Here is a 102,387-nt window from a genome sequence, read left to right as displayed (position 1 = left end):
GTCTGCAGACAATTTTTCCGATCAGGATCGGAGTTTGCTCAGTCTTCCCAGGTCTGACCGTCAATTTGACCAACCGGGGACCAGAGACAGACCCAGGTCGCAATTCCAAGCAAAGCGGTCCTTTCGAGGCAAGGGAGGGCTGTCCCTTCAGAAAGTCTAAATGACTTCAGGGTGGTCTCCGCAATTGGTGGCAGACTGATGTTGTTTGTTCAAAAATGGGAGACCACCACCACAGATGCTCGGGTCCTCAACACTATCAGGAGTGGTCTGTCCCTAGAATTCATGTCTGTCTCCCCAGAGCGCTTCATTCCTTCTCCGCTATCAAAAAATGCAGTCAGGAAGGCTCTCATGTCAGAGGCTATTTAGCACCTCTTAGAAATAAGGGCCATAGAACCAGTCCCGGATGGGCAGCTAGGAAGGGGGTTCTATTCCATCCTCTTCGTCGTTCCGAAGAAGTCTAAAGGATGGAGGGCAATACTCGATCTAAAGGGGATGAACGCTCATTTGGCATACAAGAAGTTCAAGATGCAAACACTACAGTCCATCTTGGCCAGCGTCAGGAGAGGAGACTTCCTGATGTCCATCGACCTCACGGAAGCATACCTTCACATTCCCATCCTTCCCGCCCACCGGAGGTTCCTCAGGTTTTGCTACAAGACTCACCATTACCAGTACAGAGCCTTACCGTTCGGCCTTTCGTCGGCCCCAAGAGAGTTTACCAAGATCTTGGCAGTACTGACCGTGCATTTGAGGTCTGTCCCTGTATGCATCCAGTGGTATCTGGACGACATTCTCATCCAGTCCCTATTGGTCCAGGCGGCTCAATCGGACCTGGCTTTGTCTATCAAGATTCTCCAGGACCACAGGTTCTCAGTGAACTTTCAAAAGAGCCAGACAGTTCCCTCAACCATTCTTCATTTGGGCGCAGTCATAGACACCGAACTGTGCAGGGTCTATTTATCTCAGGAACGTCAGGACAGCATCAGAGCCCTGGTCCTTCAGGTGCAAAGGGAGCGTGTAGTCACCCTGGCTGTTCTTTCCCAACTGTTAGGGAAGTTGGTTTCCTGCATGGGAATAGTCCCATGGGTCACATTCCAGGGACCTGCAATGGTTTTTGCTCCCGTTTCAGAGACTGGGCACCAGCTCCTCCAACCAAAGGGTAAGGGTTCTGTCTCGGACCCTAAACTCCCTCCAGTGGTGAACCTTGCCAGTGGTAGCTAGGGGCTCTTCGTTCCAGGAGCCTGTTCGGATCCCCCTGACTACAGACACCAGCCTGTTTGGCTAGGGGGGGCGCATCTAGGGTATCAGTTGGCTCAGGGCCAGTGGTCCTGGTCTGACCTGAAGCACAACATAAATTGGTTGGAGCTCAGAGCCATACATCTGGCCCTACGCCACTTCCGCAACAGGGTGGCGAGACAACATGTCCTGGTCCTCACGGACAACATAGCAGCAAAAGCCTATGTGAACTGGCAAGGGGGTACCCGTTCCAGGTCCCTTATGGCCGAGGCCCAACTGTTGGGCTCTTGGGCATAGACCAACCTCTCATCACTCAGGGCCGAGGACATCTCAGAGGAGGCAAATCAGCAGGCGGACTTTCTCAGCAGGTCGACAGTGGATCACCCTGAATGGTGTCTGCATCCCGGTCTCTTCGAGGAGATATCGGAGAGGTTCAGTCGGCTGATACTGGATCTGTTCACTTCTCCGGCGAATTCCCAGCTTCCAAGGTTTTTCTCCTGGTTCCCCTCTCCGGGGGCAGAGAGGACAGATGCCCTCTGTAACCCTTGGCCTGGGGGCTTGCTGTATGCCTTTCCGCCTCTCCCTCTGATCCCAGCAGTCATCCGCAAGTTACTGCAAGAGCGGGCAAAGGTGATACTTGTTGCACCACACTGGCCAAGATGGCTGTGGTTTGCTGACCTCGTGTGTCTGTCAATCTCTCCCCCGTGGAGGATTCCTCCAGATCGCGTTTCACTCAGCCAGGGAGCTCTGCATCATCCAGAACCCCAGTGGCTCCAGTTGACCACCTGGCACTTGAACAGCGGCTCCTGACATATGAGTCTTATTCATCGGAGGTAATTACGATGATTCAGGCCTCCAGACGTCCTACAACAAACAGGATCTATGACTTCACTTGGAAGAGTTTCTGTAATTGTTGTGCAAAGAACCAGTTAGATCTTTTGGCTATTACTATCCTGAGGATCTTGGACTATTTATTGGAGGGGCTCAACAAGGGCTTAGCGCCCAATATCATCTGCTGACAAGTAGCAGCTTTCTCCACCATATTTACATGGGGCAATTCAGAGGCATTGGCTCAACATCCTATGGTATGCTCATTTCTCAAAGGAGCAACCAACACCAAACCTCCAGTGGTTCACCGGCATCCCCCTTGGGATTTGTCACAGATCTTGCAGGCCCTTACTTCGCCATTTGATCCCATCAGGACCTGTACTGTGCGGTTCTTGACAATTAAGGTGGCCTTCTTGATAGCTCACACGTTGGCTAGATGCATTTCTGAATTGGCAGCGCTCTCTGTCAGACAGGACTTATGCGTTTTTCATGCTGACAGGGTGGTCCTTCGATTGGATCCCTCTTTTATTCCTAAGATCAATACCTTGTTTCATAGAGCGCAGGAAGTCATTTTGCCGGATTTTTGTCCTCATCCATCTCTTGCCTTGGAACAGCAATGGCACAATCTGGACATCCGCAGGGCTTTGCACCACTATATTAAGCGGACAGCATCTTTTTGCAAGTTGGAAGCCCTCTTTGTTTCCTTTCAACCCTTTACTATGGGGCGGAAGGTTTCTGCCTCCACTACAGGCAGGTGGATCAGGGCTTGTATTGCATGGGCATGCCAATCTCATTCTCTATCAGTTCCCAGGCATATCACTGCTCACTCTGGTGCTGCAACTTCTGCCGCTTGGGCGACATAGGCGTCCATTAAGGACATTTGTAGGGCAGTGACATGGTCCTCGCCTTCCCCTTTCATGAGGATTATAAACTGGATAGGTTTGCCTCCATAGACACTTCATTTGGTCGGAGAGTGCTGCAACAGGTACTGCCACAGAGTGGGACACAGGCCCAGACTGATTCCCTCCCATAGGGACGGGGCAGCTTTGGTGTGTCCTATTCGTGGATTCTCCATCTATCATGCTGAAGAAGGGGCGTTGTCTTACCTGAACGCCTTTTCTCAGCATGATGATGGAGAATCCACACCCACTCCTTAGTGCCCCTCAGGTCCTGTGTCAGGGGTATGGGAGCCAACACGTCAGACTGTCGTCATTTGCTTCACCGTCGTAACTGGGAGGTGTCCTGGCCCAGGAGAGGTGTGGCAAGTTTGACTGGCTTAGTCTAATTGGGGAGGAAGACAGAGTTAGCCCATTTGTGGATTCTCCATCATCAGGCTGAGAAAAGGTGTTCAGGTAAGACAACGCCCCTTCTCTGTCATCCTTTTCTTCTATTGCCCTCAATCTTTCCCAGCATTAGGCTCTTCTCCAGTGAGTCCTTCTCATTAGGTAGCCAAAGTATCTTGAGTTTCAACTTCAGGATCTGACCTTCTAAAGAGCAGTCAGGGTTGATCTCTAGGACTGACTGATTTGATTGCCTTGCAGTCCAAGGGACTCACAGAAGTCTTCTCCAGCACCATAGTTCAAAGGCTTCAATTCTTTGGCGCTCGGCCTTTCTTATGGTCCAACTTTCACAGCCATACATTGCAACTGGCAAGACCATAGCCTTGACTATACGCACTTTTGTTGGCAGGGTGATGTCTCTGCTTTTTAGTATGCTGTCTAGATTTACCATAGCTTTCCTCTCCAGGAGCAAGCATCTTTTAACTTCTTGGCTACAGTCCCCATCTGCAGTGATCTTGGAGCCCAGGAAAATAAAATCTGTCACTATGATTTTAGTTACATAAGTTAAATAGCTGGTGCCAGTTTCCACATTTTAATCTAATTTTCAAGCAACTGTTTTTGATAACATGATAAATCTTTCTTCTCTCAAGGTTTGTAACTTTGTTATAAATAGGGGAGGTACTATGATATATTAGTTTTCCTGTAAGGAGATGCAGTTTGCTTTTGCAAAAAGTCTAGCCAATTCTTACAGGAGCTTTCAGAGTTGTATCCAACATTTTCAGGAACTCTGTATGGCTCCAGAGTCATGTATCTGTTGCAGAGTAAGTAAAATAATCTTTTAATAACCCTAGTGTATATTGCATATGTTTTGTTGGTTTTTTTAAAACATTCTTCTCCTGGTACCAAAGTTTTAAAATTAATGTACAGATCTCAACTCACAATCGTGCCCAGAATTTTGGTTGTAAGTCATTGCAGTTATTGAGTGATGTGCCCATTTGACCACCTCACTCAACAATTGCAATTTGAGCTCTCCCTGTTGTGGCTGTGCCTCAGGGAGGTCCAGTGCCCACTTGCACATGGAAATGTGCCATGTGCTGGGAAGTGTCAGACAGACCCACTGGTGTGTAGATCTTTCCACACTTAGGTCCACTTACCTTTCTGTTGCCTCACTCCATCCTGCATGGATTCCATATTCCTGTGATGGTTTGGAAGGCTCCTTCTCCAAATTGGGAGGGCTTCCAAACAATCATGAGATCAGTGGCATTTGTTTTAGTGTTTTCTCTTTCAGAGAAGAAAATGCTACCAAAGACAGCATTCTGAAAGGCTCTAAATCCAACCTTTCCGGGCTTCCGGTTTGGAGGGAAGGAGAGCAGTTTCCAAATCGTATACACGTATGCACATGCAAAGAGCACCACGCACACCAGTGTGGCAGTAGCAGCCCTGTTCATGCATTCACATATGGGTCGCGCACCCCCGCCCGGCACTAGCAGCCCATTTGCACATGTGCAAACGGGCCACATCCACCCACCTGGGGCTAGCGGCCCTGTTCGCGCCCACATGCATGCACCAAAGGGGCTGTGGGCGCTAGTGCAACTGGGAGGGAGTGTGCGCGCACCAGCCAGCCATTTCCACGGCCCACTGGCCAAGAGGCCATGGGCCGCAGCCCAAAGATTGGGGACCCCTGCTCTAAATGCTGGGATTCAGAGCCTTTAGCTTTTCTTCTTCAGAATTGACTTCTTTTGCTAGCATCCTTTTCCTCAGAGAACCTGCTCAGAACATTCAAAGTGCCAGCTTCATTAGCATTTTTCATCAGATTTGTAGTTCTTTTCTTCAGCATTGAGGAGGATTTCTCCTGCATGTAGAGGAGGGAAAATCCCTTGGTGCAAGATTTGAGATCTGTTGTTGAGGAATACATCTTAAATTCTCTGACCGCCTCCATTTGCAACTTTCCCTGTCAGCTTCTCCATAATCACAGGGCATTTGACAATAGATTGTAGAGGTGAACAGGTTGCCAAGTGCCTGAAATTTAGACATGACTGGGGAGAGTGGCACATTTTAGGATGCCTGAAAATGCTTTATGAAAAGGACAAAGTTTCTGTTTTAACCATTTGTATTGACATAATATAACTGTGGAATAATTACTAAGATTCCTAGCTTTCCATGGCTTTGCATGTTAGTGCAGTAGGGTGGCTTGTTTTTAACTTAAAAAATGTTTTTTTCTAATGGTTGTACTTGTACCATTTGTAGTATGCAGATTAGATAGAATGAAGACATAACTGACAATAGCAGCCGAGTAAATGGATGGGAGTTTAGATTTTGCTAGATCTAAAGAAATTGCAGGAGAGACATGGGTTCGTAAAATGCTTCCCTAACTACTATTCTGCTAACACAGATGGATTTAAGTTTGAGACCATGAGGATACACTTGCTGATTGGAACACAGCTGGTCACAGGACTGTTTATGGTAGTGAAAGACAAAGATGCCATTCCATTACTATAGCATGGTTTACTGGGAGTTGCATGTGTTTATGCCATTTTGATTGTGTGGTATTTTAGTAGACACACATCTTTTTCCTCCTACGTTTTGGTTCTTTTACAGCCACTAGGTTTTAGCTTAGTGTTTCTGTGCAGTTGTGTAACCAACAATATTGAGGACCATAGCCCTATGCAGGCAAGCATAAAGCAAAAAGTTTTTTTGTCCAAACTCACCTGATGATTCTACCACCAAATACTTCTTTCTTCAGAGACTCAGAACCAAGAACACTTTTCACCTCCTTCCTGACCATAACTTCCAAAAGATTATCTTGCTGCTCATAGGTGAGTTCAGCATAGGATCAATGTTATCCTTCAGTAGTCAGTGCAATATAGCAGGGCTTTTCAACCTTTTCACAGATTGTACCACTTTTAGGATATGACAGTATTTGAGTACCACCAATGCTTACCAAGGTGTCAAAAACTTGATGACTAAAAGGGGAGTGGGGGATTTTGGATTGTACTGATTAGATTCATTTGTTGTTATAGAAATGGCTAGTTTATAATATGGAAAAGTAAAAAGTTGAGATTCAATGCTCAGGGGTTTTCAAACTTGGCATTTTTAAGACTTGTGGACTTCAACTTCCAGAATTCCTCAGCCATCATGGCTGGTTGAAGAATTCTGGGAGTTGAAGTCCACAGGTTTAAAGTTGCTAAGTTTGTAGCTAGCTGGTCTGCCTTTCTTCCTCTCTCCCTTCTGAGCTCTTTCCACAGTGTAGTAAGAATGCACCCTACCACCCTGTATTCTTAAAAACACAGGAATCAAGTGCAAAGCAAGAAAGGCTCACAGAATAAAGAAACACATAAAGTCGGGGTTTTTTTTCTCTTTAAACTGCCTCAGTCACATGTCACAATGTTGCAACTCGGGACTGAATGCCTCAGGCATTTGTGAAAAGCTTTAGCTTTAAATTAAGCCTGTTTACCTTCAAAGAAAACTTTCTAAAAGCCATGGACAGATTCAATTAAAGGGGGTAAAACTAATTACATTTATTTAATGGGATTAAACTTTTCCCTGTTGTCTTTTTTTTCCCCTTTCCCGCCCAAACCACCTTCTTTTATAGCGTCTCCTCTCCTCCCCCCCACTTTTTCTTCAGTTCACCTCCACCTCCACGCTGCTTCCGGAAGCACTAATCAACTGGAGCAATCAGCTGGAGCCATGCCAGCTCCTGGGGCTTCTGCGGAGCCCAGACAGCCCTGCAGCTGGCTCTCCCTCAGGCTTGGGTGACTGGCTCATTCCCCTCCCTCGCTACACTTCTCTAGGATAGTCACATACCACCTGCCACGTGGCAAAGTACCACAGGTGGTACGGGTACCACTGGTTGAAAAGCCCTGCAGTATGCTAACTGCAACAGCTTCTGCTGCAGTGCAGAGCAATTTTTCAGCACCACCCACAATAATCCAATATTATTATTAGATTTTTATCCCACCTTTGTCATATTAACTCAGAGCTGCAACATTCCTAATTTGCTTGCTTCCTGTTTTTCCTATTACAACAATGGGTTAGGCTGAGAAAAAGTGACTGGCACAAAGTCACCCAGCCAGCTTTCATGCCTATAACAGACCCAGTACTTGGTTTCTAGGCCAATATTTTTTTTATAAGATTTTATTAATTTTTCTTTCCATACATACAATAATAATTTTTCAACCAAAGTGCTGTCTGCGTTTCAAAGCGCTAATACATATTTAATTCCTAATCCTTTATTCTTTCCTCTAACCATTGGTAAAATGAGTCCCATGTTCGATAATATTCTGTTTCTTCTTTTTCTTTCAGTCTCATAGTCTGTCCATCTCTGCACATTCCAGTATTTTTTAAATTATTTCTTCATCTGCTGGTATTCTTTCATTTTTCCAATGTTGCGCAAATATTATTCTTGCTGCTGTTGTGATGTGTAAAATCAAATATAGGCTTTGTTAATCTTTTCTGGCATTATACCTAATAAAAAAAGTTCAGGTTTAAAGTCTACATATTCTCCCAACATCTTTTCTAACTAAGTATGTATCTTTTTCCAACAATTCTTTGCTTTGTCGTCACGTGCCTGAGTTATGTTTACATTTCCAACATCTATCTGACATATTTTTAAACATTTTTGCTAATCTTGCTGATGGCAAGTGCCATCTATAAAACATTTTATATAAATATTTATATAAATTTTCTTTCTAAGAAGTTGATATTGTCAATTTATAATTTCCCATGAATTTTGCCATTTTTCTAATTCTATATTATATCAAAAAAATTTCTCCCATCTTATCATTGTTTCTTTAACTTGTTTGCTCTCCATTTCCAGTATTAATTAAAAATTATACATTTTCTTAGTTTCTCATCTGAAGTTAACAAAGTCTTATCAAATGCTGTTTGTTCTTTATAAAATCCATACAGTTTAATGTCTTTTTCATATCTAGTTTGCATTTGTAAATGTGCCCACCATGACAAGTTGATACCCTGATTTTCCAGTTCTTGTTTAGATTTTAACTTCCCTTCAGCATTTAGAATATATCTATATGTCTAGATTTTTTCAGAGTCCACCAAATTTGGATGTACAAATGCTTCCATAGTTGACAACCACCCTGGAATTTTCAAGTATATTTTACTTTTAATTTTTTCCCTAACTATTAACAATGCATTTCTTATATAGTGATTTTGGAAATACTTATGAATTCTATTTTTCCCATGCCATAAAAAAGTGTGCCACCTCAATTGTAAATCATGTTAATCCAAATATAACAACCTTTTGTTTCTAACAGTTATCCATTCTTTTACCCATGCTAAAACAGATGCTTCATAGTACAAAGCCCACTCCAGTAGCCCAAATCCATTTTCCTTAGCATCTTGTAACGTTTTCATCTTAATTCTAGCTTTCTTTCCTTGCCAAATTTCAGAATTAATTAATTTAAATCTTGAAAGAATTTTTTCTCAAAGTTCTCAGTACAATCTCCATTCACGATCACTTTCACTGTCTTGTTATATATTGTTTTTATCATATTTGTAAAGTTCTGTCCAAAGTCCATTATTTGTAATTGCTGAGTCATAAATTGCCAGGAAACATCAAATGCCTTTTGGGTATCTAGGAATATTAGTGCCAACTGTTCCCTGGATGTAATTCATAGTATTCTAATACGTCCATTATCACTCTTAAATTATTTTTAAGTTGTGTCTTTGGTAAAAAGCCATTTTGGTCTGGATGTATAAATTCAACTAGGTATTTTTTCAGTCTCTGCCATTATTCAAGTGAAATTTTAATAATCCACATTAAGCAGTGAGACCGGTCTGTAGTTTTTAATCTCTGTCAAGTCTGAATCTTCTTTTGGTATTAAAGTAATGTTTGTTTCCATCCATGTGGCTGGAAGTTTAGCCTCCAACAAAAGTCCATTACAAACGTCTTTCAGCAGTTCACTTAGTACATTTTGTAGGGTTTTATATAACTCCGCTGCTAATCCATCTGGACCAGGTGTGTTTCCATTTTTTTGCCTTCTTATGGCCTCTAATATTTCCATCATTTTAATTCTTTCCTCTAACATAGTTTTAAATGTCTCTAGAATATTTGGGACGTGGTGGCTCAGTGGATTAGGACGCTGAGCTTGTTGATCAGATGGTCGGCAGTTTGGCAGGTCAAATACCAAGTGCCGCGTAACAGAATGAGCGCCTGTTACTCGTCCCAGCATCTGCCAACCTAGCAGTTTGAAAGCACATAAAAATGCAAGTAGAAAAATAGGGACCACTACGGTGGGAAGGTAAAAGCGTTCCGTGCGCCTTTGGCGTCTAGTCATGCCGGCCACATGACCACGGAGACGTCCTCGGACAAGCACTGGCTCTTTGGCTTTGAAACGGAGATGAGCACCGGACCCTAGAGTTGGAAACTACTAGCACGCATGTGTGGGGGAACCTTTACCTTTACCTAGAATAAATATTGAACAGTTCCCTCTCTTTAAGTTTTCTCTGTGTCATACAGTTTCTTGTAATATTCCTTAATTACCTTTTTTATTTCTTCATTTTTAAGTTGTAGGCAGCCTTTTCCATCTACTAAGTTGTATATCATTTTCTTTCTTTTTTTTAAAGTTTATAAGATAGCCATCTTCCTGGTTTATTTGCATTTTCAAAAAAATTCTGTTTTGCTCTTTTTATCTGCTATGCCACTTTTTCTGAGTCCAGCAGATTTAGTTTATGTTTTATTATTTCCATTTCTCTTTTCAAAGTCTTTTTCTGCGAATTTTTTTGTAATTCTGATTTTAAGTTTCCGAATTTTTCTTTTAATAGTATGTATTGCTGTCTTCTCTGTTTATTTTTCTTTACTGTATATGTTATAGCTACGCCTCGAAAGTATGCTTTAGCTGTATCCATACATTTTGTAATGCATCTTCTTTTTTTGTTTTTCTCTAAAAAGAGCTTCATTTCTTTTTCGCTAATTCTATGAATTCTCGTTCTTTTAGTATAAATTGATTTAAAGTCCATCTTCGTCTTTTTTGTGTTCCTCTCCATGTCACTTGTGGTCTGCCCATGTACCTATTTCTATCTCAATTTCCTGTATGTTCATCCTCAATTCAGATGTCATCCAAATCATATCAATTCTTGACCAGGAGTTTTGATTGAGTAAAAAGTGTATTGTAGTTTTTCTCGATTAATTTCCCTCCAAATGTCTTGTAGTCCAATTTTGTCTGTCATATCAAAAAATGTCTTATGTAATAATCTTCCGGTTTTTCCTGTTTTACTGCTTTTGTAGTCAATTGTCTCATCTACTATCATGTTAAAGTCTCCTACTAAGCAAATATTTTGGTACTCCATTTCTATTATTTTTCTATGTAGGCTTTGATAGAATTCTTCTTGGTTATTGTTTGGTGCATAAATTGCTACTAACAATATTTGGTTTTGGTGTAGATATATTTCTACCATCACAATTCTTCCTTCATCTGAGTAAACCATTTTAGAATCTATTGTCTCTAATATATACAGCAACACCTCTTTTTTCTGATGCGCTGATGCATAATAAAGTTTCCCAATTTTGGGGTATCCAGTAATTTATGATGTTGTTTTTTTATGTGTGTCTCTTACAAACAAATTATGTCTACATTCAATTTCTGTAGTTTCCTAAAAAAATTATTTCTGTTCGGTGGGGAGTTTAGTCCATTTACATTCACTGAGAAAATTCCATTTTCTTTCTCCATTTCCATTTCCATTATTTATATTTAGGTATAGTCGATCTCGTAATCCTCTGTTCTCTGGCAGTTCCTTCACCTTCACCCTCTTGTTCACCTTTCTCTTTCTGTTCTCCTGTTTGTATAGTTCTTTCTTGGATTGTCTGTTTTTTTCCAATTTATTAAGATACCTTCTGGCATTAACCATCTAAAGTTTATGCCTTTTGAAGTCAGCTTTATAGTTAAAAGATGGTAGTGTCTTCGATTGTCTCTTACTCTCTTAGGTATCTGTTTTAAGACCATGATTTCTTTTATTTTTATATTGTAATGGCTCATCTCTCATTTTTCTCAGTACTTCATCTCTTATTTATTTATTTATTTATTTATTTTAATTCCATTTATATCCCGCCCTTCTCCAAAGACTCAGGGCGGCTTTACAAACTTAGCAGTAGCCTTCACTCTATATATATGCCTGCTTATTAGGGCTTTCACACACCCCAAGCGGCATTATTACAAAGTCAGCTTATTGCCCCCAACAATCTGGGTCCTCATTTTACCTACCTCTTGTATATGAATCTTACATGTACTTCTCTTGGTAGTTTATTTTTCCTTGTGTAGCTTGAGTTCATTCGAAATATTTCACCTATCTACATTTGCATCTGTTCTGTCTGCTTTCCAACCTTCTGCCAAAAGCTCAATGATCACAACTGCTATGTTTTCTTCTCTGTCCTCAGGGAAATCTTGAAATCTCAAATATGTTCTGCCTTGTCCATTTCCAGAATTGCAACTGTAATTCTCTAAATTTTGATTTGCTTGTTCTAGTTTTTCATTTTCTTGTAATAACATTTCCATTTTTTATCAATATCATCTGATTTATTTTCCATTTTCTGAATTCCTTGTTCATTTTTGACAATCATTTGATGTTGAACTTCAGATTGTGCCTTTTATATCCAAGATTTCTTCGCTTAATTTCTCAAAATTACTTTGTGTCTCTTCATGTTTTTTTGCCTTATCTCTTGAATCAATTTTAGTGAAGCTTACATTTCATTTTGGGCAGTGCTTATTTTCTCATGCTGCAACATTGTTTCAATAGATCCCTGGGTTGTTAGGCTAGATTGTCCAACAAACGGTGCAGAAGAGGTCTTCTTCATAAGTCTAGTAATGTTTGATGTACTCATTTTTCAGCCAACAGTCTTAGAATAAAATCCAGAGTGCAAGAAGGAGCCCACTGCTTTAGGCCAAATCCACCTCCTCCAGTTGGGTCTCCGATGTAAAACGTTCACTTTCTCTAAATAGTTCCTGTTAAGTTATAGCCAAAGTCAAACAGATATAGCTATTAGAAGTCTTTTCCCTTGTTATCTCATGCCAAGGCACTTTGTTTACTGCAGGTGTTGTTCAATATTTACAAAGATTTGTTTTTAATATTTATTCGTACTGTTGTTTCTTCTTTCGCTACTAGATGTCCTTATACACTCATTTATCGTAAAAATTCTCACAAGTTTCCCCCTTTTGTAGTTGCTCACCGCTTTTAGATCTAATCCTTCTGGGGGTCTTTGCTTTTTAGCTCTTCCCCATCAGGGGCTCAACGTCTTCTAATCCAAGAGTAAAAGGAAAAAGCACTGGCTCACCCAGCTTCAGCACGCTGTTAACAATCAGCTGTTTAGCGGAACACTGCGGCTCCTTGCTTTGCTTCCAGCTGGTGATGACTTGGGCTGCCTTGGGTCACCTGATAGCCTTTCCTCTGTCCTTTCAGATGATTTCTTCAGTTCGCTCCGATCAACTGCCGCTTAATCTGAGCTCCTGGAGTATCCCTCCTTCGTTGCCCCTCCAGGGGAACTTTCCAACCCTTTAAGGGTCTCTGGGCAAAGCGAAATTGGACTGGGAAGCCGGAGCCCCGGCTTCTTCCATCCATCTCATCGGCCACCAAAAACTGGAACTCCCACCAAAAACCGGAACTCATTCTAGGCCAGGGATCGGCAACCTGAAACACTCAAAAGAGCCACTTGGACCCATTTCCAAGTGTGCGTGCGCGAGGGGGGGGGAGCTTGATTGAAGAGTAAAAAGAAATAGAGGCTGCTATGCATGAGTTTCTCTCTCTCTCTCCCCCTCCCTCCCTCCCTCTCTCCCTCTCTCCTTCCCTCTATCTCTCTCCCCCCGTCTCCCTTTCTCCGATCTGCTCACCTGGCAAGCTGGCTTCACTCTGTTCTCCAACAAGCTGACACACATTCTTATTGGGCTGGCTCTCCTGTCCTTAGTCTGTCAGTCCTCTTACCCCACTCAGTGTGAGTGAGTGTGAGTGTGTGTGTGAGAGAGAAAGAGAGCTGCTGCTTGCTGCTGCTTTCTGCTGCTTCCTGCAGAGAGACAGCAAAGGCAGGAGCCCCATCCAATAAGCTTGTCAGCTTGTCGGAGAACAGCGTGAGGCCACTCCCTTTTATACACACAGAGAAAAAGAGAGAAGGGAAGCGCAAGTGCCTCTGTCTGTCTGCAAATGGGGGAAGACGAAGGCTGAAAGAGCCACATGTGGCTCCAGAGCCGCGGGTTGCTGACCCATGTTCTAGGCCAATATTTTGACCACCACACTAAATTGGCTATTCAAGAAACATAAAGTTACTGTTGCCTATCAATGCCTTCTCCTTTTCTCAAGATGTTTCTTAAGACATCGTGTCAGGACAATTCTTCATGTCCAACCAATCCATTTAAAAGAAAACATGCAATCATCAGACAAATGGATTGAGCGCAGCAGAAGGAAGTGATAAAGTAAAAGAAGAATTCTGCTTTACCAGCTGAATTCTGCTGTTTAGAAGAACTCAATATAGTGGTCACACTCCAGATATGGTCATCTTGTCAGAGTAATAGCAATATAACCTCATGACCTTCCTAGGAAAGATGATGGCTTTGCAGCTGCAGAATCCTTGATGAAACAAATTATCTAGACCCTTTTTGGTCAGGTTTCATTACTGATCATGGGATAGAAATACCATTGGTTGCACTTGTCAGTGATCTCTGGGGACAGCAGAATGAATCCATCCATCCTTGAACTCCTTGACCTCTTGGTGGGTTTCAGTACTATCGACCATGGTGTCCTTTTGGACTGATTACGGGACTTGGGACTAAGTGGTGCACTGGTTCAGTTCCTTTCTCTGTGGTCAATCGGTGTTGATAGGGGGTGAAAAGTCCAGCCCAGCCACTCCTCTGAGATGCCAGAGAACTCGGTTCCTTCTCTCTCTCTCTCTCTCTCTCTCTCATAAGAAAGGCAGCTATTTGCAAAGTTTTAATATGTAATTAAATTAATAATGTAATATGTAATTTATCTATATGTTCTGCGGTAACAAAGATGTGCTGACTTGTTTTTTTACTGGATGTTTTAATATTAAAATGAGTAATCACTGGTAAAGTTTTAAATTTATTTTTTAAAAAGTTCTTAGCACGTGTATCTTCCTTCTCCTATAGAATAATAGTGAAAGATAGTCACTCAATGTATAAAAGTGAAATCATGACACACTTCAAGTCGTTTAACTTATGGGATGTTTTTATTATTATGTGCCTATATTTTACAGCACAATTATTCCCTGTCTTGTTTGAGGCAGGTAGGCAGCACTGTTTCGTGAGATCCACGGTGGATTTTAATTTTGGAATTTGTTTTAAAAGTTCTACTACTGCTTATTATATGATTCTCAATAGTTTATTGCTTTAAGCAGTAAAACTACACACACACACACACATCATTGTACAAATGTAAGTAACTCTATTTTTTTTCCTTTCTCTTTTTGATAAAAACTGAATCTGGCTTGTGTTACCATATTACTGGAATTCCTCCCTTCCTGTGACATTTGGCTGTATTTTGCTTACTTATGGACATGTAAAATGATGGAAATATGTTGTTTACAAAGTAGCTGTAAGTATTCTTGTCTTTTTTAAAGGTAGATTTTCTTTAAAAAGAATGCTGCTTTTTTCTTGTGCTTAAATAGCATATCTGTCTTTAAGAAAATGGAGGGGAAAATGTACATATGTTCAGTAAAATTAATAAATATGTAGAAGTAGGATTATTGAAACAATTTATTTTTTTATAATTCTACTAGTGAGAAATGATAGTACTTACCAATCATATACCGTATTTTTCAGACCATAAGATGCACCTGACCATAAGACGCACCCAGTTTTTAGAGCAGGAAAACAAGAAAAAAAATATTCTGAACCAAATAGTACCGGTATACTAAAACAGGGCTTTTCAACCTTTTCATCCATTGTACCACTTTTAGGACAAGGCAATGTCCGAGTACCACCTGTCCAGCAAGGTGTCAAAAACTTGACCCCCCCCCAAAAAAAGGAAAAAAAAATGATAAAGTACAGGTTGTCCTCAACTTACAACGATTCACTTAGTGACTGTTCCAAGTTACGACAGCACTGAAAAAAGTGACTTATGACCATTTTCACACTTATGACCGTTGCAGCAAACCCATGGTCATGTGATTTACATTCGGATGCTTGGCAATCGATTCATATTTATGATGGTCACATTGTTCCAGGGTCATGTGATCGCCTTTTGCAACCTTCTGACAAGCAAAGTTAGTGGGGAAACCAGATTCACTTAACAATCATGTTACTAATTTAATTTCTCTCCTTCTCTTTCTCTCCCTCTCTCCCCTTCCCTCTTTCTCTCCCCTCTCTCTCCCTCTTTCTCTCCCTCTCCCTTTCCCTATTTTTCTCTTTCCCTCTATTTCTCCCTATTTCTCTCTCCCTTTCTCTCCCTCTCCCTATTTTTCGCTTTCCCTCTATTTCTCCCTCTTTCTCTCTCCCTCTATTTCCCTCCCTTTCTTTCTCCTTTTCTCTCTCCCTCTTTCTCTCCCTCTCTATTTTTCTTTTTCTCTCTCTTTCTCCCTTTCTCTCCCTTTATTTCCCTCCCTTTCTTTCCCTCTCTCTTTCCCTTTCTGTTTCTCCCTCTTTCTCTCCCTTTCTTTCTCCTCCTCTCTCTCTCCCGCTTTCTCTCTCTATTTCTTTCTCCTTCTCTCTCTCCCTCTTTTTCTCCCTCTCTCTTTCTCTCTCTCTCTCCCTCTCCCATTGTCCCTTCCTTGTTTCCTTCCTTTCTTCCTTCCCTCCCTCTTTGTCCTTCCCTCTCTGCATTAGAGCAGTACCCGTGGAGGCGGCCCTGCGGCCCAGCTTTCTCTTGCAGAAAGCAAGCTGAAATGGAGCGAGGGAGATTGCCAGGAATGCGAATCGGCTGATCTCGCACTGCTGCAATCTCCCTTGCTCGGTTTCAGCTTCCCTTGCTACAAGAGAAAGCAGGCTGAAACGGAGCGAGGGAGATTGCAGCAGCGCGAGATCGGCATTTCTCAGCACATGCCGATTTGTGCTCCTGGCAATCTCCCTTGCTTTCCACTTGCGGAGGTTGGGGCCGGCCATACGGATCACCTTCAGACCATAAGACGCACCCTCGTTTTCCCACACACACACTTTTTTTGGAGGGGAAAGTGTGTCTTATGGTCCGAAAAATACGGTAACTCTTCAGAAAGAGGCTGCAGCCTCTTCTGGTTCCAGATGATAGTATGTGTGCTATCTGAACTTAGGGTTTTTATTAGATACAATATTCCAAGCCAAGGCTATATTGCATTTGGGATCACATAATATTCACTTATCATGAACGCTTATTAAGAATACACCTTAATACTGAATATTCAAATATTAAAAATAACGAGACTGAAAGTTTTGCAAGAGTTTAGGTTCAGTAGTTAGAATATGAGGTACAAAAAATAGCCATTGTCATAGCTAGAGAATATGGTTCTTAAAAATATACTAAATTATACTAAAACATAAGTAACCTAACTTCACATGTTTTATCTTAGCAACAGAAGAATCTTGAAGGATATGTGGGGTTTGCAAATCTCCCCAATCAAGTTTATAGAAAATCTGTCAAGAGAGGATTTGAATTCACACTTATGGTAGTAGGTAAGACACTTTTCTAATTCCTTTATTTAAACTTAAGATTTGTTTATAAATCTGCATTATAAGTAGATACTCATACTGGTAGAGTATTTATTTTATCTTCTAAAAGCCACTGCTTGATGGTCATTGCTGTAATTTAGAACAGTAAATAATAAAATCTGGCATTGACATTTGCAAACACAGTCCATGTTTAAAGAATAGAAGCTTACTCTTGTTTTATTTAGCAAATAATAAGAGACATTCAGTTTCTGATGGCAACTTGATTAACAAGCTATGCTTTCTGACATTTAAAATGTACCCTGAAGGATAGTCAATATAGTTATGTAACTATTCAGCACTGCTCTTCAGAAATGGTATGAAGAATTGTTTGTCATTAGGCTTCAGTAATTATTAGTATGTATTTAATATTACAAATTATAAATGAGTTCAAGTAAACAAAGGGTAGGATTTGATACAGATGAAAATAGGATTTAAAGGATTTGAAAAAAAAATGCATATACATTTGCATAGTAAGTTCTTAGCTATGGTATTGTATAAAATAAACCTAGGAATTAATTTATATGGTATTGTATAAAATAAACTTAGGAATTAATTTATACCAGTGATCCCCAACCTTTCCGGTTTTGTGGATCGGTGGCGTGGAGACGGAAAGGGAATGGTTATGCACGAGCAGCAAGTTAGCATGTGCGCAGTTTCATTTATGTGAAGGCGGGCACATGTGCCCACCACTCACACAAATAGAGCTGTGAACGTGTGCTTACCCACCCATTTCCACAACCCGGCTCCAAAGGGGCCAAGGCCCAATAGTGGGCCGGAGATTGGGGAACCCTGATTTATAGTACATAAATTATTAATTGTAGAAGAATATGTAAGGAGTCAAGAGGAGTAAGAGAGACAGTATACACTGTAATATGTATTATTTTTGTCTATATTCATTAAATTCTTGTAAGTTTCAGCATTACTTCTTCTGATCATTGCAAAGGCATCTACATGAAAATTCATGCAAAATGTTTTATGATTGTTACCCCCTTTGCAATGCGCCCAGTCACATGATCAAAATTTGGACACTTTGTAGTATACCTGCCCTTACAATTCTGGAGGCACCACATTCCCTGCCTATATCTACCCTCATCTCAGCCACCTGCCTGTCTCACTAGAAACAGGCTGCCATAGCCCTGTAGGAGTTAGCGTCCTCACTGGCTACTTCTCCTTACCCCACCATGCTAAGTAGGCCTGGGCCCACCCCACAGTATCCAGGAAGTCCAGGCTCTTTCCTGCCCCACCACACTCAGGTCCGCTTACCTTTGACTTTTTCTGTAACTGCTAACAGGTATACCCAGCCTTTGCAAGATGCATTAGCTAATGCAGTTTTCTGAAGGCTAGGAATGCTTTTTCTAGCCTTCAGAAAAATGGTGTTTGCTAGCTTTCTGGCTAGAACATTAGTAAACAGAATTTTTTTGAAGGCTAGAAAGCGCCTTTTTGCCTTTAGAAAGATTTCATTTGCTAGCTTCCTAGCTGCACCTCACTTAGGCTAGGTTCATCTATCAGCAGCTGCAGAAAAATGTAAAGGAGTAGGTGCCTCTGGGAGTGGTGGGGCAGGTAGGGGACCTAGGCGTCTCCGGCAGAGTAGAGCAAGATTAGGGTCTGGACCTCCTGGTTATGATGGGGTGGGAAGAAGGGCTGGGTCTCCTAGACTCTGCAGTTTCCATGCCTGGTGAGTACCAGGCTTCCCAGTTCTTCTGGCACCCCTGCTCAGTCATTTAATGCAGGGCTCCTCAACCTTGGCAACTTTAAGACTTGTGGACTTCGCTGGCTGAGGAATTCTGGGAGTTGAAGTGCACAAGTCTTAAAGTTGTCAAGGTTGAGGAGACCTGATTTAATGATCACAATTGGAAAAGTTGAAATTGAAGGACTGAGATTCTGGCCCCAGTTGCAGTCATGAGTTTGAGGACTATTTCTACTAATTTTTATTTTACTGTATTCTAAAAGATACATTCTCTAAGGTTTTTGGGCACTTTTATCTGAACTATCTTCCAGTTTGGAACAGTGTAATTTTAGAAGTATATTTTGCTGTAATTTTATATTTCTCTGGAAACTATATTATGTTTTTTGGATTAAAATTAGGCCAGCTTTAATTTATTTATATTTTTGTAAAAGTTTTAATGACTTTTTACAATAACAACCTTAGTGCCTGGTATACAGTTTGTTGTCTTGATTTTTTTTAGGAAAAATATACAATCAATAATAGCTAATTAACAGTTAATAATTAATTTTTATATTTCCATAATTAGTATATCAGTTAATAATATATTTCCTTGATCTTCTCTTCTCCCAGTAGTATTCTCCTTCTTCAACATTAAACAAATATAATTTTTGATATTTGATATTTCATAATTTTTGACATTTGATATTTTGATATTTGATATATAAATGATTAAATCTCAACATTTTCTATATTTATACCAATAATAGCATCCATATATAGCATTATTTTTCTTAACATATTATTTTCGTAAAAGTCATTGATTCACCATGTATCTTATTTTCATAAATCTTGTTTAAGCTCAATTTCTCCTTAATATTCAAACAATTTTTATCAATAATAATTTTCTCAGTAATTAACATCTAAATATCCAAATTTTTCATTTAAATATATCATTCCAGTATTTCATATTACATATATCATAGAAATATTATACTACTTATCGGTCATAACATCTACCTATAACATCTTTTCTAATCAATTTATATTTCATTTCTATTTGTAAAAATTTATTTGTTAAATCACTATATATCCTTTTTTCAAAGTTCTTATTAAGCCTAATTTCCCCTCAATATTTCAATCATTCCTTAATCCTAAATCTTTTCAAACTTAATTTATCTTTAAAATTTTAAACTTTTCCCTCACTTACATCATCCCAGTATTTTTACATTTTGTATCTTATCAAAAATACTATATTACTTATATCTCTTATCCCACTTATTCTAAAGCCCCTTTATAGCCAAAATTATTTATTTATTTAGCCGTATTCAAACAAGTGTTTGCTCGTATAATATTCCTCAGGGTCTTGCAGAAGAACAGGGTGGAACAACAACTGATGGCCTTCTTTTACCGGTCTACTATAGAAAGCGTCCTCTCACACTGTATTGTAATTTGGTATGCTGGCTTGACAGCCGCGGATAGGAAGATACTACAGAGGGTGGTAAGCACAGCACAAAACATCATAGAATGTCCCCGGATACCACTGGATGACATTGCCAGGGCCCGCTGCCTTGGAGGAGTGAGGAAAATTCTCAGACGACTCACACCCTAGTCGGTACCTCTTTACTTTCCTACCATCGGGTAGGAGATACAGAAGTATAGCCAGCCGCACCAACAGGCTGAAGGAACAGTTTCTGTCCATGGGCTGTCAGGCTCCTGAATGGGTAATAACTCGGGGCCGGCACGTTGTGCAATTAGCTCACATGGTGTAACAAGTTGGTGGGTTTGTTGTCACTGAGTTGTGGGGGGGAGGCACGAAGGGAGTTTCAGCCAATCTCACTGTACACATGTTGTTGTTGTTAGCTGCGAAGTCGTGTCCGACCCATCGCGACCCTATGGACAACGTTCCTCCAGGCCTTCCTGTCCTCTACCATCTTCTGGAGTCCATTTAAGCTCATGCCTACTGCTTCAGTGACTCCATCCAGCCACCTCATTCTCTGTCGTCCCCTTCTTCTATTGCCCTCGATCTTTCCCAGCATTAGGCTCTTCTCCAGTGAGTCCTTCCTTCTCAATTAGGTGGCCAAAGTATTTGAGTTTTAGCTTCAGGATCTGGCCTTCTAAAGAGCAGTCAGGATTGATCTCCTCTAGGACTGACCGGTTTGATCGCCTTGCAGTCCAAGTGACTCGCAGGAGTCTTCTCCAGCACCATAGTTCAAAGGCCTCAATTCTTTGGCGCTCAGCCTTTCTTATGGTCCAACTTTCACTGCCATACATTGCAACTGGGAAGACCATAGCCTTGACTATACGCACTTTTGTTGACAGGGTGATGTCTCTGCTTTTTAGTGTGCTGTCTAGATTTGCCATGGCTTTTCTCCCCAGGAGCAAGCGTCTTTTAATTTCTTGGCTACAGTCCCCATCTGCAGTGATCTTGGAGCCCAGGAAAATAAAATCTGTCACTACTTCCCCATCTATTTGCCAGGAATTGAGAGGGCCAGATGCCATGATCTTGGTTTTCTTAATGTTAAGTTTCAACCCAAGTTTTGCACCCATCTGGTGGGGTGAGTCAAGTCTGTTAAGTCCATCTCTGGCCTTCTTCCTTTGCCAAATAGTTTTCCAAATTAATATTTTCAACTTGTTAAACAGTTCTTCAAAATGAAAAAGGTCTTCTGCAGTCACAACATAAGCCTAAGATTGAAAATCAGGCTTATCAGATGTTATATTTTTTCTATCCTGCTTTATGGAGTAAAGAGTTGGTCTCTAACAGAAGGCCACCTGAAGATACTAGAAGCATTTGAAATGTGGATTTACAGGCGGCTGTTACATATAAGCTGGGTTGACAAGATCAGAAAAGAGGAGGTGATAAGCCGCCTGGGAAAGCCAAGGGAAATAATCAGAACGATTAAAAAAATGAAAGTTAGAATATTTTGGACATGTGATGCAACACCCAGAAAAATACTGCATACTCCATTTAATCCTCCAGGGAAAAATTGAAGGCAAATGAGGTCCAGGCAGAAGAAGAACATCATGGCTTCAAAATCTAAGGGACTGGTTTGGACAAAACTCAGCAGCACTTTTTCGTGCAGCTCCTGATAAAAACAGGATCGCCAACATGATCGCCAACGTCCAATAATGGATATGGCACAAGAAGAAGAAACAGTTCTTGTATTTTTGTAGTTGTTGTTAGGAGTAGATGATACATAGTACGTACAATGTATGCCCTTTGTCTCCCAAACAGTGATTCTCCTAGCAGTTTCCATTTTGTTAAGTCTTCTTTCTTCTCAGGTTTATTTTGATGTTCTAATGCATAAGGTATCTTTTCCATATTTATTGTTGTACCCAATTCTTGTAAGTTTTTTCTTGTTTGTATTAAGTTATAATTCCCTTTGTTTGTGGCTTTGCCAATTAAGTCATTTTTTTCTGGTTTACATTCTGTTATCTGATTTGTTTGTTCATTCTTTGGGTGTTTTTGTAAATTTAACTTAGAAGTATATTCATTTATGTTATCAAAGTTGTGTTTAATCTTGTTTAAAGCTATTGTGATCTGTCGTAGCATTGCATAAATTTCCTCTTGGAAAATACTTGTCTTATCTTGGAATGTTGCTTCTAAAGGTCTTTGATCTTTCAGGCTGAGTCCTTCAGGAATAGATACTAAGTGTGGTTTTCTATCATTTTTTGATGAATATGTCAAATCCATGTTGTCTCCCCCTTTTGAGTAATCCGTCATGAGTGCCATAGTCTCTATAGTTAGCCTTGTCAAGCCGGCCAAAACTCAAAATCCAAACAGTCCAATTTTGTATAGCTCTTGTCTTTATATATAATTTTTATAATCCACTGTATTTTTAATTGTCATGGTTTCAGTAAATTCAATGTTTTTTAAAAACAAGTTTTATTGATTTTCCAGTTTAAAAACTATATATTTAGAAAGCATCATGGTACCCGGGTAATCATCAATTGAATAATAGAATTTTCAATACATAGTTCAGGTTACATTATCATAGCATCCTTCTCTATTTCCCTTAACATTCAACGCAACGTTTAGAAATTTAAACTAACGAATTTCTAAGAATAGCATGGTCAATTAAAGAAAAAATTTATCAGTCAATTTCAAAGAAATATATCCATGTCCTGTTATTAAATTTTATCTAATTTTGCTATTAATTATAGTATTCAAATTTAACCTTTAACATCCCAAATAGTATTCACAACCCAAATTCCCTTACTTTATTACATCAAAGATTGTAACGTCTAACATACACAGAATAGTTAAGTGGCTAGACTCTGCCTAAGAAACATTGTCTATTTGATATCCTAATACATCACAAATTACCAATAGGACAACTTATATTTATCAGTCTATTTCTACTTATACATAACAAAATTTTTTTTTTATTGAAAAGTTTTAACATACAATTTTTCCCTTATAAAATCCCCCCTCCCCCACCCTTCTCCCTCCCCCCCCTTCCTCCCCCCCTCCCCCCCGACTTCCCAGAGCTAAATACAAGGTATATATAAAAAAAACAATCATAAACAACCATATACTAACAACCATAAACTCTAAAATCTATCACTCTCTAGCTTATATAGGATAAAACAAACCTTAGTAATATTAAATATATATAAAAAAAACTAATATAGAAAAAGAAACAAAGAAAGAAGCCTTATTCAAATATAAAACTTCTTAACCCTATACTTATTCTGGATAAACTCAAACCATTCTCTCCCTTCCATAATATAGCGTTCCTGCAAGTAATCTAAATAGGCCGAAATCTTCGCCATTTCAACCAAGTCGGAAACCTCTAAAGCCCACTCTTCTATGGTCGGCAGTTCCTCTTTCCAGTACTAACCTATCAAAAGTCTTGCTGCCGTAATTAAATTCAACATCAACTTAGTATGTTCCACCAGACTTTTATCCAAAAAGCCTTGACCTTTTTACAAGTCCACCATATATGAAAATATATTACGTCTTCCTCACCGCACCTCCAACATTTAGGCTAATGATTCAGATACATACTTAGCTTTGTAAAATCTAAATACCATCTATAAAACATTTTGTAAAAATTCTCTCTTAGATTTCAAACTTGTTTAAATTTTACATTCCTCACCCAACTCTTTTCCCACCTCCCACTACTTGGCTGTAAGTACGTTGTGAAAGTTCCATAGACTTCTGCTGTTCTTGTTCTTTTATCTTTTTTGATCGTTTTAAAGCAGCACGCGTCACCCTCTGTTCTCTGGGATCATCCAAAAGTGTTATAACTTGATCTCCTCCAGCACCATTCTCCTCTGTCTGTCCATCTTCAGCCTCTTGATGTTCTCCTTCTCCAGATCCCTTTGCAGCTTCCAGAAGTGTTAATGGGGTTGCTTTTAAAACATTATTGTAAAAATCACGCGCTTGCATCACAGTAACCAGACGGTACCTTTTACCTTCATGCATCACCATCAACCCAGCTGGGATCTCCCATCTGAACCTTATATCTCGTTGCTTGAGCTCTTGCACAAGAAATGTAAAATCCTTCCTTCTCCTTAAAATCTTTGGAGGAATTTCTTTTAGAACCAGAACTTCTTGATCAGCAATCATGACTTTAGTATCATAGGCAGCTTGTATAACTTCATCTCTAATTTCCCTTTTTGCAAAATAAACCACCACATCTCTAGGCAACTTTCTCTGTCTAGCAATCCATGAATTCACACGAAACACTTTATCCATGCCTCCTTTTATTTCGGATGCTGGCTGATTCAATACCACTTCAAGAGCCTCAGAAACCAGCTGCTTTAGATCTTCCTTAATATTCTCCTTTAAACCTCTGATTCTAATGGCAAACTGCATCTGGAAATATTGAGCAAGACTCAAGTCTCTATCCATTTTATCTCTTAAATCTTCATTCTCCAGTACTTTTGCTTCTAATATGGCATTCTTTTGAGTCAAATCTTCCACTTTTTCATCCAAATCTTCCACACATTCAGCCACTTTATACACTGAAGACAAAATGTCTACCTTCATCACCCTAAACTTCTGTTCCATCCTCTCCTCCATTCTCTCCTCCAACTTCTTCAATTTCTCCTCCATCTGTGCAAATTTATCACCAATTGATTGATTAATTGATTCCAAAAGTACCTGGGCATGTTTATCCAAAGCATCTCGTAAATCCTTCGGTGTCAATACATCAGGAGGATGCAACGCCTGTAATGAGGATTGTTGCACCGGAGAAGATCCACCACTCCGAAGAGTTTTAGGGGGAGGTTTAGCCGCCATCTTTAACTTTCAATTGTGACGCACTTTCACTTAAAGTTTAAAAAAGTCCATCAAGCTTGAGAGTAAAATAAAATAATCCTCTTCACCTTTTCCTCTTGTACCGCTCTGCCTGCTCCTTTTAATCCATAGTCCTTCCTTCAGGCAGGGGTGGTCGCAGACGCCTGGCTCTGCTCCATGAAATCAGGAGCAGAGGGGCTGGCCAGCTGGGAGCGACCCAGGCTACGGGGGAGTTCAATCCTTCAGCCGCCCAAGCTGCAAGCTCAGGCGGCCCCGGAGAACTCGACCCCTACCTGGGGCCTCACCCCCTCCTCTTCTCCCGAGGAGGGGGCTTCAAATTCGCCCGAACAGCTGATCGGCGCTGTTTCGGGCGAAAATCACTCAGCTGAGCCGCGGGCAGCCCGGGAAGGCTGTCTCCGGCGCCGCGCAGCCACCGGAAGCCCCCAAAATTTTAACATCAAACATAGGGTCCATAAGCCAAATTTCCATTATGTCAATATATAGATTATAATGTTTGAAATAAGCCTTATAAATACTTAAACACATACTAATTCTATCTCGTAAAAATTTTCTATTTCAGATCCTAATGAATCACTGATTGCTAACAAAATGGCCTATAATGATTCTCTAGGCACTCATTTTTTTAAATCTAACTCTAGGTTTCTTTTTTTGCCAATCAGGTTTCCAAACCAAAGCTTTTAGATTGCCAAATAGGTCTTCCTTCGCTCTCATGTGTATTATTTGCACCAGAGGGGGCCATCCAACCATCAGTAATACACAAAGGTTAAACCATTTATAGTCATTATATTGTTGCCCTGTTGCTTCTACTCTCATTATTTGCTCTAATATCTCTTATCCGCAATTCAGTCTGGATTCTTCTTCCATCTGAGTTCGTCTGTTTGGAGTAGAAAATCTTATCCGGTTTTATAGTTGTTAGTTGACTGTCCAGGGTTTCCGTTGTCTTGGTTTGTCTTCGGCATCCTCTTTGTTGGCATCTCTGTCTTTCGCGTAGTATACTTCTGGAATTGTAGGCTCTTTAGAAAAGGTCAAAAGTTGAGTATTAAGCTTTTCCATAGTTTGTTGTTGGTCTTTAGGGTTGTCTGTCGTAATAGTTCCTTGTACTTTTAAAATTGTAGGTTCTTTGAGTGGAGTCAAATTTTGGATATTAGTTTTTCCAGTACCTTGTTGTGTATATTTCTCTGTCTCAATAGTAGTTGCTTTCAATTTTGTTATATTCTGAATTGTGAATTCTTTGGTTGGAGTCTGGGTTTCAGTTAGTGAATTAGTGTTAGCACCTAAATTTTTCAGTCTGTGACTTTATAGATTGTTTCGAGTATAAGCTTATGATCAAGTGAGGTTTGTGGCTGATCAGTCTCCATTTTGTAGTAATTATAGATAGTCCCTGGTGGAGGCTAATTTTCAAGCAAAAGTCAGTAAGTTTCCACCTCCACACATTTAGGCTAAATTGATCTCCAGCTGTTTCATGTTTTTATCTTAATGCCAAGGTGAGTTCCAAAGTATAGACAAGTTTGTTTGCCAATAATATTCACTTGCTGTATCAGGCTTGGCCACTAGATGTCCCCAGAGTACGTAAAATCCCTTTCAGACAAAGTAGATTTTATTAATTTTGAGTCTTTTTATTTATTTCTTTTTTTTTTGTCCCCCTTTTTAATCAAATAGGTAGAATAGTCCATTTCTGTGAGTTTAGGAATTTTGGCCCAAAAATAGAAAGGCAGTAAATCCAATTAATTAGTATTATTTAGTTCCAGGATATTTCCCCCTGTCCCAATGTAGACAGACACCGCCCTCTCCTCGCAAGGGGAAACAAATTCAGGAAGCTTTTAGCAGGAAAAGGTAGACAATTAGGAAAAGAAGAAGGCAGTTCTCAGCCAGTTTTCAATTCCTTTCAAGTGCTTTGTTGTAATTTTGGCTTTGGCAGGAAACGGCTGAAACGATGGGCCATGGGAGTGGCCGATCGTTTTTCATCAGTTTGGATAATTCTACCGCTGACCGGAGAGTCCTCTCTCTCGCTCATCACCTTTCCGGGGCAACTTTCGACCCTTTACAGGGGCTCCCCGGCAAAGAAATCCAGATGACATGGGGAGCGTTCCCCTCACATCTCTGGCCGTGCCGCGATCCGGAACCGGAAACCTGTAAAATGAATGTTTTATAACAATTCTTTCTGGAATCAATTTCAACCAGTCAGAATTGCAATTCAATTCTGAATTGCAATTCAATTACTTCCATCCTGTAACTTCCCCTTCCAAAGATTAGTCATAGATCAAAGTTTTTCTGTAAACAGTTCATAAATTTAGACCACAGTCGTATTTCTTTTCCTTCAGACACTTTTCAATCTTATAGCTGGCCCAGTGTACAATCTCTTCTTTGTTCCCTGGCAACTATCTTCTTAAAGGTTATCAGAGTTCACGGAAACAGATTTTTCTGTGTCTGGGTTGTCTTTAATACTGTATGCTATATTCTAATTGTCCACTAGATGTCAGCAAATATTTGTTTTCCAGCTCTTTCAGACAAGAAATTACTCTTATTTTTTTTATATAATTTCATCAAAATCCTTTAGAATATAACCTTAACAGTTTGTTTTAGTTTCTAAATTTGATCAGATTGTAGTATTTTGAATTTAATATCAATATGTTTCTTTCCTCCTTAAAGGATAATTTGCTGCTTCCGTCTATGGGGGAATGGGAATGTAGTCTCCTCCCCTCACTTTTGGAGGTTTTCTTGCTTTGGGGATCTTTTCCAATTTCAACCACGCTGTAAACCATTGTTCTGGCGAGTGCTCTTGGACTTCGGCTGCAGGTAGCTTGGGCTAGATGCTAACATGTGGCTAGCCTTTCTCCTGTCGGGTCAGAGGGCTTCCCCCGGATCAAAACGGAATGACCGCCACCGTTCCATGATCAGCGGGGTGCCCCTCTTCCTTTGCCACTTTTCCAGGGTGACTTCATACCCATTTAGGGTCCCCTGGCAGGACGAAAACAGCCACAGGATGTGGAGTTTCACAATCCCGTGGCCATGTTCTACGGCGCAAAAACCAGAAGTCAGCTCGGCTTTAATTCTTGAGCATCCTCATTAGTAATACCTTTTGTTCAGCATTTTCATACATTTCATTTATTTTGCTCAAATTGCTGCTTTCAATTTCATCCAAAGGCAGATGTTTTATTTTTATATTTTAATTTTTCTGAAAAAATGACATATTTTCTTTGCTTCAGAAATTCTTTAAGAATTAAGGTTAAAAAAAGTCAGGATAAAAGAGAACTCTAGTCTGGTATTATATATTTGTTTTTTTAATTGGAATTCCTGGTAATTTGCTGTGTTTTAATAAAGGTATACCTATGTCCTGCTGTAAAGTTCCAATTAGAGAATAAATTTACTGGACTAATACAATTTTAGATTTGTTGTCTTAAAGATCCCCATAATCTTTGGGATGTCACATAATATCCTAAGTCGTAATATGGTTTCTTGGTTTGTATCTTTACATGTAATATGTGAATCCAAATATTGTTGGGTTTCACATGTGTTGTAGCTTATCTTACATGAGTTCTGATCTCTTTTGTGGGATTCCTTCAAAGCACCAGCACTTTCACTAAAAAGCAGTGCCTTCAGGTTTCAGCTCATTTTCCTTCTTGGAAAATTCAGAACCTCCAGAAACTTCACCTTGAATAAGTAAGGTGTAATTGAATTAATTAAGTAAGGCTAATACATGTGGAGCAGGTGGTGCCAAGCTATAAAGAATTTGATAAATAAAAATCAGCAGTTGTGTGTTTTAATTTACATAAAAGGTATTGCATTCTGAACTAGATGTAGTTTGGAGTACAAGTATGATGTAGTTTCTGAGTACAAGTAATTCCCTAACTTTTGATTGTAATGGAGCTTGTCTATTACAGTTGTAAGTCATGATGGTCGTAAAGTGGGTCACTCATGTAACTGACCCAATTTTACATTCTTTTTTTGTGGCGGTTGTTAAGGGAATCTGATTAACCCATTGTTTGCTATGATGTGTTTTTGCCAAAAACTGGAAATAAACACCAGTTTTCAGTAGAAACATTATAAATTTCAGTGACATGACTGTGGTTCACTGTAAACAGCCATAAATTCGGCCAGTTGTTGAGTGCCCAAAATATTGTCACATGATTGCAAGGGAGGGTCGCCATTGGAACTTTGGAATAGGGTTGTACATATGTTTGGGAGAGGGTCTGTATAAGTTTGACCAGTTATAAATTGGGGACTGACTACCTATAGTCTTTAAAGGCAAACCCATATTAGATACATTGCAATAGTATGAGGAGTAATAATGTGAGTTGTTATAGCCAAATCTTCCAGAAGTAGATAAGGCTGCAATCACCTTATCAAAGCTTAACAAAGACTGTTCTATCAGTGGTTTCCAGAAGTACACCCAAATCATGAACCTTCTTCACAGGAAATGCAAGCCTTTCCAGAGCTAACAACAGTGTTCATAGAGATCTGCAATGAACAAACAGCAATCCCATCTTGCTTGGGTTTAATGTTATTCTCACTCAGATCCTTACAACCTCCAAGCACTGGGATAAGATTGGTATTCCCTCTTCTGCCTGGGGTAATGATGTAAAAGCTGCATATCACCAGTGTATTGATGATATACCCCAAATTATTGGATTACCTCTTTCAATGGTTCATATAAATCTCAAAAAGCAGCAGAGACAGGATTAAGTCCGGCCATTGTGTAAAGCAGGAACTACTGGGCTGACTTCTCATCCCTAGTACTATAGATCAGGGGTGTCAAACTCAATTTCATTGAGGGCCGCATCAGCATTGCGGTTGCCCTCAAGGGGCCTGGTGGGTGTGGCATGGGTGGGCGTGGCCTACTGGGTGGGTGTGGCTAGAGTGGGTATGGCCTACTGGGTGGGCGTGGCCAGCTCTACATCGTTGGCATCAAGGGTGCTTATGGGGGCCTGGGCAGGAGTGGGACAGATCTGAGGGTCTCTGGGCCAGGGCCAAGGCAGTGGGGGCCGTTCCCTCACTGTTTCCAGGATGGCTTCGCGGGCCGCATGAAACCACTTCGCGGGCCGGATCCAGCCCCCGGGCCTTGTGTTTGACACGTCTGCTATAGATTGAACTCATACTGAGGAAAGAATGGAACTATTGCAAAACAGTCATTAATCTCCTGCAGAGGGTTTAGTATGATTCCATAATAAAAGATACTGAAAGCCACAGTCCAGAAGAACCAAGAGAAATGACTACCTACATCCAGATCTTGATATAGGTCATCATAGACAATAACCATATCAACCTTACCCGGTAGACCAGACAGGAAAGACAACCAGATAAATTAATTCTAGTTCATTGTAAAGCTATATTAATAGATTCTTGCAAGTCTGAAAAATACCATTTTCCTGCTATTACCTATACAATTTAGGAAGGATTATTCTGAGCCTCTTGCTCTGCCCATGGTGAACTGTAGGTGATGCTGTCTCTTATCAGATTGTTCCCTAATTAATCTTTTTGCCACATCTCCAGGGTCTTTTCCACATACCATTATAGACCAGTTCCATCTTAGTCCCATATTTGGGTCTGGGAGAGGATCCAAATTTCTATGGGCACTATATAATTGATTCTTTACCATTATCTCAATAACATTTCTCCAAAAGGGAAGGTTGTAGACCAGCCAATAGTTATCTAATACCACTGGATATAACCTGTTCGAATCATCTCCTCCAAGATTGCAGGCGGTTCCCTTTACTATAGGGAAACATTGACAATACCCTGCCTTCAGATCTGCATCTTACATCTGTGAAAAACTCTCAAAACCCAAGTTACTGGTAGATAATCTAGACAATTCTCTCTATTTGGAACCCAATGACTAATATAATTTTGGTTCATGCAGGAAAAAGTCATGAGCCAGTTATGAAGAGTTCCTTACATCATTGACTTTCAAAAGTTTATTTGTGGTTTATTGATCATATTTTAACGGTGTATTTATTGGCATATGATATATAGCATTTAACTATCTTCTGCTATATTAAATTTGGTTTTCTGTGAGGGCTAATGCAAGCACTGTACTAAAATAAAAAGTATAGTATTCCTAAGTATAATAAAACTTGTAGAATAGGATATTTCAGCCATAGGTGAAGATCTTGTATTTCCACATAGCATTCCTTTGATCAAATGTTTAGAGTGGATGATTAAAGGAACATGCCCAAATAAAAGCATTAGCAGTTTGTGGTTATAGAATTCCTTTCTCCATTAATCTTTGTGCAAATTTTGGGGTTTAATTTTATTACAGATCAGTTGATTTGAAGAAAAACACCTTTTAATTTTCCTCAGATTACTCCATTGAAATAAAGGATTCACTGTATTTAATCAGCTAATTCCTAAACACATTCCTAAGTATTAATTAACCACATAGGAATTTGTCAGGCACTTGTTAGTTCTGTATGCAGCTGTGTAAATGGCTATAGGTATTTAATCTAAGATGATACATGCTTATGTCTGCTTATTGTTAACTTGGAAAAACCCAGAAAAAATTGGAAAGGGGAATGGTTTATCACTTTTTCTCTAAATATTTTTTCAGTCTTTTTCCCCCAAAATATACTGGAATAGAAATCTGAATTTTCCGTCTCATAAAATAATTAAATTGTTTTTGAGATAACTATGTATTTCACATAATACTTGCAAGTGATTGGTATTTAAATAAAAATATTTATATTGTTAGATAATTGTAGTTCTGTAGTTCTTATATACAAGGGACGCGGTGGCTCAGTGGGTTAGGACGCTGAGCTTGTCGATCGGAAGGTCGGCAGTTTGGCGGGTCGAATCCCGAGTGCCGCGTAGCAGAGTGAGCGCCTGTTACTCGTCCCAGCTTCTGCCCACCTAGCAGTTCGAAAGCACGTAAAAATGCAAGTAGAAAAATAGGGACCGCTACGGTGGGAAGGTAACAGCGTTCCGTGCGCCTTTGGCGTCTAGTCATGCCGGCCACATGACCACGGAGACGTCCTCGGACAAGCGCTGGCTCTTCGGCTATGAAACGGAGATGAGCACCGGCCCCTAGAGTTGGAAACGACTAGCACGCATGTGCGGGGGAACCTTTACCTTACCTTACCTTAGTTCTTATATATTGTAAACTTATACGATTTAGTTCTGAATCTTAAATTTGAAATTTAGTTCTTTTTCAGATTGCACCACACTATAGTATGAGCAGACATTCTCAATATATGGGCAACTGTCCTATATCTGTACGAAATTATCAATCTTGCCAGTCATCCAAAATAATATGAGTATTTTCTGATATAAAGTCCTGCTGGGTTGTGAAGGAGGAGAGAGAGGAAGAATGGCAAATAAAAGAGGATTGGTCGCTTTAATTCCTGACTGTTTTTCTCCTAACCCAAATTCAGCCTTCAACAGATTATTTTGGGAATGTGCTCGTGATCAGAAAAAGTTGTCAATTCTTGTATAAGAGAATGTGACAGAAATTAATTCATTTATAAATGCATATAGTAGATCAGTTTCAAGAATGTGCCAGATTATGAAGCTCAATGTGGAAGTTTGAATCTGTGGAAGCAATCGCTTATTTCATAAATTGAAACACTGAAAATGCAGAATGTAAATGCCTAATCAAAATACCTTGTTCTTTTAGAAGCTTATTCTACTTGAGAAGAATAATAAAGCACATTAAACATTCACTTGTAGTGTTTTTTGTAGTCTATTACTTGGACAGATGTTATATATTTACTAATCCTTTGATAACTAAGTACTGCATATTTTTGCAGTTTTTAGCTAATTCTAAATATATAGAGAAGACTGAAATCATACAAAAATATCTTTTTTGTAAAAGCATGTTTTATTTTGGGACTTTATCTTTACCTGATTTTTCATCTGACACACTTAGGGTATGATTAAGATTAGATGATTATGATTAGGATAGCCTTCCTCTCTGTTCAGTGTAGAAATGTATTACAGCAGTATAACACCATTGTAATGAGGAAACAAATGATCCTTAAATGAGGATTATTTGTAAATGTAAAAATTCATTTAAATTTCTGATTCACTATTTTTCAACTTCAGCAATTTTTAAGATATGTGATCTTCAACTTCCATACATTTTTAACTTTCTAAGACTGGGAAAAAGTGTTTAAAAACTTATCATTCATGTCTTTATACAAATAGAGATAACTGTGACCAGAGAGAGAATACTCAAAGAAATTATTTTGAGTTGTGAATCATTAAACTTTTTTTAACATTTAAAAATCGGTCACAAGCTCTATTTTTAGATGTTAAATCTTAAATATTTGAATGAAACTCTTCCCTGCAAGAAAATCATATTAAGAATTTTATGCATATTGTTTTTTATTTTAAACCTGCAAAATAAATAATAGTTATGAACACTGCAAAATAACATGAATTATGTATTAAAATGAAATGACATTGAAACATATCCTATTGAGGTGTCATGTGATAATTCTAATTGTATTTTTGTTTTTTGATAGGTGAATCTGGATTGGGAAAATCAACATTAATCAACTCATTATTCCTGACAGACCTGTATTCTCCAGAATACCCAGGACCTTCACATAGAATTAAAAAGACTGTACAGGTTTGCATGAAAAAGTATACCTTCTATTACATTTTTATATGCTAAATTGAAATAGAAATACTTTAATTTTATTTATTTCAATTATTTTTTTAAAAATGTTCATTAACCAAAATTTTCTGAGCAGTTGTCAATAAAACAGACTAAAACATACAGTCAGAGTATGCTAAAATCAAACCAAATAAAAATATATAAATTAAGCTGCAGCCTAATATTCATTCAAAAACTAAGAATTAAAATACAGTTAAAAGTCAATTAAAAAGCTTGGGAAAATAGAAAAATGCTAAAATGATGCTAATGTGAATATCAGTTGAGTTTTTCTGGTGAGGGAATTCCATGAATTCCAATCTAATACATTTTTCAGCACTGATTCAACACATTGACCACCTCATCTGTGTAGATGAAAAAGCAACTGCCTTGCTTAGCGATATAGGTTACAGTCCCAATTGTCATAAGTCAAGGACTACCTGTAAAAACTTGACTATTGAACCTGACTAGAGAAGTAGTGGTGTTTGTTAACATTAATGTCTGGAGAGGTTGTTGGTTCCCAGTCAAGAAGGGAGAAGAAAAGTCTGTAGTGGCTTCCCTTTATATAAAATCCAAGATGGGGAGAAGGGAGATTGCTGTCATTGGTGGAACTCTGGTCTCTGGGGAAGGACTGGGCAGAAGATCCTTGCCTCAATAAAGGAGATCTGCTGACCAGATCCAGGAGGAGTTAAATCACACTAAGCACGCGGTGGCTCAGTGGGTTAGGACACTGAGCTTGTTGATCAGAAGGTCAGCAGTTTGGCGGGTCGAATCCTGAGTGCCACATAACAGAGTGAGCACCTGTTACTCGTCCCAGCTTCTGCCAACCTAGCAGTTCGAAAGCATGTAAAAATGCAAGTAAAAAAATAGGGACCACTACGGTGGGAAGGTAACAGCGTTCCATGTGCCTTTGGCGTCTAGTCATGCCGGCCACATGACCACAGAGATGTCCTCAGACAAGCGCTGGCTCTTTGGCTTCGAAACGGAGATGAGCACCGGCCCCTAGAGTTGGAAGCGACTAGCACGCATGTGCAGGGGAACCTTTACCTTTAAGCACACACTAAGCTGTAAATCCAGTATATTCCATTCTCTTCATTCCCTCTTGAGAAGCCTAAAAACCCAGAAAAGGAGACAGAATGAAGCAGTAGGCAAGAGTGGAGGAGAAACATAAGACTAAGCCTGGCACCAGAGTCTTGCTGTATATATCTGTTCTAAATGCCTATTGTAAATAACTTCATAGTATATTGTAAAAATGCATAAAAGCCTCCACTCTCTTGTTTTTCTATGTCAGTTGTCATCCTTGCAAACAAAAAGCAATTCTAAAAGAGCCCAATCACACTGTGATAAAGTCCTAAAGAATGCTGAAACTGGTATATCTCCAGGGTTACTGTTATAATGATCACAAAGTTGTAGTCTGAATTTCAACAATATATGGTATGAGTATCTTGAGATGTACTAGCTAAATTCAAAAAAAGAGTGGCACTTTTTACCATGCTTCAAAGTATATTTTGTTTTTTTTAATTATTTAATTATATAGACCAATAGATGATGGATAGTCCTAAAAAACATGGATATTCAAGACCACTTCACATGTTGCTGAGAATTTTTTTGTTGACTGGAAAGCAATAGTTAGAATGGGATGTAGAATAATAAATTGTTTCTCCACTTAACATATGTGGGATAATAAAGACTGGATGAGAAAATAAATTGGAATTGTATCTCGGATATGCTAATACTATCACATGGATAGAAGTGAGGAAGAATTGTCTTGTTGAAGATAAAAAAAGAGTGTGCCATAAGATTATGTCAGCAGGCAGAGCCATCCCGATGCTCAAACATTCATAAGGATGACAACTGAAAACTATGAAATAAGAGATATCAGTGCTTGAAAGAAAGACTACAAGATAGGTAGTTATACTATATACACTGCAGAAATATCAAACTTAACATAATAATTTAAGGCCATAATATTTCCATCTATAAAGTATGCCTGTGAAAGCTGGATCATCAGAAAGACTAAATGAATTAATGTTGTTATCACAATGTAAGCATGAATTTAAAATAATTTAAATTACTGACAGACAACCCTAATAAATGTTATTTGTCAAGATTACAAAGACTTAGAAGTGACTGAGGAAAAATTGCTATTGCATTTAGTCTACTAATCTTATTGTTATAACTTATTTGACTAGAATAATATTACTGTTTTCAGTTTCTTTATAGCTACCTTGAAATAACATTTTATCAGTTTTCTATGATATGTAACTTTTATTGATATTAATAATTACCATGTTTAATATTAATGATTTGTAATTATGTAAATTTTAGCTTTAAGAATTTTTGAATTCTGTGCTAGAAATGTAAAGTTTAATTATCTTGTTAATAGTTGAAATACTTAGACTATTTTAGATTATCTTAGGTTGTGCATAGAAGAATTCACATTTTTATACTTTAAATGTGTTTTGGGTTAAAATTAAATCACTTTAAATATCTCTGCTTCCCGTGAAACAGAAATAACAGAAAGCTGTTCATAAAATACGTCAAATAGACATCTTCTAAAGGATAAGACAACTTTAAAATTACAAATCTGATGTGGCCTGTGAATCTGGTCCATGTGATCTATTTAAATAGAGTGCATGGGAAAATAACCTTTTGCATTCCAAGATTGGAGCTAATTTATTTTTCCTAAATCCCCATGGATAGTTCCAAAACTAAATAGGATTCATTTGAACTTGTAATGGGGGTTGATGCTATTTACAATAGTTTTCTGGCTGTCTTCCACAAAGTAGTACATTATGAGAATTTGACCATGTAGGGTTATAGAATTTTTTTAAAGAAAAGACAAAATTGACCAGACAGAATGTACATAGAATGAATTCAGCTTGAACATTTACTGTATATTATATTCAGAGCATATATTCTTGAAGCTAAGTCTTAGAGGTTGTAAATTAAGAATGCTAATTGTAGAGGAAATACAATCATCATCAACAACAATATATTTATTAAAGCCAAAGCCAGCAGCTTAAAATAAAATATAATGTATCTAAGTAATGATGTAGTACAAAATAAAAACACTAATGTAAATTGAGGTGTATTGGTCTTTCTGCTTCCTTTTTGATCGTCTATGCAGAAGTTGGTTATTTCTGTGTATCTGTTGATGGCTGATTTGTCCGAATGTCATCTCAGAAAGCATCAACAGACTTTTACAACAACATGACCTAATTGTAGCACATGAACCAACTAAAGGTCTCCAAAACATCCCAAGTAAACAAACAAAAAAAAACACCAGCCCCAGAAGAAAAAATAAGAATGATCCACATTATGGAGTGCAAGACTGAAACAGCTACTATATAGGATAATAAACATGCAGAAGGCTAACAGCGCATCTGTGAACACCAGCTAGGAGTCAGAATACATGATGAAAAGTCCTTAATTTCATAACACATGAACAAATCTTGTCATAGTTTCAACTGGGAAACCGTGAGCATCCTTGACCAAGCCAACTCTAAAAATACTAGAGAATTATTTCCTCAGAAAATCAGCCACCAACAAGGATATGGAGATAAACAAAATCTATGTACCATTCAAAGGGGACAATCAAAAGCAAAAAGGATACAGAAAGACTGAAACATCTGCACATCAGCAAACAAACCCAGATAACAGAAATTAACACTAAGATTAATACCAGACAAACAATCAAGTAAAGAATACCCCTGTCAAGGAGCTATCAACTCAGACAAACAAGCTAATAGTACACAACAGCCTGTTCAAGAAACCATTAAGAACACTCACATCAACAGTGACAGGGCAAGCCAAAAAATAGAAAAAATCTGATTCTCTTCTAGCACTGATGATGTCCTCTAGTTGGGTAATAAGATGTCTGCAAGAAAACCACTAAGCTCAAAGCACCAAGGACTCCATAATTCAACTCTGAGTTATAAATATTCTCTTGTATCATCAGCACCACAGATGCTTAACTCGAAAATTTCCCAAACAACTTCTATTTGTCCTGCAGGAATTAGGGGAAAACATCTTTAATGTGTGAATGAAGGTGAAAAAACAAAAAGATTATAAGTTAAAAGCCAAAGTGTTAAGCAAAGGCATTGAAAACCTATCTCAGTTTTGGTTTGTGCTGTTAAACCATGTATTTTTTAAATTGTAAAACATTTTTTCTAGAGTTGGAAAAACAAATTGAACAAAGAAATGTGAACAGAAAAATACATGACTTAGATTCTCAACTGACATGACCAGAAATCTACATATAGGATACTTTTTCAAGAGGAAAATAAAAAGCATTTTTGTTCTGTATTTTTCTTGCGTATTCATTCAGCCTCTCTTGAAGAGTTGGGAGGATGCTTTTCATCAATGCTTCATCCTCTCCTCCACTGAATCAAAGTTTTTTCCCTGAATCAAAAGAATTACTCAATTTATAGAAGAGCAGTTTGGCATACATAACTAATAAAACTCATTTATGATCATAATTTAAGCAACATTTTTAGGATCAGTTGTACTACCGTAATTTTTTTAAATCTAAAATTATTATATTCAAAGTTTTTAATTAGCAAAGAATTTAATATTTAACATACATACATTATCTTTCTAAAATTTTCAGGTTGAACAGTCTAAGGTTCTAATTAAAGAAGGCGGTGTGCAGTTGCTACTAACAATAGTTGATACGCCAGGATTTGGTGATGCAGTGGATAATAGCAATTGGTAAGTATACATTCTAATATTAGTAATGGCTATTATCTTGCAAAATTTGCATATATTTAAAGTAAAATCAGTTTTTTCTTTGTATGGCACTTTTTTGGCTGTTCTGTTGGCCAGAAATGACAGAAAACATAATTTTCCAGATGTAGTTATCCAACTCTCTTGTTTCTCTATGATTAGCTCAGAGATAAATATTGTTTGGTTATTACTGAGAAAAGTCAAAAAACTAAGTACCACTAATACTATGAGATAAATTTTCTGATGTCAAGAATATGACTTTGGTTATTATATAAAAATATTTTAATATTAATGTGGCAAATAAATATTTCATCTGTTAATTATTGTAGATAATTAACAATAAATGAACTTTGATAAAGACTATTTACCAAATAGCTTTGGGAAGTATGTTTTGTGTTCCTTCATACCATTTCTATGACCCTTTCTTTTACTACTAAATCTTCTGCTTGTTGCTCGTGTTTCATCTATAAGAATGGGCATTGCTTTTCTCGTAGAGCAATCTAACTAAATTTCTTTAGGAAAATTATATTTGTAATGTCATTTTTAATATCAAAAGTACAACTTGTACTAATATAGTGAATGTTCCAAATTAATCTGCTTTTTAAAAAATATCTTTGCACATTGTAGCTGGCAGCCCGTTATTGATTACATTGACAGTAAATTTGAAGACTATCTTAATGCAGAATCACGTGTGAACAGACGACAGATGCCAGATAACAGGGTCCAGTGTTGCTTGTATTTCATTGCTCCTTCAGGACATGGGTCAGTATTAAAGATGAATGTTTTGGCTCCTACATTGCGATTTCTCCACTCAGAAACAATTACACTACATTGTTAGATATGTCATATCAGAGAAATTGTAAGGAATTGAATTCTAATGTAAATAAATTTCCTTCTCTAATATTAGCAAAAGTGCTTTTTACAGAATCCAGAAGAGTAAGAGTTGGGATTATACGTTATTATTAGTCTGTAGTTTGGATTTTTCTAATCGATTGAATTGAAAGTAGTTATGCATGCTTTGTTTATAGTCTGACAATAAAGATGATTAGTTAAAAGATATGGTGACATTTTTTTAGATTTAATAGACTCAATTTGTGCCAATGCTTTGAAATGCTTTTTATCAGATATTTATAAATTATATTTTGTGGTGCTAGTAATTTCTTATATAGCACATTGTTTTTGAAATCAATGGTAAATATTGCCCTAACTCTCAAAGGATAATAGGTACAATGTTTAAAAAGTTCACAAGATTTCTTCTTCTTGAACAAGGGTAACTTAAATAGAGCTGCAAGCTTTAAAAAGGTACATTATTTAGTAAAAAGGAATTTTGCTTCTGCGAGCTTTGAAATTCTAAACCATTTTCAGAAGCAGAGGTTTTATTATATACATATTTGCAATGCAGACACAATTATAGGTAGTCATCCAGATATGACAGGTCAATTAATGAACATTCAAAGTTACGACAGATACTCCAAAACTGTTTCAAAGTTATGATGGCTTTCATTACGACTCGGGCTTGTTCCTCATGTCTCCTGGCAGCAGCTGCCATTTTCAGTGCTCTAACAATTCTTTATGGAAAATGATGGCTGCTTTTGGATCTTTCTGCCTTAATCAGCTAGCCTTCAGGAGACTGCAAATTTCTCCTGGCTTTTGCTAGACTTTGGAAAACAAGACTCTGTATGCTAAGGCAGCAGCTTCAGGAAGAGCTTCCCAAAATCTTTCCTTTCCTTTAACTCTCTCCCTCTCCCAGAAAGCCACATTTCTTCCATTGAAAAAAGATCCTGGGCGGGACAGACTTCTTGATCTTGACTTTAGAGTCCTAGCTGGGTCCTACAGAATTCAGACCCACAGCTAAAAACTTTACAACCTAGCTTATGTCCTATTTTTTGCTGCCCTTGCTAAACTTTCCGAGCTGAGTGTTTTTTCCTGCAGTTTCTCAAGGCAGAAAGCTGCACAGTTTCTCTTCTTGCTTGCTTCCTTTTCTTGTCATTGGGGAGTCAAGGTAAGGATTTTAAAAGGTGAGGACCTTACTTTTAGCACCTAATTGGGGAAATGGAAGAACAAGAAGGCTGTCCCTCATAGCTTTTTATTGAAAAACTTGATTTCTGGAAGAGGGAGGGGGTTTATAGCAAGGGAAGGGTTTTGGGAAGCTCATCCTGAAGGTGTTACCTTTTCATGCAGGGTCTGGTTTTCCAAAGGCTAGCAAGAGCCAGGAGAAATTTGCAGTCTCCTGAAGGATTGGAGGCCAGCTGATCAGAAAGCTCTGCAAAGCTAGGGAACTGGTCCTTTTGCCCCAGAAAGACAGGGGCACCTTGGCAGGAGGAATGGAGGTGGTAGAACCGGGAAAGGCAGGCACAGATAGTGTTCCTTGCTGTCAAGACAGCTGTGTGGCAGGTGCACTTAGGAGCCACTGAAGAGGCAGAATGGAGCGTGGTGCATCTCAGAGTGGGGAAGGCCTGAGGCAGGACCCTTTGCCTTCACTAGGCCTCCCAGGATCTCCCATATCCCTGAGGCATTCTGTGCTCTATGTAATAAACCACACATTTGATTAATGAATGCACTGGGAAGAGGCAATTCATTGTTTGCCCCAACTCCCAACCCTAGTGGGCAGATTCCATTACAGTTGTATTTTACTTTCTGTACCTTATATGACTCAAATTTTGGCTGTGTTTGTTTGGAAGCCAAATTTGCAAAATCTCATTTTTAATTTTTATTTATTTTAGGCTTAAGCCTTTGGATATTGAGTTTATGAAACGCCTTCATGAAAAAGTGAACATAATTCCACTCATTGCCAAGGCCGACACACTCACACCTGAAGAATGCCAACAGTTTAAAAAACAGGTAATTTTTATATATATGGTAAGGCCACACCTGGAATACTGCATCCAGTTTTGGTCACCACGATGTAAAAAAGATGTCGAGACTAGAAAGGGTACAGAGAAGAGCAACAAAGATGATTAGGGGGCTGGAGGCTAAAACATATAGGGAACGGTTGCTGGAATTGGGTATGTGTAGTTTAATGAAGAGAAGGGTGAGGGGTGACATGATAGCAGTGTTCCAATACCTCAGGGGCTGCCACAAAGAAGAGGGAGCCAAGCTATTCTCCAAAGCACCTGAAAGCAGGACAAGAAGCAATGGGTGGAAACTAGTCAAGGAGAGAAGCAACCTAGAACTAAGGAGAAACTTCCTGACAGTTAGAACAATTAACCAGTGGAACAACCTGCCTCCAGAAGTGGTGAATGCTCCAACACTGGAGGTTTTTAAGAAGAGACTGGACAGCCATTTGCCTGAAATGGTATAAGGTTTCCTGCCTGAGCAGGGGGTTGGACTAGATGACCTCCATCACCACATCTTATGATAATAAGTTCCACAGAAGAATCATTTGAAGAAATGAAGTTTTCACTCAGCTCATTGGATGACCCCTGGAACTTATATTATAATTCAGTAATGTCTTTCCTCAGGTACTTTGTTCGCAAGCAGCCTCCTAGCCTTTTTTCATATGGAAGATGTTCAAATCGCAGATCATTTTACTTGCCCTCTTATGCTTCTCTTGCATCCATATTTTGAGCTGTTGCATACTCACCAGGCATCTCCATTGTGTTATCCACCCTGAATCATCTTCTGTGTGAGATAAACAATTCAGACTCTACCAGTGTATATATGAAGTTTGGGGGGGGGGTTCACCCAATCATATATCATTTTTCATGCATTTGCATTTAATTAGTCACACAGTGTAAAGATATTTTAACACGTCTTGGTTGATTTTGACGTTCTGATTATTTTAGTATCATCCACAACCAGTTTGCTATTTATCTATAAATATCACTTATGAAGAAGTTAAAAGCACTTTCCCCAACAGAGATACATGAGAGGCTCTGCATCTGTTGTCTTTGTGGAGGAAGGTATTGAAATTTTTAAAGTATATTAAAAAATTTAAAGAGAACTTTAACACAACTAATACACAATAAAGAAAGAAAGAAAAAAAGATAAAAATGCAGAAAAGTAATGAACTAGAAAGAAGGTTCATTTATAGAAACAAATTTCCATTTTTTTCTACTTTTCATCCATTGGTCCCAAAAAAGCCTTTGATTGTTAATTGTACTTTAGTTTCTAAAATCTTCTGAATTAACTTGTATTCAAATTTGTTAGCTTTTTTATACATCCATCAAACATGATAGAATGTCCCCTCATATTCTCATTTCCATCAAAGATTCAAAGTACCTTTATACCTTGTAGACAATTTATTTAGTGGTAAATGCATAATACATAATACAATACATCATTTTATAAAATCCTCTTCAAGGTTAGAACATAATGTAAATTTCAATTCTTTCAACCACATATTTCCCATTGATCCATTTGTATATTGTAACCAAAATTTTGGCCCATTTTATTACACATTCTTTCACTTGTCTTCTTGTCTTGTATTTCAACCAAAATTTATACATTTTAGCATAGCATGTTCATCATTAGTGTTTAATTCTGTTTCAAATTCAAGTTTTACATTGTTCAAAATCATAAAATCTTTTATCCGCTTTAAACCTTTCTAATTGTATATTAGAAAACTATAGAGAAGTATATCTGATCTTGATTTTATTTTACAATCCTCATGAAAATCCTAGTATATCATGATAAATTAGCCAATTACTTTTTTGTTGTCTATAAAATGCTTTCTGTGCTGAAAGCCATAAGGTGTCTTCAGATACATCCTGTAGTTAACATTTATTCCATTCTTTTAAAAATGGCCAGCCTGACCTTGTGATTTTTGAAATCTACATTAATCTTAGCTTTGTCATACTATAGATATCTATAGTATGACAAAATTCAGATTCATGTCCTTCTAACTCCAATAACCCGTTTCTTAGCAACACGTACTCTTTCATCCAGGATAAACAATAGGAAGAAAATATAATTTCAAATCTGGTAGACCTAATCTTCTTTCCTTCATATCTTGCAATACTTTATATTAACTTGTGGGGTTTTTTTTCTTATGCTATACAAATACCAACAAATCTACTTCTGACTTTTTTCTATTGAGAAAATTCCCATTTATCCCTATTCTTTGCTTTCTGTTGTTGATGAATTAGCAGTCATTCATTCTTTATTCAATAATCTTTGCTGAGAAACTTGGTCAGGGGGCTCAAGTTTACATATTTTTTTCAGAAGGTCAGCAAATATTTGATTTTTTTAGTGAATGCCCTCAGGATCTCACAATCAATTGTTTCTTTGTTTATGAGGCTTGCAGGCCATGTGACAACAAAATGATTCTGTGCAACAAACTGATGAAAAACAGCAAGAAATCCTATCTGTCTGGATATTTATAGTCTTTCAAGATGTCCTAGAATATTTTTTCTTCTTGTCATTGTTCTTTTTAGTTGCTCTGATTTGTTTAATTGTTTTTATTCCATCCATGAGAATATCTGTATGACTCAGGTATCACAGGGTTCCCCAACCCACAGATCGCAGCCCACTACTGGGTCGTGGTCTGTTCAAAACTGGGCCATGCAAGCAGTGCCTGTGCACGAAGCTCCCCTCATGTGAGTAGTGGCCGCTTGCACTCACGCAAAGCTTTCCTCTCGTGAGCAGTGACTGCTGGGGCTCATGTGCAAAGTTAAGCTTAAGGTTAATTAAATTTATATGCCGCCCTTCTCCCTGAGGACTCATGGCGGCTCACAACAATAAAAAGTTAAAAGATATAAATACAAAAATTAAAAGAGGATTAAACAATATAAGAAATAAGAGCAATTTAAACCAATGAAAAACCAAATTTAAAACCATGTTCAGACCAGGCCCGCTTGTTGGAATGAGTTCCCCTCATGCCAGCAGTGGGCGCCTTTACCCACCGCTTGCACTAATGGAGCTGCTTGCATGTGCCCGCCTGCCACTTGCAGGGAATTATCCCCTCCCCCCAACCAGGTCATCAAGCCAGAAAGGATGGTAACTGACGAGATATCAGTCCTTCACCTCCTGCAATGAAGATAGTATTTATAAATACCATTTTCATATATCATATAGTAGCAGACTGAATGCTATAATGTATAGTATCTAAGCATATTTAATTTCGATGGTGAATAGCTAATTTCTTTCCTGAAGGCAAAACATGAATGATATAATAGAGCTCTGATAAAAAAAACACCTGTGTGCAGATAGTCCTTGATTAAAACTGTTCATTGGAAATTATGACTTGGAAAAAGTGGTTTATAATCCATCCTTAAAAGTTGCTGTTATCACACCGCTCCCATAATCGTGTGATTACAATTGAGATTCTTAGTACCTGGTTTGCATTTGTGATAGTTGCAGCATCTTGCTATCACATCACAATTTGTAACTTCTAACTAGCAAAGTCAATTGGGGATGCTGGATTTGCTTAACAACAGCTTGAATAATTTAATGACCACAAGATTTGCTTAAAATCTGGGATTCATTTAATGATTAGGGTAAAATGGTCATATAAAATTGGGTCTGGTCATGTGGTGACTCACTTAATGACCACATCAGTTAGTAACCAAAATTTTGGATCCAATTCTGATCATGTCAAGGCTATCTATATATATTGATGTTATATCACGAATTTTGTGTGTGTGTGTGTGTGTGTGTGTGTGTGTGTGTGTGTGTATGTAGATCTTTGGTCATTAGGGTTTTTCCCCACGTAATTTATATATATTCACGGTTTACAGGACAAAGTTAAAAGACAAAATAAGAGTTAAAATAGAATTAAAATAAGATTAAATAACAATTAGTAGCACAAAGTTTAAAAATTTACATATATATATATATATATATATATATATATATATATATATACACACACACACACACACACACACACACACATATGTATATATATGTATGTACATTATATATATATATATATATATATATGTATATATATATATATATATATATATGAATACACAACACATACATACAATCTCTCTCTCTCTCACACACACAGAGAGAGAGAGAGAGATGATACCTACACAGACATATAGGAGTGCATAATTACCAAAAATTGCCATGTTTGTATAAACCTAGAGATTAGTTAGTATGTATTCAATAATACATACTACTGTTATAATGTTTATTGTGGGAGATAATATATTTGTGATTTGAAAAATAATACATTGCATTTGATTGAGGTTTCTGTAAGGATGACTACGCTTACCTGTCAGAATGGAAACTTAGTTTAATAATATGCAGTTTTATGAATGCAAAAATAGATCTAAATCTAGTAATTTAGACATATATAAGGTTTTGAAGCAATTGTGAAAGACATCAGTTTGAATACTTACAGTTTATTCTTAAAACTATGAGAAGAATATTAAAATCTCATTTGATACTTTTATAGGAATTGTGTGTAATGTGTCTAAGTAGTTTATTGCTATATTATGTGAATTGGAATGAAAGCTGGATGACTTTGTGAATGGGAAAAGCAGAAACTACAGCTTTATTTGAAAAATGACAAATGCATAATCTGAATTTCAAAAGACATAATTATGGAAATTGTATCCATATTCTGACATAAATTTGAGATGTTCATCTTTAATACATACAAATAAAATTCATCAGCATATTTTATTAACATAATCAATGCTTGTTACAGTTAAAAATTTGTTTACGTTTAGATAATGAAAGAAATCCAAGAGCACAAAATTAAAATATATGAATTCCCAGAAACAGATGATGAAGAAGAAAATAAGCTGGTTAAAAAGATTAAGGTACAAAATATATTGAAACAAATTTTTACACTTTCATGTCTGTGCAATTGGGTTTTATTTTAATGGATAGAGTTTTTCCATAAAAGAATATGTATCAGATACCTGTCTTGGCTTTAGTCAAATTACCAAGAACACTGGTATATATAAACTTTTATACACTTTGACATATAATAGTATCAGATTACTAGGGAACATTTTGGTTGTTGTTTAATATCTCAAGCCTACTAGACTATTTTTATTTATAAAATGTCCTTGCTTTTACTCTTTATTATTATACTCTATATTACTGGTTAGTAAAATGGAAATATGCTACAAAAGAAAATAATGGTGAATCTTACCTGAATCCTCTCTTCTTTTTTAATTAACAATCATGTTCAAATGTTTTATTTTTGTTTTTGATATTTTGATATTTTCAGCCTAATGGATAGTTTGTAATATTTCTTATTTTTTAACATGTAAGATTTTAAAATGAGAGGCTGTAGTGCCCTCTTATGGTAGATTGCTGCACTGTCATGTAGTGAGGTAAGGATAAATATACTTAGAAATATATTTATATTTCTTATATATTTCTCAGTCATATGTCTACTCATTTTATTATTTTATTATTTGGTTCTAAATGGTTGTGTGTGAGAGATTTTGCATGAAATATACTGGTTATAAAATCATTTCAATCAGAGGAATATTGAAACTCATTGTGTGGCAATTTAGGCTTAACAATTATTCTATATGTTGTATCACATATTTAAATTGCCCATCTCCCTCACACAGAGATTCTGGCCAATGTACAATAAAATATTAATATATAAAAACAGTCTATAAAAGTTAAAAATTTCAAAGAGGTTAAGATGAATAAAACACTGTTAAAAATTTATTGAAAGGTGAAGGGAGCATTTTCAGGACTCTAACCACTCCCACAGTTGTGTGCTGCTCTGGGTTTCTTATGCAAGGCTACAAAGCCACATTTACTACTTTCCAGAGGGCCAGGAGTGGGGGAGATAAATCTGTCTTCCAGGACCCTTCCTTGACCCTGCCAATGGAATTCTTTAAACTGACAGGGCCTTCAGTATACCTTCCCTAACTGGGTGGAAGGGGCAGATGTAATGGAATGAAGATGGATTGTAGGTAGCTTGGCCCTATGCTGTAGCATTTTAAAGGTCATAACAAATACTTTGAATTGGACCTAGAATAAATTAGTATCCAATGCAGTTTACAGAGCACCATTCTTTTATTCACACGGCTGCATTCTGCAGCAGCTTAAGTTTCCAGATATTTGGGTAGCCCATGTAGAATGTGTTTCAATAATCCCAACAATATATGACCAAGCCATGAACAGAGAGCTTCCCTATTCAGAAAAGTGTGTAACTGGCACACAACACAAAGTTGAGCAAAGGTCCTCCTAGCTTTGGCTGCCACCTGCTTTGTGAACAGGAGCTGTTAGTCAAGGAGGATCCTCAGGTTATTCACTGGGTTTGGGATAGTGCAGACCCATCCAAGACCAAAGATGATAAACTCCTAGATGCAGAAGAGCCCACCCACAGCCACTCTATCTTATCAGGGTTTAGCTGAAGTCTATTCCCCATCCAGGCCTCAAAGCCTCGGCACTGCAAAAGAACATCCACAGTGTTACTCGCTTTGCTCAGGACTGAGACTTATAATTGGGTATCAACAGCATACTGGTGATACCTCATCCCTCAGTGACAGATGGTTTCATCCGGAGGTTCCATGTAGATGTTAAAAAAGAGTGGGAAAAAGCACCAAACTCTGTGGCTCTTCACAAAGCACAAGTCATGAGCTAGACTTCTCACTTCCTCCAGCCTTGGAGGAAGGCCAACCAGCAAAAAACTATGCCACCCATCACCAACTCCAAGTCAGCCCAAAAAGATATCATAGTCCATGGTAATGAAAGCCGCTGAGAGGTCAGGGAAAGCAAGGATGGATGCACTACATCCTGCTCCTGCCAGAGAATCATCCATATGTGTCACTAATGTGTTTCTGTCCCATATCTGGGCCTGAAACCTGAAGGGTGCAAATAATCTGTTCCCTCTAGGATCCTCTGGAGTAGAAATACCACCACTTTCTCAATCACCTTCTCTAAAAAGGGAGGTGGGAGACTGAATTAAAGTTGTCCAGAAAGATAGTGTCCAGTGATGGCTTCCTTCTTTAAAAGGAGACAGGAACACCTCCAACATAGAGGAATTGACCATCGCTTAGACCAGGGCTTTTCAACTGGTGGTACCTGTGGTACATTGGCACCTGGCAGGTGGTATGCAACCATCCTAGAAAAGTAGCGGGAGAGGGAAATGAGCTGAACTGGTGGCAGCACCGCACAAGTCTGAGTGAGAGACGGCTGGAGCTGCAGTGCTGTCAGGGCTCAGCGGAAGCGCCAAGATCAGCGTCGCTTTCCAGCTGATCAATGCTTCTTTGGGGCCGTCAGGACTCAGTGGAAGTGCCAGGATCAGCGCCACTTTCCAGCTGATTGGTGCTTCTTCAGGGCTGTCAGGGCTCAGTGGAAGCGCCAGGATCAGTGCCAGGCTCCAGCTGGAGCTCGGCGTTGATCTTGGTGCTTCTGAGCCCCGATGAAGCGCCAATCAGCTGGAAAGTGGCACTGACCCCGGCGCGTCTGCTGAGCCCAGAAGAAGCACCGATCAGCTGGAATGCTGCGGCATCTCCAAGATCTTGTGATTTACATTCAGATGCTTGGCAACTGATTCATATTTATGACGGTCACAGTGTCCCAGGGTCATGTGAAGTGACCAAAACCTGCTGTAACCACCCTGCAGACGGGGGGAATAAAAACCAAACACCACCCCATCCCACCCCCGCTGCCAATCCTCAAGAGAAATGGTCACAACAATGAAAACCTCAGGAGGAAGTGCACGGGCAGGCGGGCGGGCAGGCATCTTACTCAGCTATGGATTGGGGAAGGGGGCAGCTTCACACCCCCAGATGCTGCCCTCTCACGAAAGCAAGATGAAAACTCAAAAAAACCACAAGGGAAAAAGGTTAAAACAGAAGAGGGTCTCCCAATGGCTTGCTTCCCCATTTCCTTCTAGCAGTTTAAATATGTAAAGTCCACAAAAGAAAAAACTTGGCTTTCTTTCATTGTAATTCAGAAGGAGGAACGGAAGGATTGGTGGGGGGGTTGTTTGTTTCAAAGGAAGGGAAAGAAGGAATTTGGGTTTGTGGGGGGCACAGCAAGCGAACGGTGATCACGCGCAACTTCTGGTGCTGGGGGGCGGTCTTTTTAAAAGAGCAAAACAAGGCAAAAAATAAAAATCCCCCACTCCACCCCCAAGAGCTGGATGCGGATGTGATCTTTTTTTTTCTTCCTTGTTCAGAAGAGACACTCTTCTGTTTTAACCTTTTTTCTTGGTCGTTTTTTGGAGTTTTCATCCTGCTTTCGTGAGAATGCAGCATTTCTGGGGGGTGAAGCTGCCCCCTTCCCCCCCAAGCCACCAGCCGAGCAAGACGCCCGCCTGCCTGCGCTCTTCCTCCTGTCTGGGTATGGATCTAACACAAAGATGGTGTCATTTACATTCTGGAGGAAACTGTCCACTTCCTCAGATCCAACAGATTCAAACTGTTCCCAGATAACTAGTAATTGGTAATCCGGCATCTCCACAGGACTTAACGTCATACTTGATATCCAACTGGGGACAAGTTCAAGTGATTTTATCCTTCAGATGCATGGTAAATTGCTCCATATGATCTTATAGATCTGCTTCCAGGCTCCCCTTCGTAAAGAGAGTCTGGATGACCCTAAACAGAGTCATTGGGGGAGCATTCTGTGGATGCAATAAGAGCAGAGAAGTATTGGTGCTTTGATGCTCTTACTGCCATGAGGTAAGCCTTAATAGCAGCTTTAACTCGTGTTTGGTTAAATTCATTCTTTGTTTTCTTCCAGCAGTGCTCTAGAATGTCTCTTGACCGTTTTCAACTCCATGAACCACAGAGAGTATCCGGAGTGATGGGCCAAGAGAGGCCACATAGCCACTATCTTGTCAGAGCCATAGCCTCAGCAGGAGTGTGTAACAAATCAAGTATTTGCCCCAGCTGCTTTGAAATCCAATTGTGGCCATTAATTGCCAGGGACAGACCAATCCAATAGTTAGGTCTTCCTGTGGATGGGATTAAAATTAAAGAAAGTGAACATATAATCTTCAGTTCCAACAGCACATTACCAATCTTGGACAGAAAACCTTTTAGTTTTGTTACCAGATGATGTTCTGTTTTAGAGCTATAGTTTGTCTTGTATTAGCTCTTTTTTCTAATCTCCTTTGTCACTTAGTTTTATTGTGAGCAGTGCAAAACGTTGTATTTTCTATCCAACCTGTCAATAAGTTATTTTAGGAAAAAATGTTCTGTTTCTTTTGTAGGACCGTTTACCTCTTGCGGTAGTAGGTAGTAATACTATTATTGAAGTCAACGGGAAGAGAGTTAGGGGAAGACAGTATCCTTGGGGTGTTGCAGAAGGTAAGTGAATAGAAAGTGTAAGATACATAATTGGGCAATAAGCTATATCTTTATTTATTTATTTATTTATTTATTTATTTATTTATTTTATTTATTTAGATTTATATACCGCCCTTTTTCGAAGGACTCAGGGCGGTTTACAGGGCATTTAAAAGAAAATCAATACAAACGTTAAAACAAATTTTAAAAAGATTAAATAAAACCCTGAGAAAAATAAAAAACCCAGTTAAAATTAAAATTAAAAAATTCTCAGCCTGGGCCAGAGAGCTCGAAGAGCCAGGTCTTCAGGTCCCGGCGGAATGAACGGAAGTCGGGGGCAGTCCTAAGCTCTGCAGGCAGCTGGTTCCACAGGGCAGGCGCACCCACTGAGAAGGCCCTGGGTGTTACCCGCTGGCAATCTTTAACCGGCGGCACCCTGAGAAGACCCTCCCTGTGGGAGTGCACTGGACGAAGGGAGCTTGATGCTGGCAGCAGGTGTTCCCTCAAATATCCCGGACCCTCACCATTTAGGGCTTTATAGGTCATCACCAGCACCTTGAATCTCACCCGAAGGGCAACCGGAAGCCAATGCAGCTCGCGGAGTATAGGTGTTACATGGGAGTATCAGGAGACCCCCATCACGACTCGCGTGGCTGCATTCTGCACCAGCTGAAGCCTCCGGGTGGTCCTCAAGGGCAGCCCCATGTAGAGAGCGTTGCAGTAGTCTAAACGGGAGGTCACAAGCACATGAGTGACTGTGCGTAGGGCATCTCGGTCCAGGTAGGGTCGCAACTGGCGCACCAGGCAAACCTGGGCAAAAGCCCCCTAGTCACGGCTCCTATATTCCTTTATAGGAATATTACAATTTCAGAAAAGCAAGACAGAGGTACAGACTTTCCCCACTTCCCCTTCCCTCTCCACATAACAGTACCTGAATTATAGTTTACATCTTTTACCAATATTATAACAAAATTATAAGACTCACAGGTGTGTAAATTGAGAATTTCATGAGATTTTCGATTGAAGAATTATACTGTGGGTGTTTTAATAATTTTAAAACTATCAGTTCATTTTAACAGTCTAGAGCATCGTTTTGCTTTTGAACCAAAAGCACAGAACAACTTTATTATGTATTTGTTAGACTACAGCTAACTTTCATGTTTGTTTGTTTTTACACTGTTTATTTCTCTAATTGTACATTTGGATAATTATGACATTTTAATAATGCAACATTACATTTATTAAGTTTGTTTTTACCTTTTTTATTGATCTTAAAAGAAACTCAACGGAATTGGACCTAGTTCATACTTGAATGGGGAATCTACAGGCAAACAGAGCTATATGCTAGAGTGGGAAGTTATAAAAACTTCCTGAAATAAGGCAATGGTAAAGCATATCAGTATTGTTGCAACAAAAATAACATGGATGTATCCCTTGAATTACTAAGCAGCAAGGAAAATTACTAATGGCAAATACAGAATTTAATTTGCAGCTTGCCTTTAAAATGAGCATTTTTTTCATGCAGTTGAGAATGGCGAACACTGTGACTTCACAATTCTAAGGAACATGTTGATAAGGTAAACAAGTAGTCTATAACATTAATATTGGCAATACATTTTCCAAGTTATTCCATTTCTTGGATCTTTCCTATATTCTGTGATAAGGAATACTAGAGTGCTTATTCATATTTTTAGTGAAGGGTAACATGTGGTGGCACAAAGAGAGAGTAGGAAAGAAAGTTAAAAAAAACCTTGGTAACACTTTTATTTTCCATTTTCATATAATACATTTGGGAAATTGTTGGATATAATTTAAAATAAAATCAATATTGTTTGCACCACAAAAAATGTATTCTGCCCTTTGGGTGTACAGATGTAGAATTTTCTAGTCCTGAACTAATTTACGGTTACCACAATACAGGTAGTCCTCAATCTTCAACCACAATTGAGCCCAAAATTTATGTTGTTAAGTGAGACATTTGTTAAGTGAATTTTGCCCCATTTTAACGACCTTTCTAGCCACAGTTGTTAAGTGAATCATTACAGTTGTTAAGTTAGTAACACAGTTGTTAAGTGAATCTGGCTTTCCCATTGACTTTGCTTGTGAGAAGATCACAAAACCTGTTCAACATGATCCCAGGACACTGCAACTTATAAATATGTCCTAAATATGAACCATTTGCCAAGCATCCAAATTTTGATCATATGACCATGGAGATGTTACAATGCTCAGAAGTGTGAAAAATGGTCACAGTGCTGTTGTAACTTTGAACGGTCACTAAATGAACTCTTGTAAGTTGAGAGCTATCTGTATTTCAGTTTTTAAACAAACTCTTGAAAAAATTTCAACATTCTATGAAAGCAAAATTTATTTATTGCTATTGCTTATATATGGCACTTATTTGATACTACTCAGGAAATAAGTTGCGGATGGGTTTTGATTCCTTTTCTAGAACTCACATGCAAGATCTGAAAGATGTCACTAATAACGTCCATTATGAGAATTACAGAAGCAGAAAATTGGCAGCTGTAACATACAATGGAGTTGACAACAACAAAAACAAAGGGCAGTTAACAAAGTAAGTGGTAATTTAGATGGTGCTATAGCTTTTTCCGCCTGGTTCTAGAGAATTATTTGGGTATAAATATTCTGACATCCTGTTAACATTTTTAAAGGCATCATGCTGCCTTCCAGGTTATTCTATCTGAAAATGCAAATGGTTGGAGTACAGTAGAAGTACATTACTGTTTCAATAAGGGCTTCTCATGATTGATTGGCAGAATGAGGAACAGGATTTATTGGAGTAAATAGAATTTATCTCATCCAAACAGACTGTACTACAGAATGCAATCTTGTGCATGTTGTTAGTTAAACCTAATCTCAAATATGTGTATGTATTACTTAGTAGTTTGATCTGTTTTGAAATACTATAAGTGTTTCAACAGGTTACAGACAACACACTATGAGCTATTTGAAATTACTTGAATTTGTGCTATACATATATTGGTTCCCTTATGTGCTTCAGATTTCAGTCCATTGTTTTCAAGATTTTTACTACACATTTCATAAATTACTTCTGGTATTTGTGTGTGTGCATTCCTTATGAAAACCTGGTGGGAACATTTTTTTTGTCAAAGATTCTTCTTCTTGCCATTTTGAAAGCAGAGGCACCCATATTCTAGTCCAAATAGGTTAATGTAATGTATTGCAGGATATAATTTTTTATGGACCTAATGTATAGAGACCAACACTGCATACTAATAGATAACATACAATAGGAAAGATGTTTGATATTTTATATTGCCAGTTGAACTTATCTTTACCATCTTATATGAGTATTTGTCTTGCAAAAATAATCCTATTTATTTTGGGAACTGTTTTAAATAAAACAAATTCTTTATGAGGTATGTAACTTCATTGGCCCTAACATAACGTCAGGTTGATAAAAAATGTTTTCAGTTTAAAAAATCAACTGTTGCTGGCATTTTTGTTCATTTACTAGTGAGAATCATTTGTGTAAAATCAATAGTGAAAGTGTTTGCACCCTGATATTATTACCTTTGCTTTTCATACTGACAAATATCTGCAACATTAAACATCACAGTAAGTACATGGCTTTTAACTGAGCATGGATTTTTATTTCAATACTATTTCAGTCTCTTTGTTCCATCACAATTCAGAATTTTATTAATGTCTCACCCATAAAGCAATATTATTTATTCTTATCCATAGTGGCATGAATGCTTTCCAATAAAGTTTTTATTTTATTTCCAAACTTACAATATAAACTGCAGCAAAAAAAGAGAAAACAACAACAAAACAAATTAAACAAGACTCCCCCCAAAAATGTGCATAAAAGTTCTGATGGGGCTCAAGGTTCACTCAGCCTTCCATCCTTCCGAGGTTGGTAAAATGAGAACCCAGATTGTAGGGGGCAATGTGCTGACTCTGTAAATTGCTTGGAGATGGCTGTAAAGCACCGTGAGGCTAAGTGCTATTACTATTGCTTTAAAGTAGTTCTATTTTTATCTATAAAATTAGAAATAGCAATGGTGATTTAAATAAAAATTTGATTTGTGAATTTAATATTATTCATAGATAGCATTAGAAAAATAACAGTGTACCACAAGTGTGAGTGTGTGTGCGCGTGTGTGTGTCTTGTAAGTGTAGCATTTCTCTTTTAGACTAAATACTAAATGCTATTCCATCCAACCCTTTCAAAGCCTAAATCCCGTTTTACTGAGTTAAATTCCGTACAGTGTTTAAAATGTAAGGTATGGCACATATTTTTGGCAGAATAAAATATATGCCACCATCAAAAAATGTAGGCTTTGCAGTTGTAGTAATCTCCTGGATTATGATAGAAACATATAGAAGCAATTATCTATATGCAAAACATGCAAGGTCTAAAGGTCAATATTGGTGCCCTAAATTAAGCCTGTAAACAAATTGACAGCTAGTATAGTTCAGGTAAAAGAAATATGATTAGATCAAAAACTTTATCTCCAACAAGTAAGCAACCAAAGTTTAAAAAGGGGAATAGTGATTGATAGTAGCTAATTTTTAAGTATTTGGGATCTGAACAATTTCATGTAAAAATGTAAACAAGACTGCTCTCAGATAATGTTCTACAGAACCTTTTTCGTCAAACCATTAAAATGCCTAGGTGCATTGTTCTCTACTACTGTATCAAAGCTATATATTTTCTTACTTGTCCTCCCTAAAATCCAGAGCAATAAACATGCTTTGGGGACCAAATAGGGCCGAAAGGGAAAAGTTTCCAATGCACAAACTTAAACTAACTAGTTGAAAATGAAACATCCTATCACAGAAACTTTTTAAAAATTATGCTTGTTTATATAGCTGCATGTCTAGCTTCATGTGGAATTTTCTTTATTTCCCAGATTAATTGACGTCTTTATCTTGAAATACTGATCATAAATGAAGATATTCTGTGTGTCCAGCAATCTCAGTAATTTGTTAAATTTGGTATAGACTGAAAAATAATTGAAAAAATAGCCTTTTAGGGTTTACTATTTAGTACAAAAACATATCTGTATAGTTAACAGTTTTCTTCATATAGTTTTCTTAACCATTCTTTTAAGTCATTAAATCATTTTATCTAATTTGACTCACTCCGTTCAATAGGTTCTTTAAATGTGGATAGGTTTATAAAGATTTATGAGTTTAGGACAAAACATTACAGATTTAATGTGTTGTTTTGCATATGGCATAAAACCTCATTGCTGTTTACTGTCCATGTTGGTATAATATAGTCTTTAGTAATTCTTCATCTGAGATAAATTGGGTTGTGGTCTTGCATACAGTTGATATAATTGCTTAGGACTGATAGCTTCAGTTTTGTTTTTCCCAATCTTCTACTCTGTCGAGTTTGTCCCTGAAATTATTATAAAGTTTTCTAATACCTCATAGCAATATAAGAACAAAGATTTTCTAACGCTGGCCTATCAATACAAGGTACTAATAGGACTATGTTGAATTACAGTGCTGTAAGGATGGATCGTCATTCATGAAATGGAAAATGAGTTCAGAGAATATTTTTAACAATCTGTGGGATACAAAAATGGATAATAAAGCATTAAACAGTAGTCCTCGACTTATGAATGTAATAGAGCCTGCCAATTACATTTGTAACCTGAGGAGTTCTGATTTACCCAGTGCATTTGCTAATGGAATGTTCAGGTCGTTAAGTGAATTTGAGGTGTCTGATGGTGGAGAAGACCATGGGGAGGGGGGGGACTAGTGCTTCTGACCACCCAAGATGTTCCCCAACCCACTGAGATATTTCATGCTTCTCCCTCCCATTCTGTCCCACTGGGTCTCCACAGGCACTGGGCCTGTGCAAATTCACCTTTTGAAAATCTCCATGATCAAGTGAATTGTGTCCTCTCCGGCCTCTCTGCCTTTTTTTTTTTGCCTGTGTCCCTGCGGGCTCCGGTCATCTTTGCAAAAAGCTTTTGGCGCAAAGAAAGGAGGCTGGGAGCGGCACCCCCCCCCCCTTTCTGGCCTCTCTTCTTCGCACCAAAAGCTTTTTGCAAAAATGACCGAAGCCTGTAGAGATGGAAAATCTCACCCCTGCAGGCTTCACAAGGAAACAGCAAACAGACAGAAGGCTTGAAACACAAAGTCTCCCATCCGTTTGCAAAGCCTTTTGGCACAGATCTCATTCAGGCCTCCATTTGCAGAGAATGTAGGCCTGAAGTAGTATGAGATCAATAGCAAATTCTCTGCAAATGCACAGAAGGCTTGAAGCAAAGAAATCATGGCAAAAAGGCTGGAGAGGACACACTTTACTAGGTGTTTGCAAGGTAAGTGAGTCTCCATAGGCCCAGTCCCTGTGAATACCCTCAGGGGAACATACGCAGGGCGAATGTTGCAGTGCCTCTGTGGTCATCCGTAAGGGTAAACGACTGCCGTGGTGCTACACCACCACATAATCTTGGGACTGTCATAAGTACTTGAGAAGGGTGATGTAACTTCAAATGGTTGCTAAATGAGCTGTCGTAACTCAAGGATTACCTATAGTAAATACAGTCCTAGTATATAGCACCTTCATAATATTTTACCTAATTTAAACCTACTTTAGAAAATCATACAGATTGCAAGAAATAGGAGTTAATAATAACTCTAGACCCAAGAAATAGTACAATGTATTTTATTATTATTACCATATATTAATTTGCATAATAATTCGAGATTTTAGCCAAAGAATTTTCTATTAACTGCATTATAATGCATGAATAAAGAGAAACATTCTCTACGAAGAAAGCTTTAACCACCAAACATTGGGGTTCTAACAATTCCCATTTCAAAAAGAATAGATGGGGCTTAACATAGCATGGAACTAAAAGCAAAAATTTAGGAACATCTTGAGTTAACTCTAACAACAACCATTATAGCCAGTAGTTGAAAAATGATGAAAATTGCACCAGCCATATTTGGATGACCAGTTTTCAGCATTTTGTTTTTGGTTTAGATTTAGCTCTTTGAGTATTTTAATATTATGTTTTTCTTTAGAAAAATTATGAAATCTGTGATCCTCTAAGAGCTGTACCTCAGTTTATAATGATAGAATTAATTGATGGCAATTCCAATTTGGCAATTTAGGAATAATAGGAAAGTTTAATCAAACATGCTAGCTGCATATTCTTTGTTCATTTCTCCCTCCTCTTACCCATTTTTATAGCAGATTTATGGAGCATCAGATATAATTAGATTATCATTGGAAAAGTTTTTGATACAAGTGATACTTGTAATCTATAATTATTTCTAGACCCTTCAGAATATGTTCTTATACATGCCATAGAGAAATGGAGGTAATTTTTAAGGCTGGAATTTTTTCATTGGTTTCTATAGGATATAAAAAATTTCAATTGTCTTAGAAAATCATATTTTTTAAGTCAGACATGTCAGTCTATCTCAATTTGTTTCAATACCGTGAACCTGCAGTCAAAGTATACTGTTAAATTTGAGTTCTTAGTCTGGCTTTGTTAATCAGTAGTGAATATGAGTTCTGTTTTATCAAAACAAGAGTTGCCATTTATATATCTATTGCATTTTGCTTATAGTGTTATCTGAAATTAATTAATTTCAGATAATACTATATACCTATATACCTACACTATATTCCAGAAATATACCTTTAATGTGGTCAGTCAAATGAAGTGTCTGCAATATTGCATTTTAATATACCTGTGAGTAGCATAGGCCTAAAGAGAGTTGTAAATTGAGGTTTGCTTTGAGTAGTTAATTAGATGAATATTTAGTCCTCTTTTTAAAAAGCATGCATAATTCTGGGCATACCAACCTAGGCAAAGAGGTTTGAAAGCTTTGCACAGCAGTTGCATTAATTGTGTGCAATACTTGACTAACGGAATATTTAAAGCCTAGCTTTAACTAACCATCTATCAGTATGATGGAAATCTTGTTTGAGATAGAGTACAGCATAGCTTCAAATCCATAATGAATTTGCTTTTTTTTTAATTGCTGCTTTTTATTTTTGTGGTTTTATTTAAGCATGCTAAGCTTTTGTATATTTTTGTTTTTTAGATTTGACACAGTTGAAGGCATGTAAGTGGTCATTTCCATTTTTCAAAAGACTTAAGAGATTTAAAAAACAAGGCTTTTAATGTTAAGTGTAACATTTAAAACTTTAATTTCAGCTTGTGCATTTTATTTTGTTTTCATGTTTCTTTTATTCTAAAATTTCCCTAACACATGGTTAAACATTTATGAGGACTAAAGAGCACCTTTATTCACAAAGTCTAGAAAGTGATTTAGCTGTAATTGGGTATAAAATATATTATTAATTCTATTATATGAAATAGTACTTGGAAAATATGTCAAGCTTATATTTTATCTCTTAAGTTAAAGAGATTACCTGAGCATGTAAAAAGCACTATGTTGTGAAGACAAAGAAGGCTCAGAAATGGTTTACAAAGACTCATCTTTTGGTTTTATGCTCATAGGATAATTACTATTCTACTTTGTGTTTAACTGGTCACATGCATCCAATTTTTGCACAATACAGAGAACAAGTAAGCAATATTGAATATGATTATAATGTGCCCAAGTGTCTTTTAAAATCTTCCCCTTTTCCTCAATACACAGCTATTTGAGTGTGAAAGATACTATACCCTGCTCATTTATACATTTCATTAGCATGTGAGGCCAGGAACTCCGCTCAGATTCGAAATTATTTCTGGGATGAAATACTCAAATAGATTTTTATTTGTGTCAAATATTTAGTTAATTTTCCAGAATTACTTTTGAAGGCGTAGGTTTTATAATTTCTATTGTCAGGGATTAGGGAAAGGGAAAACAATTTTAAAGAAATCTCAGCAAGTTAGCTTTTCTCCCCGTCTTCGTTCAGTTGATAAAATTGTGCATATCGATAGGTGCTGGAAATTGTCTAGTTTTAGTGAATGTGTCTGTTTTAAAAGATCAAGTGTTGGGTTGATGGTTTTGTTTTTGGATTTTTTTTATTTTGTGAAGTGTAAACTAGCAGAGCACATTCTAGATGTGCTGGATTCTAGAAACTATAAATCTAATGACAGTCTTCAGAAAGGGCTAGTTTATTAAAATACAGAAAATGAAATAGTAGTTACATTGGGAGGGATCCCTAGAGTATATATTGATCCATTTTATGTACACTTTTAATTTTTTTGTATAAAATATTTCAGTTAAATTAGGATTTGTCTTAGAAAATACAAACTCTGTAGTTCTCATAAAATCTTCATTCTTTACAGGAATCCTGTGACTTCTTCATTCTCTAGTTCTATATGCTTAGTTTCCCAGTATAATAATTTAGTAAATAATACATTATTTATCTCATTTCATCTTCCATTTTCTCCATTTGAATTTGAATATATTTAATTTACTTGCTGCTTTGTCCTCATTGAAATAAAACTAGCGCTTAAGGTTTTTCTGATTGAAGTGGCTGTTCTGTTTTGTGATTTATGATAATGTTTTCTCTGAGTTCAAGAGGGTTGTCTCTATATATTTTGGTAGGGGATAAGAACTATTTGTTTTTTTTAATATTCAAGCATATAAATAGTATTACTAAACAAAAGTATTCCCTTTTCTTCAATAAATTTATCCACTTTAGCCTGATTTTAGGAATATAGATTGATTCAGTTTTTCCTTACATTCCTGGATAATTTTGAAAATAGAAAACTGGCACTTTATCTGAAGTTTTACTCTAACTATAATTTTAAACAAAATCTTTAAGAAATGTTAGCATAATATAATTCTGGTGATATCTTGAAGATCAGATTGGATTTTAAAGACTTATTTTTTTTCTTCACTTACATTTTTTCATATTTTATGTTGCATGAATATCAAGGCTAGGGGCATATCTGGGTTTTTTTTGTCTTAAACAATATAAAGTATGCAGAATTTGGTATGTTCAGATTAGAATCTTGAGCATTTTCTACTGTTTGAACCTGTTTATGGTATATCAAATACATAAAGCTATTGGCTGAGTTTTAGAAACACAAATTCCAAATTCTATTGCCCTTTTTCCAGAAGCAGTGACTCATTAATACAACTCTAAAGCTCTGCAAGCGGGTTGATGAAACTTCTTATTTTACATTGCAGTCTATTTTACTTGGGGATAATAATCAATACACCAAGAAAGTTCTTTTCCATTTTCTTTTCTAAAATTTTTGTTAAGATTGCTATATCATACTGCTATAATAATAGAAAAAGGCATACCTGGAATAATTTTCCTTCGAGAACCTAGACCAGGACTTTTCAACCAGTGGTACGGGTACCACCTGTGGTACATTGGCACTTGGCAGGTGGTATGCGACCATCCTGGCAAAGTGGTAGTGGGAGAGGGGAATAAGCTGAACCAGCGGCAGCACCACACAAGCCTGAGTGAGATGGCTGGAGCTGCAGGGCTGTCAGGGTTCAGTGGAAGCGCCAGGTTCAGCACCAGGCTCCAGCTGGAGCTCAGCATTGATCCTGGCGCTTCTGAGCCCAGAAAAAGCGCCTATCGGCTGAAATGTTAAACCATCTCCAGGGTCTTGTGATTTACATTCAGATGCTTGGCAACTGATTCATATTTATGATGGTCACAGTGTCCCAGGCTCATGTGAAGTGACCAAAACCTGCTGCGACCACCCAGCAGATGAGGGGAATAAAAACCAAATACCCCCTACCCCATCCCCGCTGCCAATCCTCAAGAGAAATGCTCACAACAATGAAAACCTCGGACAGGAGGAAGAGTGCCGCCGGGCGGGCAGGCAGGTATCTTGCTTAGCTGTGGCTTGGGGGTACTTTTTTCAGTGCCATTGTAACTTCGAACAGTCACTAAGCAAACTGTTGTAAGTCGAGGACTTCCTGTACTTCATCACTTTTTTTTTTGGTCATCAAGTTTTTGACACCTTGCAAGGCGACTGGTGGTACTCATATGTTGCCATATCCTAAAAGTGGTGCAATGGGTGAAAAGGTTGAAAAGCCCTGACCTAGACCATATCCTTCCCCAAACTGACACCTTCCAAAGAATTTTAGTTGTAACGTATTTAAGGGCACCATGTTCTAAATATATTTGTCTGATTACTTTTCCTCCATCTTCTCTAATATTTGCTTACCACTTCTTTCTTATGTTCATTCAGTCTCTTCTCATTTTTGTCAATCTATTTAGATTTGATTGAATAATTATTCTCAATCTTTTTTTTTTCTTTCATCCTCCCTTTTTTCCTGGATTCTGTCTTAGCTAATATCAACATCAATAAATTCATTTGCCTGCAGTAATTGTCAAATTGTGGCACCAACCAAATAGATAGCATTTTCTTTTATCACAAAAATTTGACAGCGGACTGGATGGTTACTGATTAATTGGTACCACAGGCTTCAAACCCTCAGTGTATGTGTGTGTTTGTGTGTCTAAATGTAAGAGGAATAGCAACAGAATTCTGGTTCCAAATTAAGCCAACTGATAAACAGTGATGCAATGAGCATTTATATAGATTATTTCAGAGTACACTGCTTCTGAAGGATGTCTATTATATACCTATGATATTGATACCCACTAGTCCAGCATAGTATTTTTAACATTTTAGAATAATTGTTTTTTATACAACTGTAAATAAAACATCAGATGATTTCATTCTCTCCTAAAATGTTATTTTTCAGTATAGAACACAATAATGTGAGGCATTTAAATTCTGTTGGTTAGCTGCGTCTTAACTTTACATTAGAATGTTGCTTGATTGTTATTGGTGTATGTTTCTCACCAAAGAAGTATTTGCAAAATAAAATTGAATATAATGGTCTGTTATTACAGGAGCCCTCTGGCACAAATGGAAGAAGAAAGGCGGGAGCATGTGGCAAAAATGAAGAAAATGGAAATGGAAATGGAGCAGGTATTTGAAATGAAGGTCAAAGAAAAAGTTCAGAAACTGAAAGACTCTGAAGCTGAGGTATGTATAGCTTGATAAAAAAATTGCAATCTAGCATCAACTGAATAAAGTAATAATTAGAAGCAGTATAGTATTAATATATAACTGGGAATTGTGCTCCTCTAAGGATAACTAAACATCCACGGATGTGTAAGGGAAATCAGAGTAATTTCCTATGAGATAGGTCTAACTCTTAATGGCCTCTTAACAAGTGGGTTATCATTGCACCAAGTGGCAAGGCAAAGAGGTAATACAACTGTATCACTGGAAAGGCTTTTGTGAAACATTTGGCCTCTTTTGATGAAAGGGGATAAATGATTCTGAAACGATAAAATGGAAAAATGAATACACTAAGCTGAATTTCAAATTTATTTTCCTCACAATGGATTAGAGTTTAGACAGTAAAATAAGAATTTGGACTGTAGCTGATATCCTATTAAAGGACCCTTAAACGTGATATTAAAGGTTTATGTCAGAGTAAGAAAAACAGACATCCATAAATATCATTGTTCTTGTCATCTAAATTGGGTTTTATATAAAATTCATCTTAAAATGAGATACAACAGAAAGAATCCAAAAGGAAAAAGATATGTTCTCTCCATCCAAGGAAGATTAGATTATTTTTTTTAAAAAAAAAAGAGTGAACAAACCCCCAAACTATTCTGTACTTCCTGGCTTCTCTGTTTTGCTAACAAGAGTTGCCAATTTCTTTAAAAACTAAAGATTTTTCCCCCAGAAACATTTGTATGTGGTCCATTTATATATGTTTGGAACTTAATATATAAATACTACTTAGTCAAACTATACATGAAAAAGAATGTTAGAACAAAAAGGGTAATATTTGGATATAATTAAATTTTTAGTCCTCATTAACTTTAATTGCCTATAAAAATAAAGTGTCTCATTTGTAAAATTAATTGATTTTTCATAAATGCACAGAAATCATTGCCTCACAAAGGCATAGACAATTACATTCTCATGTTTTCAGAGATATGAGACACATACTCAGCAAGCAAAATATGTGCGTGTTTACTTTGTAATAATCTCATTTAATTCAGTGACTTATTTTTAATTAAGTATATGTACAGTATAATTTGTTTTACACTAAGGGTAGATTTGTTTAACATAATAAGTTGGTCATCGCATGTACAATGGTAAATATTTGTGATGGTTTTAGAATTATTTATAATCTTGCAATATTGTAACCTACAATGTAATAACAGTTTCTTTTAGGTCCTGTTAATAGATAGGGATTCTGCTTAAATAATACCACAACAATAAATTGTGTCATATCTGTACTGAATACATTGAACCAACGTTCACTGTCTTTTGGAAAAAGCGGTAAAACTATAGAATTATCAATTCTAAAGGGATGAGTCAGATGAAAGGAGAATTAACTGATAGTTTGATGTTGTTTACTGCCATAGAGTTTGCTCTTTCACAAGTTTGTGAAAGTAAAAAATGCCTCAATCCAAAGACATCACTGTAGTCTCCAGAAAGAAAAAATGTAGTTTCTCTTCAGAGAACTTTCAAGATCTGCAGGCCACTCCTTATTACTATGAGTCTTCCATTAGGAAGGTACTAAACAAAAGTAATGTGTTGGGTTGGCTAAAGACCATTTGAATGATACAACTGGCTGTTAGCAACTTCAGGTCCTGGATGGCTCATATTTATTCATGGAACAAAGAATCTTAGTTATACAAGAAAACTTTAGGGGAGAATGTAAATGTTATCTATCAGTGGCCTGAAACAAATAGGAGTCATGCAGTGCAACAGTGATCTTAAACACAAAAGTAAATCTACCATACAACGGCTCAAGTCTCTTTAGTATTGCTTTTAATTGTAATTACTTATGTACAAGTAGTCCTTAACTTAATACCAGTTACCTAGCAACAGTTTGACAGATCCCAGAAAACTGTAACTCATTTTGAAGTTACAAGCCATGTCTCTCACAGGGTCACATGAATTAATTTTGGGTGCTTGCCAATCGGTTCCCCTTTATAGATGGTTGCACTGTCCCAGAGTCACATGACTAAAAATTTTTTTGACAGTTTCTAGAGTTTACTTTCAATTTCTGGCAAAAAAAAATTCATTGGAGAAAATAGATTTGTTTAATGACTGCAATATTCACATAATACTGGAAAATTGGGTCCAGTCATTCAATATATTGATTTACAATCATAATTCCAGACTTAAGTATACTTTTAAGTTGAGAACTGCTTGTATTTCTCCTAAAATTTTGATATTATTTTTAACAGAGTGGATAGGGATTTGCAAGAATTGTTGGTCAGTTAACAGAAATGCGTGCCAAAGATAGGATCTACTGGGAGGTGACATAGTTCAAGAAGGGTGCTTTGGGGTCACAGAAATATAGGAAAGATATCACAGTAATGGGAGGTGGTGTATGGAGTGGTGTATGGGTTAGGAAAGATGCTTGAGTGTAGAAAAGATACCATGCAGGTCAGGGCCAGCATGCAAGTAGGGTTGAGGGTTGTGAAGAGCCCAACCCCTCTACAATAATCCCAATTTCTCATGTGGCTCCTTGGGAAAATTAATTGTCCGCCCAGGAGTAAATTGGGGGGGGGGAGATGTTCAGCTGATTAAAATCTTGTTTATTAACGTGTCCATAACTTTATTTTTTTTCATAGAGCTGTTAGACTGATAGGAAGAATCAATCTACTGTAGTGGTTAAGGTACCAGGCTAGAAACTGTGACAGATAGAAAGTAGAAATTTTGAGCTCTGTCTTAAATACATAGCAGCTAGGTGACCTTGGCCCAATCACTTTCTCTCAATCCTAGAAAGGAGGCAGAAGCAAAATACTTCTGAAAATGTTACAAAGAAAACTGCAAGGACTTATTCAGGCAATTACCAAGAGTCAAGACTAATTTGAGGGCATAGGCTGTTAGATGATACTGAAATTTATCATACATTACAAAGATCTGTGCAGGCATTTTCAGGTTTTATGGCCTTTTGATAGTAACAATTATAAATAGTCCTCAACTTTCAACCACAGTTGGGACCAGAATCTCAGTTGTTGAGTGAAGCTAAGCAAGATTTCATGTCACCACTTTGCTCAATGATTGCAATCTCAACTCTCTCTGTTGCAGTTGTTAAGCAGATGGAGATCCAGGTAAGGAGAGCAGGTGCTTCAAGATGGTATAGGAAGTCCATTATAGGCCACTCATTATTTGCCCCCAACCCATCAGCATGTGCAAGGTGCCCCACTTAACTTTGCCATTTTTCTCTGCTACTGCCATCCTCTAAGCAGGCTCCATTTTCGCCCTGCTTCAGAAGCCTCCTTTTGTAGAATGAAGCTTCTGAAGCATTGGAAGAATGGACTTCCATCACAGATGCATACAGTGTTGTTATTGAAGAGTAAATTTTTTAAAATTACAATTTAAAATGTATTTTTAATCAAAAACGAGTAATCATATTCAATATGTTTTTCCTTAGCTCCAACGACGTCATGAGCAAATGAAAAAGAATTTGGAAGCCCAACACAAAGAACTGGAGGAAAAGCGACGTCAGTTTGAAGATGAAAAGTCAAATTGGGAAACTCAACAACGTATTTTGGAACAACAGAATTCTTCAAGGTAATTTTCTGGGTCTTTTTGATATCATTTTGAATTATAAAGATGGAATCCCATTTCATAGACAGTGTCTTGTTCTGCATCTTGCATAGACCAAATTTGTCTGACCAAAACTTGGAATGTATCTAAGAATTGACTGCTCATTTTGGTTGACACAAATAGAATTGTATATATGTAAGCTATAATTTAAATTTGCTGTAATTTAAAAGATAATATATTTGTATCCCTCTCATGAATTAGCCATATTTGAACTTATATGAACTAATTATTTTTGAAAATATAAACTCTATTTTATTAAAACTGCTCTTAAAAGAATTTTTTTCCTGATCAAAATCTCTGCCTTCTCTTATTCTGTTTCCATTCCCATTTCAAGTTTTGTCTTTTTTATATATGCCTGAAAATGCCACCCCTTTTATATCAAGCCATATTCTTCTAGAACCTAGAAAGGATGGAAGGGACTTTGGAGGTCTTTTAGTCCAGACCTCTGCTCTAACCGGAGACCTATATTCTATGTCACTAATGATAACAGTAGGTATATAACCTATACCCTAAATCATTCCAGACAAATGGCTATTCAGTGTCTTATTGAAAACCTCAGTAATGAAATACTGACAACTTCCAGAGACAAGCCATTCCATCGATTATCAGGAAATTTCTCTTTGGTTTCTAGGTTGGATCCCTGTTAAATGATCTCCCAGCCACACTTCTTGTCCTGCCCTCAGATGCTTCAGAGAATAATAGCCCCTCTTCTCCATGACAGCCCCTCAAATACTGGAAGACTGCTATCATATCAACTCTGGTCCTCCTTTTTATAGAGTAGACATACCTAGTCCCCTCAATCACATGATTTATCCTGCAGACCTTTTTATCACCCTTGCTGCTGTTTTCTGCACACACTCTACATATTTTTTGTATTGTGGTGAATAGAACTGTATGCAGTATTCCAAATGTGGTCTCACCAGGTGCAGTATAAAGTGTTACTGTCACTTCACATGATCTTGAAACTATCCTCATTGATGCAGCCTAGGACTGCATTGGGTTTTTTGGCAACTGAAGCACACTGCTGGCTCATAGAGCATAGAATCAGATGGCTGGAAGGGACTTAAGATGTCTTCTAGTCCAACCCACATGCTTAAGACTGGACATTTTATGCCATCCTAGTCTTATTTTTGAAAATTTTTAGTGATGAAGCACCTACAACTCCACGAGGCAAGCTATCACACTGATTAATGTCTCCTTTCTTCTAGGTTGAATCTCTCTTCCACAGGCTTCCTCTACCCATTACTTCTTGTCTTGCCTTCTGGTGCTTTGGAGCACAAGTCAGTCTTCTCTCCTCTGCGACAGCCCTCAAAACAGTTATCATGTCCCACAAGTCCTTCTCTTTCATAGGCTAACTTCCTCCCTAGTGTAGCCTCCAGATCTTTTATCTTCTTTGTTGCTCTTCTCTGCACACCTTATAGAGTCTCAGCATCTTTTTTGCATTTTGGTGACCAGAACTGTAAGCAGTATTCTAAGTGTGGCCTCACTAGTGCCGTATAAAGTGATATTACCACTTCTTGTGATCTTGATGTTATCCGTCTGTTAATGCAGCCTAGGACTGCATTGATATTTTCGGCAGCTGCAGCACACTCCTACAGTAGTAGTTGTGAGAGCGATCCACACATCTGGATCTCTCATAGCTACTACTGTTGAGCCAGGTACTATCTATTCTGTACCTATGCATTTGTTTTTTCCTGCCCAAATACAGGCCCTTAGTTTTCTCATCACTGAACTGCATCGTTGGATAGAGTCCAAGTCTGTCAAGATCCCACTAAATCTTGAATCTCTTTCAGAGTGTTACCGATTTCCCCCAGTTTGGTGTCATTCTTAAGATTAGATGAATTCCCTTTCTATCCCCTCATCTAGCTCATTTATGAGGATGTTAAAGAGTACTGGGTATTCATGTAAAGTATTCATTCTTGTGGGTGATCTTCTAAGACATCTAGATCCCACTCATGGTTACTAATGTTGAGCCAAGTACCCTGTTCTATACTTGTGCATTTGGTTTTTCTTTCCTAGTGAAGGACCTCTTCGCAGCACTGAATTTCATTTTGTTGTATAGGGCCCAGTGTTTAAGTCTATCAAGATCCTTCTGAATCTTGAGTCAATCTTCTAAAGTGTTAGGTATTCATCTCCCCATTTGATGAATTCCCCTTCTATCCCCTCATCTAGATCATTTTGAAGATATAGAAGAGTTCTGGATATAAAACAACTTGAGGTATCCCACTGCATGCTTTCCTCCATGTAAATGTAGTTCCATTGAGGACTACACACACAGTGCGGTTGGTCAGCCACTTGTGAATCCATGTGGTGGTGGTACTGTCTATCCCACATTTTTCTATCCACTAAGAAGTGGGTTGTGGTCTACTTTGTCAAATGCCTTGTTGAAATCTAAGTAAACTGTATCCACAGCATTAAATTCACTAATTTAACCACTTTTGTCAAAGGATGCAATAAGGTTTGTTTGGCACAGTCTGTTTTTGATAAACCCATGCTGGCTTCTAGTAATGGTTTTGCTCGTTTCTAGGTGCTCACAAATGCTTGATCATCTTTTCCAAGGTTTTCCCAGCTATTGATGTCAGGCTGATTGGTCTGTAGTTTCCTGAATCTGTTTTTTCCCCTTCTTGAAGATTGGAACCACATCAGCTTCTTTATGTTTGATGCCATAATCTATATAATTTATGGCAATTTTTTCTCTTATATAACTTATTGTTATCAGTCTATATCTTTATTAATTATTAGGCAAAAGCGGTATCACTTCACTCTATTTGCATAAGGTTCAGTATTGACGGATTTTCAGAACAAGTTTTGGGAAAGGAAGTATTTTATGTATAAGATAGTATAACAATACAAAGAGAATATTGATTATAATATATACTGTGTCTAATATATCTGACTAGTGTTTTTTTTCTCCTCCAGAACTTTGGAAAAAAACAAAAAGAAAGGGAAGATATTTTAAAGATATTTGCAGACCACCAGTTATGTTTAATTGCCAATATTCTACCCTTGGACATCAGTGTGTCTTGGATCTGTTTGACCAATCTTGCACCGGTTGTATCCATATGTTTGGATTTATCAGCATGACAAGTTTTTGTGTTAATTTTGATGGCACTTGGGAATGCCTTGAATTGTTTAGAATGTTGTAAGCTTAGGAAAACAGCTCTAAGTACTTTTTTTTTTACAAAATCCAAAAAAACCCATAAATCATTTAAATGTAAAGAAATTTTCTGTTGTACAATCATATTCTGGTGGTTTGATTTGTTTACAGAATATTCCAATATATAAGGACTTGGGAAAATTTTTCCATAAGGATACATTGCCATAATATAATATGAACTATGCGTCTATTATATAAAATTCCATTCAGTAGGTCATATATAACAATGTAATTTAGTCTAACACAGTTGACCCTATTTTTGACACTTCCATTGTTTTAAAAATAGACATGGAAAGACAAACTTATAGGCTTATGGGGCACCTAAAAGCTTTTTATAACAATCGTTTGTTTGGGATTCGTTAAATGTATGCTATTCTCATTTAGTCATTGCTTTAGCCCGATGGATTTCATTACTGCTTCATTTTTGTAATAACATATAATTTAGATATATTTCCATATACTGGCCCTGCTACATAGAATGTAGTTTTTTCCCCATATGTTAGGAACCAGTGAATAAAACATTTTAATTTTTCTTTTACATATTATGGTAAGTAGCAGGAAAATGCATTTATAAGTCATTTCTAGAAAACAGTGTGGATTTAAGCACCATCTGTTTCTATCTGCGTGCAGTCAGTCTTCTAGAAATGAGAATCATGGCCTTTTGAGAAAAGTCACCATTCTACATTTAGCTGTATTCATATACTGCATTTCTGTATTTTTGTTTGTACTGTAAAAAGTCACATAATAAACAATGTTGTGATGTAACATACTTGAGGTTGAAGGATTTTGTTAGTTGAAAAATGAAATTATTTTAAATACTGGTACTATTTTACCTGGCATTTTATACTTATTTTATTTAAATCCCTCCTTTATTATTTTTATAAATAACTGAAGGCAGCAAACATACCTAATGCTACTTCCTCCTCCTATTTTCTCCACAACAAATCTGTGAGATAAGTGGCTGAGAAATACTTTAAAAGCCCAATTAGCACTTTAGTCATTGAGCAAAGCGGTCATTAAGCGAGTCATCACATGACAATTTCACTCAAAGACCACAATCTCAGCATTCCAATTGCAGTTAAGTGATCCCCTGGCTCATTAAGCAGATGGAACAAAAAAGCTGCCTGCCAAAGAATTTCAATTCTGTCTAGCTGAAATGCTCCCAACAGGCAGCTGTTTTGAGAGAGAGAGTGGACTGCCTGATGCAGAGTTTCAGATCTGCACAAATATGAAACCAAACAGGCATCTCTCCAAAGGTTTTCTACTCCCTTCCATGCATAGGAGGGAAATCCTTTGTGACGTTGCTGAAATTTCCTCTCCATCTCTACTTGCAATCTTAATCTTCCCTGCTAGCTTCCCAACTGATTTTCTGGAAAATCTGGCAGAGAAGGTTGCAAATGGCAATTACATGATCATGGAGCACTTGGCAACTAGTCATAAATATGAGCCTGTGGCCAAGCCCCTGAAATGTAATCATATGACCAAGTTTCTATAAAGTACCTTTCCAAGGCCATTGTAACTTTGGTCATTAACTGCTCATAAGAAAATTTACTATACTTTAAAATCAAACTGAGTTTGTGATGAGTTGCTTTGAAACATAACCAACACTAACAGGTTTTTTTTCAATAATCAAATCTTGTCCTCTTGTCTCCCCTTTCACTGTTTTGGTCATTATTTTTACGCTTTGAAAAAAAAATAAAGATAAATGATTGCAAAAAGTTGTTTAGGGACCAAATTATGTCCAGCTTTTCAGTTTGTTAAGACAAGTTCTGAATATAAATTTCAGAATTAGTTTCAGAAAAAAGAAAATTATCCTGAAACACTGAGAATCTAATATTGCAGCTGTTAGTGCATAAGTGAATATATATTTTTAAAGAAAATACTTCTAGACTAGATGAACTATTATACCGAACATCTGCAAGTAAACTATAACCACTGTTATATTTGACTCTTCCACAAATCTGCCATTACTGGGAGAGTAATTTATTCTAAATCATATTGAAATGGGTGGTAAATGAAAGAGTATCCATTTTAATTATTATCCTTTCCCCCCAAATTTAAATTTGACAGAAGATTGCTTCACTCCATTTCATTTGCAAACATTTTCCTATTTTTTTAATTGTTATATTTCCATGGCTCATATATGGCTCGGAAATGTAAATGTCAACATAACCACTGGACTTAGAATCGTATGGGGACACTCCAAATGCAGGCAACAGCAAAATTTCTTTTAGCAAGGTGGGTTTCAGACATTTTAAGAGTGAAGTGAACATTTTAAGAATCATCAAAGCTAAAGACATTCATTTTGAATTAAAGATAGAAATAACTGACAAAACCAAAGGGCCAATTCTGAAAGTTTGCTGACAGAAAAAGAAATACTTGTGAATCATTTCTAGCACCTGGATTTTCTGCAACCTTTTCATGTAAACTTTACTAAGTGATGTTAAGCATCTGCTCTGTATTTTGTGGTTATAGTTCTTGAAGGGATACACTTTCAAAATTGAATAATCTTAAAAAATCTTCTAACATCATATCAATTATACATGTTAGTCACTTCTACAACCAATATCCAACAAATTTCAGTAGCAAAAAAATAGTTAAGTGTTTCTTCTTCCACTAAATGAGTAGGAGGCACAGTGATTCTGGCTTATAGTAGCTGGAGACAGTTTTTGCTCTGGCAGTTCGTGTGGGTGAATGAGCTCCTGTAATTTGCCTCAACTTCTGCCCACCTAGCAGTTCAAAAGCACGCTGTCGAGCCCCGTGGGCCCACGGGGCTCAACACTACAAGGGGGCCCCGGCCACGAGCGCCGGCCTCACAACTCCAAACCACCCCGAAACCATGCCCAGCAACCCCGTCAACTCACCTCATGGTCCGGAGGCCACCGAATTACAGCGGCCCCGAAGGCCGGCCACCAAACAGCCTCCGGACGCACCTGCGCAGAAGGACCTCACAGAAGGCCCCGCAGGCAACCGAAAAGACAGCTCAGGCCTCTCGACTGTGGAGAGGCCAGCACCGAGTGATTCTTCGGCAGTCCGTGCAGGCACCCAGAAGGGCAGGCCAGCCTGCTCCATTGCCTGCTCGCTGGAGGCGGGAACCGCACCAGAGGAGCCAGTGCCCGGATGTAATTCAGAGTGGCTGGCCTCGGCTTTGAGCGAATATGAGCTGAGCCTTAATGAACTAGTAGCCTTGGACATGCAGATGGGGGTTGCAGGTACCCTGCTGGGTCTGGCCAGGGGTGAGCGGGGGTTTGCCGGTTGGGGAGGGATGGTTTCACAGTGGGGACTAGTTAGCGTGGCCGCATGGGGTGGGTCTCTAGGAGAGGTAGCCCAAAACACCTCATGGAGGGCGGCGCGCAGGGGAGCACGGTCATGGGAGCACGTGTGGGCAAAGCAAAGGTTTGTGAGGCCCAAAGTCCAGGACCGTCCCCATGGCCACTGGAAGCAGAACCCAGGAGGTGGGGGACCAGACCTGTAGTGGGGAGTGGTGGCTAAGCCCTGTTTTGGGCCGTGTGGACTCCGGCCAAGGACAATCAACATGGCCGAGGGGCCCATTGGAGTGGAGGGAGCGACGTCTGACAGACGAGGAGGGGGAAGAGTGGAGCCACTACGGTGCCAGGTAGCTACACGTTGGATGTGTTGAGGGACAGATTCGGGGAACCTTGGCCTTGGTCTCCTGCTGAGCCTGAACACAACATGGGACCATGGTCACACAACGGGACCCTGCCTGCACACTCAGGCCCGCCTCATTTTTGCCTGGCCAGTCCACGGTTTCGGGGACCGCCTGGCCAAGGTTCATCCCAAGGCACCGCTCCCGTTACGCAGGCTCCGGCTGCATCAATGACCCAGAGGCCCAGGCGTTTTGGTGACGGCAGATGGTGGTTCCACTCGGCAAACAGCACCGCCAGCCGGTACCTTGGGTTGGCAGGTGGCTGACCCACGGCATCAGGGGGCTGCTACAAGAGGACCGGGCCCTCAGATGGGTCCTTGGGGAATGGGCATGGGTTGGGGGCCACCACCTCTGCCAATGACCTACGACGGGCATCCCGACCGCCTGGCCATGTTTTTGAGCCATGCCATACACCACCTGGACAGGTATGCCCCAGCTTATCCATTCCAATGGGCAATGGTGGTGGCGGTCACGATGGCATTACAAGGTGAGGCGGCGGTATGGGCCGCTGACTTGTACAACGACCACACCAGAGGGCTAGGAGACGTCGATCCTTTCTTGGAGGCGTTGCGGGTGTGTTTTGAGGACATAACCCGAGTGCAACATGCTGAAGCCGAGGTGGTTGGTCTCTGGCAGGCCTGCGGTGGACTATGTTCGCGACTTCAGGCAGGTAGCCGGCAAGCTGTGCTCATGGCCGGAGCAACTGCTGGTACACCATTTTCGGGCAGGGCTTGATGGGGTTCTCCATAGGGCCTGTGTTGTCCGTGGAATTCCGCCCAGATTGCAGGAGTGGCTCCGGGTTGCGGTGGAGCTGGATATTGGCCTGCAGGAGTGCAGAGGACAAGCAGAGAACGCATCCAGGCCTCGCCGAGCCGTCGACAAGGTGCGGGAGGAGGAACGGAAGGGGACTGGGTGTATCTGTCCACCAAGTACTTGCGGCTGCAGATGCCAAGCAGGAAACTGGGTCCCAAGTTCATAGGCCCATTCCAAGTAATTCAAGTGATCAATCCAGTGACAGTGCGGCTCTGGCTGCCAAAATTTCTAGGTAGGGTTCACCCACTCTTCCATAGCAGCTTGCTAAAACCGGCCTGTGTGGCAACCGGGGCTGGGGAGAAAGAGACCCCCGGACCTGTTCATAATGACCATTACGAGGTGCAGGAGGTCCTCGATTCTAGAGTGCAGAGAGGGAGAGTGCAGTATCTGCTGTTGTGGAAAGGATACCCAGCGTCTGAGGCCTCATGGGTGGTGGAGGGGGATGTCCAAGCGCCTTGGATGGTCCGGGCGTTCCACCGTAAATACCCAGGGAAACCAGGTGGGGGACATGCGGAGCCTGTGGCTCAAGTAGACATTCACTTACCATCCTCCTCTTGTCTTCCAGGAGGAGCCCTGGTAGGGGGAGCTGTTGTGATTCAGGGTCAGCCTGTGGGTTCGGCAGTTGGGTCAGATGATTCAGAGGAGGAGGAGGAGAAGGGGTTTGGAGAGCTTGCAGAGGACAGTTCTGAGGCTTCGCAGAGCTCTCAGCCAGGCCCCTCCCATCTGGTTACTACTCAGACCCAGCTGTGTAAGCCTGACAGCGTGGATGAAGATGACCCACAGCTGGCCCTGTTCAAGGATGCCCGACGCAGGAGGCAGTCAATCAGGAGTAAACAGAGGAAGGCAATGGGGCACCTCGGAAGGAGGCAGAGGGAAGCCACGCCTTGAACTGTTTAAAAGGGGAATGTGTGGGAGGGCTCGTTGCTGAAGGCAACCGTTTGAGCAGCTTCTGTTTTAGTGGTTTGTATTTTGTTTTGCTCAGTTTGCTCTGTTTTGGATCTGTTTTGTGTAAATAAATTTGGCGGGCGTACTTCCAGCCTGTTGCCTTTTGTAAAGGGGTTGTCCCTGGCTTTTCTGCAGGGCCAGTAGTAGGCTGGAACAGAACAGGAGCCGCCTGTCGAGCCCCGTGGGCCCATGGGGCTTGACATTACAAGGGGGCCCCGGCCACAAGCGTCGGCCTTACAACTCCAAACCACCCTGAAACCATGCCCAGCAACCCCATCAACTCACCTCACAGTCCGAAGGCCGCCAAATTACAGCAGCCCCAAACAGCGTCCGGACGCACCTGTGCAGAAGTACCTAACAGAAGGCCCCACAGGCAACCGAAAAGACAGCTCGGGCTCTCGACTGTGGAGAGGCCAGCACCGAGTGATTCTTCGGCAGGCCATGCAGGCACCCAGAAGGGCAGGTCGGCCTGCACTGTTGCCTGCTTGCTGGAGGCGGGAACCGCGCCAGAGGAGCCAGAAGAGCCGGTGTCTGGTTGTAATTCGGAGTGGCTGGCCTCCTCGGCTTCGAGCGAATATGAGCCGAGCCTTAATGAACTAGTAGCCTTGGACACACAGATGGGGGTTGCAGGTACCCTGCTGGGTCTGGCCAGGGGTGAGTGGGGGTTGGCCGGTTGGGGAGGGGTGGTTTCACAGTGGGGACTAGTTAGCGTGGCCGCATGGGGTGGGTCTCTAGGAGGGGTAGCCCAAAACACCTAATGGAGGGCGGTGCACAGGGGAGCACGGTCGTGGGAGCACATGTGGGCAAAGCAAAGGGGGAGGGGTGTTTATGGGCGCATGGCCGGATGCTGGCCTGTGCCAGGAGGGGTAGGGGCATTGTGTAAAGCGGCTACAAAAGAGCGTTGGGAGCATGTTGCTTCCAACGCTGACTTTTTCCTTGCTTTTGTGGTGTGAATAAACGTTTCTTCGTTGTTACCCATTCCACGGCCGACTGAGTGTGATTCCGTCAAGGACGGGGTTGACATGTGCCACATGTAAATAGATAAATAGATACCACTTTGGTCAGAAAATAATGGCATTTTGTAGTGTCTCAGTTCTCCAATGTGATGCCAGAGCGTAATGCAACAGGTGGAGGGAGAAGCCTTGGAATGCAGAATACCATTGAACCTTTTTGAGTGTGGAGCTAGTCCATCCTCTGTGGTGCTAATGTAACATTGCCATACACTAAATAAATAAATAAGTGTCTTATCCTATTAATTGTAGACCTGAGAGGTCAAGGAGCCTTTTGTGAAGTTACAAGTTTATTTCCTCGAACCCTTCTGCATCATGAAATTAAACACTGTAAGATTGTCACCCTTTAAACAGAAGGTGACAGCATTCTGTAGCTTTGCAATTGCCTCATCCTGAAAATAAGCTATTAGCTTTTCAAAACTTAAATTCTGCCTCTTAAAGGCTTATAAGAATATCCAAACTGTATTTACTCAGCTACGCCCTAGTCTTCCAAAACAACAAATGTAGTATTTTTAAAAAAACATCCAGTGGATTTTATGAACTTAATAGAGATTTGGAAGATTTTAATCAGAGAACCTTCCAGAATTGTGGTTTTCAAGTGGCAGATATTCAGCAAGCAAAATCCATGCTGAGAAACTGAAGAATGAAGTGGTTTGTCCATTTGGAGGGTGCCTTAAGTTATGAAAGGTTGCTTTGGACATTGTGTTTCTTAAAGAGCTGCTTCAAATGCCATATGAAAAATATGCTGTGGAAGCAAAGAACTTCAAAAGGAATCAGAAATGACAATGGGATTACGGAATTGATAAATATAATTCCAAACCCAATCTTTTAGAATTTCAATCTTGCTCTGAAAAATTAGTGTGAACTTCTGGACTTTCTATTACTTTCAACCATTTCTTTAAAATACTATAACTGGTATTAGCAGCATCTAGGTGGTGTCACTACCATGGCAGAACAGAGGAAGGTTATGATCCTGTACAATACTCTCTGTATTAATGTTAATATATAATAATAAAACCGATCTCTCTGCAAACTTTACTAGTTAAACCAATAATGCTGCTAATGGTGCCAAAGTGACTGTTTTAATATGGCAGTCTGCATTTTTATCCTTTTCTCCATTTCACACTTCTATTTACGCTAAACTGCACTATTGGGTTATTAATCAATAGGAATAACCACTGATTTAGGTTAACTAGCAAAGAATGAAGTGGCAAGTACAAGGACCCAAGAGGGATCTGAGAAATGATTCCATTGTGGTGTATGTATTGTTGCTCACTTACAGATAGGAATCTTATCAGACTAAAGCACAATTCTGTGTAACTAATGGATAAACTCTTAGAAGTTTGTGGGGGGACTTTAACCTCTTCCTATATAACAAAAATCATGCAAAGCTGCCTCTGCTCCTCTGGAAAGTCATACACACACACACACCATAATACTTTACTGCATTCTACCCCATCTGGTGAAATCAGACCTGATTATGGTAAACATGAATTCCTAGGAACAAATTAAAAGGGGTTTTAACAATTAGGTGAGAGTTGCAATAAAAAAGGAAAAATAACTTGAATAACTACTTGTCTTGGTTCCAATAGATGGAACCAAATAAATCAGAACTCCAAGGCTAGAAGCTTGCTCAAAGTACATGTTTTTTGGATACAAAATATTGGCATGATCAAAACTGAAACCAAGTCTGAAATTTCCTCCAAAGAGTTACACTATTACAAAGTCAAACTTCACACCCCTGTGCTATGCAATCATCCATTTCCCCAATAAAATGGCTTGGTGGGCTTTCTAGCAAAATGCCCAACCTTCTAACATAACCTATAGAATGACCTTTGTTCGCACGGGACACAGAATTGTTTAGACTAGCAAAGACACTCCACAATCCCTCCCATTCATGTAGCAACCTAGAACAAGCAAGATGGCTGCACCCAGGTTCGTTGTAGAGTTGACAGCTGGACCCTCTAAGAAGAAAGCAATTCCTGCAGAGGAAACAAAGATAGAAGTTAGGAATTCCCTCCCCCCACTGGGTTTCTGAGAATGCTTGTCAAAAAACCTTCATATTCACCTGTCTGCCTTCACATCAGTACTTTTCATCCAGGTAGCTTCTATCAAGGGGTAACCTTTCCACTGCACTAAATATTGTAATTTTCTTTTATACAATCTAGAGTCAAGAATGTGTTTTATCTCATAGTGAGTTTCTCCCTCTACTAGAATGGGACCAGGTGCCTTCTTGGGTCTCAAGCATGGCTCTGTGACTGGCTTTAACAAGCTACAGTGGAAAACGGGGTGAATTTTTCCTAAAAGCCGTGAGAGCTTTAACTCAATTGTGACAGGATTTATGATTCTGACTATAGGGAAAGGACCAAGAAACTTAGGTCCCATTTTTTTGGCTAGGTAATTTTAGTCTTAAGTATTTAGTAGACAGGTAAACCTTCTCCCCCACATGAAATGGCCTCTGGGGGGGATTGCTTCTTATTGGCTTGTTCTTTATAGGTTTTAGCGGCTTTAGTGGCTTTTTTTATGTTTCCCCAAACATTCTGCAAAGAGATTACCCATTGACCTAGGGTCTGCAAAGTGGGAAGCTCCTAAGGGTATTCAGGAACAAATTCCTGATCAGTGGCTATTTTGAATGGAGTAAGTCCAGTGGTACTGTATACTGTATTGTTGTACGGCACTTCAGTGAAAGGTAAGAGGTCTGCCCAGTTAGTATGTTGGTAGTTAACATAGTATCTGAGGTATTTTTTTACCATTATGTTCGTATGTTCTGCCAAACCATTAGTACTTGGATGAAAAGCAGATGAAAGTCCCTGGGTAGACCCAATCAGTTTTACAAACTCCCTCCAGAATTTTGTGGTAAATTGACACCCCCACCCCACCTATCTGATATAATTCTTTGCAGGGCTCCATGGAATCTATAGATGTGTTTCAACAACAGCCTGGCTAGTTTTGGGGCAGATGGAAGTCCCAAACAAGTGATGAAATGAGCTTGCTTTGCAAAAAGGTCAATGACCTTTCTTTGTTTTCCTGCCTGTCCATGGCAGTCTCAGAAGTCTACTCAAGAGCACCAAAGTTCAAAAATGTTAATACTCTTTATATTCTGGATCTTCAAAGTCCAATTTTTCCTTTTGCAGAATGTCACAGAGAATACCATTACTTGCACTAAAATATTTGTAGGCATAAACACATCATGGAATTTGAAAAACTTTTCCAAGGCTTTCAAGGATGTTTTATCAAATGCTAGCCCGCAACGTATTTCTTAATTGCTTGTTCCTTTATTGTAGATGGATAATCTTAAAAGGCAGAAGCTTCTGTCATATTGATATTTTCATTGACAGTTCTAAGGTTGGCTATACCTTTTGTCATTAGTTTGGTCTCTTTGACTTTTATTACTAAAGTTTGCAGGAGTTTGCATTTTTTTAGCTATCATAGTAGTATCATCAGCATTGGTCAGGCCTTGTTGCATCCTTTTGCCAACTTGGAGTAATCTGTTTCATCATGTTATTTTTTGTGGCTTCCCAATCTGTATATAAGTTTTCCATGAGAATAATGAGATGTGGGACGCGGTGGCTCAGTGGGTTAGGATGCTGAGCTTGTCGATCAGAAGGTCAGCAGTTTGGCGGGTCGAATCCTGAGTGCCGCGTAACAGAGTGAGCGCCTGTTACTCATCCCAGCTTCTGCCAACCTAGCAGTTCGAAAGCACGTAAAATGCAAGTAGAAAAATAGGGACCACTATGGTGGGAATGTAACAGTGTTCCGTGCACCTTTGGCATCTAGTCATGCTGGTCACATGACCACAGAGACGTCCTTGGACAAGTGCTGGCTCTTCAGCTTTGAAACGGAGATGAGCCCCTAGAGTTGAAAACGACTAGCACGCATGTGCGGGGGAATCTTTACCTTTACCTTTAATGAGATGTTCTGATATTCCCATATTTCTAACAAAATTCCAGTTTGCTGTAATTGACAAAACTGAAGATAATAATGGAGATAATAATGCAATATGGGAAAGTTTCTGGATTCAAAGTTAACATACAATGTAATAATATGACAGTATTACAAAAGGCTGCTTTAGAAGGGCTAACGGGATTTGAAATTGTCAAAAGGGTTAAATATTTGGGGGTATCTTTGTCACCCTCAAATGCAAAGCTATATAAAAATAATTATGAAAAGCTATGGGGAAAAGTTCAAAAAGAATTGGATAGCTGGAAAAAACTACAATTGTCTTTATTGGGAAGAAGTGCAGCAGTGAAAATGAATGTTTTGCCAAAATTTCTATTTTTATTTCAAATGATACCTATTCTTAAAAAGGATTCAAACTTGGAGGAATGGCAAAAGGGTATTAATAAATTTGTCTGGGCAGGGAAAAGGCCACGAGTTAAATTTAAGTTTATGCAGGACATGCGTGAGAGAGGTGGTCTTAAAATGTCTAATCTTAAACTATATTATGAAGCTGCTGCTTTGTCAGCGATAAGTGATTAGATTAACTTAACACAAGTGAGATTATTAAATCTTTAAGGTCATGATTTGCTATTTGGTTGGCATGCATACCTATTGTATGATAAGAAGGTGGATAATGGGTTCAAGGTGCATATTTTAAGACATGCTCTGTTGCGAGTTTGGAAAAAGTATAGACACAAGCTAAATTATAAGATACCTTTATGGGCAATACCGAAACATGCAATAGAAAACATAAGTGTTGGGTTTAAATATGATGTGACTACATATAAGGAAATTTTAAGTTTGGAAAGGAATGTATGGTATTTGAAGCCGTATAATATCTTACGAGAAGGAAAGATTGCACAAACTTGGTTTCAGTATGGGCAATTACAGGCCAGGTGGAAAGAAGACCAGAAAATTGGTTTTTCAATGACTGATGAAAATTTGGTAAAGCAAATTAGAGATCAAGGTCAAGGACATATCAAATGGATATACCTTGCACTGATAGAAATTGATTTAGAGACAGAACTTGTTAAAGACTGTATGATAAAGTGGGCTCAGAATTTTCAAGAAGTTATTACAATGGATACTTGGGAAAAGATTTGGGTGAGAAATGTAAAATTTACGCAAGCTCAAAATTTAAGAGAGAACTTTTATAAAATGTTTTATAGGTGGCATTTAGATCCTAAAAAACTAGCAAGTATGTATCCAAACTGCCAGCCTAAATGTTGGAGGTGTGGTGGTGAAGATGCAACGTATTTTCATATATGGTGGACCTGCAAAAAGGTTAAGGCTTTTTGGATAAAAATTTGGTGGAATATGCAGAAGATATTTAAGAAAAGGATAAAGTTTTGTCCGCAATTGTTTTTACTGGGCATCACTACTGACACTACTGTTGTGGACACTAAGTTGATGTTGAATTTAATTACGGCAGCAAGACTTTTAGTAGGGCAATATTGGAAGAAGGAAGAACTGCCGACCATAGAAGAATGGACTTTAAAAGTTTCCAACCTGGCGGAAATGGCAAAGATCTCAGCGTACTTGAAAGACCATTCGCAACAGAGATATATTGCAGAGTGGAAAAAATGGATTGATTACATCCAGAATAAATATGGGACTTAAAAGTTTCACTTAGCATTTGAATAAGTATTGATGTGATATTTATATTGCTTGTAGTTATTTTATAAGAGTTAAAGTGTGACAGATTTAATAGTTATTGTTGTTTGCATATGGTAGAGTATGATTGTTTTTATTGTTATACCTTGTATTTAGCTCTGGGAAGTCGGGGAGGGGGGAGGGGGAGGGAGGGAGGTGTTGGGGAGGGTTGGGAAGAGGGGAAGGGGTTGGGAGGGGTTTTGTTTTGTTAAAAATAAAATGTGCTGTAAAACTTTTCAATAAAAAAAACCTGAAGGTTTTTCATACTGTCTTCTTTTTGTTATTCTCAGTTATCCAGTATGCATTCAACTATTGTTTCCCCCTTAATATTTCTAATTTTGTCATTCCAGTCTCCAATCATGTTTGTTTGCATGTTCTGTCAATTTCAACTTCAACTTGATAATGGAACTCATCAATCTTTTTTCTATATTAGTAGTTGGAACATAAATTTGGATTCATATTAAAGGATTGTTCTCAAATTATATTATTCAGTGTTTGATTGCATTGTAATCAATTGCTGTTCTTGCTATATCCTTTCTAACTATAAAAGCAATACCATTTCTTTGTTTTTCATATCCTAAGTACTAAACAGCATGATCTTTCAATTGAAAGAGTCCAGCGCCAGGCCATCTCAATTTAAAAATAGTCATTTTTAAGGACAAAGGCCTTAAAACAACCTAACTTTTAAAATCTGCCTCCTACTCCACATTATGCTATCTGATAGCTCTTTTAAAGGTATTTTTTACACTCACAAATTAATTTTCAATCCCCTTTGATTTGTCATTCAATAGTGAACTAATGAATCAAACAATGCCTTTATTGATGCACAGTGCACTGATTTATTTCCACCCGGCCTTCACAGACGTAATTAGTCTCAAAGTTTCAATATCAAGAACTACCTCCATTAAACTGTGCTAAATCCTGTTTCCCTGTGCAAGTTGCAGAGAAAGTTTTGTCACAATACAGTAATATTTTATAAAATGTTTCTCATCTAACTTTTCACAAATCCTCTTTGTTCTTTGTTTTTAGTGGGGTTTTGGTTTTTTGGCATCTCACGTTACAAGCAAACCAGCCACTCCTGCTGTTCTAATAACACTATTGTTTTGCAATCCCTTTTGGCAATTAAGAAGAAGCTTTTGTATAGCTTAAACTTTGTGCTCATTTAGCAATTTGTAGCCACTTGCCCAAAGCAGAACAGGTCCTTCAGTCTTTTTTTCAGTGTTTCACACTCTGGCATTGGATGGCTACTTATGATGTCAGATGGCCTCAGTTGTGTATTCCCACAATTATTGAACTCTTTCTCTACATCTTGGAACTCTTTTAACATTTCCTGCATTTTTAGTAATGTATTACTTTTTCTCTTTAGATCTATCCACTAAAAAAACAAATTCAGTTATCTTGCAGAACTGTTTGTGAAATATTCAAAATGTACAATCTTCTATTCAAGAAGATTATACATAATTTTACTGAGGTTGTCAGTTATGATCACAATTCCAGGCTATGCAGTACCTCATATTTGTATCAGTCCTAATTAAGAAGGGTAACCATTTTACTTTCCCCCATTTTTGATTATATTACCACACAATGTAATTAAGCTATTAGCCATTTAGTATTAACTTCAATGAACTCAATAATCTACTCAATATCTGACCACATTCTCTTGTGAAGGTAGAAATATAAATAAATAGAAAAGCATCTGCATTTTTTGTGCTGGAAACTAAAAATGCATTTTTATTGAGAAGTCAGATTCAATAAAACTGACACCTAAATGCATAGGCATTGGATAGTATTGGATACAACACTTCTCTGGGTCCTCATTGTACCAACCTTGGAAGGATAGAAGGCTGAGTCAACCTCGAGCCAAGTCAAGATCAAAGTCGAGGCTGTGGGTAGAATTAACTTGCAACATTGCATTCTTACCAGTGCACCATTAGGGCTTCCATTTGATAAAATACTTTTGGAAAATTGCAAAAAAATGAAAAACCTATTTACATATGGTCTGGTTTGGTAAAATGTTGTTTGATTCATTATCACATAATTGCATCATCAAATGTTTGAAAACAACTGGTCTCAGAAAAAAAATAATCTTTATAGGAAAAATTGAAGTAGTGGAAGATAGAATTTGTAATTGGAAATGAGAAATATGGGCTTGTAAACATTATGAGAGATATTGAATGGTTAAGGTACCAGCCTAAAAATCAATAAACTGAGTTTTAGTCCTGCCTTTAGCAGGAAAGATGTCTGGGTGGGCTTGAACCACTCAATCTCTCTCAGCCCCATCCATTTCACAGGGTTATTGTTATAGAGAAAACAGGTGGAAGGAGTACCGGCTATGTTCACCACCCTGAGTTATTTATAAAGTAATAAAGGCATAAAAAATAGTAACTTACTAAACAAACAAACAAATAAATGATCCCTATGATCCGCTATGATCCTGCTTTTAGCAGAACTAGTTTGAAGAAAACTAATCTTAGATGTCAAAGAGCAAAAATGCTTTATATGGATGATATGAAGCTTTATGGAAAATCAGAAATCAAATCATCAGGAGTCATTAGAATGTAGCCTACAAGTATCTGGGCATTTTACAGTTGGATAATATCAAGCATGGACAAGTTAAAATGTGATTGATAAGGAATACATCCAAAGAATTAGAAATAGTAGAAAGGATCTATTCAAGTGGCACACCCTGGAAAGCATGGGGGTTTGGCCAGAGTGCAGGACCTTTTGTTAGGGAAAAGGGAGAGGCTGTGTGAAAATGGAATTGAATGAGTGAATGAGAGAATTGGATTTGGGCAAATAGCTGGTTAGGCCCTGTAAGCAAAGTAAAACAAAGTTACAAAATTAAGCCCCGGGCAAGGAGCGTTCATTACTTCTGGAAAGCAAGCAGAGGTGCTTCCACACATTTGAAGTCTGCAAACAGTGGTGGTGAAAAGTGAAGGTACAGCCAGTAAGAAAACATCCACGTACCTTCTGCAGGGGAGCAGAAGAGTCCTCAACAGACCACTTTTTGGTCTGAAACCGTGGTGGTTGATCCCTAAAGGAGTGTCCCAGTTCTCTGTGAGGGATCCAGAGTGCTCCGTGGGTTCCTTTTTGACCCAAAACTGTGGTGGTAGGTGGAAGTCTCACTAGGAGGCTTCAGTGCACCGGACCCGATAGAACCAAAGTGAACCCCTGAATCATGGGGTGTTCTAGTTCAAGGGTCGAGATAGGCTCCCCAGTAAAGGTTGCTTGAGGCCTGGGACAGGAATCAGCTATCCGTTCAGGCAGGTATGAAAAAGAGATAGGTAGACAAACTGTTATGTATGGGGATAATAAAAATATAAGCAGCAGTTCATTGTGACCATCAGGTGGCGTTGTGCTGTAACAGGATTGGCTGGTAAGTGTTGTGACTCAGGGTCAGCCTGTGGGTCCGGCAGCCGGCTCGGATGTCTCGGATGACTCAGACGAGGGGGAGGAGGAGGGTGTTGAAGACGAACTTGGAGGCTTCGCAGAGCCCCCAGCCAGGGCCCTCTTGCTTGGTGGAGACTCAGCTGCGTGAGGCCGACAGTGCAGATGATGATGACCCACAGCTGGCCCTGTTCAAGGACGCCCGACGCAGGAGGCAGTCAAGCAGGAGCAAGCAGAGAAAGGCTGTGGGACTTCTCGGGAGGAGGCACAGGGAGGCCACGCCCTGAACTCTAATAAAGGGAGTGTTTGGGGATGGGCTGGTTGCTGAAAGCAACCGCTCCGTTTGAGGATCAAAGTTCCGGTATCTTGTTTCTTGTTCTGTTGTTTGTTTGTGAATTAAACTTGGCAGACGTTTTCCAGTCTCAGACGCTTTCCAGCCTCTGCCGTTTGTACAGGGGTTGCCTTTCTGCAAGGCCGGTAGCAGGCTGGTACAGAACAGTTTGCTTTCAGCCTCCCACCCCTTACAATTAATTATGGAGCAGCTTCGTGCCGAGAATGCTCAGCTCACTCAGCAACTCACTTTGCTGGCAGCTCAGGTGGCTCAACTGCAAGCACAGATTCATGCTGCACCCCCACCCAGGAGAAAATGCCAAGTTGCAATGCCGGACAAATTTACAGGTAATCCTGAACTGTTTCCTGCATTCCTGGGACAATGCCAGCTCTTTATCAGCGTGAGAGCAGCTGATTTCCCCACTGACCGGGATAAGGTGGGGTTTGTGTTAAGCCTTCTTTCGGGGGATGCAGCTCGTTGGGGCACGCCTCTGCTGGCTCAACCTAGCCCATTGTTGGACAACTTTGTGGGGTTTTGTTACCATATGCGTCTAATGTACGAGGACCCAATTAAGACGCAGACTGCCACCCGACGCCTGAAAGCTCTGAGGCAGGGTCAACGCCCCCTACAGGGTTATATCAGCGATTTCCGGCTGCTGAGCCAGGATTCCGCCTGGAATGAGGCTGTGCTCGTGGATGCCTTCCAGGATGGATTGTCGGAGGAGATGTTGGATGAGCTGGCCCGTGTGGACATTCCCTCAGACCTGAATGGGCTGATCCATCTTTGCCTGCGGATCGATGCCCGGCTGCAGCAGCAAAAGAGTTGCCGTGCTACCCCACAGACCCCTGCCGCCCCTGTTGTGCGTGAGCCCCCAGTCCAAAGGGAGGAGCCAATGGAGCTGGGTGCTGCCAGGTCTCGTCTATCGGTGACGGAAATGAACAGACGACGATCGGGGGGGTTGTGTTTTTACTGTGGGGACCCTGGACATTTGGCTGCTTCTTGCCCAAAGAAGCGTCAGCGGGCATCAGTGACCAAGCCTGCCCCGAGAAAGTCCCCTACTTTGCTGTCGGGAAATGCCCCGAGCCCGATCTAGACGGTGTGATAGATCGGGCGTCCCACAACAACAACACCGAGCGATGCCGTTCCGATGGTGCCTGTGAACCTCCACGGCATTTGATTTTGGAGGCACGTCTGATCCTTCCTGGCAAGCCAGAGGGGATTCCAGTCCATGCCTTAATTGACTCTGGGGCTACCACAAACTTTATGGACTCAGCCTTTGTGGCCAAATGGGCTGTTCCCCAGTGTCCGGTGGATCCGCCCATGTTAGTGGAGACTATCGATGGTCGAGTGCTCCTGTCCGGGCCTATTACGGCCGCCACGCAACCAGTATGTATGGCCATCAGTTCCCATGTGGAGGCCATCCAGTTCTACATCACTTCGGATCTGCACTTCCCCATGGTCTTGGGACTGGCGTGGCTCCGGGCGCATGATCCACAGATCTATTGGTCACAGAACTTGGTCACCTTCCCAAGCTTGCAGTGCGTGGACCACTCCCGCCATATCTGTGCCGGCCAGGTGGAGGGTTCCCTAGGGGTTTCCTTGCCTCCCGAACTGTCTGACTTTGCTGATGTGTTCAGCGAGTCAGAGGCGGATCAATTACCCCCGCACAGGCCCTATGACTGCTCCATTGATTTAGTCCCTGATGCGCCTCTTCCAGTGGGGCGTTTGTACTCCATATCGGAGCCCGAGTTGGCTGCATTGCGGGACTTCCTGGAGAAGAATTTGGCTCGCGGTTTTATCCGGCCCTCGTCCTCGCCAGTGTCTGCACCCGTGCTTTTTGTCAAAAAGAAGTCGGGCGAGTTACGGCTTTGCTGCGACTACTGGAAACTCAACGCCATCACGGTGCGCAACCGTTACCCGCTGCCCCTCATCCCCGAGCTCTTGGACCGACTCTGGGAGGCTAAGATCTTCACGAAACTGGACCTGCGTGGAGCTTAGAACCTCGTCAGGGTTCGGCCGGGTGATGAGTGGAAGACGGCGTTTGGTACTCGCTATGGACATTTCGAGTACACGGTGATGCCGTTTGGTCTGACCAACGCCCCCGCTGTGTTTCAGCATTTTATGAACGACATCTTTCGGGATTTGTTGGACCAGTTTGTCGTGATCTACTTGGACGACATCCTGATCTACTCCCCGTCGTGTGAAGTGCATCATCAGCATCTCCGTCAGGTCCTGCAGCGACTTCGAGAACATCGGCTGTTTGCCAAGTTGGAGAAGTGCCAGTTCTACCAGGTGACCATCGATTTCTTGGGTCACCGCATTTCTCCTGAGGGCATCGCCATGGAGCCGAGTAAAGTTGAGTCGTTGCAGAGTTGGCAACCCCCGTGTCGCGTGAAGGATGTTCAGCGACTTCTTGGATTTGCCAACTACTATCGAACATTCATCCCTGGCTTTGCTGCCTTGACAGCCCCCCTTACCCGGTTCCTGCAGAAGAAGACTCGGTTCCAGTGGAACGCACCAGAACAACAGGCGTTCCAGGCTTTGAAGGAAGCCTTCATGAAGGAGCCCATCTTGAAGCATCCTGACCCGCAACGGCCGTTTGTCGTGGAGGCGGACGCCTCCGACATTGCCATTGGGGCAGTGTTACTCCAGGCAACGACGCCCAGCGGTACCCTTTTCCCTTGCGCGTATCACTCCCGAAAGCTGAACCCCTCGGAGCGCAACTATACCATCTGGGAGAAGGAGCTGCTGGCCATCAAAGCGGCGTTCGAGGCCTGGAGGCATCATTTGGAGGGGGCGCGGCATCAAATCGAGGTCCGGACGGACCACAAGAATCTGGAAAGCCTGCAGACCGCTCGGAATTTGAACCAACGCCAGATCCGGTGGTCTCTTTTCTTTGCGAGGTTTGACTTCCGGGTTCGGTACATACCAAGCGGGCACAATCAGAGAGCGGATGCTCTGTCCAGGAAGCCCGAATATACCCGAGTGGAAGACAAGCTTCTGCCCAGGACAGTGATCCCCGTCAAGTCTTTTGCTGCGGTACGGGAGCCGGTTGATATACGGGCTCGGATCCGGGAGGCACAGCAGCAGGAGGCGTGGGTGGCTCAGCGGAAGGAAGAGGTGGGGCCAGATTCGCCTTGGTTGGTCACGGATGGACTCTTGTATTATTGTGACCGGCTCTATGTTCCGGGAGGGCCACTCAGGGGACTCGTCCTCAGCCAGTGTCATGATAACCCGGCTGCGGGGCATTTTGGCCTGTTCAAGACTCTGAACCTGGTCTCCTGTACCTTCTGGTGGCCCCCAGTCCGACACGACGTCCAGTCTTATGTCACCTCCTGCATCCCATGCAGGCAGGCCAAGTCAGCGACAGGGGCCCCGCCTGGATTACTGCAGCCTTTGCCAACTCCCAAGAGACCCTGGGGGGCTGTGTCCATGGACTTTCTGACGGATTTACCCCCATCTTCCGGCTTCACGACAGTGTTTGTGGTGGTGGACATGCTGACCAAGATGGCGCACTTCATCCCCTGTCGCGGCTTACCGTCAGCTCGTGCCACTAGTCGTATGTTTATCCAACAGGTGTTTCGGCTGCACGGCCTCCCCGATAGAGTCGTCTCCGATAGGGGGGCCCAGTTTACAGCCCGCTTCTGGCAGGAGTTGATGCGTGCGTTGGACATCAAGGTTTGCCTCTCGTCCGCGCATCATCCTCAAACTGACGGGGGAACCGAGAAGGTCATCGGTATCCTGGAGCAGTATCTGCGCTGCTACGTCAACCTGCAGCAGGACAATTGGGTGGACTATCTGGCCATAGCCGAGTTTGCCTTTAACAACTCGCAGCACACCTCCACGCAGATGACACCGTTCTTGGCCAATGTGGGTTATCACCCCCGGTTTTTCCCCCTTTCTCCCGTGGACTCACCGGAGCCGGCAGCGAACGACTTCATGGCAGAGTTACAGGTGATCCATCGATTGGTGCGACGGCAGTTGGAGAAGGCCAAGGCCGATTACAAAAGGTTTGCCAATCGGTCAAGACGGGATACGCCTCCACTATCGGTGGGGGATCGGGTCTGGCTGTCCACCAGGAACCTACAGTCCACACGGCCGGTGAGGAAGCTAGATCACCGATATTTAGGATCGTTCCCAGTCGAGGCTGTCATCAATCCGGTCGCCTATCGTTTAACTCTGCCACGTTCCCTGCGCGTGCACCCCGTCTTCCATCAGTCCCTGTTGGTCCCCGAACAACCGGCTTGTCCACTCCGCCAAGCGGAACCTCCCCCATCAGGACCTCGTGATGGAGACAGCACCCCCGAGTACGAGGTCGCCAGCATCAGGGATTCCCGTTGGTTGAAAGGTCGTTTCCAGTACCTGATCGAGTGGAAAGGGTACGGGCCGGAGGACTTCACCTGGGAAGACGCGACCGCCGTTCATGCCCCTGCGTTGGTGACTGCTTTTCACGAACAATTCCCATCCCGACCGCATCCGGATCGGCAGCCCCGGGGGAAGGGCCCTGCGGTGCGGGATAGTGTTGTGACTCAGGGTCAGCCTGTGGGTCCGGCAGCTGGCTCGGATGTCTCGGATGACTCAGACAAGGGGGAGGAGGAGGGTGTTGAAGACGAACTTGCTGATGATGGCTTGGAGGCTTCGCAGAGCCCCCAGCCAGGGCCCTCTTGCTTGGTGGAGACTCAGCTGCGCGAGGCCGACAGTGCAGATGATGATGACCCACAGCTGGCCCTGTTCAAGGACGCCCGACGCAGGAGGCAGTCAAGCAGGAGCAAGCAGAGAAAGGCTGTGGGACTTCTCGGGAGGAGGCACAGGGAGGCCACGCCCTGAACTCTAATAAAGGGAGTGTTTGGGGATGGGCTGGTTGCTGAAAGCAACCGCTCTGTTTGAGGATCAAAGTTCCGGTATCTTGTTTCTTGTTCTGTTGTTTGTTTGTGAATTAAACTTGGCAGACGTTTTCCAGTCTCAGACGCTTTCCAGCCTCTGCCGTTTGTACAGGGGTTGCCTTTCTGCAAGGCCAGTAGCAGGCTGGTACAGAACAGTAAGTGCTTGGCAGGAAAACCCAAATAAGGGATTGGCTGCCAGTGCACCTGGCCAGGTATTTAAGGGGGTACAGGTAACCCCTTTGTTCACTTGAGTACTACCACCAATAAAGTGCTGCCATGCTGAATCCTTTGTCTGTTGTCTGACCATGAGGCCAAGAACCCACTACACAATAGTGGCGACGAGGATGGGATCCTGTTTCTCCTGAAGGGCTGAAGTCACTAAGGAGCGGTGGAAAAACAATTCCCCGAACCTTCCTCGGCCGGCTAAGCAAGCGCTTGCGGTCAAAAAAGCGGAGAAACAGGATAACCATGGCACAGTACGGGCAGGTTCTGCCATTCGATATGCGGCATCCTGAGAGATGGGCTTCACACCTGAGCCAGGTAGAAGGGTTCTTGTGGGCTAACCGGATCACTGATGATATCCAGAAAGCAGCATTCCTGACCTGCCTGAGTGGCCCTGCGATCCACAACCTGGCCGTTAGCCTGTGCGCGCCGACAGCGATCGAGACTGTGTCATACAAGGACATCGTGGAGAAGCTGAATAATCATTTCAAGCCGCGAATGTCCGAACTGGCGTGGCGAGGCCAGTTCGACCAACGGTGCCAGCGGCCAGGTGAGACGGCTTCCAAATTTATCGCAGCTCTACGGGAAGCCACACGCCTGTGCAATTTTACTAATTTAGAAGAAAGGATGCGGGATCGGTTGGTGTGTGGGCTCCGAGACAAGCAACTGCAGCAGCGCCTATATGCCCGGCCGACGATCACATTACAAGATGCTCAGGATGAGATCTTGGCCAGCGAAGCCACTGGGGGAGCAGCAAACACAACCCATCAAACTCATCCCAGCAGCCCAGGCAGTTCCATTCATCATGGAGAGGCTGTGGATGGCGGAATCAGAGAAGCAGTGGAGGAGGCTGAGATTGATGCCGTGCATCAAAAGCAAGGAAGACAGCAACTGTGGTGCAACAACAATGGAAGTCAGCGGAAGACACCAACAACTAGCAAATGCACAAGCTGCAACTGCAAAGAAACCACTCAAAAATGCGCTAGCTGCAGGGGAAACCATCCGAGGGCGACCTGCAAGTTCAGATCTATTAAGTGCCGGTCCTGTGGTAAGACAGGACACATCGTGGCCGTCTGCTGAAATTGCATGTGGGACAACTTGCACAAACTTCAATCGGTGGACGCGTGGCCTAAAGGTACTGAGTCCCCTCATCTCAACTCTCCTCAGCCCTCTCCTATCAAATTCCATGGGAACAACGTGACCGTCTCACACACAGACATTCACCGGGTTCTCACACCAAAAATAACAGAGGTCCAGTTGCAAGGGGTACCTTGCAAGATGGAACTCGACTCCGGATCTGCAGTCTCCATCATTTCTAGTGATACATTTAGAGCAGTTTGTGGCCGGAGTAAATGGTGGGCTCCTTTGAAGCCCACCAACATTCAGTTAGCTGATTTCCAGCATGCACCCATTAAAGTTAAGGAGGTGGCCACCATGTTAGTGGGGTTGAAGAACTTCCAGGGTCCTTTGGATGTCCTGGTAGCCAAGGGCCAGAGGACCAGTTTAGTGGGGCTTAATTGATTTCAGGCTCTGGGAATAGGGATCTCAGGGATCCATAGCACCAAGACCAAAAGCCTCGAATCCGTCTGCAAAACATTTGCAGACGTATTCGATGACAAGTTGGGTAAATACACAGGGCCCCCAATTAAGTTTAAATTAAACCCCAATATTCTCCCCGTAAGAATAAAGCCCCATAGAGTCCCCTTCGCTCTCAAGCACAAGATTGAGAGTGAATTGGATAAATTAGTGAGTCAAGGGGTATTACAACCCATGGACGGGGGAGAGTGGGAGACCCCGATAGTCACCCCACTCAAAGCCAATGGGGAAGTGAGAATTTGCATGGATTATAAGGCTACGGTGAACCGGGCCCTAAATCCGCATGCTTACCTGGTTCCGACGGTGAGACACATCCTCTCTGCACTCCAGGGAGGCGCCATCTTTGCCAAGCTCGACTTGGCACAAGCGTATCAGCAGCTCCCTGTTACCAGGGAGACAGCAGATGCTCAGACTATTGTAACGCACAGAGGAGCCTTCAGAGTCAACCGATTGCAATTTGGAGTCTCTGTGGCTCCTGGAATCTTTCAGGAGGTGATGGAGAGGACTCTGAAGGGCATACCTGGAGTATGCCCATACTTTGATGATGTCCTCATTGCTGGAGATTCTGAGGAGGTCCTGGCTGACAGGTTGCAGGCTATGTTAAGCAGATTCCGTTCTGCAGGGCTGAAACTTAAGAAGGACAAATGCAGCATTGGAGTGGCATCAACTGAATTCCTGGGGTTCAGAATTGATGCCAAAGGAATTCGCCCTACTGATTCAAAGGTAAGGGCAATTAAAATGGCCCCTACTCCAAAGAACAAAGCTGAATTGCAAGCTTTCTTGGGGTTGCTTAATTTCTATCATGCCTTCTTACCCCACAAAGCAGCAATTGCTGAGCCGTTACACAGGCTCTTAGACAAGAAAACTCCTTGGAATTGAACCAAGGTCCACGAACAGAGTTTTAGGAATTTAAAAGACCTTTTGTCATGCAACTCAACTGTCACACATTTTATTGAAACCAAACCCATCTGCATCGCATGCGATGCATCCCCCTATGGAGTGGGTGCTGTCCTAAGTCACATAGAAGACAAGGGGGAGCAGAGACCTATCGCTTATTACTCCTGAACACTGTCAAGGGCAGAAAAAAATTACGCACAAATAGATAAGCAGGCCCTGGCAATAGTGTCAGGGGTCAAGAAATTTCATGATTACATATATGGCAGGGAATTCACTATTTTCGCGGACCATAAGCCTCTGTTGGGGTTGTTCATGACTGACAGGCAAACCCCACAAATCCTATCCCCAAGGATGATGAGGTGGTCCATATTCCTTTCAGCATACACGTGCAAACTGGTTCATAAACCAGGAAAGGACATGGGTCATGCTGATGCATTAAGCAGATTACCAGTAGCCACTACAGATCTGGAACCAGCACCTGCTGAGCAAATTATGGCAATCCAGGACCTGCCAGAATGCTCACTCCATGCTAAGGACATTGCTGCAGGTACCACAGCAGATAAGGTTCTCAGCAGAGTACTGGTGTGGGTGGCGTCAGGGTGGCAAGAAAAGAGTCCAGGCCCAGAATTTCAGACATTCTTTTTGAGGAGTCATGAGGTGTCTTCTCATAAGGGATGCCTATTGTGGGGTAGCAGGGTCATCATTCCTGAGAAATTTAGAGATAAGGTTTTACGGTCATTACATGAGGGACACCCGGGCATAGTCAGGATGAAAGCCTTAGCCAGGAGTTATTTGTGGTGGCCGGGCCTGGATAAAGCTATTGAGGAACAGGTAGCAGGATGTTACACATGCCAAAGATCTAAGCCAGATCAGCCACATGCACCGGTCCACAAGTGAGAGGTGACACACAACCCCTGGTCCAGAATCCACATAGATTATGCTGGCCCCTTTCAAGGCCAAACCTTCTTAGTGGTAGTGGACAGCTACTCCAAGTGGCTAGAGGTAGTACCAGTGACCAGTATGACCACAGCCAAAATGGTTCAGGTACTAAGGGCACTCTTTGCTACTCATGGCCTGCCTGATGTGATAGTTTCGGATAATGGCCCACAATTCATATCTGCTGATTTCCAGGATTTCATGAGGGCCAACTTGATTAGCCACGTCACCTCTGCACCCTTTCACCCGTCGTCTAAAGGGCAGGCAGAACGTATGGTGAGGACAACTAAGGACGCTTTGAGATGCATCATCAGCGGTGACTGGCATCAGAGGTTGGCCCAATTCCTTCTGGCTCAACACACGACCCCGTGCACAACCACAGGCAAGAGCCCAGCTGAACTGCGTTGGGGCAGACGTCTCATCACAAAGTTGGACAGACTCCACCCTGACAGAGTGGCCCCAGAGACAGAACAACCTTTGCCCCCCAGGGAACTACACACGGGAAACCTGGTTTGGGTCAGGAACTATGGGCTGGGACATGTGTGGTTTCCGGGGAAGGTAACTGACAGAACAGGGCCGCTGTCTTACATTGTAGAGGTGGAGGGGGGTCACCAGGTCAGGAGACACATCGACCAAATCAGGAAACGGGTTCCTGAAAGGTCACAGGGCGACCAATCCACCCAACTACAAACATTGGGTTTAGGGGAGGAAGAAGATCTTCCGGACTCTGTACTATTGCCTGAGGTTTTTGGCAGGCCTGAACAGCAATGGGTTGCAAGGCCCCAGAGCCAGGACTCAACTCAGGGAGGGGAGCAAACCCTGAGAAGGTCAACCAGGACTCATAGGCTACCTGCTTATCTAGAGGACTATGTAAGGACGTAAGGAAGGACGCAAAGTGTCTAAGCATCACCAAGAAGCATGTGTTAGAAATAAAAAAATGTTTATTGTTTTTTTATTATGGGTGAAGGGGTGTTATGTGTGGGGATAATAAAAATATAAGCAGCAGTTCATTGTGACCATCAGGTGGCGCTGTGCTGTAACAGGATTGGCTGGTAAGCGCTCAGCGGGAAAACCCAAATAAGGGATTGGCTGCCAGTGTACCTGGCCAGGTATTTAAGGGGGTACAGGTAACCCCTTTGTTCACTTGAGTACTACCACCAATAAAGAGCTGCCATGCTGAATCCTTTGTCTGTTGTCTGACGATGAGGCCAAGAACCCACTACACAATACAAACTATATATAAAAAAAAATGGACTTTGCTAGGGCTTTGCTGGGAAAACAATTTGGCTAAATAAAGGTACTCAAAGGATAATTAAAGAAAATAAGAAATAGCAATTCTCTCTCTCTCTCTTCTCTCTATGAAACCATGTGATACGTTTAAGATTTGGGCTTTCCCTAATTTGAGTTATCTGAGATTTATGGTGGGAATGACTAGGATGTGTAAAACTAAGACGTCTGTTTCCCTATTCTGTTCTCTTTTCCTTGTCTTTGTGTGTAAATGTATGTCAAAGTCTTTGTGTGTGAAGTAAATGTGACTGTTAATTGTTTCTAACCCAAAGAGAAAAGAATTTTAAAATTCTGCTAGAAATTCTGCTTAAAATAAGCTACCAAAACGGAAACACCCTCACTCTGTTTGTCTGGCCAACAAACAGAGTGAAGAAAAATGTGTTTGTTTGTTTGTTTTTCTTCTCCCTTTCTCTCTCTGTACTCTTAAGAACAGCCCAAAGTTAGCAGGAGGGAATGTTTTAAGTTCATCTGCTGGAAAAATTTCACTCTTGCATTTAATAATAATAATAAAGTTGGAAGGGACTTTGGAGGTCATCTAGTCCAAACCCCTGCTCAGACAGGAAACCCTATACCAACTTTATCAAATGCTTTACTGAAGTCCAAGTAAATTGTATCAGCATTCCTCTGGTCCACTAATTTTGTCATTTGGTCAAAAAATGCAATAAGATTTGTTTAGCATGATCTGTTTTTGACATACCCATTTTGGCTTTTAGTAATGACTTTGTTTGCCTCTAGGTGTTCGCTGATTTGTTGTTTGATTATTTTTTCCAGACTCTTCCCAGGTATTGAGGTCAGGCTGATAGGTCTATAGTTTCCTGGATCTTTTTCTTCTTCTTCTTTTTTTGAAGATGGGAACTACATCAGCTCTTTTCCAGTCCTCTGGTAGTTCCCCAGTGCTCCAGGATCTTTGAAAAATATAGTTCAGCGGTTCTGAGATCACGTCTGCCAGTTCCTTGAGAACCTTGGGGTGTAATCCATCTGGTCTTGGTGATTTGAACTCGTCTAGGCTGGATAGGTGCTCACTTACCATTTTCTTGCCTATCTTAACTTGTGTTTCTAATCTATTTTTTATGATACTGTTTTTGATAGGCTGGACTGCTTTTTCCCATTCCCTTTGTGTAAAGACAGATGCAAGAAAAAAAGAGTTAAATAGTCCTGCTTTCTCCCTGTTGTTTGTCACCTTCTTGCCACAATCATTTCTTTAACTTTTTTCTTGTTTTTTACATGTTGAAAGAAGCTCTTTTTTTGTTATTTTTGACTTTGGTCACAAGCCTTAGTTCATTTTGAGCCTTAGCTTTCCTCACTTCACCTTTGCAGCCTCGGACTATTTGCTGATATTCTGCTTTAGTTATGTGCCCCTGTCCACTTTTTATACTTGTCCTTTTTTATCTTTCAATTTATCAGAGAGTTCTTTATGCAGCCATGCTGGTATCTTTTGAGAGCTGTTATTTTTCTTCTTTGTTGGTAATGTGCTAGACTGTTGTTGTTTTTAAATTCCCAAGCTTTTTGAGTTATTTTCCCCTTGAGGATTCTCATCCATGGAATCCTTCCCAAGCCCTCTCTAAGTTTGTTGAAATTAGCTCTCTTAAAGTCCAAGACTCTAGTCTGACTGTGTTCTATTGCTTGTGCTTCCATATACTGCCCTGAGTCCTTCGGGAGAAGGGCGGTATAGAAATTCAATTCAATAAAATAAATAATGTTGAATTCCACTATTGCATGATCACTCTCCCGATAAGTTCCTGTGGCTTCAACACCTTCTATTATTTCACCTCTGTTAGTGAGAATTAGATCCAGTATGGCTAATCGTAGAGATGTAGTTATTTCTTATATAGAGAGAAATTCCACCTCCTCTTTTATTTGGTCTGTTTCTTTTAAATAATTTAAATCTCTCTAGCTGAGTGTTCCATTTGTGGGTTTCATCCCACCATGTTTCCATAATGGCAACATTATCATATCTGCGCTCATTTACCTGAATTTCTAGTTCACCCTGTTTACTGTTCATATTCTGTGCATTGGTGTATAGGCATTTGAATCCTTTATGACTGACCCTGTTTTTACTTTTTACATAACCTGTGTGTGGTGCCTGAGTTCTCCTATTTTCTTATCACCTGTTTGGTTAGTGCACTTTGTGTGGCACTCACTATTAAAAGCTTGATTTTACTTGATAGCAAGGTTGATATTCTTGTCCACACACACATCTATGTTACATGCACTGCTAACCCTGTAATTTTTTGATTGCCGGGGACAGGGATGTTCTGTACCAATTAACTCACATCCCCATTATTTAGCTTAAATATTCATCCAGAAAACCTGTGAGTTTATTGCCAAGTAACTCAGTCCCTTTCTTTGATAGATGCAAGCCTCTCTTTTTTTCCCATTCTTTCATTGGACCAGCTACAGACATTGTGACCAATATAACCTTAAGTCCTAACATGTTACAAATGGTCAGTTCAGAAATGAGATCTTTCATGTATGTTCTCTTACCAGAATCCAGCCCTTTTTTTGTCCTCATCTGGGATGTCCTCATTTTGTCTGCCTATCTGTTTCTTTAACAACTGCAGTATTAATGCCTTTACAAACTCTGCCTGCAAGGTAACCCCCTCCCATTCTACTTCTCCTTCTCTTATCCTCTGTTCTTTGTCTGCGTCTCCTGGGAAAGTCCACCCACAAAGGGGGGAGGAGTTCTTGTTCTCATGTCTTTCAGCCCTGCACAGATGAAACCCCCCCAACCTTTGGAAGCAGAGCACACTGACCCAGATGCTGCCTCCATCCATTTGAGCCATGGAATTGAGTTTTGAATCCAGCCATCCACTAAAAAAGCCACCATGTAACCTGAGTGGAACAGATCTTCCCAAGTCCTACCAGTCCCCCAGATGCCTGTGAAAAGCTGAAGAAGGAAGGAATCCTGGAGCCATGGGTCCCCACGTGAAGCCTCAGAAAAAAATTAGGAAGACTATGGGGGAGGGTGGAAACTCATTGTAAAGTTTTCTTTCTTGCTCCGTTTGTATTGTAATAAGCCAGTTGAATATATTTATGGAGAGATGGCATTTGGGAATAGTTGGCACCGCAAGTCCTGAACACCTTGGGACTTCTGTCTGGTGGGAGGGAAAATTTATCCAGAAAGTTTGTATTGCCTGTTTGTATTAGTAGCCGCGTGCGCACATGCGCGCGTGCACACACACACACACACACAGAGACATACACACACCATTCACAATCAGACTGAGTCTCCTCCAGCTATCTTCATTAAAGCTCCAGCCTGATACTTGCCCTGTGTCATTAAAACTTTGTAGGAACAACTTCCTGCAAATTCCAAGGGGGAGGGAACCAGGCCCCCTCAGGTGATTTGCAATTCATATGCCCTGACTGAGGAAGTAGAAGGAAAGAGATCTCCAAACCTAAGCCCTGAATATTTTGCACTGGTGGATCCACTAGGTGCAATTTAAGAAAAAAATTTAATAGCCTGGCTTGCATACTGGCTATCCTCAATTGGACATTACAAACCTGGATGCACTGAACTAAGAGGTAAAGCAGGAAAGAACTCTTGAAAATGGGCAGCCAGTGGTTATGTACTGAGGCAAACCATTTGGGAGGAATGTGTAAACCTCACTGGAAGCTAAAGGTGACATTCAACATTCGAAAATAATTGGCACAATTTTTTTTCCACCTAACAATTGTTTTTGCCCTGACTTTTAGAACTTTATAGGTTGGAAGCTCCCCTTTTGGGAGCCTCTGCAGGGATCTTTTTTCCTGCTGCCTCCATTAGTGTTTTTCTTATTTTTGATTAACAGTTTAAAGCTTGTTTACCAAGTATCCCTGATCAGACAGATTTTAATCTTGTGCCAGTAAAAGTGTGTCACCCACACTATTATGGCACAAAGGGGGATGTGGGAGGTCAGCTCCCCAGAGAAGGAAATATTAAAAGGGCAGAAAAATATATTTCCTAAAAAGATACTGAAGAACCAGGAAAGCATGCCCAGTTTTCTTAATAGTCCCAGGTCTCCTTCCCCCAAGCAGAAAACCAGTTCTATAGACACGGAAATGTAAACCATCAGGAAGGGTGTAGCTGGAAGCTTAGGAAGACAAAGACCTAAAATCTACATACCCCAGCCCCAGGAAAGCAGGATACCTTTGGACATAATAGGATTGACCCACAACCATCAAGAATACCAGAAAGGCACATCTACACTCAGGTCAGAATATGTGACACAGGAAATACAAAGCCTGAAACAGGAAATAACTTCAAACAAATGCTCCAGGGGGTATAAAAACCCACTCCCTACATGTGCTCAGTCTTTTTCCTGCTGGAACCATCTTTCTGTCTGGCTCTCCTCTGCAATAAACTGTAACCTTTTTTCTAAAGCAGCCACCATGTTGTTTATCCCCGGCTTGGATGAATCACGATGAAGATTTTTCCTCCTACATTACTGTCTGTGCACATTCATTTTTCTACTATCTCTCTCTGTGCATATCTCTGAAATACTAAGGTCTGTTTGCAGTCTATATCTTGATCTTTCACCCAGCAAAACAGACTAATGGCTTTCTCTGATTGTTGCAGTTGTATGGTAGTTTTTACAGTCTATACCATCCTTAGGCAAGGAACTTTGCAAGTTTAAGAACCTTAAATGTTGCATATTTCACATTCCATTCCTTGAATAAATGCTAAATATTAACTGATTCTCCTGCAGCCTAATAAATCAAGCGTCCTTGGTGCCAGGTTGATAGTTTGATAGTTTAGAAGAGAAATCTATGACTTGAAAATAGCGCAGATGAATCCTAAGTACTCAAGCAGGATGTGATTTTGTTCAGCATAGCCATATACTATTTGTAGCACCATATTCTATTATTTTAGACCTAAAAATTTGAGTTGGAAATGAAAATATAAAATGTTTTCTACATCAAGGAGATACATCCTCAAGTTTCTGTTAAGTTATAATAAATTTACTACTTTCCTGCATAAATGTATGAGAATTAGAAATTTATCACATAAAATGGGCCTTCTGGCTCAGTCTGATCCCCACTATTCAGTTTTTTATTCTGGGTTGTTCCCCCCCACAAACAATTTTACCACCTGTTCACATTTGGGAAGGATTTCAAAAGATGAAATGGATACTTTTGTCCTCTGTAGTTTTAAACATAATTGCTCCCTCTTAAAATTCCTACAATGAAGTTATAACCACTATAATGACCTACAGATCATCACTTCCTTATGTAGTCCTCCTGTAGACAAGGTACAAGATAAATAAATTCTTCTGTGTCAGCTTCTGCAATGAACCTAGTTGATGCTATCTTTGTTGTTTGTGCTCAGTTGCCACATAAAGAGAAGGGGGAGGAATCAGCTTGCTTTTACTTTTATTAGACTAAACATGGAACGATCCTGTGGGAACCAAGGTCATTTTCACTGGATACTGAATGTGGAGAGAAGAACTGTCAAGAAGATTGCCAAATGCACTTAACAATAACATTAATAACAAAAATAGAGTTGGAAGGTACCTTTGAGGTCTTGTAGTCCAACCCCCTGCTCAGGCAGGAAACCCTATACTATACTATTTCAGACAAATGGCTTTCCAGTCTCTTCTTAAAAACTTCCAGTGTTGGAGCATTCACAACTTCTGGAGGCGGGTTGTTCCACTGATTAATTGTTCTAACTTTCAGGAAATTTCTCCTTAATTCTAGGTTGCTTCTCTCTTTCATTATTTTCCATCATTGCTTCTTGTCCTGCCTTCAGTTGCTTTGGAGAATAGTTTGACTCCCTCTTGTTTGTGGCAACTCCTGAGATATTAGAACACTGCTATTATGTCACCCCTAGTCCTCTTCATTAAACTAGACAAGCCCAATTCCAGCAACCGTTCTTTATATGTTTCAGCCTACAGTTCCATAATCATCTTTGTTGCTCTTCTATACTCTTTCCAGAGTCTCAACATTTTTTTACAGTGGAGATGAGTAGGGGAAATGGAGATACTTGAGGGCGATCTATGGGCTTTCAGGTGAGAAACTGAAAGAGACGTTTGACTGACTGGAAGTCAAGGGGGTTGCCCCAGTTGCACAGTACGAGGTCTCCACTGGAGCCGAAACCAGAGCCATGCAGCCACTCCCCACCTGGTGAACCCCAAGCCCAATTATTATGGGCCATGCTGCTTTACCACTCCCCAAACCAACAGCAGCTTCAAGCCTGTGGCCCAGGCCAAGGGCTTCCTGCCTCCAGGAAGCAGCAAGTCCCATGGGTCAGTCAAGAGGATTTGAGAGGTGGGCTCAACCTCAGCCACAAGGTCAGGACCAACAGCATGGATAGTGCCCAGCGTAATGGGCACCTCCACCCCAGGGGACCATCCACTGATCAAGGCTACTTTTGATAGGAATCCAGACAAGCTGCCTTTCTTCCTGAATCTGGTGTGGGCTCACCTGGATCACTACACAATTGCCTACACCAATGACAGGGTGATGGTGAATGCAATAGCCGCAAACCTCAATCTGAAGCAAAGAGGCTGACCAGTGAAAGAATTTGAGAGTTCTGAAGGACTGCTAGCAGATTAAGGCAGTGGCCGAAATGATCCCACATCTACCAAGGAAGGATTAGACTGTGGGCTGTTCAATACCTGTATCTACTGGGGGATTCCTGAGCAGCTTCATGAGTGGTATCGAACGGCAGTGATTCTTGATATTGAATTGGGCCGTTGAATCAAAGCTGAGGCACAGTCATGAGAGACATCAGTTCGGACAGCGTCTGGCACCAACTCCACAGCCAGCGCCCTTGGAGCACTTGCCGGGGCCCCTTTTAAGTGCTACCGGTGCAGCCAGCAAGGACACCGAATGGCTGAGTGGCTGGCAACAGCTCCTCTGACAAAGAGCACCACTGCCACCACCTCTAAACAGAAAAAGCCACAATGAAAGGGCCAGGAGAAGTCAAACTGGGCACATCAAAACCAAGCCGTTGAAGTCTCCTCCCTCCCATGGGGGAAAGATGGAACACCAGTTGAACGCACCCCATGACAGTGACACTGAAGGCAAGAATGACCTGATGGTAAGTCAAGCCATTCCTCCTTTTGCCATCCTCACTAAGATTATAATATCAAAAATTGGGGTTCAGGCAGACCTAGATGTCTAATAGATTCAGGCTTCATGCAATGCTTAATCAGTCTTCCAACTGTGCCTAAGTTGGGAATCCATGCCAACTGATTGTCCCTAGCCATGACGTTTGAGCAGGCTGATGGGTCACTGATTGGCGGGTCCCCAGCAATGCACCTAACTGAACTGGTATGACTAGAGATGGGGCAGCGTTAGGAGATCATCCGTTTTGTGGTGATTCCAAGAATGACTGAGACTATAATTTTGGGGTTGGCATGGCTTGACAAGTGGTGCCCCACCATATGGTGGGAGAATGGGGTGAGAACTAAGAGATTAGGAAAAGAGCCCCTCCTCCCTGAACAGAATGGTCTGGAAGGAAAAACTGCCTTTGCTGTGACAGTATGTGAGCCCACCAAATGATTACGCGGAGTCCAGCTCATCCCTAAAGAATACCAGGATCTTGCGGAAGCCTTTAGTGAAAGAGAGTGCGACATACTCTCCCTTCACTGATCCCCTGACTGTGCCATAGAAATCCTACTGGGGGTAGTGTTCCCTAAGCCAAAGATGTATTCCATGATTCCCAGAGAAATGAAGAAGCTAAGGGAGTATATTGACAAAAACTTGGCCAGGGGTTTCAGTCAGCCA

The 102,387-nt window shown here is 40.2% G+C and overlaps 1 protein-coding gene across 3 annotated transcripts; it reads left to right on the top strand.

Annotated features, from left to right (window-relative positions):
• The first annotated feature begins 16,848 nt into the window (after positions 1-16,848).
• Positions 16,849-69,880, top strand: SEPTIN7 (septin 7). 3 transcript variants are annotated; one of them, XM_083378306.1, is made up of 15 exons: positions 16,849-16,945; positions 33,369-33,475; positions 38,112-38,212; positions 38,855-38,989; positions 40,951-41,068; positions 45,853-45,945; positions 49,570-49,635; positions 49,850-49,969; positions 50,322-50,418; positions 51,923-51,974; positions 52,850-52,975; positions 58,468-58,488; positions 62,210-62,345; positions 65,779-65,918; positions 68,874-69,880. In XM_083378306.1, the coding sequence occupies exons 1-15, from the start codon at positions 16,936-16,938 to the stop codon at positions 68,911-68,913; spliced, it is 1,362 nt and encodes a 453-aa protein (XP_083234432.1). In that variant the 5' UTR covers positions 16,849-16,935; the 3' UTR covers positions 68,914-69,880. The 3 variants fall into 3 exon arrangements, with proteins under 3 accessions (XP_083234432.1, XP_083234433.1, XP_083234434.1); XM_083378307.1 differs by lacking the exons at positions 49,570-49,635; positions 49,850-49,969; XM_083378308.1 differs by lacking the exons at positions 49,570-49,635; positions 49,850-49,969; positions 58,468-58,488.
• The last annotated feature ends 32,507 nt before the right edge of the window (positions 69,881-102,387 follow it).

This window comes from Vipera ursinii (assembly GCF_947247035.1).
Source record: "Vipera ursinii genome assembly, chromosome: Z".
Lineage (NCBI taxonomy): Eukaryota > Metazoa > Chordata > Lepidosauria > Squamata > Viperidae > Vipera > Vipera ursinii.
The sequence above is the reverse complement of the archived record's forward strand: the minus strand, read 5'-3'. Positions and strand labels throughout refer to the sequence as shown.

What these genes read in the sequence shown, in the direction of transcription:
- SEPTIN7 (XM_083378306.1), top strand. An exon ending in GAATTAAAAAGACTGTACAG is followed by an intron (nt 33,476 to 38,111) that starts GTTTGCATGAAA and finishes TAAAATTTTCAG; the next exon opens with GTTGAACAGTCTAAGGTTCT. An exon ending in AACAAAGGGCAGTTAACAAA is followed by an intron (nt 52,976 to 58,467) that starts GTAAGTGGTAAT and finishes TTTGTTTTTTAG; the next exon opens with ATTTGACACAGTTGAAGGCA.